The sequence below is a fragment of the Cibotium barometz genome, chromosome 42 (assembly GCF_041138505.1).
Source record: "Cibotium barometz isolate CiBa-2024 chromosome 42, ASM4113850v1, whole genome shotgun sequence".
Lineage (NCBI taxonomy): Eukaryota > Viridiplantae > Streptophyta > Polypodiopsida > Cyatheales > Cibotiaceae > Cibotium > Cibotium barometz.
The window spans coordinates 2,180,600-2,324,778 of NC_141087.1; the positions used below are offsets into that span (position 1 = coordinate 2,180,600).

The 144,179-nt window shown below is 43.3% G+C and overlaps 3 protein-coding genes and 2 pseudogenes across 5 annotated transcripts; 3 read left to right on the forward strand and 2 right to left on the reverse strand.

Annotated features, from left to right (window-relative positions):
- Nucleotides 1-6,777: 6,777 nt before the first annotated feature.
- LOC147614049 (translocon at the outer membrane of chloroplasts 64-like) lies at nucleotides 6,778-102,564 on the forward strand. 3 transcript variants are annotated; one of them, XR_015263053.1, is made up of 13 exons: nucleotides 6,778-7,954; nucleotides 8,531-8,683; nucleotides 8,770-8,894; nucleotides 46,875-47,000; nucleotides 47,237-47,416; nucleotides 47,521-47,671; nucleotides 47,763-47,931; nucleotides 54,134-54,268; nucleotides 54,382-54,585; nucleotides 54,706-54,833; nucleotides 54,940-54,998; nucleotides 55,096-55,165; nucleotides 102,028-102,564. XR_015263053.1 is itself a non-coding variant. In XM_086780595.1 (13 exons), the coding sequence occupies exons 1-13, from the start codon at nucleotides 7,758-7,760 to the stop codon at nucleotides 102,111-102,113; spliced, it is 1,737 nt and encodes a 578-aa protein (XP_086636721.1). In that variant the 5' UTR covers nucleotides 6,778-7,757; the 3' UTR covers nucleotides 102,114-102,564. The 3 variants fall into 3 exon arrangements, 2 of the variants coding, with proteins under 2 accessions (XP_086636721.1, XP_086636720.1); XM_086780595.1 differs by having other exon boundaries at nucleotides 47,802-47,931; nucleotides 54,947-54,998; XM_086780594.1 differs by having other exon boundaries at nucleotides 54,947-54,998; nucleotides 102,028-102,394.
- LOC147614050 (uncharacterized) lies at nucleotides 20,994-23,488 on the reverse strand. Its single transcript, XM_086780333.1, has 3 exons — nucleotides 22,074-23,488; nucleotides 21,663-21,978; nucleotides 20,994-21,532 (listed from the first exon to the last, which is right to left on the reverse strand). Exons 1-3 carry the CDS (start codon nucleotides 23,486-23,488, stop codon nucleotides 21,107-21,109), a joined length of 2,157 nt encoding a protein of 718 aa, XP_086636459.1. The 3' UTR covers nucleotides 20,994-21,106.
- On the reverse strand, nucleotides 30,162-30,719 carry LOC147614051 (uncharacterized; annotated as a pseudogene).
- Nucleotides 37,949-39,109, forward strand: LOC147614052 (uncharacterized). Its single transcript, XM_086780380.1, has 2 exons — nucleotides 37,949-38,626; nucleotides 38,732-39,109. Exons 1-2 carry the CDS (start codon nucleotides 38,255-38,257, stop codon nucleotides 38,762-38,764), a joined length of 405 nt encoding a protein of 134 aa, XP_086636506.1. The 5' UTR covers nucleotides 37,949-38,254; the 3' UTR covers nucleotides 38,765-39,109.
- Nucleotides 102,565-137,589: 35,025 nt separating the features above from the next.
- On the forward strand, nucleotides 137,590-139,276 carry LOC147614053 (increased DNA methylation 2-like; annotated as a pseudogene).
- Nucleotides 139,277-144,179: the final 4,903 nt, after the last annotated feature.

Here is a 144,179-nt window from a genome sequence, read left to right on the forward strand (position 1 = left end):
CACAATTACTTTGGAATCACTCACAAAAATAATTCTAACAAATGGAAATCATTTACTACAATACTTCACACATGAACCATGCATCACACATAATTAATTGGATTTACTCCCATGATAAAATATTCTGAAAAATCTCACTCCCGTGATAGTCCTCCCGTTTGAGAAGACAACCGTCCTCAGTTATATCTATTAGCACACATGAGTGATCAATCACAATAATTGTTCCCACATTGGATTCACTCATAATGTTTTCATACGCGTCACACGTATTCACAAAGTATGTCATTATGTATTTAAGTGGATTCACTCCCACATATCCTCACACACATCACACGTGCCTTAGAGTTGATCAGATTCACTCTCACAACCAAATTCAAGAAACCTTTATATGCCTCACATGTGTCTTAGAGTTGATCGGACTCACTCACAATCAAACTCCTACATTGGATTCACTCACAATGTTTTCATACGCGTCACACGTATTCACAAAGTATACCACACGTGTCACAGCTGGTTGGATTCACTCACAATCAACTAGGGTCAAGCTCATTAATTCAAAAGAGTTGATTGGATTCACTCACAATCAAACTCACACATTCTTACATGCGTCACACATGTCACACACTTACAACCAAATTAATCACACTTGGGTCACCCAATATATTCTTTTTACTTATTGGATCACCCAATAAATTAATTACTATAACATCATATGCAGCCTTAAAACAGGGATATAATTGCCCATTCACTGTATGTACTTCCTCAAAAGATTTGCAGCCTTAACACGCTATGAGCAGCATGCATAGATAGTATTGCTCACCTACACTTGGGCTAACATTATACATACGTCCAATCACAGTTCCCTTTTTTCTTTTATTCCATGACTGAAGAGAAGAATTCCACACCCATTTGCAAGGGAAATCAATATATAGAAAGCTATTTGCTTCTGAATCCAATTGATTAGCTTTGAACCATTCAGTGAGAGTAGTTCTTTGATTTCTATCACAACCAATTACATTGCAAAATCATCACGGTCATTAAATATAATATGATTTTGCAAGGGGAGATGAACATGCAATCTTTGTATATCTGGCTTTTCATCATGCGGATCATATTGGTATATGCGCCAACTTGCCTTTGATCTAGACACGTACCGTGCATCCAGATATTGACTAACCTCATCAATAACCCCATGTGTATCTTGCAACTCTATAGTAGCTCTATCATGTCCCTTATATACATACTTATACAAATATTTTACTGTTGTAATAGTTGAGCATACTTCTATGTTAATATGGGCTTTGTATCTCATAGAGAGAAAAGGGTTATATGGAACAATCCATTGACTATCCACCCTATGATTCTTTACTTGGATAAAACTACCATCTCACTGCATGTAAGTTGGATACCCATTGTCATCAACAATAGTAGTCTCAAAAAACTTGCAAGGATAACGATGTTTGCAACTCCCGTTAACCATGCAAGGAGAGTATATATTTAGTTCCCCACATGGTCCATGAACATTACACTAACTAATTATCTTATGCAACTCGAGAAACATCGCCTTATCTAGAAGTTTAGTACATACCAACTTATCATAGGTGAGTAATCTCAGTAGGGTTACATGTACCCTCCAATATTAATAATATATGTGCATGTGGCAAGCCTCTTTTTTGAAATTCAATAACAGAAACAAATCCCACTACCCTTCCAAACAATGCTTTTTTCACCAATAAGTGCAACATATCCTTATGCTTCTCATAGAAGACCCGTGCCGTCAAGTCAAGTTGATCTTAGGCAGCCTGACTTGGCAATAAAGCATTACATATTTCATTCCACTTTGGATTGCAAGTAAAGGTAATAAATGGGTCAGGTTTGCCATCTTCCTAACAATTGCCATTGAATCCTGATACAATTGATGCATATATTGAGGCAACCAATATATGTAGATGGTAGAACTATCAGGCATCCAGCAGTGCCTAAGACTCTGTTGACCCCATCACTAACATTAACCATATATGTAAGCCCTCGGTATACTTCAGCATGCAATGCTTTCTGGTTATTGCATATCCATACTAATCTTGATTCTTCCATGCTGTTATATACATCAATAATGTACTATTGCAAAAGTCAACCACCGCGTAGAAGGGAAGCATTTGTATCTTCCCTTATTTGTAATCTATATGCATGATATTACTGTTGAGTTAGAGTCTTTATCTCCTCATTTGAACCTTGTTTATTCCTACCATGGAGTGGAATTCCAACATGCTAACCATCCTCTCCTCAAGAAAACATAAGAACATATAATAGAGGCATATATGAACAATGCAAATTAGATATTCTTCTTATAGCAGCTGTGCGAGACATTATTTGAATATCTCTATGACCTACATGAAAATCATCCCCTTGACCTGGCATGATAACAGCTACCTCACTACCCGTAGGAACCAAGTATTGCCTCGAGGTTGATTGAGCATCACTGATGACTATTCTCAAATCTACATGTGGACTGGATTGTAACAGTTCTCTCATTGTACGAAATACACTAGCATACGGATTGTGTTCATACATTATTGTTTGTAACCTTTCAAGCACATTATGATTTAAAGAAGGCATCCCATTAAGTTTATCGTCCAATTCATGCTCTGTATCATACACATACAATAAGGCAAATTTAGGAGTTGCATCTCGTGTTTCATTGGGTACTATAGAGCCAACGTGATAATAGGTAGAACCATGGATTCAAAAATTAAATACACCTCCTCCCCTAGTAAACTGATTGTCCAAGTGAGTACCTAGTGAAACGAACACATTGTTATAAGAGCGTATATTCTTCCTGTATTCCTTACTTACATTATCATTACAGATTAGATGATGTAGGAGGAGGATTTTCCAAAGGCAATCAAGAGATATTCCCACTTGCACAACAATGTTTTCTCACATATTGTCGAAGCTTTCTTGATGCCTCACATAACATAACACCATGGTTGCTGGGTGCTTAACATTCTTATGAAATGAAAAAACACACCTTATAGAATGATATCCGGATTTAATACCTTTCACATCGCCAACAGAATAGGAAATAGGTTGAAAATATTCAACACGACTAATCTCATCTATAGGTGGCTCGTTTAAATCGAAAGAAATAGGGCCTCCTACCATATCAAACATTCGAATTTTCATTGCTAAAGTTCTTGAAGAACCGTAGCAGTAGGAGTTGCTTTATTATCCGAATCCAAGTGAATTCCAGCATAGAGTTCTCTATGCTCCTCATCTTCAACCCTTCCAATTGTTTCAATCTTCATTTACATTGAAGTACTTCATTAAATTAGCATGAATTTGTTTTTGAATCCTAGCCCTTGTTTGCGAACAATTATAGTGAGATGCGCGTGTTACATCCAAAATTTTAAGTCGACGGACTTAGTTCAAGCTTAGGTATGTAAAGCTCCTAGCCATCTTCAAACTGCTTTGAAAAAGAAAAAAGCAACTACTAATTTGATTTTTTACATTTATTGTCCCATTAAATTTATTAAACTTTAAGTGCCATTATCCTCACATATGATCTTTGCACGTATATCACACATAAGGATAGACTCCGCACATTAGCAAACATTATGTAATTATTAGAGAGATTTGGAGAGATAAATACAATCAGTTTGCACTAATAAGTGATAACTCCTCTCCGTCTCTCACCTTTATTTGCCAACAAAGGCATTACTCCACAGAGAGAGAGAGAGAGAGAGAGAGAGAGAGACCAAGAAAAAAACATAGAACTATAAAACATGTTGAGATATAAAGAAAGGAAGACCAAAGAATAAAATAGAAAGGGAGATATAAAGACTTTGAGAAAATAGGAAATTCATTAATATCGCTCGAAGAGTAAAAGCAAGATAGTTGAGTACAATTTTCTCCTAGACAAAAATATCACTCTCTCACAAAATCACTAAGTAGCTGTCCTACTTTCCAACATACAGCTCATCTTCTTCATAATAGCATTGAGTCGATTAACGGATATCTTTAGACTCAATATCTCCGAACCTAATATTTGTACTTGCTCTTTTAATGAATCAACTTGTTCTTTACATTCCCTAGTACATCCACCTAGATGCTCCCCAATTTCAACATGCAAATTTTCCATAAAGGAAATCATGTCTAATTGGTTGGTCTCCATGATGCAACCAGCACTGCTATCGAGAATGCAATGAAGATGACGTGTCAACTCAAGACGAACCTTCATCAGCTCTGGTGGGGTAGATAATGCCACATCAAAATTGGAAGTTCCACATGCCTCCACTACAGCTTTTGATCCATTATTACCAATAGAGATCTCCATTTGCTAAAATTCAAATTGAAAATCTTTACTCTTTGCAAAATCTCTTTATATCTTAGTAGTCATGTTTCATAACCCTGCATACTAGCACTATAAACATGTAGACACCTCTTGGTTTCCTCTCTAAAAGCCTAATATTAACAACCATTAGGAAGTTCTTTCAAGCACATTTCTCTACTGTTTAATAGTTAATATAGTCAAGGTACTAAAATAAATTTCGTTTGATTATTCTCTTAGGTCATATATTCTTTCTATAGAGCTTACTCTACAATAAAAAAAACAATATAACAAATGTAGAACTCTCTCTCTCTCTCTCTCTCTCTCACACACACACACACACACACACACACACACACACACACACACACACATGCACCCACACACTTACACACTTACATACTTACACACACGGCCCACGCACATTACATACTTACACACACTTACATACTTACACACACGGCCCACGCACATTAAAAAATACTTTCACCAAAAATTAAAAAAGTCTCTCACACACCCACCCACCCAGCCACCCCCCCCACACACACACCCACACCCACACTGACACACATTTATTTTATCAATTAGTAATGAATCTCTCTCTCTCTCTCTCTCTCTCTCTCTCTCTTTCACACACACACACGCACACACACACGACCCATGCACATTAAAAAATACTTTCACAAAAATAAAAAACTCTCTCAAACACACACACACACACGGCAACATGTATGTATATGTGTGTCTTTTTAACACACTAACCATGAACATGTAAACAATCACTCACTCTCTCTCTCTCTCTCTCTCTATGACACACACATGCCACACACATTAAAAATACTTAAGCCATTTTGAAAAACAAACACACACACACACACACACATATACACACAGGGCGCACATTAAAAATACTTACATAACATTAACATTAATTTTTTTTAAAAAATCTCTCTCAAACACACACACACACACACACACACACATTCTCTCTCTCTCTCTCTCTCTCTCTCACACACACACACACACACACACACACACAAACACATATTTATTTTATCAATTAGTGATGAATCTCTCTCTCTCTCTCACACACACACACACACACACACACACACACACACACACACACGACCCGCGCACATTAAAAAGCACTTTCACCAAAAATTAAAAAACTCTCTCTCAAACACACACACACACACACACACATATATACACACATGGCAACATGTATGTATGTACACACACACTCTCTTTCTCTCTCTCTCTCTCTCTCTCTCTCACACACACACACACACACGGCCCACACATTAAAAAATACTTTCACCAAAAATTAAAAAACTCTCTCTCAAACACACACACACACCCACCCACCCACACTCACACACACATTTATTTTATCAATTAGTAATGAATCTCTCTCTCTCTCTCTCTCTCTCTCAAAAAGGACCCTCGCACTACCTTTCTGCCACCCACAAGTGGGGCAGATTGGCTAGTGCGAGGGCCCTTATAAAGGCCATGATCCACCTAAGTTCAAGTTCCACCGTTGGTTGTATATGCCCTAGTGTTGCATTCTACCGACGTTAATACCTCTCTCTCCCATAGTGTGTGTGTGTGTAATAAAAAAGGACCCCCGCACTACCTTTCTGGCACCCACAAGTGGGGCAGATTGGCTAGTGCGAGGGCCTTTATAAAGGCCATGATCCACCCGAGTTCAAGTCCCACCGTTTGGTCATATATGCCCTTGTGTTGCATTCTATCGACGTTAATACCTCTCTCTCCCATAGTGTGTGTGTGTGTAATAAAAAAGGACTCTCACACTACCTTTCTGGCACCCACAAGTGGGGCAGATTGGCTAGTTATAAAGGCCATGATCCACCCGAGTTCAAGTCCCACCGTTGGTTGTATATGCCCTCGTGTTGCATTCTACCGACGTTAATACTTCTCTCTCTCTCTCTCTCTCTCTCTCACACACACACACACACACACACACACGCGACCCGCGCACATTAAAAAATACTTTCACAAAAAATAAAAAAAACTCTCTCTCAAACACACACATAGCAACATGTATGTATGTACACACGCACTCTCTCTCTCTCTCTCTCTCACACCCACACCCACACTCTCACACACACATGACCCACGCACATTGAAAGCTCCTCTAGAGAAGCTCTGTGGGATCGGCAAAGCTATGCCAGAGAGCTTCGCTGCTATCATAGACTCTACTACCTACGTTCTCTTCAGAGTCCATAGATTTCGCAACCTACGTTCTCTTCAGAGTCGACCTGAGACCCTACAGCTGAGGACTACGCTAGTATGTTCTTCATGATAAGGGCATGTGATGTTTCAAGGCTACCACAACCTTTGTCGTCGCCTACTCGCTACCAAAGCTATAATAGGTGTTGCATGTCCACATGCAGTCCATGCAAGAGAGAGAGAGAGAGAGAGAGAGAGAGAGAGAGAGAGAGAGAGAGAGAGAGAGAGAGAGAGAGAGAGAGCACGAAGCCGAGGGAGAGACCGGAGGAGAACACGAAGTCGAGGGAGAGAGTGGAGGAGACCACAAAGTTGACGGAGAGACCGGAGGAGAACACGAAGCCGAGCGAAGAGACTCGAGGAGACCCCAACACTTGCAAGAACACATTAAGCTGTCAAACGTGGGTTTGGGGGCCGTAGTAGCCACACCAAATATGGCCGCCAATGCCTACTCATTGCCTTGCCATCACCATAACCACAAAGAGCTGCATGCAATCCACATGCAGTCCATGCAAGAGAGAGAGAGAGAGAGAGAACCATGTAAGTGAGGGAGAAGACCGCAGGAGACAACGTAAGCGAGGGAGAGGGAGAACGAACCACGTAAGCCTAGCACCTGCACAAACACAGAAAAAGTTTAAAGCCTCCATGTGAGAGAGAGAGAGAGAGAGCAGCATAGGCGAACCTCCGACACCGAATGGAAGCGAGGAGAGTAGAAACCTCAAAGCTTCAAGCAAATGGTGAGTTTGAGCTGTGCATGACGCCAATTACACTTGACAGTAGGTGGCGGGGCTGACAGAGTGCGAGAGAGGTACAAATCCTTAACGTAGTTGGCCTGCGAACTCATCACGACCGAGGAGACATAATTGATGAAGGCCTGCGGCGGCCTGTATGTGCCAAGCCGTCTATGTCGAGAGTAAAAAAACCATTCCCCGCCGTTATAGATAGATATAGAATATAGATCCATTGATAGATGCAAATGCTACTCTATGAGGTCGACGACTTTGGAAAATACGTTTTCCTCAACGGTGTCCTGTGTGTGGTGACTTGCCTTGCCTCATGTTGAAGGGGGACTCAACACGCAAAGGAAGCAACGGTAAGAGTAGCGGCGACGGGGGACGTCGGCCGCAAGCTCAGAAGCGGCAGGTCTTCCTCGGCGCGGGCCTGGTGCGCGACCTTGATGTCGTCTTCCAACATCTGGGTGCTGCTGGGGCTGGGCATCGCCGGCCTTATCCTCCTCACGCGCTCCCGCAAGAAGCAAATCAGCAAGGACTTCGGCGCTTTTATCAAGTACCTGGAGCTCCTGCCCCCGCCTCAGCCTGCCCCTCCCATCGCTCCCCATCCCCTCTGCAACCTCGCCTTCGCTGTCAAAGACATGTAAGCGCTCTTCCATCTCCTCTTCCCAGTGTTTTTTACTCATCAACATAGCCATAGACTAGGGTTTCACTTTTGCTTTGGAATGCATGCTATTTACTTTCTCTGCATCCAGAGAAAAAGCACCCCGAGAATGAGGTCTTCGCCAAAGCTCCTCTTACTATTGATTAGGATTTTACCTTTGTGCTCGCAAAAGCTATGCTTTTCCATTTCCGAACAATGTTCTCAGACACATATGTTAGGATTTTGCCTACATGGTGAAAGATGCATGCATTTTAATCTACATTATGCTAGGCTAGGGATTCAAAAAACTATGCGTTCCCTCAGACAGTTAGGTCACCGTTCTGCCTATGTGCAAGGTTTTCAACCTATGTGTAGAAACACATATATTTTTACGGACATAAAGTTTAGGCCAAGGTTAGCAAAAGGCATGCTTTTCCATTTTCCAACCACACCCTCAGGCAGCTAGGTAAGGAATTTGCCCCTATGGGTGTATGTTGTAGGTACCCTTCTTTCCTTTCAACATGGGACCCTCTTGAGAAACCTCAATTGAAGGATCTACTTGCTTTCTTTTTGCAGTTTTGATGTGGAAGGCTTTGTTACTGGCTTTGGTAACCCTGACTGGGAAAGGACACATGAACCTGCTTCACGCACTGCACCAGCTGTCGCAGCTCTTGTTCAAGCAGGAGCCACCTGTGTCGGCAAGACCCATATGGATGAGATGGCTTACAGGTTACCAGATACCCCTTTCCAGACTTACATTCCAGTAGTTGTCTCGATGGTAGCATTTTATTTGATCCATTTTTCTCTGTCAACAGCATCAATGGGGAAAATAAGCATTATGGAACTCCAGTTAATCCAGCTGCAACCTCTAGAGTACCTGGAGGTTCTTCTAGCGGATCTGCTGTTGCCGTTGCAGCAGGGCTGGTGGACTTTGCGCTTGGTATGTTGAGAATTTCAGTATTCATTGATGGGAAGTAGCATCATGTTGGTTAATCTTCAAACGATTTGTGCATTTACTCACTAATGTTAGCCTTGGAGTGCCCTTAAAGGTCATTACTTGCTAATAAGAGCAACTTGTGCTCCAAATCATAGTAACAGGAAATAGATGATTCTTAGCCAAAATTGCAGAAACTCTGTTTCTTTGGGGGGGCTGTTTCCATTTCCCATTTCATAATCTCACTATCGGGTTTTTCCCACACTTTCCCCCTGCTAAATGTTTTTTTTCTGAAATTTTCTTGTTATGTATTTAAAACTACGTTGTATTCCAAGTTTCTCCTCTATTTCTATCAACTCTTTTTGTATTTATATCTATTATATAATGTTAAAGACGTGCCGTTTTTGTTTCCTAGTTTCATGCACTTTCTGTTGTAGAATCATCATCCATTTTCAGTGCTGTTTCCATTGCATGCTACTATACTCTAAATAGTTGATGTTTGGTGTTATTAGCTTAAGTGAGTTTAAGGTTATTTATGTTTAGAAGCGAAGGTCAATTGCCTATGTAAGCAAGTGAATAGCTTTTTGCTAGTCTCAAGGAAACTGATATGTGGGATTAGGAGTCTATACTGGCCTACTACGATCAGCCCAAGGTCTTTCTGTGGAATGGTGGTTTATAGGACGTGAGTTTCATGTGTTTCAAACACTTTTTTTTCATGCTTTAAAAAACGTGAGTTTTGTTGCTGGTTTTCTTGGGGATTTTGAAAACAGGGTCTTCTAGAAAGTGCATATACTGCCATGGTTGCCTTTCTAGGCACTTTGAGAAATTAACATGCTTAGTGCAATGAAAGCAATGGCTTGAAGCTTTATTGCAAGAATCTTTTTAAATCCTTGTTTGGCTATCATGAAAGACATTTAAGGATGGGGTAGTTAATTCCATACCTTGATGTATCTCATGGCTGATTCCTTCTATCTCCAATTGTGCAAAATTGACCAAGCATTAGCAAGGACCACATTAGGGGGAGTTGACAACTCACTACTCAACTTTAGATTAAAGTCCATGGATTACCCTTTGTTCTTGAGGCTAGCTATGCACCGAGCCATTTCCTTGTCCACAACCCTTACATTCCATACCAAAGGGTCCACCAATCTAGGTATTGAGCTAGATTGGCTTAGGCCTGCTCTAGGTCTTAGTGTCCCAAGGTTAGGAGACCTCAAATGAGCTAATAACTTGTATTTATAGACCCACCAATGGTGTCCCACACTCATGGGTGTTTCACATTGGGTTTAATTATTAAGTTACTTTAGACTATTGATAATTAATCCGTGCTTGAACATAGTCTCATCATAATGTTGGCATCTATTATGATCTAGGATTGTAACACGCTTCCACCACAAACAACCCCTCACACTAGGGAGCTTTGGGCAAGGAAATAGGAAATTGTTTTTGTAATGATGGGACACTCTCCCAAGTATTATCATTGTTCGATCGAGCTTTGCACTTGATAAGTAGCTTAGGAATGGACTAGTTCATCAGGGATCTTTCTCTATAATTCTTATTGGGACTATCTTCTTAAGACTTAAAGGGAACACTTTGTGAGTGTTGTTGTGGATGGGGTTTCTAATGGTATTATTGGAAATTCAGATTGTGAGGTGTATCAGTGTGCTATTGATTCCCTTTCATCTAATGTTAATCGTAGTTTAAATACGGCTAAGTTGGATGCTTGGGAGACACAGGCTTTAGAGGACATTAAGTCTTCCTTGCCGAATTGCCTTATGGTTTGCCGCTCAGTAGGTCGGTGAATCATAAGATTGATTTGCTTCCAAGGTCTAAGCCTGTGAGTATAACACCTTACATGGTGAGCCACCTGGAAGAGGATGAGATTGTTGTCAGAATCTCTCCGGATGAGACAGATACCTAGGAGTAAATCTCCATGGGGAGCTCTAGTGCTTTAGCATATGATTTGATAAATAGGCTGCAAGGTGTTGCCTATTTTACGAAGATTGTACCTTCGTACAGGTTATCAACGCGAGGAGGATGTCTTTAAGACAGGTTTCGTATGCGATATGGCCATTACGAGTTTCTCGTATTACCTTTTGGGCTCATGAATGCTCCTTCTACGTTTCAGTAGATGATGAACGATCTATTTTGAGGTTACTTGGGGAAATTCGTTGTGGTATTCTTAGATGATATTTAGTTTATAATTGTACCCTCGAGGAGCATGTTGAGCATCTCAGGGTAGTCTTGGGGATTCTAAGGTGGGAGTGACTATATGCTAAACTCTCTAAGTGTGAGTTCTTATGAAGGAGCTCACGTATCTGTCAGAATGCACAGCGGAAATGAAGACAACTGCTCTAGAGAGCAATACAAAGATGCAAGAGAGAGAGAAGCTAGTGTAACTCTGCTATATACACCAATAAATCCCGGAATATACAATGGAGAGTGTGGGGGGGCAAGGGGCCATTTTATATGGCCCTAGGCTGCTGGTTGGCCATCACAAAAACAACCAACAGTAGCCCAGATGCCCATGACCAACAATAAGCCCAGTCGGCCAGCAGAAGGGCAGTCGGCTTGCACATCTAAAGTTGGCCAGGGCTGTACTGCAGGTCAGGTATCAAACAACCAGTCGGCTAGCAAACAGAGACATCCGACAGCCCTCCCACACCCAGAAAAAGTGGGAAAAATACATCAAAACTGGGTGGGCACACCCACAATAGAGGCCTTGACATATGTTAGCACATTCATCCCTAGTTTTTGCCCATTTCTGGTCTCCTTTTGGTCCCTTTTGCATGGCCCTTGATTGTGGGCATGGCCCTTTTTTTCCATATTTTTCTGGGATTTTTACCAGCCGTTTGGTATTTTCCGAGTCGGCTAGCTTCTTTGCTCCAGTTGGCCAGCTTATTCAGCTCCAGTCGGCCAACACTCCCCACCTATAAATAGGTGGGGCTGGCCTTTCACTTTTCATTCAGTCTTGTACATATTTTGCTCCCTCACTTATGAGACTACTTGTGTCTCTTGCTTGGGACTGTTTTACTTTAGTATATTCAGCATAGTTGCTCCATCTCTCTCTCTCTCTCTCTCTCTCTCTCTCTTGCACTCTCTATTCAACACACACTGCTTCCGCTCTGTGCACTCTTTCATGGTATCATCGCTCCCGGTTCAGCGACTCCTCTGCTGCCCCAGATTCAGCCCTCTCCTCTGTGTTTTTTTCTCAGATTTGCAGCCTCTTTGTTGCTGCGTTTTTTGGACAGCATCTACTGATCAGCGTTTCATTCCACGTGGAGTTTGGATATAGGCAGCCTGTTTTTCAGGACAGCAGCCCTTCTTTTGCTGCGTTTTCCTCTCCGGTGGTCATTCCCTAGTGTAGAGGGGGATTGTGGTGGTTCGGGCTTTGGTGGCACCCTTGGTACCTGTGGAGGACGTCCACTTCTTCTTCTAAGATTGTGCATATTTCTGAGATTGAGCCCAAGCTTCTGTGATGGTTGCTCCAACTTCTCTTCATATGTTCTCTGAGTCTGCAAAGTTGGATAGTTCCAACTACACCTTGTGGAAGGTGAAGGTGAAATCAGCCTTGCGTGGCGTGGATCTTTGGGATTGGCTTGTTACACCGGCCAATGCCACCCCTCCCACCCTTGCTTCCGGTGGTGTGACTTAGGCACAGATTGATATTTGGCAGGAGTGCATGGTCATGGCACCATCCCCATCTTCCGCTCTTCCGAGGACAAGAGGTACTTCTCTGACGTTCTGTATATTCCAGATTTGGCTTTTAACCTTTTGTCAATGAGTGCTCTTACAGCTCAGGGTGCGGAGGTGATCTTTTCTCGTTATGAGATTACTATTCGTGATAAGGTGGTTGGTAGCATCTTGGCTCAAGGAGTCCAGGATAGTGGTTTGTACAAGTTGACCGCTCTGCTTTCTTCTTGTGCTTCTTCTGCTCTTTGGCATGCTCGGTTTGGCCATTTGAGCTATCAGCTTCTATAGCGAGCTTCGAAGGATGGGTTGGTTGAGGGTTTACCGACCATCAAGGCTCCATCTTTTGCTTGTTCCTCTTGTTTATTGGGGAAGCAACACCGAGCCACCTTTCTGAAGGAGGCGACGCATAGATCTTCGACATCACTTGCTCTCATTCATGCAGACTTATGTGGTCCTATGAGTACCGCATCTTTGAGTAAGGCGTTGTACATGCTCATGATGGTGGATGATTTTTTCAGATATACTTGGGTTTTCTTTTTGAAGACCAAGGATGAGGCTTTTCAGCACTTCTGTGATTGGAGAGTTGAGGTGGAAAAAGAGACCGGTCGTTCGGTCAAGGCTCTCAGGACCGACGAAGGGGGTGAGTTTACATCCCAAGAGTTTCAGCAATATTGCAAGACCCATGGCATTCGGAGACAGCTTACTACAGTATATACTCCATCACAGAATGGAGTTGCAGAGAGGAAGAACAGGACCATTATGGAGATGCCCCGTGCTATGCTTGAGCATTCTTCATTACCTAGACATTTCTGGGTTGAGGCGGCTTCCACTGCTGTCTACATTCAGAACAGGTCTCCTGCTGCTGCTCTTCCCGATAAAACTCCATATGAGGCTTTCCATGGTGAGAAGCCCTCCATTGTTCACTTCCGGATATTTGGTTATTCGGCGTATGTTCATGTGCCTAAGGAGCATCGCTCCAAGTTGGACTCGAAGTCTCAGCGCATGACTTTTCTCGGATACAGCACTGTGTCCAAGGCATATCGTCTTTATGATCCTCAGGCCGGCAAAGTTGTTGTGATCCGTGATGTGGTGTTCGACGAGACTCCTACATCTTGAGAGGGGGGTGGTGAGCTTCTTCTTCCTCCACCTCCGTCTTCGTCTCCGCCTTCTCCTCCTCCTCCTCCTCCTCCTCCTCCTCCTCCTCCTCCTCTCGTTGCTTCTGTTATGCCTCCAGCTGTGGATTCTCACTCAGATGATGATGACTCTGCTCCTCCTCTAGCGAGTCCGAGCAGATCTATGCCTGGATGGTATTATCAGACAGTTGTGATTGTGGGTTACGTGAGCTTTCTTCTGCTCCTTCGCCTGGTTCTCTCCAGCGTTCTTCCAGATGCTCTTATGTTCATTAATGGTCCTTTTGATCCCACTTTTGTGGACGAGGCTCTTTCACATGAGCCTTGGCGTCGTGCGATGCATGCAGAGCTGGATGCTATTGAACGGAATGGCACTTGGATTTTGGTGCCTAGGCCAATGTAGCGTAAGGTCATTGGTGTGCGTTGGATCTTCAAATCGAAGTTCCGAGCTGATGGCAGCTTGGACAAGCACAAGGTGAGGTTGGTTGCCAAGGGTTATGCTCAATGCCCTGGAGTCGACTTCGATGAGACCTTCGCTCCGACAGCCCGGATGACTTACCATTCGCACCGTTCTTGCTCTTGTAGGTCATCATAGATGGCCCATTTTCCAGATGGACGTCAAGTCGGCTTTCCTAAATGGAGAGCTTACACAGGAGGTATATGTTGATCAGCCGTCGGGATTTGTTGTTCCAAGCAAACCGGATCAGGTGTACCGGCTGAAGAAGGCTTTATATGGTCTGAAGTAGGTTCTGCGGACTTGGTACCAGCGGATCGATGAGTTCTTTCAGAAGCTCGGCTTGCGCCGTTCTCATGTAGATTCGAACCTCTATATCCTCCTTGAGAGGGGGTTGATTGTTATCATTGTAGTCTATGTTGATGACCTCATCTTTACAGGTTCTTATTCTGTGAGGATCCGTTCTGTCATGGATGCTTTGGAGACAGAGTTTGAGATCATGGATCTTGGCCTTCTGCATTATTTTCTCGGCTTTGAGATTTGGCAGACCTTGAAGGGTATTTTCTTCTCTCAGCAGAAGTACACACGGAAGATTCTTGACAGATTTCAGATGACTGGATGCAGACCAATATCTTCTCCTATGGATATTAGTGAGAAGCTTTCTCTACTTGATGCTTCTCCAGGGATTGATCAGGGACAACATCGGGTTCTCGTCGGTTGTTTGGTTTGGTTGACCTACTCCCGATTGGACATATGTTTCGCAGTCAGTTTATTGAGTTCTTTCTCATCCAAACCTCGTCAGTAGCATTGGCGGTGTGCTCTCAGAGTTCTTCGGTACTTGCGTGGCACTTTGGACTTTGGCATCTTGTATGGCCAAGGATGCACTCTTGTTGGATGGTCTGATTCAGATTGGGCTGGAGATCCAGATACTCGGCATTCGACCAGTGGTTGTGTTTTTACACTCGGGTTTGGAGCCATTTCATGGAGCAGTAAAAAGCAGCCTACTTTGGCGCTTTCCTCTACAGAGGCGGAGTATCGTGCGGTTTGTTATGCTACATGTGAGGCGATATGGTTGTGGAGATTATTGGAGGAGCTCGGCTGTCCTCCTATAGGATGTACTCTTCTTTGGTGTGACAATCAGAGTTGCATCGCCATCACCAAGAACCCTGTGTTTCATGCTCGTACGAAACACATTGAGATACGTATCACTATGTTCGTGAACGGGTTCTTGCTGGAGATTTGCATTTGGAGTATTGTCCTTCCGCGGAGAACGCTGCAGATTTGTTCACCAAGCTGGTTTCTCAGGCTTCATTGGCTCCTCCTCTTTGGCTTCTTGGAGTTTGTTCAACATTTGGTGGTGAGAGGGGGTGTTAGCACATTCATCTCGAGTTTCTACCCATTTTTGGTGTCCTTTTGGTCCCTTTTGCATGGCCCTTGATTGTGGGTTGGCCACCCCTTTTTTCCATATTTTTTTGGGATTTTTCCCAGCCCGTTTGGTATTTTCCCAGTCGGCTAGCTTCTCAGGTCCAGTCGGTCAGTACTTCCCACCTATAAATAGGTGGGGCTGGCCTCTCACTTTTCATTCAGTCTTGTACATATTTTACTCCCTCACTTATGAGACTACTTGTGTCTCTTGTTTGGGACTATTTTGCTTCAGTATATTCAGCATAGTTGCTCCATATCTCTCTCTCTTGCACTCTCTATTCAGCACACTCTAGTGCTCCTTTGCTTTTGCTCTGTGCACTCTTTCAACATAGTGTACAGATAGGAGATGATTGCTAACACCCCCTCTTAGCTCTTGGATGTGGAACCAACCTTAGTGAGTTGGAGTGCCACCGGAGCATAGCCTGAGGTAGAGACTTCGTGAAGAGGTCCACCGCATCGTCCTCCGTCGAACAATAAAGAAGCAAGGTGTCACAAGCCAAGATATTCTCACGAACAAAGTGATATTGTATCTCTATGTGCTTGGTCCGGGCATGGAAGACCGGGTTCCGAGCAATAGCGATACAGCTTTGGTTATCGCATTGGATGATCGCAAGCAGCAACACAAGCAGCCCGATACTTTGCCTCTGTCGACGACAAGGCAATAGTTGGCTGCCTCTTATTGCTCCATGAAACTGCTCTTGAGCCGAGGGAAAAACTGTAGCCTGATGTAGATCTCCTCGTGTCTGGATGTCATCCCCAATGTGAGTCACTCCAACCTTGGAGTTGAACTCGTTCCTTCGTTTCACCTCTAGTGGTGTAGAAGAGCCCAAGATCCTTTGTACTCTGCAGATACCGCAAGATCCGCAATCCTATGTCCCATTGAGACTTCAACGGCGTATGCATAAATGAGCTCAACAGCCCCACAGCCTACAGGAAAGCTCAAGTCCAATCTTGTGTTCAACAACCAAATCAATGAACCAACCGGGGGGCTGTTGGGGGGGGGGGGTTGTACGATACGATATCGTACAGAACCGTACCGTACGACCCGTATGGTACGAATAGGTTCGTACCTGTACAAGAAACAACCTTGTCCAAGAGTTTTGAGACATGGTGGATGGGGAAGGTTGGGAAGTTGTCTCCTAGGTATTGTGGATCTTATCGGATAGTGAAAAGAATTAGTGAGGTGACTTATAAATTAGAATTGCCTCCTAACGTAAAAGTTCATACAATTTTTCATGTGAGTAGACTCAAGGAGAAATTGGGTGTTGAGAGAATGTTATTACACCTCAGGAACCAATAAGAGGGGGCTTTCAGAGGGTTATTATTTGGGACCAAATCTAGTGTCAACTATCTGTCTTCTCTCTCTCTCTCTCTCTCTCTCTCTCTCTCTCTCTCTCTACTCTTCTCTCTCAAAGTAAAGTGGATTGCATAAACTCACGGGTTTATAGAAGGCTTTGTTGTGCGTTTCGACGGTCAACCTATTGCATGCTACATTATTAGTGATAATCCATGGTTACTGGCTATTTATAGCTGGTTGCTACTTATAGCTGAAATCATTATGGAGCAACAAAGGCAAAAAGAAGACGCCAAAAAGGTTGAAGAACGAAGGGCCGAGGACGCCAAACCCAGGGTTGAAGAAGACCAAAGACAGGTAGAGCAAGCAGCCTGAGAACACCAACAAAGGCTTGATGGTGACGCAATGCAATTCCAGAACCAACAGTTGATAGCAGCTATGTAGGCAAAGATGTTGTATTCTCTCTACCCTGGGGCAACAAGGGCCGAGTTCCTCCATTGCCCCAACGACCACCATCATAGGAGCTCAACCAGATTTTAGAAAGTATGATGGTAAGTGTGATCATGTTGCAGTGTTGTGTCACAAACCTCGTGAGAGCTGTGACATGTGGAAGGATTTGCAGATGTTGTCTTGGAAGTATCCAGGAGCATGATAGACTCACTCATGGAAGGGTGGTAACCCTGGTGAGTATGTGAACTCATGGAAGGGTGGTAACCTTGGTGAATTATTTGAACTTATGGAAGGGCAATTGCTCTTGGATCTTGCATGGGCGGTGCTCATGGTCGAGACTATTTTGGTGTACAAGATGGCAAGTTGGGAGATTTAATCCAAATCATTGTGCACAAGCGTATGCATGTGAAATGCACTTGCATGTGTGACTTGTTTTGTTGCATGGACATTGCTTGTGAATGCCCACGGGCATCGCGACGGGTGTGTGCACACCTGTTTGGGACTAAGGTGGTGATTTTATGTGTTTTGGAGGGTGGTAAGTGTTCACACTTAACTCTATTTAAATTTTATTGCTTTGTTTTCTAAAGTTTATGGTTAGAGGTTCAAACTCGTTAAAATTTGGGCGGACAAACTTATAAGTTATAAGAGAGTTCACATCAGGCTGGACTTTAATAATGTAGGCACCCGGGCAAATGGTTAAAATCCCACAAGTTGCTAAAAAAGGCCGGGGGAGATATTCTTGAAGCCCACGAGTTACTTTTTTGGGAACTTGGTGTGCTGGACAAGGCAGGGTTACTTGCAAGGCATGTAGTTACACTCGTGGGGAGGCAGGGCTTTGGGGAGAGCTGGTTGACTCCTTCTAGAGAGGGCACAAGGCTGTTGGACAGCATATACACAGGAGTCATAAGGCTAGCCGGTTGCTTCTACATGTGCTACAGGGCTGGTCGACTTTTCTCTTCTGCTTGCCTATGGCTGGTCGGTTTGGTCACAGATCCTCTCAGAGCTGGTAGACAGGTTTTGTTAATCTTTTTGATGCTGGTTGAGTGCTCAGGAGGTTGACACAGAACTGGTCGACACTTTCTCCTCCTCCTCTACAGGTTGGCCGAACTGTTTTTGGCACAATACAGGGTTGGATATCAAGAGTTTCACTGGCCGGAACAGATACAGGATTTGCCTGGCAGCTACGCTGCTCATAGGTTGCTAAACGAATTGGCCAGAGGGCTGTCTGGGACTGTTTTGGGCCTGTTACGGGACTGTCTGGACAGCAAGCAGGCTGTATTCAGTCATGAAGACAGAAAGGACATTGTTCTGGTAAACTCATGTATGATCTGGTGGAACCTTCAGGTGGCCAGGAAGTTTGAAACATAGCTGGTTGTGCGGACAGCTCTAAAATAGAGGGAACTAGCGCTCGGGTGGGCTTGACAGATGCTCTGAGCTAATCAAGAGAGCGGTTGGTGATTGCTTTGCCTTGGGTTGGTAACCGAGGGCCTGTTTTCTTTTCTCTATTACATTGATTTGGATAAATCTGGTGCTGGTGGAGTATGATCTCTCGGGCACCCGCATCTTGTACAAGAGAATACTCTGTTTGTAACTTGGTTGAACAGTGCTAATCAATACACTTAAATACACTAAGATTTAGTGGACAACATGCTCAATACAAGAAGTAATTTACTGAATTGACAAGAGACGCACAGTGAGCCGGAATGGCCAGCCCTTCCCTCAAATAAAGTATATTGACCTTGAGAGAATCAAGTACATAGTGTCATGGGCATTTTTGACCAGATTTCCATACCAATGCATATGAAAATAGTATTGCAGACAATGTAGTTGTCGGTGTAGACTTGCAACTCACACTACCCTCTCAAGTGCCCATGTTCCCTACCATCTGCTCTATAGTGTTCCACCTACACATGGTAGCAACAATTTGCAAGAGAGCACGTAAGACAAGAGAACACGACAAAGGGTATGTGAACATGGAGTCCGGTTCCTCTCTCCTGCTACTTGCTTCCATATTTAAGCATCAAAGCTTACCAATTGCAAGTAGAGTCGATGATAGCGGAAGTCTTCGTGATTGAAGCGTTTGGAGTGTTGAAATCTTCGATTTGTTGCGATCCTTCGTGACAAAAGTCTTCAAAAGGATGAAGGGAACCGTGGGAAAGCTTTCCCTATGGTTCAACTTGAGAAAAGAGGGCTGAAATCAAGGTTTTCAGCAAAAAGACCATAAATTACAGCAAAAATAAGAGTTGTTTTGCTGAATTTCAGTCATTAGGAGTGTGTGGGAGGAGTGAACACCATTTGGAAACACTCTTGAAAGCTTGGAAAACACACTAGCAAGCTTGGATATGGAGTTGGGAGGGAGAAAGTGCAAAAAATACAGCAAAAGAGGCCCATGAAGGGGACACCTACCTCTAGAAAGAGAGGGAAGAGAGAGAGTGAGTTGTCCACTCTAGGTGTCAGGAAGAGAGGACAAGTGCCTTGTGGTGCAAGCTAGAGCGGACACATGGCTGGTTGCTCCCATTGTACAAAGGGGATAAGGTTTGGGCGGTGGGCATTGGGTTTTGTCCACCTCTGGACATAAGTGTATGCGAACACAGGGCTGGTCATAACTTATAAGTGAGTTTTGGTCGCCTAAAACTTAATGGAGTGTGTACACACTCACTTATAAATTAGTGCTAATTCCTAAGGCTAGGTTTATGACCAATACTTACCACGTGTCACATGCCACATAACCATGTTAACAGATAGTTCCACATGCACGGTTCACGGACGAGCATCGCCTTACTCGGAACTACACATTTCTCAAGCAAGCATGAACAGCATGCAATTTCAATTGCAAGCAAGCACATAAACAATATCACATGAGTGGCATTAATCCTCGGCATATGCAACTGCCATGGACACCAGTCCAATGTACATACATAATGAGAAAGCAGGGGTGGACTAATTGGGGGGCTAAATGGTGACATCCCCCGGCTTCTAAACAATTGTCTGCAACTGAAAAGCATTCAAATACGTTTGAAGGAAATGCGGCAATCTCTGAAGAACTCTTTATCTACCCATCTAGCATCAATGGAAAGAAAGTTCTTAAACTTCACAAGGTAATGCGTGACAACTTTGTCTACAGCAAGCATAGTTGCCACACGTTTTTTGAAACGCGTTTTTGAAACGTGTTTGAAACGTTTCAAAAACGTTTCAAACAAATTTCCAAAAGTTTTTTAAAAGTTTTTTTCAAATTTTTTTTCAGGTGTTTTTTCCAGGTTTTTTTTAGGGGGGTGTCCATAAATTTATGTTTGGTACAGTTTAATGCTAAAATCTACATTCAACTTTCATATACATGAATCATGATACATCATGAATGATGAATCCATGATTCAAATTTCATACTGAATCCTGATTCTTAATACATCATACATGATTACAATTTACATCATACAATGATCATACATGTAACATGAATCATGATACATCATACATGATACATGGCAGTCTTCAGGAATCAGGAATTAGATCATAGATGGCAAAAACCCATATAATTATTAATAGCATAACCAGTTTGAAGTTACAAGTTACAACTTACAACATACTAAGCAACATACTAAGCACTAGTGAATAGTGTCAAATGATAAATCTGAAATCTGAAATACAGATGTCTGTACCGAAAGACCAAATACAAAAACTCTGAAAAAACAAATGGTCTCCAATGTCTGGAGTCTGGACTCTCAACTCTAGACTCAAGTGTCAAGAGTCAAGAGTCACTAGTAGTAACTAGTAACTACTCAGCATCCTCCTCCTCTGAGGAATGTGAGTCTGTGTCGTAAGAAGATGAAGCCTCAGCCTCAGCCTCAGCACTCGTAGATGCATGATCTGCTGATGTCGGTGCCCGTGATCGTGTCATAGTAGCTGGTGCCATCATCTCCTCGTATAGCATGGCATAGATGTCGCGCTCCTCAGCAGGGATCTCTGGTACGTCCTTCACTTTCTCTATGTCGATCTTGTCGACATTCACTTGGCGCGGCTCAATGGGATTGCCTTGCTGCTCAATTAAACGGAGGTTGCAATGACAATACACCAACCGTTCTAATTGAGCAGTGGACAATTTGTTCCTCTTCTTTGTATGGAAGAGGGCCCATGTGCTCCAGTTTCTCTCACATGGACCAGAGCTGCAATCCTGTGAGAGGACTCGTAATGCAAGGCGTTTCTGTCAAAAGATAACAGAAAACTTTATAAATAATAAGAAGAAACAACTTATATAAGTTGTAAGTACTAAGTTGTTACTTCAAAGTGCAAACTTATTACATGTAAGTTGTAACTTGTCAGTGGGCACTTACCAGAACTGGAGTACCGATGCCATATTTCTCCCACCAAGAGACTGGCTGAAGCTGAGTCTCTCTCAAAACTGCAGTGGCTCTCCCAAAGGCATGACTCCCATTCCGAAATACTAGGAGCTCATCCTCTAACTTCCTGAGGAGCTGAACATCACCTCCAGTCCAGGTCTGGATGTAAGACTGCCATCCCTCTTCTAGCTCCTCATTGTTGAACTGCTCCTCATTCCGCCATAGTGGGTGTAGTATATGGGCAACCGCATGGATTGGCCTATGAAACCAATCCCATCTACGGTTCCACACCTCCCTGATGTCCTGGATCCTGTTCAACGACACTTGGAAGCATGGAATTAATATCAATGTATAATGTGGCCACTGGCAACTAAAAGAACAACAATGACATACAATGATACATACCTCTCAGCTGATAGTATAGTGCATCGATCTAGGGCCTCTCCAATGCGGTCCATGAACTCATATAAGAGTCCAAGGGTGCTGCCCTCCATGTCCGTAATGCGAAGCACACTATATATAGGCTGAGTGGCCGTGACAAGTGCAAGGGCCTCAGCCCACCAAGTGTCTCGCATTACCGCGCGCACAAATGCTACTGCCTTGGGATGCTCTCTATCATCCCATGCCATCCACTCCTGAGAGACAACAGTGCGGAGTAAACCTGTACGGACCCGCACAAGCCTCTCAACCACAATGAGCATGTAAGCAAACCTGGTGTTTGAGGGCTTCAACAACTCCAAATCACTGTGTGCACGAAACATAGCTAAAACCTTTGGCCTCTTGGTGACAAACTTCACCATGCTCCGAGAAGTACTAAAGAGGTCGGCAATCCACCCAATTTTGGCCACATCCTCTATCAAGAGGTCCAAGCTGTGTGATGCACATGGAGTCCACACTATCTTTGGAAACTCATCCTCTAACATCCTGCCCATAGATACACAATTTGACCCATTATCTGTAACTACCTGCACTATGTTCTCTGGGCCAATCTCTAGCACTGCCTCACGCAAATGTCTCCATATGAATGCTCCAGTAACAACTGTACCTGGAACCGAGGCATCAATGGCACGCAAAAACATTGTGCCCTTACAACAGGACACCAAAATGTTATATACATTTCTCTTTCTCATGTCTGTCCAGCCATCACAAAGCAATGTGCATCCATATTTCTGCCAGGTTGCCTTCAAAGGCTCCATCTCAAGCTCCACTGCCTTCTTCTCCTTCCTTAAGTGGGTTTTGCGAAGGGACTCATAAGATGGACCCTCCCACTCATACCCAATGCGGCTGATAGCTTTAATGGCCTTCTTCCAACGAGGAGTACGCACGACGTGAAATGACAAAGCGCATTGTATAAACAACTTTGTCAATTCACGTGTGGCCTCCTTGACAGCTTGCTTTTGTATGCCTGCTTTAATGCCTGCCCTCTTTAGAGAAGGCACGGTGGGCAATGAAGATCTGTGGGCTACAGGAATGGAGCTAGACCCACCTGCTTGACTCTGCAAATCATCCTCTGTCCTAGCTCTTTTGGACACATCACCTACAGAATCTGTATCCTGTACATCATCATCAATAGGCTGAATTCCCTTTGCTGCTTCATGTTCTCTCTTCCATTGCTGAAGAGACGCTACAACCTCTCTTGGTACTTGACTGCAAGGGCCAATGCCTTCCCCTCTTACTCCTGTAAAATGGGCCTTTACCCTAATAATAGACCCACCTGACACTTTGGCACAAAAATTGCATTTCCACCTTTCTGTGCCTGAACCCCCATATCTGCTCACAGGAGTTACGTGGTTCCACATGGCATCCTTAGCCCGAGGCATGATGAATGAATGAAGAAATTTGGGCAACCTGGCAAGAAATGCCCAAATTTCAAATCTGAAATTTGGTCCAAAATCAGAAAAAATCAGCATTTAGGGTTATTAAAAACCTGAGAAGCAGGGTGCGTAGGGGCCGGAGGAGTAGGCTTGGTGCGTAGGCAAGGTGTGCATGCACCAATGTAGGCAACCTGGCAAAAAATGCCCAAATTTCAAATCTGAAATTTGGTCCAAAATCAGAAAAAATCAGGATTTAGGGTTAGTACAAACCTGTTACCTACGGTGCGTAGGGGCCGGGGGAGAAGGACTGGTGCGTAGGTAGGGGTGCAAGCAAACCTGGAAGACTTCAAAGGCTGGAAACGTCTCTTTCAAGCGTCACTTTCAAAACTGAAATGCCAGGAGATACTGCATCGTACGTTTTCTATCATAAAAAAAAACTGGCCCAGCAAAAAAACGCGTTTCAAACGTTTGAAACGTTTGCACGTTTCAAACGAGTAGCCTAAAGTTTGAAACGCGTTTTTTTGCAACTATGACAGCAAGCTTGTGTTCCTTGTGATACACAATTTGCTTTGGCTTTAAAATCTCTTCAAGCTCATCCAGTTGTGGTGAATTCTCAATGATTGGTTCATTGGGCTCCGTTCTACATATTTGCGAAGGAGACTCACATGAAAAGTATTGTGTATATGCCAATGACTAGGCAATGCTAACCTAAAAGCCACTTCATTGATCTTCTCGATCACTTGAAAAGGTCCATAGTATCTCGTTGCAAGCTTAGGGTATGCACTCTCTTTGCCAGGCCTCTTTGCAAGTCTTGCTTTCTTAAATTTCAGTAATACCCAATCATTCTCTTTCACATCAAATTGCCTTTTATGCTTGTCAACAGCCTTTCTATGCTTGTCTTGTGACCTAACAAGGGCTGTCTGCACCTGAGCTGTAAGATCCCCCTGTTCCCACCGAGCAACGGATTCGGGTACTAGCAGCGGAAGTAGCACTTCTCGCGCGGGACAGGGGTCCCACATTCGGGGCCTCACCCACGGATATCCGGATAAGAGACTAATCCGTCGGTTGTTCCAAAACCGAACCCGGAAAAACTTCCTTTACCGGAAAGCACGGGCGATTCCACCAGGATAATTTTTTTACTCTAACGTAGTCAAGATCATTTTTGATCGAGCTGATCCAATTACATCTATAAGATACTTGGTCAGATCAAGGAAGAAACTTGCACTTGGATCATTGGGATCAACGCTTTTTTTCCCATTCAAGAGGCACAGCCGTTGATTCCTATCCATAGAACAGTTACTGTTCGGGATTTATTTTATCTATCGTAAAAAACAAAAGTTTGAGCGGATTCATCAGTCCAGCCTAACCCCATCCAATCCCATGGGTTAGCCAACCGCCCAACCACTGTAGTGATGGGATCCAATTAATAATTTGGTTAGGTTTTGTCCCGGGTACCAAGGAAAAGAGTTCCAAGGTCCCCTAGCCGGATGTTCATGCAAAATAAAACTAGTCACACCACTCACACACCCAATATGAAATTGCCTTTTCACAGATTCAACCAGTTTAAAACAATCCTTTAATAAAACCATAGTATCACTGATCACCATCTTCCAATTTATCCAGTTGATTCTTAATTTTCCCATCATTCCTTCATCAGAGTATCTATGGCATCATTGGCAACTAGGACGCTCACCACCTGTCCACTCAGGGACCGTTTCCTAATCCCTAGCCCATAATACTCGGCAATATAATCACTTATCAAGATGGACTCTCGTTGAAGATCAGCAAGATCAACCAACAGATCCATATAAAGAGCCATGGACTCATCCATTGAAGACCAGCAAGGTCAATCAACCAGATCCATGCCCGATTTCAGAAAACAACTCCTACTCTTGTTCCAATATCTTCCTCGACGCACGTGTGGGTATCCTAGGCGACCCAGAGTCCGAGCACCGTATGGTCAGCACCCTCTAGGATCCTTCGCAGGTGACCTAGCGCTTCACTCATAGGCCGCTTCCTTGGCCCCTCATCCACCGTACCGGAAGCTCACCATTTTAATCGCACCGAGGCTGGTCAAGACCTCGGCCGACCTTGCTACGCGAGACGTCCTTCATTGACTCTCCGTCAGCAGTTGCAACTTTATCATCACGACCTTAATCACAAGACGGTCAAAATGCTCTCCCGAGCATTCTTGACATAAAACAATCATTTACAAACAACATTTACAAACAGTTTACAAATACAATTTCTATATTAACTCTCATTTTTCCACATTATCCCTCATCAACCCACCTTACTTATTCTACATTCCATATCCACATTCACATCCATACCTCCACATCTACATGCATACATTCATATCTACATGCATACATCCACAACTCCATGCATACATCCACATCCACATTCACATTCACATTCACATCCATACATTTACATCTACATGCATACATCCACCTCCACATTCACATTCACATCCACATCTATACATCTACACCTATACGTCTATACATCTACATCTACATGCATACATCCAACTCCACATCTACATCCACATCTACATGCATACATCCACCTCCACATCTACATCCACATCTACATCTACATGTATACATCCACCTTCACATCCACATCTACTTCTATACATCTACATCTACATCTACATGCATACATCCACATCTCCATTCACATCTACATCTATACATCTACATCTACATGCATCCATCCACCTCCACATCTACATCTACATCTACATCTATATATCTACATCCACATGCATACATCCACATCTCCATTCACATCTACATCTATACATCTACATCTACATGCATCCATCCACCTCCACATCCATTCCACCAACACATGGTAGCAACAATCTGCAAGAGAGCACGTAAGACGAGAACACTGCACAGGATATGTGAACATAGAGTCCGGTTCCTCCCTCTTGCTACTTACTTCCATATTTAAGCATCAAACCTTACCAATTGCAAGTAGAGTTGATGATAGCGGAAGTCTTTACGATGGAAGCGTTTGGAGTGTTGAAATCTTCGATTTGTTGCGATCCTTCGTGACAAAAGTCTTCAAGAGGATGAAAGGAACTGTGGGAAAGCTTCCCCTATGGTTCAACTTGAGAAAAGAAGGTTGAAATTAGGATTTTCAATAAAAAGACCAGAAATTACAGCAAAAATAAGAGCTGTTTTATTGAATTTCAGTCATCATTGGGAGTGTGTGGGAGAGTGAACAACACCTGGAAACACTCTTGGAAGCTTGGAAAACACACTAGAAAGCTTGGACAATGGAGTTGGGAAGGAGAAAGTGTAGAAAATACAGCCAAAGAGGCCTCATGAAGCGGGCACCTACTTCTAGAGAGAGGGACGAGAGTGAGTGCGTTGTCCACTCTAGGTGTCAGGTAGAGAGGACAAGTGCCTTGTGGTGCAAGCTAGAGCGGACACACGGCTGGTTGCTCCATTTGTACGAAGGGGATAAGGTTTGTACGGTGGGCATTTGGTTTTGTCCACCTCGGGACATCAGTGTGTGCGAACACAGGGTTGGTCATAACAAAACTTAATGAAGTGTGTGCACACTTGCTTATAAATTAGTGCTAATTCTTAAGGCTAGGTTTATGACCAATACTTACCACGTGTCACATGCCACATAACCATGTCAGCAGATAGTTCCACACGCATGGTTCATGGGCGGGCGTCCCCTTGCCTAGAACTACATAGTGGTCGGGCAAGTATGAAAACATGATGCAATTTCAATTGCTAGCAAGCACATAAAGATGCCATGCAATGTAGCATTGGTATGTACAATCCCCGTTCATGAGACTAAACCAAAATAGACGTGCTGCGCAAGCAAGTACATGAGGTACCAAACCCAATGGAACTCCAATCCTCCAAGCATTTTCGGGCATGTACTTACAGGCATAAGTCCCAACGGAAAGCTAAGTCCACAGTATCACATGAGTGGCATCAATCCTCGGCATATGCAACTGCCATGAACGCCAATCCAATGTACATACATAATGAGAAAGCATGGGGGGCCCAAATGGTGACACAGTTGGTAAGAAAGATCCCTCTCTGGGGGGAGGGGAGGGGGGGTGCAACTTCCGTCCCTAGTGTTGTGTCATGTGCAAAGTTATCTTTTGGTTTTTACATGATGTATATGTTCTTGATATTTATGACATATGTATTGGAATATGTCTATGATGTGCTGGATGTTGAATGTGTGCTGCGCTTTGGCTAATAGTTATGTATTCACGTGCCTATTTGTGACATATGCAATTTATTCATCAATTTGCGGCATATTCTCCTTTCGCTAAGCGTTCAGATTCTCAAGACCGAGTCCACCTGGCAGCATTTCACCTCTTTGGCGAAGCGGGTACGTGGCGGCAACATTGGTCCAGTCTACATGTAGACTTGATCACAGGGGCTCCTTAGTATGTATGGGACACCTCGTGTCTGTCCTCAAAAAACGGTTTTTACCTCCCCAATACATGACCAACCTTGAGGATGAGTTCTACTCTCCCAAAATGGGTTCTAGTACTGACATACTATAACAGAGTTATCATGTTAGCATAATAGTTTGGAGGATAAAGTGAAATAGTTCATTAGTGCTAAAGGATTACCTCATGGCGCAACTCCCACCTAGTCGCCTTGAGGATCATCGCATTGAGTTGGTCCCTGGGATAGGACCACCCAAGAAGTTCCCCCATCGCCTTGAGGATCATCGCATTGAGTTGGTCCCCGGGATAGGACCACCCAAGAAGTTCCCCTATTGCCTTTCTAAGGCATTGGAGGGCGAACTGGAGCAGCAGCTTTTCGAATTACTTTGAGTTGGATTTATCTGACCTCATGCTCGCCCTTTGCTGTACCTATCTTATTTGTGTAAAAAGGAAAGACAAGTCTGCACGATTAGGTGTGGACTAAAGGGTACTCAATAAGCTCACATCGAAAAACAGGTTTTTAATGCCAAGGATTGAGTATCCTTGAGTGACTCAATGGTGACGTTCCAAAAACAGCCTTTAGGATTGAACGTGGATACTACGAGTTTTTGGTGATGCCATTCGGACTAACCAATGCACCGGCAACATTTAACAAGATGTTGTCTTGGATTTTTGTGGAGCTCATTGGAAAGTGTGTGTTCATCTTTTGAGATGTTATACTTATCTTTTCTCCAACTGTAGAGCAGCATGAGCAGGATGGCGAAAAGGTCTTGCAACTATTGCGAGACAATAAGCTCTACATCAATGCAAAAAAGAGCGAATAAAGGAAAGACAAGTCCGCACGATTAGGTGTGGACTAAAGGGTACTCAATAAGCTCACATCGAAAAACAGGTTTTTAATGCCAAGGATTGAGTATCCTTGAGTGACTCAATGGTGCGAAGTTCTTTTTGAAGATATATCTCAAGAGTGGCCATCATCAGGTTCGGATCTTTACGTTTGACGTTCCAAAAACAGCCTTTAGGATTGAACGTGGATACTACGAGTTTTTGGTGATGCCATTCGGACTAACCAATGCACCGGCAACATTTAACAAGATGATGTCTTGGATTTTTGTGGAGCTCATTGGAAAGTGTGTGTTCATCTTTTGAGATGTTATACTTATCTGTTCTGCAACTGTAGAGCAGCATGAGCAAGATGGCGAAAAGGTCTTGCAACTATTGCGAGACAATAAGCTCTACATCAATGCAAAAAAGAGCGAATTTGGACTAGAAGAAATTCACTATCTGGGATATGTCATCAGCGCAGATAGGATTAGCCTTGATCCTGAAAAGGTAAGGGCAATGCTTGAATGGGATGTTCCCAAAAATGCTCAGGAGATGTGCTTGTTTGAAGGTCTCTGTCAAGCATACAGTTCACACACGGACAAATTTTCCGACCTTGCAGCACCTCTCATAAATTTGCTCAAGGGCATGAAAATGTGTCGGCAGAAAGGGTCCGTCACGGGCAAAGCACTTGAGGCATTCCATGCAATGAAGAAAGTTGTCTTTGAGTCTCCGGTTCTCAAGTTGCCTTCAAGGGATGATCCTTTTGAGGTGATTATTGACTCTAATAATTTAGCCATAGTAGCTGTCCTCTAGCATGAAGGGTGCCTAGTGGCCTATTATAGCTGGAAATTAAATGACGCAAAAAATAATTAATCTCTGTATGACAAAGAGTTATTGGGGGTGATGGTGGCTCTTAAGCATTGAAAACCTTTCCTATACGGGAGGGAGCTCACAATCAAGACAGATCATCAGGCACTTAAATGGTTGCAAACCATGCCTGGTGTCCAATGGAGTGACAGACAAGCCAGATCTTCTCGTAGTTTGGAGGTATGATTGAATACATTTTTGGCAAGAATTGTTGGGGTAAAGGCATTATGCCCACCCTTATAGTGTGTACTAGCCCATAAGTTTTATAGTACATAGTACACTTAGTACTTTTAATGTACTAAGTGCACTATGTGTGTACTAGAGCAAATATACTGTGAGTTGACTTATCCCGACACATCTCTCTCTCTCTCTCTCCCTTCTTCTTTGTGTATGTCTCCCACATGAAACCCTAACTCTCTCCCTTCAACTGGTATCTGCAGGTGAGGATTGGTGTGTTGCTTCTGCTGAAGCTTCAGGGCACGATTGGAGCTGTTGATCCCTGTCGGCGAGATTTGAAGCCTCTCCTCCTTTTGGCCCACATTCTCATCGCTTCCAGCTGACCAGGCCGTCAAGACTACAGGAGCTGCTACATGGGGTAAGCAAACCTGCTGACCTGTAAGCCGTGCCCACAACAGGCAACCTTCTCGCAGTGAGATGAGCACCGAGCACTGTAAGCGTTCCGACAGGCACATAGAAGGCCAGACGATGCTGTCCCGACGCAATAACCATGTCTCTGAAGACGCAAAGTGCGAAGAACTGAAACTCATCGAGGGTTAAGGTCTGCTTGCCTGCGCCGGCGAGGCCTTCTAGACGGACGGTTCGATTTACATCGAATTGAGAAGGAGGCGAGGGCAGCCATTTCTCCTTCAGCAGAGCGGCGGGGTCATCATCATCATCGTCTCGCTGGAGCTGCTGTTGTTTTGAGGGGATGCGATGGTAGATGCGGCAGCTTGCGGCGGCAGCTAGCTGGTAAACGAAAACACCCGAGGCCGCGTGCTGCGAAATGGCCAGGCACTCTTGGAAGCTGTGTCCACTGCTGCTTGGAACACCACGGACTCTCTTAGCTTTGCTTCCACCTTCTTCGATGCAGACCCGCCCATTACAACCGCCCGTGTGCAGCACTGATTGATCATCGCTTCAGAGGTATTTGCTTCGATTTTGGAATTTGCATGTCCATTATCATCAATTGAGCATGTACAGGTCCAAATGGCTCAGATTTTGAGCAAAATTGGCAACATTGGGTGACATTGGTCACATTTCGGGTCAATTTGCAGGAAATTGGGTGTCAACATTTGGGGCTTTTGATGTAATTGTGCCATTGGGCATTCATACATGCTGTATGATGTGAGCGATCTCACATTCGGGGCAAAATTGCAGGAAATTGGAGTGCAAATCAAAGGGCTTTTGTGCCAATTGGGTTGATTTGCATGTAGGCACTGGCATTTGATGCTTTGGACAATGTGTTGATGCCTGCCAAGCACTCAATGTGCCAGTAAATCAAGGGGCTTTTATGTATTGGGTGTATATGTGGCCAGGGGGAAGCATTGTGAAGACTGTGGATGCCTTCATGTGCATTAATGTACCATTCATGATCAGAAATTGATCTTGAATCAAGGGGCTTTTCAAGATTTTGTGCTTGTTGAGCTTGGCAAAGCAGCAGGAAAGACTTTTATGCCTTGAACCCTCAGAAATCCACTTGCAGTCAAGGGGCTTTTGCCCAATTTCTGTCCGGGACTGTTGTATGCAGTGGTGAGGACTGTCAAAGTCTGATTTTCACTCATTTGGACAGCCAGGAGAGCATTTATTGCTATTGTACTTGCTGGTACAGATTTGGTACAACTTTGTACAAGTTTTGGCATGGCTGTACATTGATTTGAGTGAGGAAAAGGCTCATTTTCAGCCGCTGTACTTGCCGGTACAGATTTGGTACATCATTGGTGAGCACTTAGTACTGTTGTATAGTATTTTGGAAGGGGAACAGAGCACATCTAAGGTGCTGTCATAAATCTGCAGCAACCAGATTTTGGTGATTTTATCACATTCAGTGGGAGGAGAGTTGCATTCGTGCTTCTGCAGTGGGAGATAAACTTTGGGAGAACAACTGTGAGCACTTTGTGTGCTTTGGTGCAGTGTTTGCACATCTTGCAGGGAGTCAGGCATTGACTGTGTCAAAGGTTGCATATTGCTATGGCAACCACAGGTGAGCTCTCTTCATTGCTTCACATCAAAAAACTTGAAGGCTCACATAATTATGATATTTGGCAAACCCAGTGCTATAATGTGTTGCTCCAGAAGAAGCAGCACAAGCCCATCAAAGAAAGGGGTGTAATGCCCGCTTCTCTTACTGCTGAAGAATGGGAAGATATGGATGAGCTGGCAAGATCCACCATCATGTTGTCTGTGTCAGACACTTTACTTTTCAGCATACGTGAAGAGAAGACAGCTTGGGGAATGTGGCAAAGATTGCAGGACTTGTATGCCCAGCAAAGTGCCTCAAGCAAAGTGTATTGGTTGAAGAAACTCATAGGTCTTCAAATGAAGGAAGGGGCGTCTATGACGGCCCATCTAAATGAGTTTAATGGTGTTGTCAGCCAGGTCATCAATCAAAAGTTGGCAATGGACGATGAGTTCAAAGCCACCTTTCTCTTATGCACTTTGCCAGAGAGTTGGGACACATTCAGGACAGCCACTAGCAATTCAAATGCTATGCTGTCATATGCAGATGTGGAGGGTGCTCTCCTTCAAGAGGAGATGAACAGGAAGAACAACTCTGTTGGAAAGTCCAATGCAATGAATGCACGTGGGAGATCCCAGCAAAGGGGTAAAAGCCAAGAACGGGGAAGGAGCAAGTCCCGCTCCAAAAAGGACTTGGAATGCCATTATTGTGGCAAGAAGGGACATTTAAAAAAGCAATGCTACAAATGGAAGAATGATCAAAAGGAAAAGGGCAAAGGCAAAAACAAAGACAAAGATGAAGCCAAAGATGCAAAGCCAAAGGGCAAAAGTGGAGTCAAGATTGAAGAAGTCAGTGCCTTTGCCTCCATATGTGAAACTCAGTGCTATGGACAGCCCACAGTCGGATAGTGACAGGGCTGATATGGCCAAGATTCCGTATGCTTCAGCTTGTGGCAGTCTCATGTATGCCATGGTTGCTACCAGGCCGGACATTGCATTTGTAGTGGGAGTGGTTACTAGATACATGGCCAACCCTGGCAAGAAGCATTGGGAAGCAGTGAAAGGTGTCATGAGATACCTCAAGGGCACACAGGATATGTGCATCTGCTTTGGCAAACAGGATGCATTAGTGCATGGTTACACAGATTCGGATTATGCCGGTCATCCAGATAACCGGAAGTCTACTACCGGCTATGTGTTTACATTCACAGGAGGTGCTGTGTCATGGATATCCTGGATGCAGAAGTGCACTGCCTTACCTACTACAGAGGCCGAGTATATTGCAGCCACAGAGGCTTGCAAGGAGGCATTATGGCTATCTCGGTTAGTGGTTGATTTGGGTTATACAGGGGATATTCCATTGTTGCATTGTGACAGTCAGAGTGCCATCCAGTTGGCAAAGAACCCTGTTTTTCATGCAAAGACGAAGCATGTGGATGTGAAGTATCACTTCATCAGAGAGGTGATAGAGAACAAGCTGATTCAGCTTGTCAAGATTCATACGGATGACAACCCGGCTGATCTGTTGACAAAGAGTTTGCCTCCAGAGCGGTTTGCTCATTGCATACACTTGATGGGCATTGGATGAGGCCAGTTTCAGCCTTGATATGGCCTTGTATATTATCATGTACATGCTGATTTTTCTTTTCTTTCATTTAAGGGCACTTTGCCTTCAAGTGGGAGGTTGTTGGGGTAAAGGCATTATGCCCACCCTTATAGTGTGTACTAGCCCATAAGTTTTATAGTACATAGTACACTTAGTACTTTTAATGTACTAAGTGCACTATGTGTACTAGAGCAAATATACTGTGAGTTGACTTATCCCCACACATCTCTCTCTCTCTCTCTCCCTTCTTCTCTGTGTATGTTTCCCACATGAAACCCTAACTCTCTCCCTTCAAGAATAACCCTATTGCCAGTACTCTAAGTCACAAAGGTACCATCGAAAATTTGCATGAGTTCCCTGTGCTCGAAATGCAGGGAAAAGATTTTTGACGGTATGAAGGCATAGTATGAGGATTCTTTGGAATTCGAGACTCAGTACATATTGGCTCTTCAGTCAAAACCTGGTCACTATACCATCCAAGATGGCTGGTTGTTTTACAAGAACCGACTGTGCATACTAAGGGAAAAGCGATAGGCACTTCTTCATGATGTCCATGACTCTCTCGTCAGAGCTCATTGAGGTATCAACAATACATTGGAGAAGTGTCACGTGCACATCTTAATCCGGTGACATGTAGACATGATTATTCCTTACAGCCGCCTTAAGGGCAAAGTTAGAGGTCGTATATGGGCAGTTTGGAGCCAATTTGGTGGTCCTATAGGTGCTCGGAGGTGCCTAGGACATGCTCCAATGGTTGGGACATATTATGGACACAATATGAACACATTTTATGACATTTTTGATGACTTTTTATGGCTTGAAAAGTGAAAACCGACCTGATTACGACTTGCTATCACTTTACTATATAAAGGCAAGTCATGGGTCATTAATAATCATTCAAAGACAAAGATTGTAGAGCCAAAGTCCAAGGGCATAGAGTCTAACAGATTGGATCGACCAAGTACAACTCCAAATCAACGTTTTCTAGCAGTAAGCATAAGTTCATTCATAGCATTCATAGTCTAGATCTACATTGGATCTATGACAATCATTCTAATTACTCATTCATTCAGTAATATATAGTAGGAGTAGGCTAGGTAAAGAGTCTCTCTCTTCTCCTTCTTGGACCCAAAGCATGCAACTCCTAGACTCTAGGAGAGTTGCTATTTTTGGCAGACTCTAATGGAAATTCCGTTTGTGTCAAAACCTCTAGATTTTCGCAAGGATCAAGACTTATTAAAGCACCTTTGTCAAATTCTTTACGAGTTGGGATATTTTTAGCATAGAAGGTTATGGAAAAATCACTCTTAAATTAAGACATGTGGCATTTAGAATGAGACAAGTGTTCCTACACTTGTCATTTCACCTTACACTTATCAATCTAGCTAACACTACTCAATTAAAGTAGACACTTGTCATTTGGAGCTTACTCTTTGCATTCTAGAGCATTGAAGCCTCAAATCTATAAATTGGAGCACTCCCTCTTCATTTGAAAAAGACACTTCTCATCTATTGTGAAGGTTCAGGCACTTTGTGCTCGTGGTTTGATTCAATAAATTCTTGCAAAGGGGGAGGGGCGTGTTCCCCTCTCAGTGAGGTCTTGTTTCTCTTTTCTCTGAATCCTACTTTCTTTCATTATTTGTGATTGTTGATTAAGTGGGTTTGTTACAAGTAATTTATCAATTTTGTCACTTTCACGTATCCTTGCGTTACACCTTCTCATGCAAGTCACCATTCTAGAAAGTAGTTTTGATGTTCAATTGATGAACATGCCATCCATGATGTGTTGCCAATGCAATGATGGACTGAATGGTGGTCATACGAGAAGTGGGTGCAGAATTCTCATCATAATCGATGTCCTTTTGTTGAGCATAACCTTTGGCAACAAGCCTTGCCTTCTAGCGATCAACGCTATTATCCGCTTTTCGCTTCAACTTGTAAACCCACTTCGTACAAATGGCCTTTTTGCCATAAGGCAAATCTGCCAAATACCATGTGTCATTTTTGAGTATGGAGTCATACTCATCCTACATAGCATGCATCATCCAATGATCATCTTCCTCTGCTTCCTCAAAGGAAACAAGCTTCTCTTCATTGCACAAGGTGCTCATGAGGGCATGATCAACTAAGTGCCCAAATGCATGGCGAGAACTAGCACATGTGCTCCGTGGCAAAGGAGCCTCAACATGGCTGTCGTGTAAGGTTTGCAACAGCCAACGAGGTCCGGCTTTAGCTTCATGCATGGCTGTCCTTTCTTGTGTCACTGCATCATCAACCTCTCCTGACCAATGGGCTCAACATCAGGTGTAACTGCTCCTCACTGGAGACAACCCACAATTGGAAGATAAATACACAAATTTAGATCACTTAACCTTGATAACTAACGAACGACAAAAGCAACTACAAATCTGAAAATGACAATGTTCAATTTGACACCACCATTGGGGCCGGAAGGGGCCGATCCCCCCCTCAATACAATATGTATTTCTTGGAGTATTTAATGAGTGCAAATTTCAAGGGCTTATAAGCCAGACTCCTCCATACATGGAGTGAATTCAAATGTGACAAATACTGTAGATGTTATCGGTGACGAATCCATTTGTAGATGAAGATTGTATCACAGGCAGTCTCCCACCTTCATTGGGCTAGGCACCCGGACTACACTGGTCTTCCGGGACTGTGCACCAACAGGCACGCCTGTACTAATATCTGGTAGGGTGATTCACCGCGGAGGGAGGAAAACCTGGTACTCCCAATAAAAGCTTTGCTCCCAAATTCCCCAAGCCCGCTGACCTTCACTGGCTCTCAAAACTTGAGAGCACGGTCAGGGCAAGCTCGAGGAAAGTATAATCTCACATACTCCTGGTGAGAGTGTGATAGCAGCTACTCTACACACAAGTCAAGGAAGTAAACAAAATAAAATACAATAATAACAATACTTTATTGTGTCATTATTCTGTCATTCTACTTGTAGCTCTTACCTGGTGGAAAAGGTAGGTTGTAAGGTTCATTCCGTACGTACGTACGGATCCGTACAGTACGGTACAGTCGTACCGTACGGTACCGTACGGATCCGTACGGGAACTTTTTTTAAAAAAAAAATAATAAATGGTGTGGCGTGGCGAAACGCGTGTGGCGACCATGCGCTTGTGGATAAGCGACCAAATTTTGGGCATTTGTGAATACTTGCACAATCGTGTGTACCTGCAAAACTCTGCAGAGTAACTTCTTCGCTCTTCTTCGCTCTCTCCCACGCCCAGGCTTCATCATGCCGTGCAAGACTAACCCGAACTGGGCAATCCACACCAATGTCCTGAGGGTTGTTAACACCCCTTCTCAGCAAGGGTCAGGTACTCGGCTATGGGCATGCAAGTATTGCGGGGAGCAGTACACTAGCACCATAACTCGCGTCATCAAGCACATGACAGGTATCGGGTGCACCAATCAATGTGGTCCATGTGATAAAATACCACAAGCTGTGAGGGACCAATTGATTGTGGAGAATTGTCCTGCAATGGGTGGTGCAAGCAGTGTTAGAGGCGGTGAAAGTACGCAAGATGCTCTCCATGATGCTTTTATTGGAGATGTTACAGGTTCAGGTACAGTAGATGAGGGTGAAAGTCTTTCGGCTTCAGCCCAATCCACCACCACAGGCAGGAAGAGGGCACGTATTGCTGATGATGAGGACCTCCTGCCACAAGATGCGAGAGGTACAGGGGAGGCATCAAAGCAATCCACTCTGCGTTCTTGTATCTCATCACAAGCTTGGGTAAAGGAGCGGCAAAGGGTGGCAGAAATGGAGATTTGTCGTACTCTTATTGAGTGTAATATATCCTTCAATGTGTTAAGGACAGACCAATGGAAAAGAATGGTGAAAGCAATTGCGCAGGTAGGGCCTACTGAGACATGGACAGGTCTTCAGTATACAAAGATGCGTACATCCATGTTGGATGAGGAGAAGGCCTTGATAGACAAGGCGCTCACACCTGTGAAAGCAGGTTGGCAGGAGTTTGGATGCACTATTATTTCAGATGGGTGGGCAGACATTCGCAAGAGGCACATAATCAATATCCTTGTGTCATCTTGCTTGGGCACCTATTTCTTGCGTGCCGTGGATGTAGGGAGAGCAGGCGACAGGATCACAGGGGAGTTCATTTATGGCCACATTCGACAGGCTATCCTTGAGGTTGGGGAGGACAATGTTGTGCAGGTGGTGACCGACAACGCCTCTAACTGCAAGGCAATGGGTCAAATGGTCGAGGCAGAGTTTCCACATATAGTGTGGACTCCATGTGCTACCCATTGTCTTGATTTACTTATGGAAGACATTGGGAAGCTTGTTTGGGTGTAGCCCATTGTTGCAGATGCTGTAAAGATCACCACCTTCTTCCGCAAGAAGCATCAGGCTCTTGCCATCTTTCGGAGCCATAGCCCTTTGGATATGGTGAGACCCTCCAAGACCAGGTTTGCCTACATATTCTTGGTCTTGGATAGGCTCTACAAGATAAGAGATTCACTATCATCAAGAGTTGTGGATCCAAGGTGGCGACAAATGCATCATTCAGAGGATGAGCGTACAAAATACTTGCAGAGGCGGATCCTGGATGATGATTTTTGGCAGCAAGTTCATAGCCTTTCAGTTGCACTTAAGCCCGTGTATGTCCTTCTCCGACTTACAGACATGGAGGGCTCAACTTTGGGGCTGGTCTTTCATTTGTTTATGCAAATGAAAGACCATGTTGCTCAGTGCTCCATGATGACTGCTCAACGGTAAGCAATAGTTCTAATTTCTTCCTCTTTCTTTGATTTTTATGACTTCTCGATTCTCGATTCTCTTAGCACTATAACCTAAGACATGTATGTTCAATCTCTCATTTTCAGCCGAGGTGAGATCTTGGACATTGTAGACAAACGGTGGACATTCATGAGCCGTCCCATCCATGCGATGGCTACCATGCTCCATCCTCTCTACAGGTCGCCAGAGCTATGGAATAATACTGCTTTGAGCATGAAGCAGTCAGAGTATGTGGGAAGGATGTTCTCAGAGGAGGAGCAACTTCAGATTGATAGAGAGTTCACCACTTACATGAGTGGTATTGGTGCTTCATTTGCGAGACCTGTGTCATTGAGGAAGGAAGCCATGAAATTCCCTTTGACATGGTGGCACTCTTATGGAAGGGTTGGTCTTCCAAACCTTTCACGAGTTGCTCTTCGTGTTCTATCTCAGGTAACTTGTAATTAATCTCTAAAGTATACTCTTCGGAAATGAAGATTGATGTTTTAGCATTAAAAGATTTACAAATTTGCTCGCATTGCACTCATTTTTGCACAGGATTGCTCAGCTGGAGCATGTGAGCGGAACTAGAGCTCATACTCCCTTATACACACTAAGATTCGGAATCGCCTTAGTACTTCTCAATTAGAGAAGTTGGTGTATTGCAGAGCTAACATGAGGCTCGTGCGAAGCTACCATGCTTTGGGGTCACCGAAGTAGGTATAAATTGAAATTTGGACTCAAGAAGAACTTAGAAGTAGAAATTTTTTTCTAGTTCAATGAATATCCATTGTCCAATATGCAATTTGTGGCATGTTTAAACAGGTTGATCCAACACTACTCAAAATGGTATATGAACCCAGCCCGGAGCTTGTGGATCGGCAGATTAGAGATGAGCAAGAGGAGATTTTGAGAGCTTTACATAGAGAGCTTGAGAGCGTGGATAGTTGTGTGACCCGCTCACGTGCACGATCTCTCAGCATTCCTCTACGCCCGGCAGCTCCAGATCCAGGCTCTGCGAGACGCGAGAGCATTCGCGGGGGAAAGCTTCCAGTTCGTCGCACTCAGCAGAGGCGTGGAAATGAGGCTGTCGAACTCATTCACACTCAGATTCCCGAGGCACATGACGAGGATGCACTGGAGCTGGTATAATGAGTACAATTCCGATACAACAAGTACAATTTGCAGCAAGTACAATCAGGCATATCAGGTACTTCACACGTGTGCAGGTACAACCAGCCAAGTACTATTCATGTACTATACTTGCAACATGTACATCAGGTACTTCACACGTGTGCAGGTACAACCAGCCAGGTAGTATTCAGATTTTGTACTTACAGAGCAGGTACAGCAGGTACATTAGATGTGTCACACGTGTGCAGGTACAACCAACCAGGTAGTATTCAGATTCTGTACTTGCAACAGGTACAATAGGTACATTAGATGCTTCACACGTGTGCAGGTACAAGTTTCATCAACAGTATAGCTCACGTGTGCAGGTGGAAGGGAGGTACATCAGCCGTACAGTACTCGGGCAACAGGTACCATTCAGGTGGGTAGCAGGTGAGTCAGATTGTAGGAGAGTACCAGGCGATGGAGAGAGAGGGACTCTGCAATCGATGGAGAGAAAAAGTATCCAGCCACCCACGTGGGGAATAAAATACCAAACTTCCATGCAATATCTTTTTGAAAGGTTATAAAGCCTTTATACCCATTTAATACTATGGGCACCATAAAAAGGAAACGTCTAGTCCCTTTTTAAAATGTGTGTGAACACATTAGCTTATAAACGAAAAAGTTAACCATAGTTTATGGATTTTACCTTTTAAAAAGGCCAAAATGAAAATAATTACCACCTGTTCACACGCCACACCACCAAGTCAGCAAACAACATTCCACGGTACACTAGGGGCGTCCCCGTCCACAGTGTACTGGCATGGCATAACAGGCAGACACACGCAAATAAGTCATGCAAAAACAAATTTATGCATGTAGGCATAAATGCATATGCACAAATAATGGACAAAATCTCCCTTTTATGAAACTTGTACAAGAGGTTCCTGTTAGGCACAAAACTGGCGCGACAAATATAAATAAATATTGGTCTTCATATGGAGTGACAGTCCCATAGGTAAGACACCATCTTGGCCATACACGGGTGGCACCAACAGGCTCCCGTCCATACAACACGAAGCAAATCACACACGGGTGGCACAAAACTGGTTCGCGTCCATGTGACGCAGCACTAGTCGCACACGGGTGGCACTGATCTGGCTCCCGTCCATGTGACACCATAAAACTGGCCCTTTCACATGGGACACTGGCCTGGTCCCATGTGAACATGGCACAAATCTGGCCGCTCTATGGAGTGACAGTCCCATAGAAGTGGCTCCAGAAATGGAGATGGACCGAATGGTGACATTCCCCTGGGTTTCTAAACAGTTGACATCAACTGAAAAGCCTCAAGATATGCCTGTAGAAGCTGAGGGTAGTCAGCAAAATAATTCTCATCTACCCACTTTGCATGAATTGGTAAATAATTTTTAAATTTCACAAGGTTTCTCCTGGAAAGCTTCCTATGTGGTAACTCTCTCTCCTTGTGAAATGCAATCTACTCTGGCGGAAGGATCTCCTCAAGCTCATCAATTGGTGGATCTTCTGTGACAGGCTCCTCTGGATCTGGCCCGACATACTCGCAAAAGACTCACATGAAAAGCATTGTGAAGTTTCCAATGGCTGGGTAAAGCAAGCTTGAAGGACACTTCATTGATCTTTTCAATCACTTGGAAGGGTCCATAATATCGAGTAGAAAGCTTTGGATCTGAATCCTCTTGTCGTGGCCTCTTCCGACGCCTAGTTTTCTCAAATTTCAGCAATACCTAATCACCTTCCTTGACTTGCATGTCTCTTCTATGCTTGTCAGCAGCCCTTTTATGCTTATCTTGTGACCTTGCAATGGCTGTCCACACTTGAGCAAAGGCTACATCCAAGTCACGCACATACTCATCAGCTGCAAAAATCTCATCCTTTGTACGAAGGATGGGTGGCAAGATCACTCTGCCATAAATAATCTCAAACGGGGCCTTTCCCGTGGAGGCATGAACTGTGTTGTTGTAGGCAAAGTCTACAAGTGGAAGATACTTCTCCCATGCAGTCTTTTGATCTGCCACATAACACTTCGATAAATCCAACACGGCTGAATTTGCAGCTTCACTTTGGCCATCCGTTTGGGGATGATAAGCTGATGAAAACTCAAGTTTAGTGCCCATGTTATCAAATAAACCCCTCTAGAAGAGGCTTGTAGTCCTGGGATCTCTATCTCCAACAATGGACTTAGGCATACCATGATGCTTGAAGATGTTAGCTAGAAAAAGCTTCACCATAGGATCAACTTTAATGGTTTTCTCGACGGGCAAGAAGTGAGCTTGCTTGCTAAACCTTTCCACAATGGTCCAAATAGCATCATTCCCATGCTGGGATCTAGGCAAGTCTATAATAAAGTCCATAGTAATACTTTCCCATGGTTGCGAGGGAATAGGCAATGGCTGAAGCAAACTTGGAGGCTTTTGCCTGTCAAATTTCACCTTTTGGCAAGTAAGACATGCACGTACATATGCCTCAATGTCTTTACGCATGCTTGGCCAAAAGAAATATCTCTCAATCATGCGTCTAGTAGACATGATACCTCGATGACCAGCATAAGGAGGAGCGTGACATTCTTCCATAACCTTTGGACGCATATCCTTCACTACACATAAGCAGTTATCCTTCATAAGATAATCCTCTTTAACCACATAAGAGGCGTGTGAGTGACCAGCCATCAAATCAGTCCATAAATGGCAAAAATCAGCGTCCAAATGATACAAATCTCGCATGGCAAATAAGTCCCCATGAGAGGCCACTGAAACTGCAGCCACATAAGGCCTCTTGGATAATGCATCTGCCACCACATTTTTCTTTCCCGGAGTATGTACAATCTGAAAATGAAACATGGAAAGAAAGTTTGCCATTCTCATATGCTGCTCCGAAAGCTTTGTTTGAGATAGAAAGTATCTCAAGCTTTGATGGGGATATTAGTGTTGCATCATCCGGTACTTTATGTCATGGTCTTGATGCATATGACAGAGTTGCATATGATGCATATGCAGTGTATGGTACATCCAGTGTGACAGATGCAAAGCTTTGGCATGCTCGATTGAGTCACTTGAACTTTGCAACTTCGCTACGCCTCCAAAGGCATGATATGGTCTCCACATCCCTGACACTTGATGCACTTGTCAAACATGTATGTGAGAGTCTGCTCGAAAATTGCAGCTCATAGATAGTGATGTATGTAGTTCGACGAGGACACCATCCGTTGGAGGTCATCTCTCTTCTTCGTTACGTTCATTGATGACCGTTCCAGATTCAACAAGGTCTATGCTATGAAGTAGAAGTCAGGGGTATTTATGTCCTTTAAGCACTTTCAGCTCATGCCTAAAAATGTATCTAGATGTAAGATTCACACACTAAGTACAGATAGAGGGGGGGGAGTATATGTCCAAAGAGTTTAATGCATATTTGTCAAAAAGAGGCATTCAGCATCAATGTACCATGACGTCAGCAAAATGGTATATCTGAGAGAAAAAATAGGTCTCTCATGGAGATGGCACGATGTATGGTTAAAGGCCAAAGCTTGCTTTACAAAGATGGAAGTTGTCATGTGTGCTGTCACCATTCCGTCCATCTCCATTTCTGGAGCCACTTCTATGGGACTGTCACTCCATAAAGCGGCCAGATTTGTGCCATGTTCACATGGGACCAGGCCAGTGTCCCATGTGAAAGGGCCAGTTTTATGGTGTCACATGGACGGGAGCCAGATCAGTGCCACCCGTGTGCGACTAGTGCTGCGTCACATGGACGGGAACCAGTTTTGTGCCACCCGTGTGTGATTTGCTTCGTGTTGTATGGACGGGAGCTTGTTGGTGCCACCCGTGTATGGCCAAGATGGTGTCTTACCTATGGGATTATCACTCCATAGGAAGACCAGGACATATTTATTTATATTTGTCGCGCCAGTTTTGTGCCTAACAAGAACCTCTTGTACAAGTTTCATGAAAGGGAGATTTTGTCCATTATTTGTGCATATGCATTTATGCCTACATGCATAAATTTGTTTTTGCATGACTTATTTGCGCGTGTCTTCCTGTTATGCCGTGCCAGTACCCTGTGGACGAGTGTACCGTGGAATGTTGTTTGTTGACTTGGTGGTGTGGCGTGTGAACACGTGGTAAGTATTTTCATTTTGGCTTTTTTAAAAGGTAAAATCCATAAACTATGGTTAACTTTAATGTTTATAAGCTAAGGTGTTCACACACATTTTAAAAAGGGACTGGACATTTCCTTTTTATGGTGCCCATAGTATTAAATTGGTATAAAGGCTTTATAACCTTTGAAAAAGATTTTGCATGAAAGTTTGGTATTTTATTTCCCATGTGGGTGGCTGGATATTTTTTCTCTCCATCGCTTGTGTAGAGTCCCTCTCTCTCCATCGCCTGGTACTCTCCTACAATCTGACTCAGCTGCTACCCACCTGAATGGTACATGTTGCCCGAGTATTGTACGGCTGCTGTACCTGCCCTCCACCTACACACGTGAGTTGTACTGTTGATGAAACTTGTACCTGCACACGTGTGAAGCATCTAATGTACCTGTTGCAAGTACAGAATCTCAATACTACCTGGTTGGTTGTACCTGCCCAACGTGCGGCAAGGGTTTTGTGATTACTAATCAAATGCGTATTAGCAAAGACCTTATTAGATTGTCTTGTAGGTCTCTCTCACAATTTAAAATGTATTTGGATCTTTTTATGTTTATTTTGATATGAAATGCCATATAGATTGATATTTTTTACAATGGTACGTATTTTTACGTACACAAAATTTTTATATGTACGAAACAACGTACAAATACGTACCGTACATTACGTACAGTACGTACACATCAACCTTGGTACAATGAGTATAATTCCGGTACAACAAGTACAATTTGCAGCAAGTACAATCAGGCACATCAGGTACTTCACAAGTGTGCAGGCACAACCAGCTAAGTACTATTCAGGTACTGTACTTGCAACATGTACATCAGGTACTTCACATGTGTGTAGGTACAACCAGCCAGGTAGTATTCAGATTCTGTACTTGCAGCAAGTACAGTAGGTACATTAGATGCTTCACACGTGTGCAGGTACAACCAACCAGGTAGTATTCAGATTCTGTACTTGCAACAGGTACAGCAGGTACATGAGATGCTTCACACGTGTGCAAGTACAAGTTTCATTAACAGTACAGCTCACGTGTGTAGGTGGAAGGCAGGTACAGCAGCCGTACAATACTCGGGCAATAGGTACCATTCAGGTGGGTAGCAGGTGAGTCAGATTGTAGGAGAGTACCAGGCGATGGAGAGAGAGGGACTTTGCAAGCGATGGAGAGAAAAAATATCCAGCCACCCACGTGGGGAATAAAATACCAAACTTTTCGACGTGATGTGATTTGGTTGCCAGCACGAGTATCAAAGTACCATACATCAGCATCTATAGCTACCATGCATACATCATGCAAAGAGGAATCATAGGTGCATTGTACTTGGAATGCCCATTCATCTTGAGCATAGCTAGTTGAATCCTTTTTGTCAGCACTTGGTGTTGATGCATCTGCCAACAGGCATGCCAGAGTCTTTCTTCTCCTTCTCTTTTGCAAGCCTCTTCCTATAGGGGCAGGAATTACATCTACCCTTCTTCTTGGGCTTCTCACTGTCACCCTTGTCTACATCCTTGTCGGAAGAGGTAGCTGTCCCACTGCTAGCCTTGTAGCCACTGGCATTGGATGCCTTTCCTTTACCTTTGCCTTGAGTGGCAAAAGCATGATCACCAACCCTCTTTCTTGACGTGTTTATCCGGGATTGCTCCTCTTGTGGAAGCAAAGAAACTACCTCATCAAAAGAAAAGGCATTTGCATTGCCTTTTATGAGCAACCTGAGTATAGTTGCAAAGCCTTGATAGGTGTCAAGCAATGCATTGAGGATGGTAGTGACAAGAGAACCGTTTGAAATAAGCTCATCAATGTTTGCAAGTTGTTCTTGAAGATCTTTCACCTTCGTGAGATACTCATCCATATGCAAAAGGTCTAGGTGGCAGGTGCTTTTTCAGGTAGGTCACACGAGCCTCACTGCACACCTGATGTAGTGTTGCTTGGGCATCCCATGCTAATTTAGGAGTGACACATGAATTGATGTGCGGTATGATACTCCTCTTCACTAAGAGAGCGATGAGGGCATGTGCTTGTGATCGTCTCTGATCTGTAGTAGGAGGTGCTGGTGCCTGTATCACAGAAGTGATTGCAACTTCTCTAGTAGATGCACCAAGAGCAAGTTGCTGTGCAGTAGCCATTGGACGAACATCATCACCTGTGACAATGCCCCAAGCCCTTTGGCTACGAGTAGATGCCTCGTCATATAGGCCCACAACGAGTAGTTAGTCCGGTCAAGCTTGTCCTTTGTAGAGAGCATCCCGAATACATCGTTATTAGCCATGACTCAAAGCACACTAACAATTTGTCCCAAGCAAGTGTCACTCCACAATGCACTGCAGACACTCAATGTCCACTGAAAGGCAACCTTGAGAGATGCCCAATGACCCCGTAATGAGAAAGACCTGCAAGTGTATCAAAATGACAGAGTGTAGGGATAGAAAAGTTAATTGAGTAAAGGCTTGACAACCAAAAATGACCCCATTGATGAGTGTCGGGATGTCGTATGTTGATGCCGATTGCACGAAAAGAGAGCATGAGGAATGCCGGCTTCAACTGAGGGCTTGATTCAACTTTGTTTCTGGAAAAGTTGAAAATTTGCAGAAGGGTTTTGATGGCCTGAACGAGCTCCGATTATGGAGTTCTTTGGCTTGGGAGGCTCGGGAAATGATGAGGAATACACGTGTAAAATACTTTCACTTCTGAAAATGGGCTCTGCAACGGCGGTGGGCGGAACTGGCGGCTCAGCCAGCTAATTGGTGCTGTGAGGGTGGAGGCGGCGGAGTTGGCCAAAATCGAGAAATTGACTGGGAGCTTCTCTAATTCAGGTCTGGGCGAGTATGCTTCTGTAGGCGGCCAACTGGAGCTGTTAGTGGAGGCGGTGGCGTTGGTCCTGATGGGCCCTTGGTGGGGCTTCCCAAAGAGGAAGAAAGTGCCAAAGTGAAGCGAGCTCCACGACTCCTTGCCCACGAACTGAACTTGAATTCCAATGACTGTAGCCTCTCCTCTGATACCAATGTTGGGTAGAGAGGGGAGCAACAGCAACACTCGCACACACAGAGAAACGAGTACACAGTCGTAAGAGCTTGAGAGTAGAGGAGGCACGTGACTCAATAATGTTAAGTGTACCAAAATGAAAGTACAATAACATGATAAGGTAACACACACTAAGTGGCTAAGGGTGTATTCCTGTGCACAGGGGGAAAACCCCTCCTAAAGAGAGTAAAAAGTGCCCCGCTATCCTACGGTGCTCACACACCATTGCTTGTGACACAACAATTAGTGCAGTGCCAAGGAAAACCTGTGCATTCTTGTATGTCATAGTGTATGCATCAGTTTTACATCACTGTAAATTTGTAAACATGCTGTGCTGTCGATGAATACTAATAGCTTACTTGGAATGTTGTCATCAACAGGTACAGATACTGGTGGGAGTGTGATAATACCAGCAGCTTATTGTGGCATCTTAGGGTTTCGTCCATCTTATGGAGCAGTATCATGTATTGGTGTTGTGCCCATGGCACAAAGTCTTGATACAGTAGGTATGTAACTATCATTCAACCTAAGGTTGTGGTTTCTACAGAGATTACTTCATTTTATTAGCATGCAGTAAGTGCCTTTCATTTGTCAATTTGATAAAACTAATTGCTTCTTCACTTGTCAACCAGATTAAAGAAGGCCTAGTTTTTTTTTGTTTTGAAATCGATGCTTAGATGCGGGGAGAAGGCATTCCTGCTGGTTCTCATCTCTTTGTACTTTGTTTACCTTTGTTTTGCAGGCTGGTTTGCCAGGGATCCAAATGTACTGCGGACTGTTGGCCATGTTCTATTACAGAAGCCTTATCTTGAATTGAAGCAACCAAGGCGTGTTCTGATTGCTGATGACTGTTTTAGCTTGTCAGATACCCAGAACAGACAGCTATCTGTGGTTATGAATTCCATTGAGAAAGCATATGGAAGTACGTCATAGAGTCCTCTGTATACTGATATTTTTGGATTCCTGTATGTGGTGACATATAATCCTTGGTCTATAAGTAGATACATAACCAGCTTTTTGATTCAGGGCAAGTAATTGTACGGATGAAACTAGGAGAATATCTCTCTTCCAAAATTTCCACTCTTAAAAATTTTCAGATAGAGGGGGAGAGTGGCAAAGTGGAGCCCAGTGTATCTGCTTTAAATTCTTTGAGGAAAGCATTGCAGCTTCTTCAACGGTGTGTTGAATAAATTTCCTCACATTTTTAATTTCATGTACGCTGCCTTGTCAAGTAAGCATGCCTGGTAGTTTGTGACTAAAAATTTCAGGTACGAGTTTAAGACAAACCATGAAGAGTGGGTCTGCAGTGTGAAGCCTGCCTTTGGGCCGGGAATCTCAGAACGAGTGAAGGCAGCACTAGAAACAAGTTCAGAGCTTGTGGAAGAGACCCTGAAAGTGAGGGAGGAAGCCCATGCAGCCTTGAATGAACTTCTAATGGTATGAGTTTTTTTTTTGGACACCTGCATGAAACTTTGTATCATTTTTGGGCTACATCCAATGAACACTTATGTAAAGCAGAAGTTTGCTGCTGCGTGATTGGATTGTTTAACAGTCTGGCAGAGATATTAGGGTATTGGGGTTTCTGTTTGGATACTTCTCAAACTTGAGTTTGATAGTGTGCTCAACACTTTTAGAGACCGGCTCTTGATCAGAATCTGCACTCTCAAAAGTTCCAGGCCTCTGCAAGGTTGCCATGTGTAATTTGACTGCACTTCTAACGATAAATCTTTAGAGGTATTCACCTCTTTTACTTGCTTCTCTTGGCAATGCAAAATGCACAATGAGGGATGGATGTCTTGACCAGCACGATTTTGGTGTTTTGTACATTTACTCTTAAGGTCCACGTCCTGCACAACCACTGGTGATCAGCTTTCTTACTGAGGAACACAAGGGACGTGGCATCTAGCTCACTGCCCAACCATAGAGTCCATCAGGCTCAACCCCGAGCTGGAGGTGTTGAGAGACATAACTCCACCATGTAGAGTAAGCCCTGGCATCCGAGACCATTAGAACACACTTCTAGGGTGTCGTCTCTCACCCACTAGTCTGCTAGGCCATGGGTCTAGGACGGAACAATGGATCACTTCTCAATTGAGCCAATGATTGACTTATATAGTGGGTGCTATATCTAGCGTATTGCTTCTTTGATAACCTAGTCCCAAGATTATTCTAACCCTAGGTTAGTGTAACTCCCCTGAGAAGCGCGGGAGTGGGTGTGCATCGCTTGACCATGAGCACAATTAAACATTTCGGGATTTAATCACAACCATTAAACAATCCACAAAGCTGAAAATAAAAGTTGCACATATAACACCGCATAGAGGCTGGAATGGGCCAACCCCACTCCTTGGATTATTTCATGATCCAAGGAAAAATATAACATGTACAAGCTTTGAGGGCCTTACTCACCCCATGGGAGATGCCAGATTATCCCAGCCCATGTGGCTCATCCATGAGCGTATAAACTAGTATAACAGCATGTATGTCGCATCCTTGAGTGCCAAAACCTGAAAAGAGCCCGTATATCGCATAAAACCAAAAATTTCAGCAAGCTTTAGGACTGTTTTGCTGAAAGAAAACAGCCATCCAGGGTGGGCAAGATCGTGTAGAGTAGTGAAAATCATCTTTCCCAAGCTGGATATGGCTATGGTGGGCTTAGAAATGGTAAAAAATCAGAGTTTTCAGTCTCCCAAAACTTGCTTGAAGCTCAAACTTGCCCAAGAGAGAACTCTCTCATATTCAAATAAGCAAGAAAATGCTACAATGCCATGTGTAGAGCTGGATTGACAAGTGTGAGGACACTTGTCTCACTTTTATCCTCTTATGTGCCACATGTCTCAAATCTAAAGGCCAAAAACTCTACAATCTTCAGATCTAAAAATATCCCAGATGATAGCTAATTTCACATTGGCGCATTGGCAATACTCGATCTCTATCGAATTCCGGAGGTAATGATGCAAACGGAAATTCAATCGGAGATTGCCAAAAATAGCAACTTTTCCTACAATTTAGGAGATGATCTCTTTGTGTTCCACCACATGAGAAATACATGTAAGCACCATGTAGAAACCTGTTTCATTGCTCGATCTCCCCCAAATCCTCAAGAGTTCGCTATACATACTTTCCACTTGACACTTTAGCTCCAAAATCCATTTCTGTGTCCAAGAAATCGTCTCGAGTGCCTGGACCATGCTATAAACACTTGGTTCTTTGTACTAGATAATCCCCCATTCCCAAAGCTTGTACATTCTTGATCTTTTGGGCATCTAAAGCTCTTCCACACACATGAATTTTGGAGATGCCCAAAATGGTGACACTTTGAGGGCCTTACTCTCCTCATGGGATATGCCGGATTATCCATATACAATCTTAAACCTGTTCTTCATCCAATATGGCTATCCAACACTCCTGTACATTTGTATCCCTTTAAATCGTAAATGCTTCACACGCATTACATCATGTAAGACCTTAGTCTTTTAACCCTTCACACTTTAAAATCTTTCTCAAAGGCCTAGCAAAGCTTAATGTAACATGCGGAAGCTTATAGACATGATTATATTTTGATAATGAATATTCAATACCTTGGTTCCTAACAATTGCACAATGTAGCAGAGATAAGAGTACAAGAGAGAGGGAGATAGAGAGAAAGAAAGAAAGAAAGTTGTATTAACTTCTTCAAATGGCCAAAATGATCGACAGCCTGCCCAACCTCCTAGAGGCTGGCCGACTGGGCCCTTACCTCCTTAAAGGCTGGCCGACTAGGCCTATGCTGTAGAAGGGCTGGCCAATAAAGCTTTGGGGCTCTTGTGGGCCAATGCTGTGGGCTGCGCTTGGTGGCCCATGTGTGGGGCAGCATGGGTAAACCCTTGCTCCTACACTCTATGCTCCCTAGGTGCCCTGGCATTTGGTTACAAGATTATCAATGCTTGGAACACCTGTCATCATTCCGGAGGGTGGCTCCCAGTATGGACTGGCATTGTTCCATGTGCGGGGCTTGCACATGTGACCAAGACCATGTACGGGACTTGTACACCTAACCTTGGATGCTTAGAGTGGAACCCTCATCCTGGATTGGGATTCACAAGGGACTATTTACCACTCTAGGTCTTGTACATGCAGGACATATATTTCCACGTGGCATCCGAGTGCGGGATGCACATGACATCCCCTTCTGCTTAATTTGACGGAAGTTGCAAAGCCTCCAACTAGTCCGTCAATAATGCCGGATAATCTTCTTCGAAGTTCTTGTCAAGCCACGTCGTTTCATGTGTCCCTCGATCTTGAAACTTTTTGAGAAACTGTCTTTCCTTTTGGTCGGAGCCGTGCTTGAAACGATGCAAGAGGATTTGTTTCGGAATCATAACTTTAGCTTCATCCACTATGTTTGGTTCCTATTCATCGTGGACATCGAAGAGAGGAGGTCCAATATAAGGCGTCAACCAACTGACATGGAACATATCATGCATGGTTGAACACTGAGGTAGCTTCAGCTTCATAGAAATCTTGTTGATCTTCTTTAGAATGGAAAAAGCTCCAAAGCTCCAAATTGATAACTTTGGGCATCGCTTGTCCACCTGTTTCAACCTTTTGCTTCATGATCTTGAGATATGCCCTATCTCCTTCTGAGAAGATCACATCTCGTCTATCCTTGTGGGCCTGTCGAGCATAGGCCTCCTATGCTTTAGCTAATTATAGACTCCAAAATCTCATGGTAAGACTCCGTCAACCTGTTAGCTTCAAGTACTGCGGACGATGTTCTAGTCAAAAAAGATTGGAATAGTCTTTCAAATGCTGCCTCGTATGGAGTCCTGCCAATAGCTTAAGAAAAAGAGTCATTCAACATTGCTTCAACTAAAGGCAAAAAACTGTTCCCGCTTACCTCGCTAGTCGTGAACATAACTCTTCAGCATGTCGAACGCCATTTGATTGTAAATCTCCATTTGGCCGTCTTTGTGTGGGTGAAATGCATTGGAAAAATTCAACTTAGATCCAAAGTAATCAAACAGTGCTCTCCAGAACTGATGGTAAACTTGGCATCTTGATCTAGAACAATGGTTCTAGGTATGCCACCTATGGGGTACCAATGTAGGATAAATAGCCTAGCAACATCTTCAGTAGTAACGTTAGCCCTACAAGGAATAAGGATAATAAATTTGCTAAAATGTTCAACAATCGTCAAACACTGCGTATTACGCTTACCCAAACTGGGAGGCAGGTTCGTGACAAAATCCATCGAGATATTTTGAAAAGGTCCTTCATGGGTGTAACAACCCTCACAGAGCTTTCTCTATTTGAGAAACCATGAGTGAACAAGTCTTGCCTCATTTTGGGCCGATAAATTTTTTGCTCTAACTTCTCCAAAGTTGAGTTTATGTCCCTATGACCGCCAATAACGACATCATGGGTATCGTGGAGAAGAGTTACTTGGAATTGTTTCAACACACAAAGGCAGCTTTTGTAGAAAAGCCAACCATTGCGTATCGAAAAATGGCATGGTCTTGTGGCCTTCGATGTCTTTTTCCACTCAGTACCAAATTCCAAGAAATCCGCATACTTGCGCTTCATTTCATCTAGTCATGTACTAGAAAGATCCATCCGTGTGAATTGGTTGTGGGACACGGTTCCTTTCGTGCTCAAGGCATCAGCCATTGGATTGGCCTTGCCCGAAAGTTACTCGATCATTCCACCAAACAGTTGGAAAATCTGGCTCTAGCGGCGTTGACAGTGACTCCAATTCATGCTTGGCATCGTCTGAAACCAACACAAAGCGTGGTAATCTGGGTGAACTGCAAAGTCGTGCCCATAAAGAAAATGCTTCGAATGCTTTAGGGCCTGTATCACTGCCAGGAGTTCACGGTCATAAACCGAGTAGTTCTTTTCTATAGGGATTAGCTTACGGGACATGTAAGCCACTAAATACCCATTCTATTGCAAGACCGCTCTGATAGTGATGTTACTCGCATTGGTGATCACTTAGAATGGGTCATCCCAGGAGGCTAATGCTAAGCAAGGAGCCTTGGATAATCTAACCTTAAGGTCTTTGAAAGCTTGCAATCCATGAGGGGTCCTGTGACTCAGTTTGCTTGTGAGTCTTGACACCTTTAAGCAGATCAGTGAGAGCTACCGAGACGTCAGAAAACTTGTCGATGTGGGTGGAATATGCTTGGCAAATGCCCACAAACGACCGAATGTCATATGTAACTACATCATCATGTAGTTAAGGACGTTTGTTAAACCGAAGGGCATGTCCACGAACTCGTAGTGGGCCTGCTCAGTTTGGAATGTGGTTTTGGGGATGTCCTCGTCCACAATTTGTACTTGATGGTATCCACTTTTTTTTTCACAAAAAAGATCGGGGCTACGAATGGAGACACACTAGAGCGTACGAAACTAGATTGCAGCATTTCGTAGAGTTGATGGTCCAACTTCATCTCCATGGCCTTGCTTAGGTGATATGGAAATTTGCTCAAGGGTTCGAAACCTGGGAGGATATTTGACCTAGAACCGAAACGTTAATGAGGTTTTATAGATCATTTCCAAGGATGGCATCCCCACATATGAGAATAAGATCCATGGGATCTTAGAAATTTCACCACCCATCAACTTCAAGGGGGTGCAAAGTTCGTGTCCAAGTACGTAACATATTACCCTAGTCGGTGACTCAATGTGTGGTGGGTGGGTACTATATATAGATGGGTTACACAACTATCCATGATATCAGATATTAGTCTATCTACGTTCATTGTATATGTGTCCTTGTTTCATATTGAATCCAACCTACACCTCAGTGTCTTCGTAAATCGCCATCAACGCTCCCATCAACCAGAGCACATGGATATGAAGCAGTGGCCATCAGTCGTATCATTGGTTTGCAACAGTAATTCAGTTTTATTCTCCTTCTATTTTCACTTGCAAGTCATATTTTCTTACAAAGAGGTTGAGAAATTAAAGCCTCATATGATCATCCTAAACATAAAATTCAATGATCCACTATGTGCTTGCCTGCACACACATAATAGAGTCAAACCACCAAGGATTTTTTTTTTTTGGGTTTATATCGATTTGTCCCTATTGAATCTTGTGAGACTATCGCAACTGGTGTGGCTTGATAGTAGCTTGCCACTGTTGGCACACAAGGTATCATCCAACTTATACCTGTGAAGTGTAGGCAAGGGAGAGGTACAACTGATCTCAGTGATACCACAGAAACAACCTGATACAGGCAATACATGCTTCAAAAGATTCCTTGAAAATGGTAAATGAAAGACATGGCTGGACTTACTGCTGCCTTTGTATATCTCTGCATTTTGACAGAATGGCATTTATGAAGAGCCGGTTGTATGAAGGCTAACTTGAAGAGATCGTGAGTCTCATGAGTGTGGTGACTGTGGAGTATTCTTTTAAACCTGATGCTAGAACTTGTATTGATTTGTGAGTAATAAAAGGAGTTCAGTTTGTGTTGATCACCTTTGACATGCATTTTCACATACTAATATCAGAATCAAGGAGTCCTTGGATAATCACTTTTAACATGTTATGAAAGGGAGCTGTTTTTGGTGATATGATTATGTTCTCTTTTTCTTGAATATGGGGTAACCGATTCTCAAATTTTGCTTCACCTTGTTTCATTAATTTGCAGAGCGATGGAATCCTAGTGATGCCGACTGCTCCTTGTGGACCTGCAAAGTTGCGATCAAAAGGGTCTGTGCTAGCAGATTTTCAGGACATGGGTTTTACTCTTCTGAGTGTAGCTGGCATGTCAGGCTGTTGCCAGGTACAAGTGGCATTTGCTGCAGTCAATTATATTCTCAAAGGTGGGAATGGCTTTGTGGCTTCAAAATGAATCTTGTGTGGGCCTGGTATGGGCATGCCTTTACTTTTACACAGGTGAGTATTCCCATTGGAAAGCCTAATGGATGTCCAGCAGCGGTATCCTTGATCGCCAAGCATGGGGCGGACCGCTTCTTACTCGATACTGTGAAGTCATATTTTGAATTCCTCCAAAAGGAAGTTGAAGCTTATGGATCTGGCCCTGGTCCAGCTCATAAGGCAGCTCCAAGGCCTGAGGCCGCTGATGCAGCTAAAGAGAAGGTATTTTAGTCAAACTGTTAGCTATACTATACATGATGATTGCTGGTGCCTCGTTGCCTGGCCTGTGTTGTGGTGACTATTTTTGTTCTAGGTGACTTTCTCAACATACTTGTTTAATAGGGTAATGCTGCCTTTAAGAAGAAAGATTTTAGAACAGCTGTAGATTGCTATTCTGAAGCTATACAGTGCGATGAGAAAAATGCAACCTATTATAACAATCGAGCTGCAGCATATTTAGCATTGTGCAGGTAAGCTTGTCATCTCTATATTTAGTTCATTACACTAGCTGCAAATTTAGATTCAAATTAGTTGCAAAGGAATAATAAGCTGACTGTTTTTTCTTTTCTTTTTGAGACTGCAGTTTTCACCAAGCAGAGGCTGACTGCAGCAAGGCTATTGAGCTTGATAAAAAGGTTACAATCTAAAAGATTAATTGGTTGCATACTATCCTCGAGTGTTTAGAGTTCTGAATAGTAACGGGGAAAATTTTGATTTTACCTGGAAAAACAGAACGTGAAAGCTTACTTGAGGAGGGGTACAGCTCGGGAATTTCTTGGTTACTACAAGGAGGCTAACGAAGGTACTATAACCACTTATCTTTGCCAGAACTATGAAGTTCATATTCTGCTGGCTATGATGTTTGTTGAGGCCTCCTATGCTGTAGTACTGCTCCGTAGCATTATGCAAGGACTGAGAGCGAGGGACATCTGCCAAGTTTGTGTCATGTAAATTCCCGGCATAGAGAGCACAATGTGCTGTAAATATTTGGGGTTCTGATTTGGTGAACTATTTAACTTTCCCCGGATGAAAGAATATCTCTCTCGTTTTGATATGAAACATAAGATGTGCTGAAGCCTCTATATGCCCCAAACACATTATTGTTAGTCTTTGATGGGGCTGTATCTTCCTCATATCTTGGCCCAGTACTTGTGAAATGCTAACAAAGTTTAGCTGTAAATCAGTAAATTGTTTACCAAAAAGTCTATAGATTTCTACAGTAGATCTATCCAGCTGCCATGATGATCCTTGGTATCATCAATGCTTAGATTTCTTGCCTGAGCACCATCAATGCTGTTTATTTCTTTGCAATAAGTACCACTTGGCATCATCAATAACCCTTTTTGGCATCATCTATGCTCATTGATGTACTTCTCTCAATAAGGGACTACCATGGAAATCATCGCCTCAGCCCCCCCTGGCCCCCCCCCTCCCTCCCTCCCTCTTTTCCACCTCACCAGAGCACTCTTCGCCGCCCTTAGGACGTGCCTGACCGGCAGCACGCTAGGTTAGTGTGCCGTTTGATCCACTGTTTCATATAGCCGGTAGAGATGACCGTTGTTGCCTTTCTAGTGCGCCGCGCCGCCCCCCCCTCCCTCCCCCCTGCGAGTGCTGGGGCAGCTTGTCAACTATAGCTTCTTCCGATGCCTTCCCGTTGAAGGAGCCGGTGTTTTCGAGGAGATGGTGGCTCCCATTCGTATATGTGTGGTTTTGTATCACTCCAAGCCTTCCACCCTAGAGAGTGGTGTGATGATCTTCTCCTCCCCCCCCCCCTGAGTGCAGCTCTGGGGACAGATTGGAGCACGGAGTCAATGTGTGCCGCTGTTCACGGGTAAGCCATAGAGCTCTCACACCATTTGCATGATATGCGTATCACCGATGTGCTCACTCACTTTTGGCCACTGGCATGAATTTAGTTGGGTGGCTCTGGCCACAGAGATCCGGAAGGGGAGTTGGTGTCCTCTAGCTTGGAGGTGCTCTTTTTGTGTTTCTTCATGTTTCAGTTGGAGTATCCCTTCCTCCGTCCTACAGATACTTGTAGTGTGACAGGTGGAGCTTAGAGCATGCATATTCCATGGCTTGGACAGAGTGGCTCCACATGGGGGCAGGATTCTTGCCCATTTGGCATGGCTTCGCCCCAGGACAGACACTGACTACTCTCTGTCAAAACCCACGCCCAAGACTCCGATAGTTTTGCCTCCCTCAGATCTTAGTTATGTGGATCGGCCCATGGAACATTCAGGGTTTGGGAGAACCGCAGTGGTAACAGAGCCGTGGGGTCCTTAGAGAGGATCTTAACAGAGCAGTAGTCGGTGGGCCCATGGACATTCTCTTCCTTCAGGAGCATTATCTCTCAGAGGGGCATACCCGCCGCTGCAGGAACCTCCTGCAGGGAGGCACTCCTTTTGGTCTCATCATGCGTTTGACCCCTCCGGGACACAGGGTGGAGTACACATTTTCATCAGCGAGCATCTATTGCTTGCAGTGGTCGACTCAGGCACCATTGTCACTGGGAGAGCTCTGTGGGTGACCATTAGGATTGGAGAGGAAAGAGTGGGCTTTCTGAACGTATATGCGCTAAATGCCGCAGTGGGCAGAGCCACTTTTTGGAGTACAATTCGCCTGCAGGAACCTCCTGCAGGGAGGCACTCCTTTTGGTCTCATCATGCATTTGACCCCTCCGGGACACAGGGTGGAGTACACATTTTCATCAGCGAGCATCTATTGCTTGCAGTGGTCGACTCAGGCACCATTGTCATTGGGAGAGCTCTGTGGGTGACCATTAGGATTGGAGAGGAAAGAGTGGGCTTTCTGAACGTATATGCGCTAAATGCCGCAGTGGGCAGAGCCACTTTTTGGAGTACAATTTGCCAGTCCCTCCCACATGCGGATTTCTGGAGTATGGGTGGGGACTTCAACATTTTAGAGTCGATGGAGGATAGACTCAGAGGTGGCATGGCTACAGTTTCTCGGCTTGGGAGGAGTTGATTTTGGCTTTGAGGGGACAAGACGCTTGTCATTTACCGGAGTTTGGTCGCAGCCTCGGGAGTCCATGCTTCTCGAGATCCGATAGGGAGTACATGCCCTGACCTATCCATATTAGACCAGTTCTACGTAGATGAGTGGGCTTGTGGACGTGGTGGCGTGATTGGTGTTTTGACAGGCACTACATTCTGTGATCATGCACCAGTTATTCCATCTCTAGAGGAACCTTGGAGGCAAGACAAACATTTGAACACCCGGATCCCTGATAGCCTCATATGCAATAGGATAGAGGAGATTTGCGAGAGGTTGGGTTTTCACTCAGGATCAGTTGCCGCAGGCGCCTTGGATGCAGGCCTTGGAGAGATAAGTAGTTTATCATAGGAGGCAGCACACAGCATATTGGCCAGCTTCCGAGAGCAAGAGAGGAGCATCTGTATGAGCCTCGCTTTCTTGCAGCGGCTTCAAAGGAGAGTTTACCAGATAGCCTGTGGATTGAGGCCCAGTTGGCTGCCGCCTGAACAGAGCTCAGTTCCATCGAGGAACAGAGGGTGGAGTACAGATATAATGCCAAAGCCTCCTTTTGGACCCAAGCAATATAGTGGGTCATTGGACATTTCTTTGTGACAAGAAGCTCACACAGGCGGAGGGATGGCATCTGCAGGTTGCGAGGCCAGGATGGATCCATTGTTGCAGATCCCTCCCATGTGCGAGCCATCGCCACAGATTTCTTGCGCTCTCTCCTCACGGGTTCCCCCCTATCTTTGCAAGTGCTGGATGCGCTTGAGTGGCTGTGGCGATGCACACAAGAGAGGTGGTTCCTCCCACTCTCCGGGCTTTCCTGTTGAGTGCCTACATTGCGGAAGAGCTCATGGAGGCTATGATGGCACTACCTAGGGGCAAATGCCCGGGAGAGAATAGGCGTCCGGCGGCTTCAAAGCTGCCTTCAGTGAGATTATGACCACGGGGGCCATGCCAGAGGGGCTATCAGAGAGACCGATCCATTTGATTCCCAAGGAGGGTGGTGACAGATTGGAGATTCAGCAGGGAAGACCCATAACCCTCCTAGGGACCGCATACAAAATTCTAGCCAAGGCCATCAGTCGGCGCCTGCAACCCTTCCTCCCCGACTTGATCCATGGCGCACAGCCAAGTTTCGTCTAGGATCGGAGCATTCATGACAAAATTCTAGCCAAGGCCATCAGTCGGCGCCTGCAACCCTTCCTCCCCGCGACCGCATACAAAATTCTAGCCAAGGCCATCAGTCGGCGCCTGCAACCCTTCCTCCCCGACTTGATCCATGGCGCACAGCCAGGTTTCGTCCAGGATCGGAGCATTCATGACAACATCTTCACTTTTTGGGAGGCGATTTCTTCGGCTCGGTTGCGGCAATAGGATCTTATTGCACTCCTCCGTCATTTTGAGAAAGCCTATGACAGAGTGGAGTGGGGCGTTTCTAGACTCTACTTGGATTCAGAGAGCCAAGTTCTCATTCAGGGAGCCAGAGGTGACAGATTTTCGCTTTCTTGCACGGTCCAGCAGGGCTGTCCACTGGCACCTTATTTATTCATGTCTGAAGTCGAGTAGTTTTCTCTCTGCTTAGGAGACAGGGCTCCAGGGACTGCGTCTCTCCATCCGTGCGATCAGGAAGAGCTACTTGATTTCGAGTTTGCTGATGACACAATAGCATACTTGTTTGGAGATGAGCGGAATCTTCAGAGATCACCAAGGCGATAGAGATCTTTTGCCGTGCATTTGGAGCGTAGATCAGCTCGCACAAGTCGTGTGGATTTTGGGTTGGCTCATCGTCTGCCTAGACTTGGCGTCCAGTTAAGGCTTTTCAGTGGATTGCGAGGGGCAGTTGAGTTCATTATCTTGGATGCCAGGTGGGCATCAATATCTCCATGGAGCAAAAGCTAGCCACGCTTCTTCTAAGCATTCGGAAGAAGCTATTATAGTGGAGTTTAGCCAAGCTTTCCTTAGCTGGACGGGTCGTGGTGGCGAATCATGTTCTTCTTGTCACCATGTCGTACATCACCTCCTGCTGGGCTTTCTCTCGGGCTTGCATTGATCTAGTTCAACAGTTGATTTGCATCTTTCTGTGGGCTGGCAATGATGGGAGGCTTGCCTGGCCCAAGGTGGCGTGGAGAGTGATCATTCACTCGGTGATGTAGGGGAGGCCTAGGCATCATCGAGTCCTCCATTCAGAGCCACGTCCTTCAAGACAAGTTGATAGTTCGTGTCCTCCTTCCGGGTGGCGAGTTGTGAAAGGACTTCCTCTCGGCAAGGATCTTAGCTCGCACCCTCATTTTGGGAGGCCCTTGCCCTCGGAGTACGAGATAGATCTTCACGGAGATGCGGACTCGTGGATTTAGCCTTGCATTTGAGGACATATTTGCAACCACTCTCTTGCGTGCTTGGGATCATCTCAGGCTGGTCCTTTTGCATTTTGCTCCTGTTGCATTTAAGGAGGGTCTCCGATAGCCTCTGATCTGGTATCCCTTGGTCCATTTTTTTCCGGTGGTCACATGGTGGAGGCTCGCCTCCACGTATTGTGGGGAGCTTTGAGCATGGGTATCGCCAGGTTACTTGGAGATTGACTTATGTTTAGACAACCGAAAAAAGGAGCCTCATTGGGATCCAGGGTAGGGACAGACTTAGCCTCGACATCGACTCTTTCATCCCTTTGGAGTGGCTGGCTCCTTATGTGCTAGAAATATAGCAACGCCACGCACAAGCGTGCAGAAATAATATATATAAATATTTGACATGTGGCTAAAAAAATAATACAGAATAATAATGTTCCGAGATGATATAGACAAGATCCTCCATATGCGACACGCGCATTGCACATCACCTATCTCACAAACATAAACACATTAGTTGTTTCAATTAATTGTCCTTCTCTACAATTAATCGCAAAATAAAACGTTGATAGGCACAAACAAAGCATACACTTACCACTTGTTTCACTACGATGAGAGTATCATTATACACATAATCTAGCATGGAGTGTATTGCCACTTGTTACACTTTCAATTAGCATGGCTTATCAATTGCATAAACCACTTGTTACGCTTCGATCGTGTGCAGTTGTCTAGCATAGTCCACTTGTTTCACTTTGTCAAGTATCTTTTCTAATTATAACAAAAGACATTGTATCAAGGACTTCTATGTGTAATAAATTCTAGTGTCCCATACCACTAGAAATTATCCCACATATGTAGAGATAAGTATGCACGTTCCTAAAAGGTGAATTTGGGCATGTTTCTGGATTCATCTAGGTATATATATATATATATATATATATATATATATATATATATATATATATATATATATATATATATATATATATATATGTATGTATGCATCGGAATCCTTCACACATGATTAATCTCATATCCCATACCACAAGACTAATACATAGTGAAAAATTTACAAAGTATAGTTCAAGATGGAAGGAGCAGTTCTTTGAAGAAGTTATACTTTTGATGCATAAAAACTCTCCTTGAAATTTACAAAAAAAAATCTTACATAAAATTTATTGTAAGAATAATTAAATGAAATAAATATGTTACCTCAAGAGTCGGAGTAGTTGTGGTGGTATTCTTCTTCGTCATCATCATCGATCATATTGAGTTTGAGTGAAATAAACTGTGACTTTCGTGGATAATTTGATGCTATATGTCCAATCTCGTTACACCTGTAACATTTCTTTGAATCATGTTTATTAGCTTTTTGTGAAACATCTACCTTGGTGTCAATACCTGTGTTATGGTCATTAAGAGATGTATCAAATGATTTTGGAGAGGTTTTAGGCTTCAAAAATGTTGATGCCGAGGTTTGGGGTGTAATTGGTTTCTTAGGAAAGCCATTTTTAAAAAACAATTCAAGGCTAAAGAAATAGCTGAGCTAAGGGAATGTGATCGAAACATACTCACCTTTGATCGAATTGTAGATTTTAGACTTGCCATGAACTTTCTTCTTTGATTCTTGGTACGAACCTTCTCGATTACTTGTATTTGTAACAAGGTTTGCCAAAACCTGTCCATATAAGCTGATATATTCTCTCCGTCAAGCTGTTTGAATGTAGACTATTGTTGTCGAGCCTTAGCTTTGTGTTGTGAAGGTAGGAAATCTTTCTTGATGAGTTTCTGAAATCTCTTCCATGATTTTGGTTTGCGTTTGCTGATTCTAATGACGTTCCACCAAAGAGTTGCACTATCTATCAAATGATTAGTAGCACATTTAACCTTGTCCTTCTCAAAATTTCTCTCCAGAAAAGTAATCATCAAGGTGGCCTAACCATGCGAGTGTGACGTGTGCATCCTTTTTGTCATCATAATCCTGAAAAGTAAAAGCTTTTTTGCTGATCTTGCTTCCTCTTTGGGACTCTTAAGCCTTGAGAGTAGCTCGCACAGTCCTTTGAATGTGATCCTCCTTAGGATCAGAAGATTCAGACTCTGAAGATGTATAACTTCACTTCTTGCGAGCAAATTTCCGCTCAAGATCTTCTCTTCGCCTCCTCTCGCTTAACAAGTGAGCTTGAAGTGCGTCAAGTTGGTCTTGAATAGAAGACGGTTGTGGATTGCTTCCCATAATGATAAATTGAAATTTGCAAATTAATGCATTAAAATTTCTCTTATGTGTTGTATGCCATCGTGGAAGGAAGTTGGCCCAGTTCGGGGGGTTGTTGCAAATCCGCACAAGTCGGTACTCAAATCGGCACTCCAATCAACACTTGAACTTCTCGATTTGAACTGGAGGTGCAAGTCCGGAAACTTGTAAACTTTTGAAAACTTGCCCAAATTATCGCCAAAGCTGAGGAAAATTTTTAGAAAATTTTCAGTTAATTTTTGGAAATTTTGGTAAATTTTAAGGGCTCTGGAAGCTCAAAAATAGCAATTTTTGGGTCAAAAATTGAAATTGCTGGACCAAAAACAGATCTAAATATTTTGGAAATTCAGCTGATGAGATTTTTGTAGAATTATTGGAGCAAAGAAACTATTTTTGGACTACTTTCTAGCCTTTTGGAAGCTTTAAAAGCTTAATAATTAAGCGTAAAAGCTTGATTAAGCTGTAGTAGCTACATCCATGGGGCTGAAAATACATCAGCCGGCTAGAAAATACATCATGAAAGTGGTCGCTCCATCAATTGGGGAGTAGAGAGGTAGAAAAAATATTTTTCTTGCTATATTTGCATCAAATCAACCCTTTCTTGCTATAATTAATCAAATTTACCTCTGTGAAGCAAAAATGATTTGGGAAAAATCAACAAATTGAGTTGAGAGATTTCCATAGCCGTCCATGATGGATTTTTAACACTTTCACTAGCTTAGCAATCTTGCTATGGCTCTCTATGCTCCTCCTCTTGTTGATTTGATCCGTACGGACGGATTGTGAAGAGGATTAGTGAGATTAAAGGTGGTTTTGTGGTTTTCACAAACCCACTAATTGTTTTCCACCTTGCTTTACCCTTTGTATAATAGATTGATGGAGATTTGTTGTCCAATGGATAAAAACAAGTCTTCTTTCAACTATACATAACCATAAATGTATTCTTCAAATTAAATTGAAAAATCACCTTTGTCTTTGTTTCTTTCACCTCTTTGTCCACAAGTCTTCGATCGGCTTCAAGAAAATTGAATTAATCCAAAGCTTTGATACCACTTTCATGGGACCTTTTTGTACTTCTTGAAGAAATAATTAAAAACTCACAAATACATTAAGATTAAAGCATAGACTAATATGAAAGAGCATAACATAGTATAAACAAGAGAGATAGAACAACATCACCATCAAGACAAGATTGGATGCAATCTCTCCTCTCATGCGTGTAGCTCCACTTCCATGACATGAGTATTTTGAGAATTCTTATTCCAATAAATAGCCCAAGTAGCTATTAATAGTTGTGCATACAAAATTGGGCTTGTTTTTTCACTTGTTAAAAAATAGCTCAAACACTAGAGCTTGTTTACACATTAAGTGTAAATAATCAAAACTCTTCTAACTTACATGCTAGAAATATAGCAACGTCACGTACAACCGTGTATAAATAATATGTACAAATATTTGGCACATGGCTAAAAAAATAATACGGAATAATAATGTTCTGAGATGATATAGACAAGATCCTCCATATGTGACACATGCACTACACATCACCTATCTCACAAACGTAAACACATTACTTATTTCAATTAATTGTCCTTCTCTACAATTAATCCCAAAATGAAACGTTGATAGGCATAAATACAACAGACACTTACCACTTGTTTCACTACAATGAGAGTATCATTATACACATCATCTAGCATGGAGTGTATTGCCACTTGTTACACTTTCAATTAGCATAGCACATCAAATGTATAAACCACTTATTACGCTTCGACCGTGTGCAATTGTCTAGCATGACACTAGTTACACCTCAACAACATACACCCGTCAAGCATGGTCTCAAGCTATACCAATAATACTAGGTAACCAGCATTTAATGTGGAGTCACCCACAATATCAATTCAGTGGGATTGCACACCAGCGTCTGAGCGTCCCCGTACAACTAAAGGATGGACATTATGTAACAATGAGCCAGTTTGTCATCGTGGACCATAGTGCATGGGTGCACGTGACATTCCCTCTGGCCTATCTTGGCGGCAGGTTCATAGCTTCGAGATAGTCCGTCAATAACTGTGGATACTCGAGGAAGAATTCTTTATCTAGCCAAACGGCTGCATGGGTCTCGCGATCTTTGAACTTTGTATAAAATTGGCGAAGATGTCGTCTAGAACCATGCTTCCAGCGATGTAGAAGGATCTGCTTGGGTTCTATCACCTGTGCTGCATCAACCATTTCTGGCTGTTGCTCTTTTGGAACATATGAATACAAGATGTAGTGGAAAGCATAAATTCATTATAGAAGTAGGTCCTTTTTATAGGAGAGACCTTATTATATATTCTAAGGGTATGCTAGATGTGATGCTACCAGGTATGCTAAATATGATTACACCACATTTTCTAAGTATGATGCCACCACATATGCCAAATATGATTACACCACATTTTCTAAGTATGATGCCACCACATATGCCAAATATGATTCCACCACATATGCCTTTTAAGAGGCTGTTCCTACACAAGAGACTTGTACATACTAGCGGTTGCTCACACACATTGGAATTGCTTTATTGAAGGCTTACATTCAGTGCTAGTTTACTCAACCACCTAGCACTTGTTTATTCCCACATTAATCACTATTAATATTTAACAACATGGTATAAGCATACAAAATTTATTGAATCTGTCAACTATTGTCATACGCTAAGTGTCCCGAGATCCAGTAGATGCGGGAAGGGCTCCAACAAAATCTATTGAAATTTCGTGAAACGGATCCTTAGGAACGGGCAATGGCTGAAGCAACCCTGCCTGTTTGGTATGGGGTACTTTCACTTTTTAACATATCAAACATGTGGAAACATAGTTGTACACATCCTTGTGCATCTTCGACCAATAAAATGATCTTCCCTAACTTCTCTAGGGTACTGTTGAGTCCGCGATGACCACCAACGAGTGAATCATGGGCATCATGGAGAAGTCTGGTCTTTTCACCCTGAGAATACATAGTCAATTCTTGTAAAAGAGCCAACCGTCCTGAATGATATAATGGCCCGGTTCGGAATAAAGGGACACACAGTAAGGAGTTCCAAATTTTGGACAATCTATACACACTGTCTTCATACTATCTAAATCTTTTCCTTGTATCTCCAACACAGTGGGCTCTTGTACTGGTTGAATACTACCTTTGCGACTCAGAGTGTCGGCTACGGGGTTGTTCTTACCCGATACATACTCAATCATTCCGCTAAACTGTTGCAACAACTGAATTGGGCACTTCGCATAGTTTGTAACGACTTCAAGGCCCGGTGGTCTGTCTTTACAGTAAATTTCCTTCCATAAATTAATGGTTTCCATTGTTTCAAGGCTGTGACAACCGCTAAAACTCTATCATAGACATAATAAATTTTTTCAACATCTTTTAACTTACGTGTAATACGCCACGGGTCTACCTTCTTGTTGCAAAACTGCCCATATGGTGAGATTATTGGCGTCGGTGATCACCCCGAAGGGAGCATCCCATGATGTGAGTTTAAGGATTGGGGCCTCGGAAGCTGCTTTTTGCAGAGCAAAGAATGCCTCTAAAGCCTTACTTGTGACTAAAACTTTCTGTCGTCTAGTCTTCACTTCCTTGAGCAAATCTGCTAATGGTGCTGCAAAGTTAGAAAACCGATCCATATGTGAGCTATATGCTTGGCACAAGCCCATGAAGGAACGTATCTCTTAGGCTGTCTTTGGAATGTCCCAATCGAGAATTGTCTTTATCTTTTCAGGGTCAAGGCGCCTGCCGTCGGAACCGATCACATAGCTTAGGTACTAGACTTCTTGAACTCCAAATATGCTCCTCTTTGCATTAATGTAAAGTTCGTTGTGTCGCAAAAGCTGCAAGACCTTTTGCACATTTTTCACGTGCTGTTCTGCAGTGGTAGAATAAATAAGAATGTCATCCAAAAAAATGTATAGAAAAATACCGATGAGTACGACGAAGACTCCTGACATCATCTTGTTGAATGTCGTTGGTGCATTGGTCAAACCAAAAGGCATGACCATAGACTCATAATAACCTCATTCTGTTCGAAAGGCCGTCTTTGCGATATTGGCCTCGAAAATTTTGACTTGATGATAGCCACTTTTGAGGTCGATCTTGGTGAAGTACTGAGCACCATTGAGTCTTTCAAGGATGTACTCTATCCTTGGCATGGGAACTTATTCTTGATTGTCAACTTGTTCAAGGGTTGGTAATCCACAGAGAGACGTGCGGTCTTATCTTTCTTTTGCACAAAAAGAATAGGTGTAGCAAATGGAGAGGATGAAGGCCTGATGAAACTAGACCTAAGCAATTGTGCTAGTTGCGTCTCCAACTCAGCTTCCAACGCCTTGGAAAGATGATACGAAAACTTACTGGGTGGCTCAGCTCCAAGTACCAACTCTATATGATGGTCTCTAATCGAGGTGGAGGGAGTGGTACAGCTGTGGCGGTAGCCACTGTAGAGGCTGGTTGTTTTCTTTTTTCCACTTGCCATTTTGTACAATCCCTCTTGGCATGTCCTGTGTGGTGGTAGAAAAAACAACGGTTCCCTTTGAAGTATCGTTCGTTCTCATCTGACTGTAAGAATCCTTCAGTAAGGCCCTCCTTGATCATTTTGTTAGGTCCATCTTGTTGCTCCTTCCCACTAAAAGAGCTATTTTGGCCCTTCTTCTTTTGATCTTGGTTGTTGGGAGCCCCCTTACCTAACTGTTGGTTGGTCTATGTCCGCTGCTGTTGAGGTTTGGGGTTTGACGAGAGCAATCTTGGGCTTGCTTCCATTGAGCATCATCTCATGATTTTGTGCGAGAGTCAAAGCCCTATCATAAGCTTGGGTTTCAAAATTTCGAACAGGTAACCGAATGTTTTTATCCGAATGAACTGCTTGAGCTTCTCCTCCTCGGATTTCCCCAACTATTGAGATGATGTGATCACTTTATTGGAGTAGGTGAGCACGGGGGAACCGTTTTGGGTGAGTTTGTAGAACTCATCTTCAAGATTTGTCATGTACTGCGGAGGTAGAAATCTCGTCTTCAAATCGGACACAAAGGTGTCCTAAGGCAGAATAAGGATCTGTGTGCAAATGGGACCGATGTTGCCACCAAGTGACTGCAGCACTTGTAAGGTGTGGAGCTGCCAGATGGACTTTGTCTAGGGTTTCTGTGGTTTTGGAAAGTGGATAGTGGGCAACAAACTGGTGAATAAACTCAGTCACAACCGAATGGTTGCACTTGCCATCGTACTTGGTGAAGTTCGGTGAGGCACGCATAATTGTTGTCGAGGCTATGGTTGGGGTTTTGGAGGATTGAGAAGAGTGGAAAGAAGTTACCAAAGTACGGAGTGTTTGTTGGAACTGGTCCCTCAATTGAGTCTTCTCGGGCCTGTCACTCATGGTTTGTGTTCGCTTTGAGATTTGCCCGCAATCGCTCCTCTTGGCCTTGCGTTTGGCTTTCTTGGCTAGTTGTTCGGCCAGTCTTACTTCATGGTCTCGCTTTTTCTTTTCAGGCATACATTGACACCATTGTTCCATTGAGGAACTTTGTTCTTTAGGTCTCTCTTGCTGGGCCAAGGTTGCCTGTAATTTTTCCAGTTTTTTTTTCCATTTGCATTCTTTCGAGTTGAATCTGCAGTTGCCTTGTCTGCTCCTTTAGCTTTTGGTTGTCTTCGTCTTCTTTTTGCAGAAGCGTTTCTTCGAATGGTTCTTCTTCTTTGGTGATGTCTTCGGAGCTTCAAGCCATTGTGGATGGGTGAGTGGTTTTTCCTAATCTCAGCTTTACCATCCACAGGATGCCCTCACCCTAGGTTGCCTGGTTGAATCACATCCCAAGCTCTGATCCAATGTCACTGAGCGAGGACCGTGTGAAACAAAGAAGCCTTTCTTTAAACCTGAGTATAGTGAGTCTTTAGCAATCCTTTAAAATAGTATACATGAATCTGAAAGAGATGTAGTAGAGACGACACCAGATGGGGTCCCGAATCACCCACACTACAGCGCTCTCCCTCTCCCCCTTTCTGCAAGCAAGAGTATTTGCTTTATTTCTTCTTTTGGAGAACTGTATACAAGCTGAACTGTGTCCACAAGACTGAGCAGACAAACTGATTGACTGACCTCCAAACGGAAGGATTGTTGGGTAGGAGGGAAGCTAGCCTGCACACACACACACACACACACACCCTCAAGCACAGAGAAACGTGAGAGTGCTGGAAAATATGTACTCAATAATAATATGAAATGAAAGTACAAGTGAGTACTAAAAGGCCTAGGGCAAAGTGCCCAACACACATAAGTGTGTTCACACGAGGAAAAAACCTGTGTCCAGTCATAGGGAAAAAGTGCCCGTGAGTAAGCTGGGTTCACACCTGAACTAGCCAGGAGTGGACATGACCGACAAACCCCCCTCAAGTGAATGGTGTGAACGGGTAGCAGCAGGGTGATAAAGCTGTGAATGCTGCCCTGCACTATGCTCCACAGTAAGAGTGAATGCAGTGCCAATGGAAAAAGCAAGCACTATATGACGGGGAAAAGGAGAATCCCCAATGTCATAGTGCTAATGCTAGAGCACAGTAGTACATAAATGCATCACTAGAAATGCATGGCAAAGATCATGTGGACATCAACTACATCAAATCAAGAGGCATCGCATGATACCCCCCTGAAGGCAAGTACCAAATGCCAAGCTGAACTGCATGTAATCCACATCAATGCTCTGTAACTGCACCAGTGATGAGCATAAGAAGAGGTAGCAGATATACACATGTGTAAAGGCAACAGGATCCAAAAGTCATGCTTGGGAGACATGCAATGTAAGCTGCAAAAGTGAAACTCATCAATGGAGGATCCGATGAGGAAAAGTCAGCAATGGTAGGGCTGATAAAAGTAAAAATTCAGCAATGGGAAAAGCTAAAAATGGGGAGAAAAAGTGGGGGCTCGAGGCGGACATCAGCCAATGCTATGAGAGGATAGGTAAACTCTCAGTAATGCCATGATCAGTGGCATGTATGCATAATCCCACAATGAATAATATACATGTGACATGTCAAAACCATGAGAGCAAGCCAACACTGGCCAAGTGTAAAAGGAACTCCCAGTAAACATCACATGTGAGAAAGTGACAATGTCAACACTGTAGAAACAATTCTGTTGCAAGGGAAAACAACATAAAAGGCATCTCCAATAGACATCACATCAGAGAAAGCGTCTAGCATAGACTAGCATAAGGGTCAACAAGCATAAGTGACCATGAGGCATCACCAACTGCATGTGGGCAAGTAAATCCCCCCCTGAAATGCATATGCTAGACAATGCATACCATGGAGTACAAACTATAGAGCATAGTCATCAAAAAGCAACGGCATCAGAAGACATCTCTGCAGGCGATGAAGATGTAAGGGTTAAGGCTGACACATGTGTAGCCAAATTGGCCTGATTTGCACCTATGGAAGAAGATGCCAGCTTCTTCTTTTTTTCACTCTCAATACGCTTCCTGCATTCCTCTATGGTGTGCCCTGTTTTCTTGCAATAGTTACAATGCTTTTTCTTTTCAGGCTTGTCCTCTGTCTTGGGAGGATTCGATGGGCTAGGTTTAGGCCCAGATCTATTCCCACGAAAGGGAACAACCATTGTTGACTTAGCAGACATCATGTTGTTCTTGTTGGAACGAGATTGCTCTGTTGGAACGAGATTGCTCTTCACTGAGCAAGAGAGTCACAAGGTTGTCAAAAGTGACCGCATTAGGTGCATTGCCAGCCAACAACTGCAAAGTGGTACCAAATGTCTGATAGGAGTTTGGCAAATTATGCAAAACTGTCTGAACAAGATAGCTATCGGTCAAGACTTCATCAATGTTAATGAGCTGCTCTCGTAGGTCTTTTACATGCGCAAGGTATTGATCGATAGGTTCACCTTCAAGCATGCGGTCAGTCTCAAGCTTGCCCCGAAGGTAAGCTACATGAGCCTCATTGCGACCTGAATACGCCGCCGCCAAGGTATCCCAAGCACCCTTTGCAGTAACGAATGTGCGGAATGATATGCCTGCGGCACGAGAGAGCAATCAATGCATGGGCTTGAGCATCCCTAGCATCCCAAGTACGCTCCTGCTGAGTAGGAGGAGGACGAGGAGGTGGATTTGCATGAGGGTGAGTGGGAATCACTTCACCTTCCGTTGGAGCAGGTGCAAGAGGACGCTCCTCAGTGCCATCCACATACAGCCATACATTTTTTGGCAACCAAAACATGACGCATTATATAAGCCCACATAGGCTAGTTGTCCCTGTTGTGCTTGTCCTCTTGAGATAGCATTCCAAAGAGGTCATTATTATTGTTGGCCATGATAGTAGAGCAAATCTATCACAAGTCACCAAGAGTAGGCAATGCCCAGCAAAACCGTAAGAATGCGGGAGATAAATAGCAGGATAACCAATGGACTGAAAGGGAACTCCTTCACCACGAGAAATACATATGCATGTCCCAAATCTGCAAGTGTAATGCACAATGATGCAAATCTGTCAAAGTGTCCACAATGGCATATGTATACTGCAGCAAACCACAAATGTATACATGTGCCATGAGAAACACAATCAGCTGACACCTATAAAAGTTGCAAGTGTCCAAATCCTGGCAGGTAAATTGCTCGAATGCTCCAAAAATGGGCTCAATGTAGAAAAGCCCTAATTTTTAGGCAACCAATTAGACCATATCTGAACCAGATCTGCACCTGTACATCTGCCAAATGCTGTAATGCCCAAAAATTGGGGGAAATGTCCCAATGCCAACCAAATGTGCCTGTAATACCCAGAAAATTGGGGGAAATGCCCCAATGCCAATCAAATGTGCATGTAATACCCAAAATTGCCTGCAAATAGTGCCAATTTTTATAAAATCCCCAAATTTCTAGTGCAATTATGCACCAAATCTATTGAAATCAATGCCAATGTGTGCCAATGTTGCAATTGTAGGCTCAATGGTGAAAAGCCCCAATTTTTAACAAGCAAAATGTGCAATTTCAGGCTTGCAAATTTCACAAACCTTGCATATCTGAGATTTGAAGTTGCTTTGGGCAGACCAGGTACTATATAGTTGGACCAGAGCAAGTATAGTCGTACGGTACAAGGCGCAGTACGGGCAATAGGTAGCAGAGGAGATCTGGACAGGACGGGCATGAGGCGGCGCAGATCTGAGGTGGGGCAGCGCAGATCTAGGCGACGGCGGCGGTACAGTACGGCGGCGATGGTGTCAATAGCAAGCAGGCGCAGGTGGCGGCGGCAGCGGCACAAATGGGCATCAGAGGTGGATCTGACGGGCGGCGATGGCGACCAGCAGAAGGTGATGGCGGTACAATACGACGGCGTACGGCGTACGGACAGATTGTTGTAGCAGGTACCAGCAGTGGAGGTCGCCAACAACAAGGGAGAGAAGAATGACTATTTTTTTATAAAATAAAATAAATAATAATAAGAGAGAAAGTGTGGCATGTAAAATGTGCAATAGGCTGAAGGGCAATAGGTGGGTAAACCCTAACCCTAATGTTGGGGGGCAGCAGGATGTAACCCTAACCCTAACCAAGCTCTGATACCAATGTTGGGTAGGAGCGAAGCTAGCCTGCACACACACACACACAACCTCAAGCACAGAGAAACGTGAGTGCTGGAAAAGATGTACTCAATAATAATATGAAATGAAAGTACAAGTGAGTACTAAAAGGCCTAGGGCAAAGTGCCCAACACACATAAGTGTGTTCACAGAGGGAAAAAACGTGTGTCCAGTCACAGGGAAAAAGTTGCCCGTGAGTAAGCTGGGTTCACACCTGAACTAGTCGGGAGTGGACATGACCAACAAGGACAAAGCGACCAAATGCTAGGCAGAACTGTGTATAAGCTCTAATGTCTTTCCTTTTTATATGGCTCGAAGATGCAAGTCGGCTGTCCCTACAGCCTGTCGGCCTACAGAATTTCCCACGACGGGCATTAAATGCCTAGTCGGCTGAAAAGGCTGGTCGGGCCGTCTCCTCAACTGGCCGACAACAGTCAGGCGCTTGGCCGATTGCTGTCCATGCCCACAAGGACCCGGCGAACTGCAGAATAGCCCCTCAAAAAGGCTGTCGAGTGGGCCTAGGTGCATGGCTAGGGGGTTGGCTACCCCTTGAACAGGTAGCCCATCTTTGGGGCTGGCCTTAGGACTGGACCCACTACATACATGCAACTAAATGCCTATAGTGCATGCTAAATGACCTCTGCATGCATCTAAATGATGAACACTTGCTGAATTCTCCACAATGGGGTAAGAGGAATGACCTGACATTGACCGCTATGGCTGGGAGACTGACCTACATAGCTCGTGCTTGACATGTCCTGGACTTTGCTCACAAAGGGGTCACGACATACAACAAAATATCCTAAAAGGTACTACTTCTGTACATGATTCTTGCACGGTTGATGAGCTAGTTTGTCACCGTGTACCACAGTGCATGGGTGCACGTGACATGACCCTTGAGGCTCGCTCTAAATCTATAAAACTCCATGATTGGACCTGTTGCCAATACTGACCAAAATGATTGCTTGTCTCAAATATCCCTCTTAGAGTGTCATAAAGGTCAACCCTAATATCGGTGAAGCTCAAAGAGTTCACCTCTCCAATTCTACTCAAGGCATCCACCAGTCGGTAGAAGCTACCCTTCCGATACTTTATCTCCAGTCCACTGTGCCTTTCTCCCCCTCAACTCAGGTCTATCACAAATGTACTTAATGGACTCCTGGTCGATCAACATAACAAACTTGTTCCATAAAGATATTGTCGCCATCTTTTTCAAAGGTCTACTAGGATCCAGCAAGGCCAATAGATGTGCTTTTGTCATCTTAAGCTTAAGAGCTCGAAAAGCCTTAGCAATCTTCTTGTTCCAAGAAATCGGGCTATTGGACTTAAGTCTTCTTCAGAGGAGCAGAAGGGCAGGAAGAAGAGGCAGTTCGTGGTGGCGATGGTGGAGTCATGGGAGGTCAAGGGGGACGTACGTGGAGGCCCAAGGCATGAGGGGAGAAAGAGAAAGAGAGAGAAGGAGAGAGGAGAGAGAGCAAGAGAGCAAGAGAGAAGGAGAGAGAGAGAGAGCAAGAAAGAGAAAGAGAAAGAGAGAGAGAGCAAGTAAGAGGACGAGAGAGAGCAAAAAAGTTCCTCCCCAAAAAGAGAGCAAGAAAATCCCTTCCCGAGAGAGAGAGAGAGAGAGCAGGAAGATCCCTCCCGAAGAAGAGAGTGGGAAAATTCCTCCCCGATAAAAAAGCCGAGAAGAAAAACTAACTTAGGAAAGGATTTGGAAGAAAAAACATTGAAGCCACAACATCATTAACAATTTGGAACATGGAGAAAAAGACCAAATTGGAGGCGCTCACACCAAAATTTGAAGCTTTTTTGAAATTGAGCGCTCGGCATCAAATTGAACCTGCTACTTTCACAAAAACTTCGAGTTTCTTTTGCACAAGTTCTCTATAGGATGAGGTGGGTACCTCTAGCATAGTGTTGCCAGAGCGGGTGTCTTCAATTCTTCCGTTTTCATGGACGCTCTAACCTTAGTTACACCTGCCTTATGGCTTAACCTCGTTATATATCAATTACCAATTTCCGATCTCAAACCATGTGAAAGAGTCAAAGAAAGGAGAATGAAAACCGTCGAAGTAAGCATAGTGTTGGAGTTTTCATCGGAGGAAACTTCTACGTTTTGCTCAATGCTTATGCACACCACTTGCAATATCCACTCGTGTTGCATGTAATAGACACATAGGCACTATTCTTTCACGAACCTACGTTGAGCCTCATCATCGACAGTCATCCAGATACATTTTTGGATGGGGAGCTGTGGCGGGCGCAACCCTGGCCCATGGTACGATCCATCGTGTGGATCTTTCTCAAATCAATAGGAACCTTCTGTGGCATTGTCTTTGACCACACTACCCATTCTATCTACCTTGCCTCTAGCCCACACAGTCGACAACGCGAAGTCCTTTGAACCTCTACAACTCCCTTGCAGTTGTAGGCACCAACCATCATATGCAAATCGGCTCCCATACCTCTAACAAGCTACTGATCTTGACTCCCCAAGAAAAGGGATGTCAAATAAATGTCGAAGAAAGCAACAAAAAGAGTGGAAGAAGCAATTGTGTTGGAGAAGTGTACTCACATGGGCACACCTTCCACTCATTGCCCATGCACGTTACCCGCATATTTCGCGATGGGTGTCTCAGGGCACACATCAACACATTAACTTGCAACTATCCTCGTCAAAGCCAACCCTCTAGGTAATCTTTGGATGGGGGGACCATGGCGGGCGCAAGCTTGGTCCATGGTACGACCCATCACTTGGAGAATCCTTGACCTTGCAGGTACCTCCAAGTGCTTCAACGCATATGACCTCTATTTCGGCTCCAATTCCACACCACCACCTCAACATGCTATCAGTTATGCCACATATGCTGTGAGTAGTGCCACATGCTAACCAAGGGCACTTTTCTCCCTTCGGGTTTTTCCCCTTGGATATCAAGGTGGTTCCAAATGTAGTGAACGATACGTTTAGTACGTTTGGAAAACGTGCTGAAAAGATTCCAAACGTACTGAACGTTGCCCTGGATATATATGTAGACAAAATTTATAGCTTGCGGAACTCGGTGCACGAGGCATGTAATATGCGGAAGCTTCGGAGAAGGATCGGTACTTCAAAACTCAGAAAACAGCACTCTTTTCGCGACGGAATTAACGCACCAACTGAAAGACAATGTGCAGAAAATAGAGAGAGAAGGGGGAGATGGAGAAGGACACAGTATTGGGTCCCAATTACCCTCTGTAGGGCCCCCACCACGGATGGTGTATTTGCTTTATTAGAATGATGTAAATCTGAAACAAATACAAAGTACTTGACCTTTTCTTGGCTGGAAAACCTGCCCTTGACCTTCAGTCCTTCACCCCTTAGCTTTAGCAAACCCTTGGCTGTCCTGGCCCTTGAATGCTTGATGCTCTTGGTGAATTGTGAGATGACTTCAATGAATTCTTGGCTGGGCTTTTATACCCCCTCTTGTCTCCAGTCGGCCAGCTTCAGGACAGCCTCACGACTAGTTATTTTCCAATAAAATGCTTGCACACTAATAATAAATGCTTTCACACTATGCCACCCTGCTGTCCAGCCTGCGCATGCTTCTGGGGCAGCATCTTGGCTGCTGGGCAATCAACGCATGGGTGTGGGACTGCTCCCTACACCTGGCCGACTAGCTGGGTAGGGTATTAGACCCAGTCGGCTGCCTATCCAGCAGCAGTACAGCTGGCCGACAGCCCCTCCAGCCCATGCCTTGGCTGGTGGGCAAAGCTTGGGCCCTCCTGGCCCCTTGGGGGTGGTTCTACACCTCCCCCATGCCCATACTAAGAGTGCAAGAGTACTGGGGTAGCCCTATGGGCTGGCCCCATCTTTACATGCAAACCTACATGCCTACAGAGGTCTGGCATCCAGTTGCAAACCAGATACTCAGCACATCTGACATCATTCCAGAGGGAGACTCATAGCGCGGATTGGCACTGCTTCATGTGCAGGACAGTGCACACCTGACCTTGGACTCATGTGCAGGACAATGCACACCTGACCTCGGACGACTGAGATGGATCCCTGGCTGACTCGTCCCGGACTGGGCTCACATGGGACCAGTTCACCATCCCAGGTCCTGCACCTTCTGTACAGACATGTCTACGTGGCATCCAAGTGCGGGATGCACGTGACATCCCCTTCTGCTTAACTTGACGGAAGCTGCATAGCCTCCAAATAATCCGTCAATAATGCCGGATAGTCGTCGAAAGATTCTTTGTCGAGCCATACCGCTTCATGAGTTCCTCGGTCCTGAAACTTCGTGAGAAACTGTCGTAGTCTTCGGCATGAGCCATGCTTGAAACGGTGCAGAAGGATCTGTTCTGGAACCATTACTTCTGCTTCATCAATGATGTCTGGTTCCGCTTCGTCTTTGACCTCTGAAGGGGGTGGACCTGCATATGGCTTTAACCAACTGACATGGAATACATCGTGCATAGTCCAACTCGGAGGTAGCTTTAGCTCCATAGACACCTCATTAATCTTTTTCTGGATGGGAAATGGTCCGAAGCTCCTGAAAGACAACTTTGGGCATCGCTTGCCCACCTGCTTCAATCTTTGCTTCATAATCCGAAGATACACCCAATCCCCTTCCGAAAACTTCATGTCCCTTCGGTCTTTATTGGCCTGTCGAGTGTAGGCCTCCTGCGCTTTAGTCAATCTATCTTTAACGGACTCTAGGATCTCCTGGTAAGACTCCGTTACTCTGTTCGCCTCAGGTACTGAAGACGAAGTCCTGGTTAACAACGACTGGAAAGGCCTTCCAAACGTTGCCTCATATGGAGTCCTGCCAATAGCTGAAGAAAAAGAGTCATTCAAAACAGCTTGAACTAAAGGCAAAAACGATTCCCACTTACCTTGCTGATCGTGGACATAACACTTCAGCACATCAAAGGCCAACTGGTTGTATATCTCTGTCTGGCCATCTGTCTGTGGGTGGAATGCAGTGGAAAAATTCAACTTAGTACCAAAATTATCAAACAATGCCCTCCAAAAATGACTGGTAAATTGGCATCTCGGTCTGACACTATGGTCCTAGGAATCCCACCAATCGGGTACCAATGCCGAATGAATAGCTGGGCAACATCCTCGGCGGTCACATTGGCCCTGCTAGGAATAAGCATAACAAATTTGCTGAACCTGTCAACAATAGTTAAACACTGTGTATTACGCTTACTCGGACTGGGAGGTAGATTTGTGACAAAGTCCATTGAAATGTCCTGGAAAGGACCCTCAGGGATTGGCAAAGGCTGTAACAACCCTATCTTCTTTCCACGAGGAGCTTTCACCTTTTGACAAATGTCACAGTGTTGTACATATGTAAACACATCACGCCTCATCTTTGGCCAATAGTATTGCCGTTCTAATTTCTCCAGAGTCGAATTCATGCCCCTATGACCACCTGTAATGGCGTCATGGGCATCATGGAGAAGAGCTGCCCGGAATGATTTCATGACACATAGTCGGCCTTTGTAGAAAAGCCAACCATCGCGTATCAGAAAATGGCATGGTCCTGTGGCATCCAATGCCTGTTCCCACTGTGTACCGAATTCCTCGGAATCCGTGTACATGTGCTTCATGTCTTCTAGTCCTGTACCAACAAGGTCAAGTCTAGTGGTCTGAATCGCAGATACTTGTCCCTTCCTGCTCAAAGCATCGGCCACTGGATTGGCCTTTCTTGGAAGGTACTCAATCATACCACCGAACTGCTGGAATATCTGACTCCAGCGGTGTTGTCGATCACTCCACTGTGCACTTGGCATCGTCTGAATCCAGCGCAATGCCTGATGGTCAGTGCGAACCTCGAAGTCACGGCCATACAGGAAATGTTTCCAATGTTTCAAGGCCTGTATAACTGCTAGGAGTTCACGATCATAGACTGAGTAGTTCTTTTCGGCGGGCAGTAACTTACGAGACATGTAAGCTACTGGATGACCATTCTGTTGCAATACACCTCCAATTGCGATGTTACTCGCATCGGTGATCACCTGAAACGGTTCGTCCCACGAGGCAAGGGCTAAACAAGGCACTTCAGACAAAGCCACCTTGAGGTTCTGGAATGCCTCCAACGCTCGTGGAGTCGTTCGAATCTTTTGCCTCCTTGTTTTCACTCCCTTTAGCAGATCGGTGAGGTCTGCCGAGAGATCAGAAAACTTGTCAATGTGGGTGGAATATGCCTGGCATATACCCACAAATGATCTAATGTCATAAGCGGTCTGAGGTACTTCCCAGTTAAGAATCTCGGCCACTTTAGCCGGATCAAGTCGAATGCCTTCGGCACTGATTATATATCCCAAGTAATGTACCTGGAACAGATAAAATTCTGACTTCTTTTCATTGACATAGAGCTCGTTGCTTTCCAGCAACTTAAGGACTTTCTCCACATCAATGTCATGCTGCTCAACTGTAGCTGAAAATATGAGTATGTCGTCCAGAAATATGAACACACACACTCCAATCAACTCCCGGAAAATTCGCATCATCATGCGGTTAAATGTAGCTGGGACGTTCGTCAATCCAAATGGCATAACCACAAATTCATAGTGGGCCCGTTCTGTACGGAAAGCTGTCTTGGGGATGTCCCCTTCTACAATCCGTACCTGGTGGTACCCACTCTTTAAATCCAGTTTGGAGAACACCTTAGCTCCATTCAGCCTCTCGAGAATATAGTCAATTCGAGGCATCGTGAATCTGCTCTTGATAGTCAGCTTGTTGAGTGCACGATAATCGACACACAACCGAGAAGACCCATCTTTCTTCTTGACAAATAAGATCGGTGCTGCAAATGGCGACACGTTGGGGCGGATGAAGCCAGCTTGCAACAATTCTTGGAGTTGGCGATCCAACTCCGATTCCATTGCCTTAGACAGGCGATACGGAAACTTGCTCGGGGGTTCCGAGCCTGGGAGGAGGTCAATCTTGTGATCCTCCGGTCTGGACGGGGGGAGCTGGGGAGGGAGACTGTCCCGAAGAAAAATCTTCTGGAACTTTTCATGGAGAGCCGAGTACTTCTCGGAAGCACTGGCCACCGTCTGGGCTGTCTGGATGTAAATCATCGCACACTGTGCGCCTTTCCTGACTGCTCGCTTAGCCTGCAAGTGGCTTATGAGCGGAAAGTTTGGAATACCTGGCTCACACTTAATGGTCACCGGGGTGTTTGACACATTCCGATCGATTTGGAACGTGTGCTTGTCCCACTTGACATCAGGAAGAAACTTGTGAAACCACTGGATACCCAAAATTATGTCTGCTCCTACAAGAGGGGCAACCATAAAGTCACGCACAAACTCTATGCCCTGAATCACTAACTTAGCACCTAGAGCTTCATACTTGACGCTCGTTGTCATACCTGTGCTAAAACCCTCAACCTGTTTGTCCACCGGAGTCAGCTCGAAACGGGCACGCCTAGCGGCCTGTTCCGTGACCACATCCTCTGTGCTGCCGCTGTCAAACAAGACAACGACTCTCTGGCCACCTATATAGCCAAAGGACTTGAGCAATTCGTTGCGCTCATACTCCTGGTCATGGGCGCCCTTCTGCTTATCTTCGAGCTCCCGGCTAATAATTGCTCCAACTGAAGCACCGGGGGTTGAAGAACTAGGGGTAGCCGCTGGGGTCTGTGTGGGAGCTGTGCTCACCACGGAAGCTGTGGAGGCGGCGGCGGCCTTTGGAGGCTTCTTCGGACAATCCCGAGAAGTATGTCCTTTTGTGTGACAAAAGTAACATCTACCCTCCTTCCTGTACTGAGAAAGCTCCTCAGCACTCAACTTGCCACCTGTCTTACCTGCCTCCGGTTTTTGGTCTGGAGTAAGCTTAGACGCATTGTTCGAGTTCTTGGAGCCAGAGGCTCCCGGGCTCTGTCCTGGGGAAGACCCCGTCTGGTTCTGGCTTTTGCCCCCCGAGGCGTTAGCCTTGGGAGAAGCCGGCTGGGAAGACTTGGGCTTGCCACCATTGTGTTTCATTTCTGCACTCTGCGCAAGCGAGAGTGCGTCCTCAAAGGTGGCTGGCCTAAACATACGCACCTCCCATTGGATTTGCGTGTCCAGGCCATACAAAAACTGCCCTTTCTTGTCCGAATCAGATAAGCCTAATTGCAGACACAAGGTCGAAATTTTATTGGCAAACTGAAGGACTGGTTGCGCGTTCTGACGCGCTCCCCTGAACTCGTCTTCGAGTCGCTCAAGGTAGTGGGGCGGTAAAAACCGCTGCTTAAGGTCGCGGACGAACTCGTCCCACCCATAAGCTGCCATACCTGCTCTGGTGTGGGCATGAGCCCACTGAGTCCACCAAGGAATGGCCTCACCTTCCAAGTACCAACTAGCTAAGATCACTTCGTCAATATCTGTTTTCCTAACTGCGGCAAAGTAAGCTTCAAATTGATGCAACCATGAATACAGAGTAGTGGGATCGAGTTTACCATTATACTTACTGAAATTCATTTTCTCGGGAAAATGATTCGAGGGCGCCGCCGGTGTCAATCTGGCGTCCAAAGCTTTGAGGTAACGCTCGTGTTCCACTCGTCGCATGGCATCGTCTTCTCGTTGTCGAATCTCCAATGCACGCATCTGCATCTCAAGCAAGGAGCTTGGCTGCGGCTGTGACCCCTCGAGAGGGTCCCTGTGACGAGGATCTGGTATCTGGGGTACGGAAGGAGAGGGAGGAGGAGATGGAAAACGCGACGCTGGGGAGCGAGTACGCTCCTCCAGAGCCAAAATCCGCGCCTTCTGCTCATCCAACTTGGTTGTCTGGTCTGCGAAGGATTGCTCGCATCATCTGCTGGAACATGTCTTGTACACTCAAGCCGGGTGCCCTAGCTGGGCTGCCTGGTGCACTCTGGTCCCATGGTTCTGGTTCTCTCTCATCGCCGAAGTTCGCCATAGCGGGAAAATGCAGTTCCTTTCCGGAACGCAATCTGACCATCCACTATCTGTGTGGGAGACTTCCGGAGGCTTCCGGAGGCTAAAAACCAACCGTCCTTCGAGGGACAGGAGTCACTCCGAAAGGGGTAGTCCACCGGCGTCTAAAAACCAACCACACGAGCGAAAAAAATTTTCTGGTTTTCTTTGCTGAATCTTCGTCCTTGAAGTAGGCTCTGATACCACTGTAATATGCGGAAGCTTCGGAGAAGGATCGGTACTTCAAAACTCAGAAAACAGCACTCTTTTCGCGACGGAATTAACGCACCAACTGAAAGACGATGTGCAGAAAATAGAGAGAGAAGGGGGAGATGGAGAAGGACACAGTATTGGGTCCCAATTACCCTCTGTAGGGCCCCCACCACGGATGGTGTATTTGCTTTATTAGAATGATGTAAATCTGAAACAAATACAAAGTACTTGACCTTTTCTTGGCTGGAAAGCCTGCCCTTGACCTTCAGTCCTTCACCCCGTAGCTTTAGCAAACCCTTGGCTGTCCTGGCCCTTGAATGCTTGATGCTCTTGGTGAATTGTGAGATGACTTCAATGAATTCTTGGCTGGGCTTTTATACCCCCTCTTGTCTCCAGTCGGCCAGCTTCAGGACAGCCTCACGACTAGTTATTTTCCAATAAAATGCTTGCACACTAATAATAAATGCTTTCACACTATGCCACCCTGCTGTCCAGCCTGCGCATGCTTCTGGGGCAGCATCCTGGCTGCTGGGCAATCAACGCATGGGTGTGGGACTGCTCCCTACACCTGGCCGACTAGCTGGGTAGGGTATTAGACCCAGTCGGCTGCCTATCCAGCAGCAGTACAGCTGGCCGACAGCCCCTCCAGCCCATGCCTTGGCTGGTGGGCAAAGCTTGGGCCCTCCTGGCCCCTTGGGGGTGGTTCTACACCTCCCCCATGCCCATACTAAGAGTGCAAGAGTACTGGGGTAGCCCTATGGGCTGGCCCCATCTTTACATGCAAACCTACATGCCTACAGAGGTCTGGCATCCAGTTGCAAACCAGATACTCAGCACATCTGACATCATTCCAGAGGGAGACTCATAGCGCGGATTGGCACTGCTTCATGTGCAGGACAGTGCACACCTGACCTTGGACTCATGTGCAGGACAATGCACACCTGACCTTGGACGACTGAGATGGATCCCTGGCTGACTCGTCCCGGACTGGGCTCACATGGGACCAGTTCACCATCCCAGGTCCTGCACCTTTTGTACAGACATGTCTACGTGGCATCCAAGTGCGGGATGCACGTGACAAGGCATCTATGGAATATGCACAAAAAGCAATCAAGAAAATGGAGAAATGTTAAGACAAGTCACGACTCGAGAGTTATAGTATATATTTCAAAATTCAAGCACAATACAAATAAAATTTCAGCTTGTGTGTAGGGGTCCGGGGAGGTGGAGCAGAGAGAGCCTTGTGGGGGGGAGAAATGAAATGAAATGTTATATTAACGTCTTCAAAAGGCCATAATGACCTATGAGACCAAAAGTTACATCATGGTGGATCTCATACAATGTCTGGATAAAAAAACCCAGAAAATGAAAAATAAAGATGATACTACTGGCACCTAGAAAATGAAACTGGAAATGGAAGGTAAACAGAAACCCTTATAGGGTGTGACTATAGTGAGGGGGGGGGCGGGGGGGGGGACGCTATGGAGGTGAGTGGAATATAGTGAGGGGATACAATATCATGTGGGACGGAAGGGTACACTATGGAGGTGCCTCCATCTCATAATATGTGCCGCATCGGGCGCTGGCGGATCTCCTCAATATCCTCTGTGGTCAGCACCCTGACTGGGTGTCTCGCATGCCTCGCAAGAATAATCCGAATCCGCCGCTGCAACCTCTGTCTGTGCTGGGATGCCCTCCTCCGTAGTCGTGGGCGTTTGGACCACCCAAGCTCAATCGCAGGATCAATCAGTGTACCTCTGGTGTGGGCGGTATCCATGTCGTGCTGGTGCTGTGGTCCATCTGGCGCAGTGATGGCTGGACTAAAGAAGTCTGTAATGTGCCTCTGAGTCTGGTTCTCTGTGCGCCTAAGCAGGCTATCTCTATGTCTCCGTAGCTCAAGCAAGAACAATCCCAAACACCTCTGGTCCTGGTACCCCATGACTCTGGAAAGTGGTCCAAAACCCTCTCTGAATAAACAGTGGAAACGACCACGTATCTCATAGTATGCAGTACAATGGCATATATAATGCAGCTCTGTCTCTGGCTCCCCATGGCATACTCGGCATATCCTGGCCTCAGCTGGTATACCTCTATATCGGCCAATCTCAATCTCAAGCTGGTGTGAGGATGTGCGAATTTGACCAATAGCACATCGTACTGCATGAGACAAGTGTACATCCATGTAACTGGGTCTGATCACAAAACCATCTGCTGTGAGCTGAAGAAAATGCTCTCTGTAGAAATCCATCTTCGTGCCCAGCTCCTCAGTTGGCTGTATCCATGTCCTCCTAATGTCCAGTTGAACTAAATCCTGACGGATGAGTCTGGTAATCTCTGTCCGTGTGAGAGTGAGAGAGGGTGCCTCCAGAGAATACTGGAAGGGAGGCAATCTGTCCATGCTAAAACCATGTGCCTGGAACCAAGATGTCATCTGTCCATACCAACAAGCCGTGTCTCCCTGTAAAACTAATTGTCGGGAGGACTCCAAGGCGAGGCGTGCATATCTGTCTCGGGGGAGATCCCACAAGCCATGTATGTAGGAGACTGATCTCGTAAGAGCCTCAATCACCAGAGGGGCAGCTGCCAGCTCTGCTCGAATAATCTCATGAGGTACCACGGCCTTGGCTCTAATAATCCTAGCAATCATAGATATCAAAGGCCTCTCCATACCTCTCCACCTGCCTGCGCTGTGATGGCCCACTGAAGGTCCCCATATCTGCACTCCATAAAGCATAGCTGATGTCACTAGAGTGTCAAAAAGCCAAAGTTTTGTTCGAGGTTCCTGAAACTGAACCTGCGAACACATCCTCTCCAAACCACCCAGGGCTGCATGTGCTCTAGTCAATCTAGTCTCTGCTGCTCTCCTCATCGAAAACACTGGCCCACTAAATACTACCCCAAGATATGTATATGCATCTGTATACTCCACAATCTCTTGCCCATATGTAAATGTGGAAGCTGATCGCCTAACCCACTGTGGCGTGGTGTTAAACACCATAACCTTGGTTTTGCCAAGGTTGACAGACAATCCACTATCATGTGCAAACTCATGTAAAGCATCCAGATGACGCTGCATACCCTCAGGGGAGTCAGAGATCAACACAATATCATCAGCATATAACAATAGTGGGATCCATGTACCTGCTAGCTGGGCTCCTCTGTCCCCCTATCTCTCAATGTAGTCAGAAGCCTCATCCACATACATACCAAACAATGAAGGAGATAACGGGCAACCTTGCTTCACTCCTATAGTGGAGTGAACCAAAGTAGAGACCCCCTCTAGGGTGCGTACCTGTCCTGCAACTGATCTATATAAAGCCATAATCCCCCATATGAGCTCTGTGGGTACCCCCATCTCCTGTAATCGCCTCATCAATCTGGCTCCGGGCACTGTATCAAATGCTTTGCGGAAGTCCACAAAACTACAATAAATCCATCGCCCATGCGACCTGCCCTCCTCAATAATGGCCCGCAGAGTCAAGATGTGGTCAAGAGTAGAGAAACCTCTCTTGAACCCTGCCTGTCCCTCTGCTCGAATGCCCTCTCTCTCTACCCATCTACTCAACTGCTGCTCAAGAATGAATGCATACAATCGTGCTAGTGTGTGACCAATCATAATAGTGCGATAATTCCCTGGCTCCATAGGGTCCCCTGACTTGAAGATAGGCACGATGGTGGACCTACTCCAAGTCTCGGGTAAGCCTTCGCACATAGCACGATTGAACATCACTGCTAGAAGCTCTGCCAGCATGTCGCTCGCATGAATAAAGTGCTTAGCGACCAATCCATCATGATCATATGCTCTCCCAGTCTTCATTCTATCAATGGCCTTCCTTACCATCTCTGCGGTAAAGAAAGTACATGTCTGTGGGCATGGTGCTGGCGGGTCAGGAAAAGGTGTCTGTCCAGGAACTGTATATAGAGATGCTGCATAACTACCCCAGACCTCTGTAGAAGTGATGGCCAAAGGAGGGGAGGACTCATGAAACAGACGCCAAGCCTCCCTCGAATCCTAGCTCAAGAACAGCTGGTATAATTCCTGCTCTAGTTGAGCAAGGAAGGCCCGCTTCTTCCTTCGCACAAGGCGTCGGAAGGCAATACGTGACTGTCGGTGAGTAGTGACTCCCAAAGCAACCTCCCGTTGCAGTCGGGCTCTGGTCTCTCTGCACTCCTCATCATGCCAGCTGTTCTGGGGCATACATCCAGAACGCTGTCTCTGTCCAGGCTGAGTATGTGGATATGCCTCTCTCGCTGCATCCTGTAAAGTCTCTGTCAGTATATGGGTCAACTCCTCCAAAGGTCTCCCTGGCTCCTCTGTGTACAGACGTCTATAAATCCCATCTGTGTAGACAGCATCAGTCTCTGAGGTAAAAGTATATCGAGTGTGATCTGCCACTCGTGTCCTCTGAGTTGTGGTAAAGTGAAAAGAGATAGTCAATGTCAACAATGCATGATCCACTACTACCCCAATGGGCCGAGATCCAACTGTGAAGTCCTCAATGCATGAAACAAAGCTCGGCATAGCCATAACATAATCCACTGTGCTAGCACCATGTCTATGTGGAAAGCAAGTAAATCCAGCTGTCTGCTGACAGAAACCTCTGCAAGCCATTAAGTATGGCCAACCCATGTGCAGTCCCCATATCTACCAAATATCTCCCATACTCTGTGCACTCCACATCCTGTGAGCGTCTGTCTAATCCCATATCCAGAGTGTCCAGCTCTCTCAGCATCTCCTCCGAGGTATCATAAAAGGCTGTCTGGCGGTTGCACGTCCGGGCATTAAAGTCCCCTAACAGGATGATGTCTCCATCCCTAGAGAACTCCCATATGTCATCATCTAGCACAGAGAAAGGAGACTGCCCTCTAGGTGCTGCATATGTCGATGTACTAGGAGCAAAATAGCATATGGCAATATACAAGAATCTGCCTGTGTCGGCCCTCAGTCTCACCCACATATATTTGGCCTGATCATCTCTCCGAACGATGTGTAGAAGCGGTTGCAGCTCCTCCCTGAAAAGAACTGCCACCCCCCCGATCCTCTACTACTGTGTACCGATCTCGTCCCTACTCTGCAAGCTGTATCCCATCTGTATCCTATCACCTGTGGCATCATCTGACCAGGGGCCTGGTGAGTCTCCGAGTAGAAGACTATATCTCTATCTCTAAAGCTGTCCTCGAAGGCACCTACATCAAGTCTGAGGGATCCATTGCAGTTCCAGGCTGCCAGCTTTAATTTGGTCCCATAGGTCTCGCACCGTCATGTAGAGCGTCGCTCCACGATGACCACCCTCCCTTCTCTATAAAATGCTATCTTTCCCTTTTCTCTTGCCGCCCTAATCTCTGGCATGACTTCCTTCATATGTGCAAGCTGTGAAAGAGTAAGATCATCACCAAGAAAAATGCCTGTATTCTTTAAAGTGGGTCGTCTCTTCAAGAACTCCTTCGTCGCCTCAATAGAGGGGAAGCGAAATATGAGAGCTCTTTCCTTTGATGTTTCCCCGTTGCCTCCGCTTTTTTTGCCCACTCTCCAGGCTTTTGCGTGTGCCGGATTGTCAATCCCCATCAACACCATAAGCTCTTTCACCTCCTCTTCAACTTTATCCCCGTCTTTAAGGCCGGTAATCCTCACATGCAAAGCACGTGTACGTCTTCGTTGTTCCTCTTCCAAAGTCATGTTAATGATTGTAGGTTGTTATCTCCTTACCTTTACCCTTCTTGGCGACCTCTATCCACTTCTCCGCTTCATCCATCTTCTTTTGAGTTTTGGTGATGACTTCCACCCATGAGGAAGTCTTTGCTTCGTGTTGCTTCTCTTCTTCCTTAATTGCCCGTACTTGTTCCTTGATAACCTTGAGCTCTTCTATCATGGATGGCTGAATTTCACCTTCTTCAAGTCCACCATTTGCCTTGGCCTCTGCAAGCTCCCTCTGAAGAGCTGAAATTACGCCTTTGAGCGTGTTGACTTCCCTGTGAAGGTCTTTGACTTCTGCTATGAGGTCCTCCTCCTCCTCTTTCCACCGCTTACCCTCATTGAATACCATTTGGAGAAAGTTGGCTTTCTCCTTCCACCATCCCTCCATCTCTGCCTTCCATTTCTTCATCTCCTTTTCCACATTTGTTATCCTCTTGTTTGTGACCATAAAGGTCGCCTTCGTCGGGTTGCGCAAGGGGGAAGCCATGGAAGAAGCGAGAGAGAGAGAGAGAGTTATGTTGCTGCCTTGGACACACAGCCTAGCGGATAAATAGGCTGGCCAGCATATTGCCAGCAGAACTGTGCGGCGAACAGCGAACAGGGCAGCAGGCGGGAGGGGGTGACAGCAAGTTCGAACAGAGAGGGGGCGGCGAGCAGGGCAAACAGCAGGCGGCGGCTGCGAGCAGGGCGAACAGCAGGCGGGAGGGAAGGCGGCGGAAGCGAGCAGCAGGGCGGCGGAAGCGAGCAGGGTGAACAGCAGGCGGCGGAAGCGAACAGGGCGGCGGCGGCGAGCAGGGGGAACAGCAGGCGGGAGGGAAGGCGGCGGACACGAACAGGGCGGCAGGGCGGCAGGGCGGCGGCGGCGGCGGCGAGGAGAGAGAGAGAGAGAGAGAGAGAGAGAGAGAGAGAGAGAGAGAGAGAGAGAGAGAGAGAGAGAGAGAGAGAGAGAGAGAGCTGTATTAACGTCTACTAGAGGCTGAACTCGACCTAACTCGACCTATGAGACAAATCAATGTACAACTGTCAATGTCCTTTGGGTGTCCAGAAAAACAAAAGGACAAAATGAACATGAAATAAACTTTGGAAGTACTGAGCTAGTGGGGGGGGGTGATGGATGGAGCACTACTGCCAGAGGCTCAGTATGCAACCTATATGCGTAGGGTATACAAGAATGCAATGCAGATCTGTCTAGCTCCAACTAGTACCATAATGGGGGTGTAATATGAGAGACTTGCACGAGGGGGGAGAGAGAGAGAGAGAGAGAGAGAGAGAGAGAGAGAGAGAGAGAGAGAGAGAGAGAGAGATGAAATGAAATGTTATATTAACGTCTTCAAAAGGCCATAATGACCTATGAGACCAAAAAGTTACATCATGGTGGATCTGATATAATGTCTGGATAAAAAACCAGAAAATGAAAAATAAAGATGATACTATTGGCACCTAGAAAATGAAACTGGAACTAGAAGGTAAATAGAGACCCTTATAGGGTGTGAATATAGTGAGGGGGGGGGGTACGCTATGGAGGTGAGTGGAGTACAATGAGAAATGAAATGAAATGATATATTAACGTCCTCAAAAGGCCAAAATGACCTATGAGACCAAAAAGGTTACAACAATTGATGGATCTGATACAATGTTTGTGTAAGAAAAGCTAAAAGAACTAAACAACTAACTGAAACTGAAACAACAACTATGAGGAAAAGTAAGATACTAGGAGCTCCTAATGGATAGATAGCATCCGGGAAGGAAAACTCCAGCAACAAAGGTAAGCATCATATACATCACTATCCAAAGATGTCTCTCATCGGTCGATGGCGGATATCCTCAATGTCCTCCATGGTGAGACTCTGACTTGACGTCTCCCATGCCGTGCTAGTATGGTCCTGATCCTCTGTTGTAGTCTCCGCCGGTGTCGAGATGGGCCTCTCATCTTGGGGCGCCTGGACCGCCCCAGCTCTATAGCCCGATCAATCAGTGTACCTCTGGTGCGGCTATACTCTGGGGCTAGCTGCAATGCCTGCTGGCCTGACTGCTCAATCTCTGGCCGAAAGAAGTCTGTAATCTGCCTCTGTAGGTGTCTCTCCCTCTCTGATCCCCTCCCTCTCAAGAGACCCTCTCTATGTCTACGTAGCTCCAGCAAGTATAATAGAGACTGACTCTGAGTGACTTGGGGCCTTGGGCAATGAGCGCAGGCTGTAGCATGACTAGAGAAGACTAGCACGTTGGCACGACCAGCCCACGAGCGCCCGTCCGCCGAAGAGAGAGAGAGCTGCACGCACGAAAGAAACAGGAAAAAAAAACTTGATGTTGACGTGCGTGGGTTTTTTTAACCTACATTAATCAAAATCCCAAGGACCCACGTTCACTAACGTTTCTAAGTGTTAGTGAACGTTTCAATCGTTCTAAACGTTTGGATTAGATCCAAACGGCGTTTGGATGCAACCTTGTTGGATATTAGGTGTGAAAGGACACCGCACTTATTGTATTATGATATTGTGGAGTCAACTCCCTTGCCCCACATATCCTTGTATCCTATCTTCTTTGAGAATTTATCACGATCTCTCTCTCTTGACAGCTTGCTACTGTGTACATGTGTGTGTGTGTGTTCTTTGTTTGAACCCCCAACAGTGGTATCAGAGCTTGAGTGCAGGCCCCCAACAGTGGTATCAGAGCTTGAATGCAGCCCCCTGCTTGTGGAGTTCCCGGTGCCAGCCTTCCTGCGTCATTCCGTCCGTCGGCACTACACAATCCGTTCGGGCAGCTGCAGTTTCGTCGCAGTCAACTTTCCGTCTGTCGACCCGGCTTTCGCTTGGCCTCCACCTCCGCTTGCCTAGCCCTTCTGCCGCTTGTTTCAGCCTCCAAAGGGGGCGGAGCTAGGGGGAGGGCTCCACCACCGCCTCGCCTAGCCTATCGGTGGAGCTTGTAGCTCGTGAGGCGGCCCAGGGGGGAGCTTGGGCCCCTTTTGGGCTTACGTGGCAAAGGCCACATTTGGGCGAAAGTTTGAGCCTTCTTCCCGTCGACGTAAGCTTGGGCCCCCTTTTGGGCTTACGTGGCAAAGGCCACATTTGGGCGAAAGTTTGAGCCTTCTTCCCGTCAACGTCGCCGTCGCCTACTGCACTGGTTGGCCAGCTTCACTGCCCTGCTCATCGCATGCACGCCCGGCTGCTCTGGTCAACGAGCCGCCTGCCTGCTACTCCCACCACGTCAACCCATCCGGCTGCTCTAGTCAGTGAGCCCCTGGTCTTCTGCCCGCCTTGAACAGCAGCAGCTGCTCTTGCCACGTCAACCCACCAGCTCCAGTGTGGAGAGGGGTCAAGAGCCTACTACAAAAATCAGGAGCCTACTGCAAAAAATCAGGAGACTACAACTTTCAGGGCACCAACACCTGCAAAATCAGGGTTCAGTTTATTAAGGTATCTGATTTTATTATTTTTTGGGTTCCCTTCAAGGGGCTTTTGTGCATACCTTGCTTTGTTGCAAAATCAAGTGCAGGGTAGCATTAGGGTGCAGGACAAAGAAAAATTGGGGATTTGTCAGATTTTGGGGATTTTGAGGAAATTTGTGCTTAATTGCAGAATTGCAGTTGCTGACATAGAGAATTTTGGGGCTTTTCTAAAATTAGTGCTCACTCGCATAATTAAAGCTCATTGGTACACGGATTTTTGGGTCTTTTGTCAATTATGTGCAATTGACACATAATTAGCCCATTGGTGCTCAGAAATTAGGGGATTTTCAGCATTGCAGCTTGAAATTTGTAGCAAAACATTTGCACAGGACATTGTGGTTGCCTGGCATTGCAGTCGAGTGCGTTTGGGATTTTGCTTGCAGGTGCTTTTTTTTTACAGCATATTTGGTTGCGTGTGTCTCTCTCTTGCAAGAGATTTCAGCACATGGCTAGAAATACAATCGATATATTCGGGGTTTTGTCCCAAGAGGACACTCCCTCTGGAGTTTCATGGTCCGAAACCTTCTTGTGGCCAAAGGATTATGGGCTTATGTATCATGTGAAGATGTACGCCCTGTTGACATAGCACCTAATACGCCTTGCCGTGGTGCTCAACAAGCAGCAGTACCCACTCCTCCCTCACAGGAGCAGAAGACATGGGATACTCGAGATGTCCAAGTGATGGCTTTGATTGCTTTGTCAATAAAGCGAATATTCTGTCTTGGAGGACCTCATGACGAGCTTGGGATGTACTTGAAACCATGTATCAGGCAAAGAATGAAGCTTAGGTTGCATTTCTCAAGAAAGAGCTTGAGATTTGGACATGAAGGTGATAGTATGGCTGATCATCTTACGAAGATCCAGGATCTTCAAGAGAAGCTGCTCAACATTGATGAGGTCATTTCCGAAAAGGAGTTGGTTTCCAGAACACTATCATCTTTGCTAGAAACCTACTTGCATTTCACACATCGCTCACTCTATCTATGCGGGGTAACCCTGAATCAATCTTGTTTGAAGAGTTGGTTGGTTTGTTGCTACAGGAGGAGCAGAATCAGAAGAAAAAATCTTCCAGCATGCGTGGTGATGGGGCTTTTGCTGCCCAAGACAAGGGCAAGGGAAAAGCCAAACACAGTTTTCAGCCAAAGGCTGATTTGGGACAGCCTTCACAAAATGTTAAAAATGATGCAGGGAAGCCCAAAAAGAAGGGCAAATGTGACTACTGCAAGAAGCCATGTCATTACTTGAAAGAGTGCAGAAAGAGGCTTGCAAAGGAGAAGGAAAAGGAAAGCGGCATGGCTGTAGATTCTTTTTCATCACCTGTAGGGAAAGATGATGCATCAGTAAATGTTGTACAGGATAAGTGGACTTTCATTACTTGCAGTTATGATGCATCTTTGGAGCATATGTCTCTCAGTGTCAATGAAACACATGACACATGGTATTTTGACAGTGGTGCTTCTAAACACATCACCTCATTGAGGGATTTGTTTAAGAAGCTTATGGTTGCCGGCCGCAGAAGGCAAGCGGGCAACGTGTGCAAACAATTCTTCTTATCCAGTTCAGGGTGTTGGTGAGGTGATCCTTACAACAGCAGGTGGTGCAAACTTATGTCTTCCAGATGTATTGTATGTGCCAGGGATTAAGAACTTGCTGTCCATCTCCTCTTTTGCTAAAAGAGGATATGCAGTCAACTTTGAGGACGACAGATGCACTGTGAAAGACCGTGAAGGTGGCTATGCATTGGTCACTTCCGGCACATTGTACCATGGGTTATATCAGCTTGACAGGTTTGACAGGAGAGAGCATGATGCTTATTTGGGTACTCCTTATCAAAATGGTGTTGTTGAGAGAAAGAACAGGTCTTTGATGGAAATGGCTAGATGCATGGTTAAAGGCAAAGGATTGCCTCACAAATTCTGGATGGAGGCAATAATGTGTGCTACACATTTGTTGAATAGATGCCCTACCAAAGCATTGAAAACCATCACACCATATGAGGCCTGGCACGAAAGGAAACCTAAAGTTGATCACTTTACAGTTTTTGGATGTATAGCATATGCACACATGTATCTCAACAGTTAGCAGCAGTTGAGAGGTAAGCTTGATGACAAAGCAACCAAGTGCATATTTGTGGGTTATGCAGGGGCAGTAAACACAAAGGATTTTGGATAGCAGAGATGTTGTATTTGCTGAAAATTCAGACCAGCCATTGGCTGAATTTTTTGGATAGCTACCTTCGGTCCCACATAACATGTTTGAAGGACTTCTTCCGTTGGAAATTGATGGCTCAACAGATCAGCCATCAACTTTGCCCAATGGACAGCATCTGGGTGCTCAACATCAGTCCATGAATGAGCTCGTTAAACCTCAAAATGTGGAGAAAGCAATGGAGCAAGAGCGGACAACAATGGAGGAGGCTAGTGTTGTGCCTCGTTGGCTGCTCCGTACTTTACAAGAGAGCAAACTTGCAGCTCCACTTGGTAGCAGGACATGGGCTGGTTCATGTAATGCAAGAAAACACACAGATGTTACTTGCATGAGTACACTTTGTGAAGCAGATGAGCTAAATTCATTTGAAGAGGCTCATGAGGATGAGCATTGGATGCAAGCCATGCAAAATGAGATGGATTCTATCCATAAAAACAGGACTTGGGATTTGGTAGACTTGCCTGCTGTGCTGGCAAGAAGCCCATTGGCACAAAGTGGGTTTACAAGTTAAAAGGAAAGTCTGATGGTACCATTGACAGGTACAAGGCCAGGCTAGTGGCCAAAGGATATGCCCAGCAAAAAGGCATTGATTATGATGAGACTTTTGCACCCACTTCTCTATGGCCACAGTTAGAGGTGTTGTTGCATTGGCTGCTCTAAGGTCATCGCGAAACGTTTCACTATCGAAACGAAACGATGCTGAAACGATTTATTTTGGAACAAAACGTTTCAACGCCAGATAGGCGGTTTTTTAAAAAACACTTACAAACTATGGAGCTTCAAGCTTGAATGTGTGTGTGTGTGTGTTGGGGGGGGGGGGGGGGGGGGGGGGGGGGGGAGAGTCTATAGTGCTTGAGGAACCAGAACATGGAGATGTGTCTCTCCAAGTTGGATCTCCCAATTGTCTCCAAAAAAGAACCTACATGGGTAATGCAATACCAAACGTCTCCCAGTGTAGCATTTATGACTAAGGGACCATCCTTGCACATATACGAGCAGTGCATATAGGGTGATAGGTTTGGGGACTCCTCTCTAGATCAAAATGGCCATGTCCAAATCTTCTCACTCGTACATAACTTGAGGATCTGACTGTCTAGCCTACCTATACCAGGGATCTCCAAGTAATGTAGCAAGATTCTCTCATCCTACCAATCAAGTGTACACTACCAATCTACCTTGCTAGATTTTTTAGGTCTCTCGAAAACCCCATATGGAACACTGAGTGGACACGAAAGTTACGAAGTATTGCAGGCATTTGGGATCTTCTCAAAGTAGGATTTCTATATTTTTTTAGCATTTGGAATTTTTTTCTCAAGGTGGGGAGAGGGGGGGGGGACTGGTACCGTACGATATCATACCGTACGGTACGAATGGGTTCGCATCGGTACGAGAAACAACTATGAGGAGGATCATGCACCTTGATTATGCTCATTCTTTATGTGGATGACATGTGGCTAACTGGGAATGATATGGATAAAATTTTAGCATTCAAAGCTGAATTGCAATGGTCATTTGAGATGACAGATTTGGGATTGTTGCATTATTATTTGGGCATACAATTTGTGCAGACAAATGTTGGGATTTATATACACCAGTCAAAGTACATTCAAAAGCTATTCCACAAATTCGGGTTTCAAGATTGTAAGCCCATCTCTACTCCGATGGCGCCAGGGCTGAAATTGAGCATGTATGATGTTGGAGAGCCTTTTGATATGAGTGTTTATAGCCAAGTAGTGGGCTGCCTCATATATTTATGCCACACGCGCCCAGATATTTAGTTTGGGGTTTGCTAGTGTAGCAAATTTATGCATAGCCCAAGTACAAAGCATTGGCAAGCAGTGAAGCGGATCTTCCGCTATCTTCAGGGCTCCTTGGATCTTGCATTGGTATATCCCGCGCCGGGGGGGGGGGGGGGGGGGGGTGCAACTTGGAGTTACATGCTTACAGTGATTCCAACTGGGTTGGTGACTATGATACACAGCAATCCACCAGTGGGAATTGTTTCTTTTTGGGGCATTCATGCATATCATGGCTGAGCAAAAAGCAGCCCACTGTTGCCACATCTACTTGTGAGGCTGAGTATAGGGCAGCCTTTACAGCCACAATAGATTGTGTATGGCTGAGTAGATTGATGATTGATCTTCGTGAGTGTCAACAGACACCCACTACCATACTCACTGACAGTTATAGAGTGCTATAGCCGTGGCATGAAACCCAGTGTTTCATGCACGTACTAAGCACATAGAGATTCATTATCACTATGTCAGGGAGAGAATTCATGAAGGGGAGATCTCATTATCTTACTGCTCTACATAGGACAATGTTGTAGATTTGTTCACGAAGGCATTGTGTCGAGAGAAGTTTGAAGCTTTCCGCAAAGCTTTAGGCTTACTCTCCTTGAGAGAGTGATCTACTTAGACCTTGTACAGGTTCACATTGCCACTACAGGGAGGGTTTATTGGAATACATGCTATGAGTTATGCCACATATGCTATGAGTAGTGCCACATGTGAACATGGGCTAACCAAGGGCACTTTTCTCCCTTTGGGTTTTTCCCCTTGGATATTAGGTGTGAAAGGACACCACACTTATTGTATTATGATATTGTGGAGTTAACTCCCTTGCTCCACGTATCCTTGTATCCTATCTTCTAAGTATTAATCACCAATTCTGTCACTCTCTTGAGAACTTGCTCTGCTGAGTACACCTTTGTGTGCGTGTTTTTTGTTTCTCTGAAATTTGAACCCCCAACATGGTTTCGGATCGGTCCTGAACTATACCACTTAACCTCAGTTGCCAACTCCATGGCGTATCCGGGACCATCCACACCATCCACATCCTGGGAGCAGCTTTACCACCGACTTGGGTGATGTGAGGACGTGGCCACACCATTAGGAAGGGAGGCATGTTAACCACTCCATTGGTTAACATGGTTTCGCTTGCCCGACCTACTATAAGGCGCTTCACCATCTTACTCACAGAACGACACTTAGCTTTTGTAAGACGAGGTTGGAAGATATAAAGTGGCCTTACCTTGCTCTTAAGGTCACGTGCACACTCTTGCCATGGCTAATCTTCAGCATGAACATCATAATCCCTTGTTAGGACAGCAGTTAGGACATCATTTAGGTCATCAACATCATCAATGTCATCATCATCGCTTAACTTTTGTAAGACGATGTTGGAAGATATAAAGTGGCCTTACCCTGCACTTAAAGTCACGTGCACACCTGTGCCATGGCTAATCTTCAGCATGAACATCATAATCCCTGATTAGGACAGGAGTTAGGACGGTCATCAACATCATCAATGTCATTGTCATCAGCATCAATATCAGAAGCATCATCATCATGGAGGGTTTGGGAGCTTAGTTGGCAGCCATCTGGAGCATCCAGCCAGTAGTCGGCAGCCCATAGGGGACTCAGGCAGCCAATCGGCTAGTGTCGGTGTGAAGGCCATTGAAGGAAAGCACGGCATATTTGGTCATTCAGTACATTCAGCATTCTAAGAATAAGAAGTCAGCATCTAGCATTTAGAAGGGGCCAGAGGTCACCCCTATGGGGTTAGATCAAGGTCCTAGCATATGTACAGACTTTCATGTCACCTTTTTGTACCATACAATAAAGAAAACCTTGACACCAACTATCTCTCTCTTCTTCTCTCTCCTTTGTCTTAATCATGTTTAAATCAGCATGTTGTTCTTAATAAAGCTTCGGGTTGTGGATTAGTACTGCAAGGCAACACTTAATGTCAAATAGGGAAAGCCTACGGACTTAGTGTACATAGTTGCTTAAGACTAGTAATAGTGGGTAGACCATTTTTAAGTTTGGCCAGGCTAGTGTGAAAATTGGTCGTTTATATATATGTCATTTTTTACAATAAGCAATACACAATCATTTCCTTGCAATAGTTTACTTGTGAGCTCTCCTTCGTCCCTCTTCTTGCTTGCATGTATGCTTTTGAATCTTGCTTGCTTGATGGATGCACGCTAGATGGGTTTGATTGTAGGTTTTATTCTTGCATTAGCTTCCTCTGCTTCCCCCGTCTTTTGTGAGGGAGAACCATTGCGAAGATAGATCTCTTTTTGCTTGCGAGTATGCTTTTGAATCTTGCTTGCTTGATGGATGCGCGCTTGATGGGTTTGATTGTAGGTTTTATTCTTGCATTAGCTCTGTCTGCTTCCGTTGCCTTTTGTGAGAGAGAACCATTGCGAAGATTGATCTCTTTTTGCCTCCATCTAGGCATTGAGAGAACTCCCTTCATCCCTTTGGCAAGGAGCATTCTAGTGTGACAATGCAGTGAGGACACGACGGACGAGGTAGTGCACATGTGGATGAGGTAGCGCACGTGGTACAACACCATGACTCGTCCCTGGACAAGGGCTCACAAAATGTTTGGTTTCTGACCACAGGTCTGCACTTGTCCTTTTTAATCATGCCCATGCGGCATCCCTCTTTCTTATTTTGTTGATGGAGTTGGCATCTTGGCGAGGCTTTTTTGTTTTTTTCCCTCTCCAGCCATTGGAGAAACGGTCAATAATGCTGGATTTTTCTTGTAGAAGTTTGTGTCAATTCTTGGAGAGTCCGTTGGTCTAAGATATGGAACCGTTGTCGTATTTTGAATATGGTAATAGTTCCCAATATGATCAAGTGCCGGCAAACGATCTTTGTTTATATTAGACTGAGGTCCGATCAGGTGGACAACAAAATGGTTTGGGATCATCGGATGACAACCCCATGTTGCTTTGGTCTTGTGGTCTTCCTTTTCTTCCATTTCATTGTTTGTCTCTTGTGTGATACAGCTTGCACATGGTCTTGAGAAAACTTGTTCACATGGTTAGTCCTAACCACATCAGAATCATCGTGAACATCCATTGCTAGTGTTAGCCAAAAATGTGTCCCACATGATCATGGGTTGGAAGTTGCGAAACCACTTTACACCCAAAATCATGTATGCACCAACCAAGGGTGTGACTGCGAAACTGTATGTCAACCCCCACCTCGGGAAATATCAAACTGGCATCTTGTGCCTCTAATGTGACTTTTAAAGGTATACCTCTACGGTGATTGTCTTCTCTATGGGAGTCAAAGCCAAATGAGCTTATTGAGAGACATGCTCAGACATAACATCCTTTGTGCTAAACAAGACTACTACTGGGTGGCCAACAAGAGAATCACATCACTTTAGTAACTCTTCACTCCTTTGCTACACTTCCCTCCTGTGGAGCATGTAGCTCTCTATTGGGAATTCCCTTCTGCATAGGTTTTAGCACCCTACCAAGAATGGAATAGATATCTGGATCTAGTGTTGTAGGGTCTACTTGGTCACGGTGCCTAGAAGTACGGACTGGTAATATCTGAATCTGGTGCTGCAGAGTCTACTTGGTCATGGTGCCTATAAGTACGACCTAGTTATAACTGGGGTTAAAGCAGCAGGCTTCTTGGGACAGGTGTGCGTTACGTGCCCCACATTGTGCCACCAAAAACACAGTCCATCACGTTGATGCTGTACTTGTTCAGCTTGAGACAAAGGACACATGGTCATACTCTCTTGAGCTTTCTGGCCAGGAGTAAGCGTGGGTGGTATAACTGCAAGTGTGGAGCAAGAGGCTCCGGGACCCTGTGTCGTTGGGGTGGACCTTGGGGTCGGTACTTTATTGCCAGAATTCACCAATTTATGCGTGGAAGCTTGGGAAGGTGTAGTTTTGGGCTTACCACAATCATATGTCATTTGGCATTCAGTGTAACTTGGTTGAACACAATGCTAATCAATACACTTAAATACACTAAGATTTGATAGACACTTGCACAAATACAAGAAGTAATTTGTTGAATTGACAAGAGACACACAATGAGCCGGAACGGCTGACCCCTCCCTCAAATAAAGTATATTGATCTTGGGAGAATCAAGTACATAGTGTCATGGGCATTTTTGACCAGATTTCCATACCAATGCATATGAATACAGTATTGCAAACATGTGGTTGTCGATGTAGACTTGCAATCCACGCTACCCTCTCAAGTGCCCATGTTCCCTACCATCTGCTCTCTATTGTTCCACCAACACATGGTAGCAACAATCTGCAAGAAGGACAAGAGAATACTACACAGGGTATGTGATCTTGTAATCCGGTTCCTCCCTCCTGCTACTTGCTTCTATATTTAAGCATTAAAGCTTACCAATTGCAAGTAGAGTCGATGACAGCGGAAGTCTTTGCGATGGAAGTCCTTGGAGTGATGAGATCTTAGCATTTGGAAACACTCTTGGAAGGTTGAGAAACACCTTAGCAAGCTTGGAAATGGAGTTGGGAAGGAGAAAGTGCAGAAAATGTAGCCCAACGGCCCTCATAAAGGAGGCGCCAATCTCTAGAGAGAGGAGGAGGTGTGAGGTGGTGAGTTGTCCAGTGTAGGTGGTAGGCAGGTGCTTTGTGGAGCAAGCTAGAGTGGACACATGGCTGGTTACTCCCTTTGTACAAAGGGAATAAGGTCTGGGCGGTGGACATAGGGTTATGTCCACCTCGGGACATCAGTGTGTGTGAACACCGAGCTGGTCATAATTTATAAGTGAGTTTTGGTCGCCCAAAACTTAATGAAGTGTGTACACACTCACTTATAAATTAGTGCTAATTCCTAAGGTTAGGTTTATGACCAATACTTACCACCTGTCACATGCCACATAACCATGTTAGCAAACAATTTCACACGCACGGTTCGCGGGCGGGCGTCCCCTTACCCGGAACTACACATTGGTCAAGCAAGCATGAAAACAACATGCAATTTCAATTGCAAGCAAGCACATAAAGATGCTATGCAATGCAGCATTGGTATGGACAATCCCTGTTCATGAGACTATACCAAAATAGATGCGCTCCAGGCAAGTACACGAAGTACTAGACCCAATGGAACACCAATCCACCAGGCATTTCTGGGCATGTACACAGAGGCACAAGTCCCAACGGAAAGCCAAGTTCACAGTATCACATGAGTGGCATCAATCCCCGACAAATACAACTGCCATGGACACCAGTCCAATGTACATACATGATAAGAAAGCACGGGTGGACTAATTGGGTGGCCAAATGGTGACATTCAGAGCAAGGTGGAAGCCTGAAGGTGCGCTCATAAATCTCCGACTGAAAATACCTGACGTCTCACTGAACCAAAATTCACCAGGTTGTGCGTGGAAGCTTGGGAAGGTGTAGTTTTGGGCTTACCATGATCATACGTCATTTGGCATTCAGATCAAGGTGGAAGGTGTGCTCAAAGATCTCCGACTGAAAATACCTGACGTCCCACTGAAGTGAAGCTGAGAGTCCAACCCAAGAGTAATGCTCCTAGCCCTTGGGCAATTAGCAATTGTAAGGTCAATTTCATGACCTTGTTCACATACTTGATGACTTGTTACTTATTCTGATGCAGCCTGCAAAACACATCCTTGAGTTCTAAAAGATACTGCAGTGGCAGGAATTGTCGTTTCAAATCAGAAATGAAATAGTTCCAGTGGAATCGGTATTGACTGGTAGCATACGGTGGCCCGGGACCAACCTTGCCCCCAAATACATGCGTCACTTGACAAATGAGAATTAGCTAACACTATTTTCTCCATATCAAACTTCCAGATGGCTACAAGGTATGCCTTAAACTGATGAATCGAAGAATGCAAATGAGTGAGCAAGCTTAACATTATACTTACTGAACGTGACCTTCTCGAGGAAGTGGTTGACAGAACTCAGAGCAATGGGGATGGGTTGAGAAAGTTGGCTGATAAATGCATCATGCTTCTCACGTCAGTATGCTTCCACTTGGAGTTTTTTAACTTCTCTTGGTGTCTCTTGTCTTTGTCCACCTGTTGGAGATGCTCGATCTTGTAGTTCAACTGAAGGTTGGTTTGCTTTGCCTCTTGTTGCCGCTTGGACTCTTTCGCATGAAACTGCCTCCATCGTTATTTCGTGCTATTGTCGAACTCGTTCCAAGACAACTAGATGTTCTAGAAAGGATTTGGAGAGGTTGAGGGTTAGGATGAACGGGCACCGGTGCAGGAGAAGAGTTTTGCAAGGCTAGAATGTTCTCTGTCACCATAGCTGCTATACAGGCCATGAAATCATCAATACTCATTGCAGCACTAATGGGTGCAGGTTCCTTTGAAGAGGAAGGCACTGTATCCAAACTGGGGTGCTCTCCATATGCTCTTGCTGATCCATGGTGGGAGGTTCAACGATCTTGCTGGAGCACAAGCAAGCCATCCACAAGGAAAACGGAATGGGATTCTACACCAGTTCTCGCCTTGAGCAAATACAAACCATTCAGTCGCTAGTGATGACGTTGGATGCTTACAAGTTACAAGTTCAAGCTCGGAGCAAAATAAACCATGCACCAAACACATCACAAGATCAAGCTCTGATACCAATGTAACATGCGGAAGCTTAGAGGAACTCTGAAGAGAGAAAAGCCAGTGCATTATCTTGCAAGAACAGGGGAGAATAGAGAAAAAAATTCGGGCTCTTCTCTTTACCCATCACAAGATCAAGCTCTGATACCAATGTAACATGTGGAAGCTTAGAGGAACTCTGACTTCTGAATTCAAGAGAGAAAAGCCAGTGCATTATCTTGCAAGAACAGGGGAGAATAGAGAGGAGAAAATAATGGAGTGTTGCGCAGTACACCAGATGGGGTCCCAAATACCCATTGAAGGGCCCTCTCCCAAACGAGTATTTGCTTTCATTGCTGCTTGTAAGAATAAGTACAATGAACAGGGCTGAATCTGCCCATAGGACTGAAGTGAACGGTTCCCTCAATTGGGGCTTGCGTTAATTTCTATATGGGCTGGTTTGGGCTGCCAGAGATGTCCCAATGTTGAGGGTTGAAGATGGCGACCTCCTCCTGAGTGTTAATCGCCATGTGGGTGCGTTTAGGGTTACCAGAGATCAAGCACAGAAGGAAAGTTAAAGATAGGGAAGAACGAGGGTTTGTGGCTGGTCGTGTGCTTGCTGATCAGGTGTAGGGCCAGGCCGACTAGGGTAAAATACCCTTTTTTCTCTGGATGCTGGTGGCTGGCTTGGGCTTTTTTGCTCGATTTGCCTTGGACACTGGCCTTTGGCCAATACAGCCCCTCTACACTATGCCCACTTTTTCTCCATAGATCTCATGTAAGATCCAGGCTTTCCTTGGCTTCCCGGTTGCTGCTAGTTCCTGGGGCACAAGATTCACATGCAACATTTGACCTGTTCATGACGACAAATTGGACTGGGGTAACAGGGCTGCCCGGGACACCGGATAATAGTCTAGGAAGTGTCCGGTTATCCTGTACATCATATCTTACTGCCATGCCTGATGGGCACGGCCAGTCAGTGGGGGACATGCACGACACAATTTAGTCACCCGTGGTGGTACAGCAGCAACTTGTTCTTTGACCCTTGCTCACAAAATGCTTGGTGTCCAACCTGAGGTCTGCTCTTGTCCTGCACAATCATGTCCACTTGGCAAGTGCGGGATGCATGTGACATTGAGGTTGCATCAACTTCACATTAGATATCATGGCTGGATCCTCATGTACTGGATTGACTGCAGTTTTCCAGGGTGGTGCGTCCACGTGTCATACTCATATAGGTTCATCATGATAAGGTTGAGACCTGGACCATCAACCTGTGTACCAGTTGTGCATCCCTAATCATCAGTCACTCTCGGTCTGTCTCTTTATTGGATAGGCTCCCAACAATACAATGGTCTGTGCCTGTGACACTGAGATTGCCTGCTATGTCGGTCTTATCGATTCCTCGATTAATCAAGATTCAATGGGCTAAGATGCAAGATATACATCCATGAGCAAATGATTTTCCTTTCTTAATACCATTTCAATATAGTTAGCAGTGTCCTTTAATGTACTTATATCTGACCAAGATTTTGATTGGTACACATGTTTTTTAAATTTTACGTGTTATATCAGTCTTTCAAGTATGTTGAGGTTTGAGTACGTTGACTGCAGATTTTGGACAAGCTCTTGTTCTAGAACCTACCAACAAGACAGCTGTGGAAGGTGTCAAAAGATTAAAGAAGCTTCTATACGAATAGCATACCGGGTGTACAACTCTCAGCTGGTACAGGTGGAAGGTTCAATTCATCTCTTACCAAAAGCATAGAATGTATCAACAGTCAACATGAGTCGATTGGTGTGTGGAAGACACTTAACTTTTTGAGCTTTAGTCAAGCTGGCTATTTTTAGTATTTTGTGCTGAGCTTTGTACAGTTGTGAGGCCAGAGGCCATCTGCTTTTTGGCCTTGATTAAGGCAAGAGAACAGATATTTTGGCTTAAGAGTCTTGTTTGCTAAGTGAAGGCAATTCTTTTACCTGATAAGGATGTGTACGATTGAAAGAAGTTTTGAGGCTTTCTGATTTGCTATATTGCATGTAATTATAAAGCTGGAGCTCGTCTTTTCCTGTCATTAATTTACTGACTCTGTAACGCAAATGCTGGATGCTTTTGAGAACATCAGACTATGGTGGTGATTTAGAATATAAGAGGTGTCTGTAAATATGTGTGAGTGCGCACAGGGTGTGTTATGTTCCACTTATTAAACCAAGGGAATCATAACATTTTCACCCTTTGCTGGCTTCTTCTACGTAAGTGGGTAAAATCTTTTTTTTTTTCTTTCTTCATTGAAAACTTGGTCCTCATACCTGCTGTCGTGAAAAAATGCATGTAACGAAAAAATGCGTGTAACTTGGTCTGGACCACGGTAAGCTTCTAGTTTGTATTGAGCTTACGTAAATGCTCCTTTGGGTACAGTTTTAGGTTAGCTATGTTATAAGATTAAAGATTAGCAAGGGATATCTTATGTGCTTAATAGCCTTGTTTTGCCTAATGTATGGTTCTAGTATCCCAACAACTTGCTGACATGAGGCAAAGTTGGATGGAGTACACGCAGCTATGTTCAAGTTAAGAATCATCCAGTTAGTATCAGAGTTGCTGTCTTTAGAGAATATGTAAGGGGACACTGTAACTCAGAAGTGTAGGTTGTATCATAATCCTTAAGTCATTGTTGATGTTCCACTTATCGAAAAATAGAGTATGAAGGCCTTCAAATTGTAAGCTAAAGGTTTTTATGAGGTTATCTTGGAGCAAAAGATGGGAGGAGTGACGAGGGATTTCAAATTTTGCTTGAGGCTTATGTTAAAGGAAGAATTATCAAATGTATCCTAAACCTTTGAGAAGAGATCTTGTCTGAGCGCTCACCTATGTAAAGGATGGTTGCAATTGAATCCCCAGTGTATGTTTACAGAAAATGAAAGGGACATGGCACTTAAATGTAACCTCCTATGTTCACAGTAATTAAAGGGAAATAGCATTTAAATGTAACCTCGTGTGGACTGGTTGATGAGAAATCAATTATACATGAATTGGTTGACCTAATAGTAGGATACAAACAGGATATATCTGACCATAGTAGGGAGGCTCTAGGATGTGGAGAGTATTACTCTAGAAGCAAAAAGAGCCAAGGCGAAGAGAAGGAAGGGAAAAAAGTAACAGTAGAGGTAAATGGAAGGAGAAAGAAGCAAAGGAACTCAAAGAAGGTTAGGAGGATAAATTAAAGGAAGCACAAGTGAGGAGGATCAGGATGAAAAACTCGTTCCTTTCCTAATTCTTGCATGCCTCCATGTTTATGTTGGTCATTGGCTATGGAGTCTTATCAAGTTGCTTGCTTGTGTGTGTGTGTGCGTAGGCTTAAGGTAAGCTTGCATTGACAGGGATTGCATCATGTGATATAGGTGGTTAGACGGGATCTTCTACACCAGAGTGATGAGGGCAGATTCATCCAGCACACGCAACCTTCAGGTTGATGCAAGAGCTCGACCTAGAGGAGTGACACTAGATAGAGCCATTGAGCTATGTAGGGCGCATTGTCCTCGACCTCGTGGTCCCACCCACGCTCTTGTCACTACAAGAGGATTAAAGCCATTATCTCCCACCACCACAGGACTCTCCCGCCGGCCCAACTTTACTACATTGGGTGCCATGTTGCAGCATCCTATGCGGGATATTTTAGGGTGATATGAGAGATGGACACCTTTTGTTTTGGGATCAAGTCTGATATTTCAACTCGTTTACTTTCTACAACTTTCTTTCTTTCCTCTCTCTCTCTCTCTCTCTCTCTCTCTCTCTCTCTCACACACACACACACACACACACACACAGTGAGAGGAACAGAGTCCTTTGGCAGGATTTATGGCAGCGTGACTTGGATTACACCCAGTCAGCCTCAACCGTCGAAGATGCTATACTATAGAGATCAATTTATGCGTATCTCAGCAGATGGATTCATTCAGCGACCTGGATATATGGATGTGTACATGCCTCATAGTGCCGGAGTGGCGATTGGCCAGCTCAGAGTGTCATCACACCAACTTGAGATTAAGGCAGGTAGGGCAGCACGGATCCCCAAAGCAGAAAGGATATGCATACTATGCTAGGAGGAGGTTGAGAGTAAGGAGCATTATGTATGCAGATGCAGAGCATATAGTGTCATTAGAGAGAGATACACCACCATCTTTAGTGGACATCCCTCACTCCGCTAGATCATGGAGTCCGCAAGATCAGCGCAGATTTGGCCAGTTCTTGCTAGAGACACAACGCCACAGAGAGACACTGCTTTACAGACATACCACAAGGAGAGGTGGACGACAGCTCCAACTCCAGCTCACTGATTTCTTCCAGAGATCTATCCCAGTGCCTACCATGACACAGGAGGGGGTTACACTTTAGTGCGTTGCGGACCTCCGAGCTAGATGGAGACCGAGAGCACTAGGCTACCAGACTCCCAAACTACATCAGAGGGAGATCATAGAGATACGGGCTCGACATCATCACCATATCGAGGAGCTGCTAGCTCACGTACACTCACACCTGGAGATCATGCTCCGAGGTATTTTTGCCTCGCCATCGCTTATGTATCACATTTTACACCCCCATTATGGTACTGGTTGGAGCTAGACAGATCTGCATTGCATTCTTGTATACCCTACGCATATAGGTTGCATACTGATCCATCACACCCCCCCCACTAGCTCAGCACTTTCATGGTTTATTTCATGTTCATTTTATCCTTTTTTTTTGGACATCCAAAGGACATTGACAGTTGTACATTGATTTGTCTCATAGGTCGAGTTCGGCCTCTAGTAGTGAGAGAACAAAAATACAAGAACTCTCTTATTGGAAAAATCTACTAAAAAATCATCTCTTAGATCCTATGCACATATTTAAAAGTACGAAAAGCATCATTCGGGATTACTTGTGGTTGGTGACAAAGACACCAAGGGCACACATGATTATTTGAAAGAAGCTAAAAAGATGGAAGTCTTATGGCCACAATTGGTCAATGAAAAGGTAATTCTACCACCATTACCTTAGATATTATCAAAGAGGGACGAAACAAGAGTAAAGAAGGTGATTGCATCTTTTCATAACCAATAGGTCACATGCATTGTCTTAAAGGTGCCTTCGTCTCGTAAGAACTAATAAGCGAAGTGGCTTAAAGTCTCACAAGTTCTTATACGTATGTATAGCAAATTTTGAGCAGTAAGCTAATTGAGTCTACGTTAGTAACGATGGTTTGTGGATTGTATTACTGTGAAGTTTTTGCTTCCTATTGTAGACTGCATAATAGAAGACATTTAAAGGTCAATTTTTGTGATTTGGTGGATAAGTTGAATGAACTTCTTTAAAGGATATTAACTTGAAATTTATTGAGTAGGTAAGAATCAACTCATTAGAAGTTTTGGCTTAATTGAGAAGCACCTTTCAAGAAGTATTCTCACTATCCAAATGCACCTTCTGGAACACGTAGTAGATGGTTGCAATAGCAAGTACAAGGTATCATCGTTGGATGTTCTTTCTTAAGCGATTTATGAAGATGTTGAAGGGATTTATGAATCAACGAACAAGGCATGAATGGAGCATAGGTTGGTTATTGCAAGAATCACTGGTACATATTTTATAGTTCCTTATCCAAATAGATCCACATATGCCTCGATTTTAGCACAACAAAGATGATGAGTGAATAGTTGAGGAGGTGCATGGAAATGGAATCACTTAGAAGATGAATGAATCCTTAGGTGATGATGTCATGGAATCACTCATGACCATCGTATGATGGTGAGGTGCATGGAAATGGAATCACTCAAAAGATGAATGAATCCTTAGGTGATGATGTCATGGAATCACTCATGACATCATCGTATAATGTCATCATACGATGATGTCATACATGACATCATCGTATGATATCATCCATGACATCGTTGCATGATGATTCATCCATGATGTAAGCATCATGTCACCCATGATATCACATGATATCATCCATGATATCATCGTATGATTACACCCATGAAATCACCTAGATGCTCCCTTTCACCTATAAAAGGATCCCCTTTGTTTGGAATCCAATGCTTGTGAGCATGTGTTCCCTATACTCTCAGTACTCCCTCCATCTAGAGTCTGTCTAGATCACCATCTAAGCTCTACACTAGAGCGCACGGGTGGACAACACCATCATATTGTACCTATCTCTTGTTTGATATAATCCGAATTTTAAAATTATCTCTATTCTCTCTATTGCATTATCTAGTGTATTTTCTCTTGATGTGCCTTTTTTAGCTATGCCATATTCTTACATGGTATTAGAATTGTAGGTGCTCTTAGCAATAATAGTACACAAAGTCTAGTCTATCTTTGCATAGAAGTAGCTTGGAGTGATGTCTACTTCAAGTTCTGTTACTGTTGTTGGCTATACTGCTATTCTAGTGGTGGCTGCGCATCCGTCCACTTGTTCATTGAAGGAAAGTTAGATGGGACAAATTACATTCTTTGGAAGTTCAAAATCAATGCCATGCTTGATTCTTATGAGCTGCTGGAGAGAACCGGTAGAAACCATTGACCCTAGCGACGATAACACAAGAATGATTCCATGAGATGCTTCTCTTCTTTGGGCATGGAAGCGACGCAATGTAGATGCACTTTGTGCCATTGTTACCAGTGTAAGTGATTCTATTCTTACTCTGATTCAATACACAACTAAGGGATCAGTTTGTGGCTTGGACCATACTGAGAAATTAGTATGAGACCCGGAGTCAGACTAGGATTCAAAGCCTAGAGAATCAGCTTGTTTGCTAAATGTTGAAGGAGAGGCTGCAGAAGCATTTATCTCTCAGATCAAAACCTGCGAGACGAGATGGCTGCTATGGATATCAGAAAGACCAGCGAAGAGTTGACTCAGAGATGCATCCAAATTCTACTGCATAAGTATGATGTCTTGGTTATGACATTAAACACCTAAGTTAGAGCATCACCTCTTTCTTTTGAAGAATTTTGTGCTATGCTATTTGAGAAGGAGATGTGGCTGAAGATCCATGATGGTGGTGACACTGCATTTACGGCCAATGCAAAAGGCAAAGGTAGAGCTACTTCTAAGACAAGAAGAAGAAGTTTTCTGGTATGTGCTACTACTATGACAAGAAGGGTCATGCCATCAAAGACTGTAGAAAGAAGCAGGCAAATGAGAAGAATGGCACCATGAAGACTTCATGAAAAAGAAAGGAGTCAGCTAACAATGCCTAAGCTTCATAGAAGAGAAAGGAGTCAGCCAACAATGAAGACTTCATAGAAAGGGAAAGGAGTCAGCCAACAATGCCCAAGCTGAGCTTGAAGTCTCGATCGTCATAGAAGACTTCATAGAAGGGAAAGGAGTCAGCCAACGATTCCCAAGCTGAGCTGGAACTGTCGATCGTCATAGAAGAGGTATGCTCATTTTCTCAGGCTTTAGTTATTGGCTGTTCATGGATTTTGGATATTGGAGCATCCTGACATATGACCAACAAAAAGTAGTGGTATAGTTCCTAGCAACCTTTACAGGAACCATCAATGTTATTGTGTTGGTAATAATACTAAATGTCTAGCCGAAGGGTTTGGAACCATCTCATTTGTGGAAGCTACTATAGGTGAAGAAAAGAAGCTGTCCAATGTGCTCTATGTGTCTCAAATAAAGAGAAACTTGCTCTCAATTGTTGTAATAACAGATCATGGCTTTGAAGTACACTACTTCAAGAAAACATAAGTAGAGATTCTAGATGCTGAAGGGAAGACATTTGGCAAAGCTGTGAGGAATTGCATGATGTAATCCATGACATCACCTACATGCTCCCTTTCACCTATAAAAGGAGCCCCTTCGTTTTATAGCTTTATATTGTGTGGAATCTAATGCTTGTGAGCATATATTACTTATACTCTCAGTACGCCCTCCATTCAGAGTCTATCTATATTACCATCTAAGCTCTACACTAGAGCGCGCGGATGGACAACACCATCACATTGTACCTATCTCTTGTTTGGTATAATCAAAATTTTAAAATTCTCTCCATTCTCTCTTATGTATTGTCTAGTGTAATTTCTCTTACTGTATCCTTTTCCGTTGTGCCATATTCTTACAAATCTATTATTGAGAATTAGAGGGAAGTGGAGAGCATAAATAGAGGTGTATTTGAGTGGGGCCTTTAAAACAGGTTGAAGATTGGAAGATTTACAGAACATAGAAGTGGATGATATTCACCGACCCGCTTTTATTTATGCATGTTTTACAAGTTGGGAAGATACAAAATAAGCGCAATAAAGAGATAAATATGGGGCCATAATTACTACCTAGTGTGAGTGGGGCCCTCTTGGGGAAACATGCATAGAAAACCATGAGAAAGATTGCCATATCTCGTAATTAACAACTTTTGATGGTGATTTAACTTTGCGAGTGTGTGGGGTGGGGTACCCCCCACATACTTGCAAAGTTCTACCATCCATCGGATGTCATTCAGGGAGAGACAGGATTGTGAGAACCCTGGTTTTGGTTGATTAGGCCCTCTTGGGAAAACTTGTAGAGAAAACATCCTAGGGAGTGCCATATTTTACCTATGATGGAAGAAGAAGAAAAAAGCAAAAAACATTATAATGGTTGGAAATGTTGATGTAGAGAGAGGCCTTCAAATCACTCCAGCAACTTCGGGCTCTGATACCATGAAAGAGTGCATGGAGAAAATTGGCTTATTAGCACTCCTCCCCAGAGCCTAATTTTCATTGTTAAGCTCAATCCTACACGGAAAGAGTGAGATACAAAGGAACTTGAATGGTTGTGAGTATTGCTAACATATTTCCTAAATATTTGACTAAAATTCCCCCAACTCGTGAGGTTAACCATGAGATAGAATTAATCCCCGAAGCCCAACTATCTATGAAAAGAGATTAAAAGCTAGTTGTTCTAGAAGCAATTGAGCTCAAGTAATAGTTGAGGCAACTTTTGAAGAAGCAATGATTTGTTTAACACCTTGTGAATCCCCTTGGGGTACCATAGTTCTTTTCTAGAAGAAGAAGGATGGGACTCTTAGATTATGTATTGATTATTAAGGGTTGAATTATCTTAATATTAAGAATAAATATCCTATACCTAGGATAGATGAGTTGTTAGACCGTTTACATGGAGCTATATATTTACAAAGATTAACTTGTTATAAATATCCTATATACCTAGGATAGATGAGTTGCTAGACCGTTTACATGGAGCTATATATTTACAAAGATTAACTTGAAGTTAAAATCTTAATAAATCAAGATTAAGGAGAAGAATATTCCCAAGATGGCTTATGGACATTATGAGTTCATGGTAATGCCATTCGTATTAACTAATGCCCCAACTACCTTTAATCAAGTAGTTTAAGAAAACCTCATAGAACACTTAGGTGATTTCGTTTTAGTGTTCTTTGGTGATATTCTTGTTTACTCCAAGAATGTCACTAATTATGGGAAGCATGTGTGAAGTCCTAGAAACCCTTAGAAAGCGGCTAGGGTCGGCGGGTTGTTTTTGATGATGCACAATATAGTTGTGGCTTTCAAGTTGATGAACAAACAGGATGGATTTAATATATGGGAACCAAGGCATGTGAACCGGCTTTAGATAAGGAGATAAGGTTTTGATTGAATATTATACTTACGCTTTACGTACGTGTGGTGACAATAAGAGCAGGCACTGCAAGGTTTATATGGAAGCTCTATGGTGACGATGGCTGGGTACTGAGGCGGCGGCGGCGGCTGCTGCTGCTTCTGACACACACGACTGCTGCAGCAACACGGCTCGTTCGCTGAGATGCTACAGCACAACTCGTTGAGACGAGCCCGAGTGGGTGGGGTGAGTCGCAGAGTTGCCCAGTAGAGTCGCCCACTGAGCCGATTATTGAGCAGCCTGCTGGTTGAGAGCCGCTGAGACGCCTGCTGGCTGAGAGCTACTGGCGCACTCTTGCAGCACGGCTTGGATGATGAGCCGCTTTACTGAGCCACCTGCTGCAGAGTCGCTTTTCATTCCTCCGTGTCAATACCCTCCATCTCGGTAAAATGGTGCTGTACAGAGAAATCAAGCAAGCACACAAGGGCCTGCCTCCTTGTTTTACTACGCACACAGGGGTGTGCTAGCGTAGCACCAAGGTGGAGCTTTCTCCCGATTACTTCCAAATCAGAGCATGATAAGGGGGTTATGAAGGCATTGGCAAAATACCGCTAGATTTGATGATCCGATGGAGAGCTCTTCTCCTCACTCGCTTGTCCTCTTGACAGGTGTTGGCCCTCCCTTCTTCAAGCTTGAGAACCGGCCTCCTTCTCCACACGCTTGCGCTTTCTCCACTTTAAGAACACCTTAAACACACCAACAAATCTTCCCTTTACAGCTCTGATACCAAGTTAAGATTTGCATAGTAGCAAGAGTGAAGCACATTGAGAACTATGGGGTGTGTGTGTGTGTTTATGAGAGAGAGAGAGAGAGAGAGAGAGACGTAATGTATGAGTGTGAGCTTATACAAGCCACAAGGTGAAGATGAGAGAATGAGAGAGAGCCACAAGAGTGAGATGAGACTACAGATATAACCAAAGATCAGGTTCCTTGATTTTTAGCTTATGAAAGCTCCCTCCAGCTCATATGAAATGAACTGGAGAGCACCACCCATATATAGGGTTTATACATACATGGTATCCACATTCTCCTTATTCCTTATCTTATTACAATATGAGAGTTATTTTAACAATATTGTTCTAAGATGGAGGTAGGTTGCCATGAAGCATCTTTCGTTGGGTAAACCCCTCCACTTGATGAGTTATTCCACCAAAGAGAATGGTTGTGTAATACTTTTTCTCTAATGCCCAACACCTTTTCCAATACATACTCTATCATACGTTCCTTGTTCATTGGAGGTGGCTCATCTTGTACTTCTACTACTGGTCCCATATGTGCTTTCAATCGAGAGATGGAACACATCATGTATGCATGTAGTTTCTGGTGGCATTAGCTTACAGGCTACTTGCCCAACTCTTCTCTCAATATTGTATAGACCACATTATCTATGTGCCAACTCGGTGATTGTGTTTCCCTTAGGAGATGCATATCTTGATTTTGGTATGCATAAAAGCACCCAAATCTCCTATGGGCATCGACATATTGCTTCATACTACCTTAAGCATTCTTCAAATTATTCTTGCATTGTTGTAGGAGAGTTTGCATCCTCTCAACCTCTTCTTTTGCATTTTGATTTACAATCTCCTCTTTGTTGATCACCATTGGTCCATCGCCTTATATCCATGAGTAGCCTCAAAAGGTGACATGCTAATGCTTACATAATTTGTGCTATTGTAAGCGAATTTTGCCAAAGGTAACTATTTATCCCATGAATGTTAAGTATCATGGCAAAAGTGTCCCTAGTATGTCTCCACCTACTTATTGTCTCTCTGTTTTCCCATCCGTTTTTGGATGATAGGTGGTACTACGAGTCAATTTGGTACCCATGAGATCAAATAGCGTTCTCTAAAATGAACCATCTCTATCACTTACAATTTGTTAAGGCATTCCATGCAACTTGAATACAAACTCCACAAACTGTCTTGCAACAATAGATGTCGTATGAGTGACCTTGGTAGGAATGAAGTGTGCCATTTTTGTCAAAACCAATCCACCACAAACAAGTTGTCCCAAACCTTCTTAGTGTGGGGAAGTCCCGTGATATATGTGTCCACTTCCCCTTGAGAATAGGCAAGGGTTGAAGCAACCCTGACTTATGTGTTGGATCTTTATTTAATTAGCATGGCAAACATATTATGACATATGCATGCACATCTCTCCACATCCCTTTCTAAAATAAACTCTTTCTTATCTTGTCAAAGGTTTTGTGGAGCCCCTAGTACTTCTAGTTTTGGAGCAGGTTCCTCTCCAACCTTTGGATCCTCTACTTTTTCTTCATCCCTCTCTCTCAGACCGATTCTTGGCTATGCTGGCTATGGCATCCGGGGTAAGTCTTCCTAGGAAAGTAACCACTAATAGACTCTTTGTCATGGAGCTGAGGGTTTTAAGAGTGCTTGTGTTCTACTTTATTTAGATGTTGAGCACTACTGTTCTATGTTTTTAGGGTTTCAATGTTGTGCCTTACTCTGTCATGCTATCGATCTTCTTAACTCACCTCTTCTTCTACAATTGTCCTTCTTGAGCTGATCTCTGTGCTACTCATTTCCTCCTTCCCATATCTTCATAAAAGGAAGGGATCATGTTGCTTAGAAATCCTCTATCCTTTCATCAACAGCTTGTTGATGTTGCAGAGTTATAGTATGTTGATGTTGTAGAATTGTAGGTGTTAATGCATATGCCTACAATTGTCCTTCTCTGGCTCATCTCTATGCTACTTAGCTCCTCCTTCCCATATCATCATGAAAGGATGGGATCGGGTTGCTTCGAATTCCTCTATTCTTTTCATCAATAGTTTGTTGATGTTGTAGAGTTACAGTATGTTGATGTTGCAAAACTGTAGGTGTTAATTAATGCATATGCCTTCTCAGCAAGAAATAATTGTCATACATGCATATGCCTTTGCAAGTTTGATCTACGGATTCCTTACACTTGAACATGCATGCTTTTGCAAGTTTGATCTATGGATGCCTCTTACACTTGAACATGCATGCTGGACGTGCACTATGTTTTCACGTATGGAGATGTTTGCATTACACCCCGATGTTGCTTCAAGATGACTCCTTTTGAAGACTTACGTATGTTTACTCCTTTCCTCATTGCTTTAACATTTATGCATGTGTCCTTCAACTTTTGCGAAACCCCTTCTCTTTTCTCTTTGGGAAGTTGTAAAGTAAACTCGTTTGCATCATGCAGTTTGTTTGGTATTAAACTTTAAGCTTCTCAATTATGTTTTCTTTTAAAACAATGTTGACACATTACATGCAAGTTAGGAAACCCCAAGCACTGACTGTGCAAATGGCACTTGCACCAAAAGGGTTAGGTTCAACTCCTAATAGAGTGTTGCCAATTGCACAAAACCTTGAATCTTATTAACAGCACCAAAATCTTGATCTCTGCACACTTGTCTTTATAAACTTTATAAATCCACATCAAGATTTTTGTAAACTCAATACTACAAGGATCTATTTCTTAGCACACTTAATTTAATGTTAGCACTTTATGATCTACTTTGAATTTCTTTAATTTTGCCAAGATCTATCAAGATTAGTCAAGTAATCATAGGTTAATACTAATAAACTATTAATGATTTTTTTAAATCACGAACTATCCCAATATCAAATTGTTGCCATAATCTTGTAGTTCTTCTAGCAAGATGTACCAATCTTGCTTCTCTACACATCAGTTTCGACAATATCATGGTTTTCTTAAATTTGTATAATTTCTCTTAGAGAAACACAACTTCTTGAGAAATGATTAAGATTATGAAAATTTTAATCAATAACCACTCACTGTTCAAGTTTTCATCAAGATTTGTTGATTTCTGTATATAATCTTGCAAACTTCACAAATCTTCATCAAGAACCTTGTAAAGTACACTTTGCAAAGCACATTTTGCATATTAGCACTCTATAAAGCACATTTTGTATAAACTTCACTCTACAAAGCACATTCTACATAATCTATAAACAGATTTATGAACTGCACCACTCTGCACAGCATAAATCTATAAAAATTATAATCCGCACCCTTTCTTGCCTAGACTGTACACCAAGATTTACACAGCAACCCAATAGTTCCCATCAAACTGCTAAGATTTTCCAGAAACTAGGTAAACATAGAAGAAAACTAGGATTTATGGATAAATTTAATCATAGAAGCCAGTAATCAAGAAACTGTGTACTAAACTCAAAGAATAGGATTTTCAAAAATGGTGATTTACATAGATTCAAAAGTGATTAGCATTAATCTCAATGCTAAGCTACATAAATCAAGATAACAGTAATCTTAAAAAGCTGTGTAAAACAAACCACAAGCTTAATCACCACCAAAATCAAAACCAAACTATTAAGTCCAAAGCAAAGTTACCAAGATCAAAGCAAAGCTCTGATACCAATGAAAGGAAGGGATGGAGAGAAGACTCGTTTACATGGAGTCTAGAGACATGTAGACATCATTTATATGGAGTCATAGACATGGGAGAAGGTCTCCATGGAAGCTTACAAAGTAAGGCATGATTAGTATTGATCAAGAAGTAATTATGAGTTATTTATAATTAAGGCTTATAATTATCTTATTTACCTATACGCCATGTTCACACACTTAAGCCTTGACCTCCACATTGGACCATGCCCACGACGTCTTTATTGTCCATTGCTCTTTACAAATCCTTTATCCCCATGATTCCATTTGGCTAATTCATTATTTACCCTTAGCACTTTCTTACATTTATCGGTACTTAGTCTATTGGAAGATTAAGGTCAAAAAGATTAAAATATGATGAAATTTTCATCCTTTACATATTCCACAAATGAAATGGGAATGTATAAGTATGGATTTCATTTATTAGATTTCCTTCACTTAATGTGGGATATGATTCCATCTTAGTCATGGTAGATTGCTTAATAAAGGTTGCTCATTTGATTCTAGTAAATAAGACATACTACTCTTGATGTTGCTAAAGTCTTTTTAAAGACTCCACGGATTACCCAGAAGGATTGTTAGTGAGACCGAGATGTAAAGTTCTCATCCCACTTTTACATTACATTCTTCAAAGCTATGCGTACCTCTCTAGATCATAGTATCTGCCTACTATTTAGCTAGACAGAGAGGGTAAACCAGGTAGTCCGAGATATTCTTCTAGCATTTTGTGGATGAGAACTCAAAACATGGATGAATTATCTACATGTGGTAGAATTTTTCTATAATGCATTGCATTATCGAAGCATAGGGGAATGAATCCAATTAAGGAACTTTACAAAAAAGATATGTAACATCATTAAGTTGGTCTAACCCACTGATTGTTACGATATCGAGCTCAACTAGTATTGTAGACATTGATGACCCACTTGGGTGATAGCTTTTGCAGTTATGCCATTGGCATGGTTGGTGAGGTTATGGTTGATATGCTGCCACCCAGTAGATGACAAGTTGTGTGACAGCTAATTTGGAGTACTAGAGTTATGGCATAGTTATAGTGCTAGCTCATATAGTCGAGTTTACACTATGGACCGACCATTGTATGTTATTGTAAGAGAGTACTTGTGTAAGGATAAGATCCAATGCAAGATGCTTAACACATTCAAGGCATTGTTGTACCTAAAGGTCCACTACTCGTTGATGGTAGAGTAGTACAATAGGGATATAATCTTTGAGCACATGCTTAAATATTATCTTTTAACACATGCTCAATTGTGGAGTAGTATGTTAGGCAACCATCTATCTAAAGAAACAACATCTGTAGCCTTTAGAGCATCCTTATAAATCATATTTAGACACTCAGATTTAACATTAGGTTTGCTTGCATAATAAGAAAGGAGAGCTCTCTTAGTCAAAGAGTTAATTTCCTTTCCACGTGTTTATACCACAATGTTCCATCATCAAAGATGTGTACTCATCCAAAGCAACCATGATATAATAAGCGAGGTGTAACAAAATATTGTGGTGTGTCCAAAATTTCAACATCGAGACTCATACGTGTAATGAGTCACAAAGTTTGTTGGCATGTATTTCCCTCTTCTGCTCCTACTTGTTAATGAATAATAGGAGTGCCACTTGCTAGAGTAGGTTGAGGAGGTAAACTATTGGGAGGCATCTCAATAGGTCTGCTCCTCCTCCCATTAGCTAATTTACCTTGAGGTGGGTGGTGGTTCCAGTAAAGTAAGTGGCCTTTAAGGAGTAGGAAATCCAAAGCTCTTATCACACCAGTAGTGCCCAGTTAAAGTTATAGCGATGGCTAGTGGCATGGTTACCCATGCAAGCACTAGCCACACCATAAATTAGGCCTTGGTTTAAGGTGTAGACTCTCTATTCATCGTATGATTAGATTTATAGTATGCACACCAAACCATGTCGATCCTTGGGTAGAGGTGGGGATTTCCCACCTCTTTTGGAGCAATTTTAAATTCATCTTTTAATTATCTCATCAGTGTATATCAATGAGATCAATCCCTCTAGATTTTTGTCCCTTTGATCTATTTCTTTTGGATTTAGTTTGATCGATGTCTCAGAGCCATGAATTAATCTGTATGGTCCCATGAAATTATCATTATAACCTATGAACATCCACCATCTTTGAACATCTCCTACCTTCAATCATAAACTGCATCATGTAGTTTTTCACTTTGTGAACCTTCAAGGAAAATTGAGATCAAATGTGTTTGGCTTGGTCTCTAATACCTCTGCTTCTGTTCTATGATTGTCTCTTTTTTTAAGCTTAATCTAGTTTATTGAACTCCATTTAGCTCGAGTTTTGGCATAAGTAATAAAAAGGATTGTTTTCAGATCTTCCTAAGTTACTTTCCCCCTCGTACCACAAGTACAAAAAAGAAACATTCCTATTCAACCTTCAATTTATCTCGTACCGCTACGAAGGGTGTTACAATGATTCCATTAGAATGGTTGGGACCATTACGAGAGCAGAACCTATAGTTGCACCTTATAGTTCTTAATAAGATAGAAAAAAGTGCACAGTGGTTTGTCCCAGGCGATGTTAAAGTAATATCATACCATGCTCTTGGTGCCTACTAAGGCTTTACATAGCTTGTACACATAATTTGGGTGACAAATCCTCATAACTAGGTGGCTATTCCCAATGTACTTCTTGTAACTCACCATGCAAGAACATATTCTTTACATCCATCTAATATAAAACCCAATATTTTGATCCAGCCACTATAATAACAGCTCTCACAGTTGCCATCTTGGCAATGGGGTTGAATGTCTCCTCATAATCAAAGTCGTAGGTTTGAGCATAACCTTTGGTAACTAATTTCGCCTTGTACTTTCTAATGCTTCCATCTGAGTTGTGCTTCACTTTTTATAGACCCACTTACATCTAATAGCCTTTTTACTCTGAGGTAAAGGCACCGATTCCTATGTCTTATTTACATCTAATATAACCCTCAAGTAAAGGCACCAATTCCTATGTCTTATTTACATCTATTTAACCATTTCTTCATCCATGGCTTTCTCCCAAATGTACACGCCCAACAACATCCTCAAAACATGTAGGTCCAACTTCTTACATGAGTTTTGCTATGTATGCATAATGGTGAGCTACATAACCATTATACACCAATCTCTAAATAGAGTTTTTGATTCTACCCAGCCTACGTGGTCCTAGATCTATCCTTAGTGTCATTTGCTACTACCTTGGCCTTCCTTGAAACAGGTATCCTGATAGCTGAAATCCCAAACTCCTCATCAGGGCTCTGCTATGAGCCACTAATGCCCTGCTAAAATATCAGGCATACCAAGAGACTCATCAACCTTATCTTTACCTATATGTGATGCACTTGTTGTGTTGCTGAACCCACAAGATTGATTTTCTAATGTTGTGGGCTATCAATAGATCCACTACTAGAGGACTCTCTCAGTTCACTCAATGATTATTATTTCTGACCTATATTCTGAATAACCATCTGCTCCTATGCATCAGTCCCAATAATCGAGTATTTTATAGCAGCATACCAACTGCTCATCTCATCATCAAAGATAACATCCCTACTCACCCTCATCTCACATATGACATGATATAACATCTGCGCCCCTTTAGCTTAAGGGAGTAACCACAATGAACACACATTTTCAACCTTTGGATCCAACTTATTGCAACATAGCTCATAAGGAATGTGTACATATGCAATGTATCCAAACACTTTTAAGTGTGATAAATCTAGTTTTCTACTAGTATACTTCTCCTATAGAGTCATGCCATGCCGTGCCACTATGGGGGTCCTATTTATAATGTAAATTGTAGTCACAAATTTGATTTAGCCTAATATAATGGTGAGGCATTATCTTCTCAGCCATTAATACATGAGAAACCTTTGCAATGTACCTATTCTTCCTCTTAGCAACACCATTTTACTACGAAGTGTACCGGCATGTGAATTGTCCCTGAATTTCATACTTTCTCAAGTACTCACATTATTGAACTCATAAGAGAAGTATTCTCCCCCCCCATCTAACCTTAGGCACTTAACCATCAAACCTATTTTTTTAGCCAACATTCTAAAATTCTAAAAGTGAGTAAGCACTTCATTTCTCTCTTTCATGAAATAGACCCGCACCTTCCTTGTGTGGTCATCAATAAAAGATACATAGTAATGACGTTTACCATCTTTGTAGACTTTCCTATACATCTGAGTGCACCACATGAAGTTCTCTCTCACTTACAGTTCTATTATGTGGAAATATACTTGCTTTCGAAATTGACATGCTTCACATACTTTATTTATCCATCCACGTTAAACTTTGGTAAACTTGTAACAATTTTTGAATTCTTCATAGACTTTAATCTTTGCTCATTCACATGACCAATATGCTTATGCGAGATATCTATATCGGCCACAACACCTACACCTTGTGTAAACATAGCAACTTTCACCTTAGGTATGCTTACATCCAAAGTAAACATTCTATCTACTCTTTTGCCCTTTGCAAACTAGATAACATTTGTTGTTGAAGGCCTCAACATAGCAGCCCTCATCATGGTTAGGGCATACCTGTGCAAACCCTACTCAATCATCTGCCTTAGCAGCAGAAACCAAATTTTTTGTTATATTAGGCACATAAAGTATGTCAACAAAGAACCTCATCTTGTCATCCTACATAGCCAATGGCACATTCCCAATGTGAGTAATAGGATGAGTTGTGTTATCCCCGATCTCTATATAACCTAGTTTTTCTAAATTTTTAACATCTTTAAACCACTCACCATGATAGGTCATGTGGTTAAAGGCTCCTAAGCCCATATACCATACATCATCACCAGTTGTGGTGGATAGATCTGCAATCACTAAATTCAACATGTACTGCATAACAAACAAATGCTCATATCTGTCTTCAGCATGCTTGCTTGACGATACATAGTTGTTTTGCATGTAACTTGCTATGTTACACTACTTCTTGTGACATTCTATTACAAAGTGACCTGGTTTGCCACAATATAAGTAATCCTTTGAACCTGATTCCAATTGCTATCTTTGCCAATTACCTCGGCCTACCTCGGCCTCTCTGGCTCCCCCTACGTTGAGACTGGCCTCTTTCACCTATGTATGTTGGTTGCTGCTCTGTGAATCATTGGACTACTGGATGTCCATAATTCCGATTTCCAAAATAGCCACCACCTTGGCCTTGACCATGACCTTGACCTCTACCTCTACCTCGACTTGAATTTGAGTAGAAGTCCTATTCTAAAGTGTTCTTCTTTGGGAGGAAGACTTCTCTTCTATGAACATAGACACCAAATCCTAAAAATTCTCTCTTACACAGTAAATAGAGGTCTTGAATGGCTTATACTCTTTACCAAACCCATCAAACAAATTCTTCGTCTTCCATTGAGTTATTAATAAATCCAAGAGATTTAACAATACCCTCGATATTTAACGTATACTCATTAATGGACATGTTCTTCTTCTTCATTATATATAGAGCTCTTGTTTTAGCTATAACTTCCTTGTCTTTATGTTTTTCTGGAACATCTTCAGCCCACGGTTTGTCTTGCTAATGGATTCCCTGACATTGTTCATTTCTCTTAGCATATTGCTCTCTTTAATAATAGCAGGTAGCAAGCTCTTGGAAAGAGTAATCGCTCGCACTCTAAAAGGATATTAGACTTGCTTCTTGATTCTACTTGGAGCTCGGATTTGAGCCCAAGTTCATTAGGCTTAATTGACTCTATTTGTGCTATTAGCTATGGGAGCATGAGAAACTTTGTTCAACCAACCAAACCGAGAGCTACCTAAGACTCTTCAACTTTGCAAGTGTATATAAACCTTGCCCAAATGAGTCTAAACGTGGAGGGGCCTTTTAGTCAACACAACTTTGGTTAAAAAGCAATATCTACTAAAAATAACAGCCTTAAAGGGCTTCTTCTCCTAGGATGTCCATGGCCTCTATAGCTTCTTGAGGTAGGAAAAACTTGTTTGATTGTGAAAGACTCAAAAAATTAAGTCCCACTAGGGGGAAACCTTCACAAAGTGCTAGAAATATAGGTATTCTCAATGCTATTTGAAGCTATGGATGGGACACAAGCCTCCTTTGTGCAAATCCTTGTTTGAATCTCACACTCTATCTATGAGTTATTGCCAAGAATAGAAATTCCCTTTTTCAAACAGATTTAGATTCTAAACTTAGAAAAGTTTCTATTTTCTATTCAAATAGAAACCAAACATAGAAAAGTTTTTGCTTTTTTTCTCCCTAGAAAGTTTTCTGATTTTTATTCAAATAAAAACAAAAGAAAAGGCTTCTAACTTAGATTTTTTTTTTTGCTTTTTATTCAAATAGAAACCAAAAAAGGCTTTTAACTAGTCTAAAACTTGTCCAAATGGCACCAAAAGTGACAATTGGGATTTTGGAGTGTCAAGCATATTGTAGATGTTTCAACCCTAATTTTTAGTGAGTAATTGATAATATTAATAAGGGCTACTAAAATAGGCAGTAATCCAAGATTGGGACCATATTTGGTATGTGGGTACCTTAAGATTATGTGAGCACATGTCAAATCAAATCTGTTTACCACTCGGGAGAGAGCTAGAGCATGGGTTTCTATGTATGGGCTGATCTCACTACCATGCAAAAGCTCCAGATTTTGAGTAGACATGGATGAGGTATGGATAGTGGGTCCTTTTGTGTTAAATTGTACCTATCTTGGGCCAACCAATTGGGATAGAAATGGCCAAGCATGGAAATGCTTAACTTTAACCCTAAAACCACTAGAGTTAGACTTATTTTCATTCGAGAACAAGCATATATGGGGGGCTCTTCAGATTTGTCCAAAAAACAGGGTTAACAATGTCAAACATGTACAAGATTGATAAGTAGGTAGTCAATACACTCTTCACACTATTGGCACCTTGAAAATACTTTTTTACTCTCTACTTGCTAGGCATGAATACTAAAAGAGGAGAAGCACACTAAAAATAGCCAACTTTTAACCTTGCCCATTTGAGACCAAACTTGGTAGGTAGCAAGGTCCTATGGCTAAAGTGCTCAACCATATTACAAGCACACCAATCCCCACGTAAGAAGAAGTATTTATAGAGCCAACAAAGTTAAGCCAGGAAGATGTCTTAGAACATCTAGAGGAAGTGGATGTACTCAGCATGCCAATACCAAGGAAATCTTGGTAGGTATAGAAGATAAAAAGAAGAGAAGCACTAGGGTGAAGAAAACTCTAGTCAGGCCATACCCTTGAGAAGCTAAGGCAAGATAGGTGGATTCAAAAGAAGAGTTCCACAAGACATGCCCCCATGCCCAGCACATTTCTCTTTATTGGTTGATCTGGACACAAGGATTGAATGTGTCTCATTCATTGAGCCTTGGGCCCCATCCCTTATGGAAGTCATGTAGAGTAATTATGTAAAACCAAAACCTTTTCTTTTCTATGCAAAAATAATAGAAATGAAAGAGAAGGCCCGGGAGGAGCCAATGTAGCCTATGATTCAAGAAAAGATTGAGGTACCCTCCCTATCACCACAACGAGAGCTACTAATAGAGGGAAAGGTAGAGAATTCCATAGAAAAATAAGATGACAAGAAGAGATTGAAGTACCCTCCCTGTCACCACAACAAGAGCTACCCCAGTATAGGGAAAGGTAGTGAATGTAGCCTATGATTCAAGAAGAGATTGAGGTACCCTCTCTGTCACCACAACAAGAGCTACCAGTAGAGGGAAAGGTAGTGAATGCCAAAAAAAGAAGAAGATGACAAGAAGGCCGAGAAGTAGGAGAAGGGGGTGCCACAAGAAGAGAGCATATAGAGAAAGCAAAAAAGCGACTCCTCTATCTGAAAAGGTAACAAATTTGGCTGCAATAATTATAGTTGACGAGGATGAGCCCTCCAAAAAAGCATGATAGGATTGAAGATTGTTGATATCCGATCAAGACACGACACTTATGTGGTTCCAGACCACCTAGTCGGCTCCAAAAGAGTAGCGACTAATGCAAATGTGCCCAATGCAATAAGTCAACGCTAGGTCATTGAGATACTTGTCTGCCTAAGCTCGGGGAGTTAATCACAATTACAAGCAAGTTAGTTCCAGAGTCTGTCCTGGGTATAGACAAGAGTCCACATCTAGGCATGACTTCACTTAACACAAGAGTAAATGCAGAATAGACAAGGATATGCAGAACAAAATAGAATTAAGAATAATACCATTCAATGTGTCATTCTTGAGTAATAATTATACATTGGCAAAGGTTGATTTGTATGGTCATTTGTAAAAGGTGAAGTTAAAGGTCAAAAAGGTAGCACATGGAAAGTGCAAGGGAGCACATGGAAAGTGCAAGGGAGCACATGTAGTGTGAGCATTTACGTCCCATGGTTGGTAGTATTGTGCACACATCTTGTGAGTTGGGAGCTCTATGAGAGCTATAAAAGGAATTACTTGGATCAACTCTAATGCAATGATATTATCTTGATTTGTGCTAAATCATCATCATTAGTGTACCTTAATCTTATCTTATTTATTTTAATTGCTATGCATAATCATGATTATTCTAACCTTTGCCCCTCCATGAGCTCAACCATGCTTGAATTTCAACATAATACACATACATGACACACACACACATGTGTACATATGCTATGATATTTGGGAGGCCCAGTCTATACTAATTATGCCAACGTAGGTCGAGTCTAGTTAAGCTCATCTCATGTTGTAACTGTGCTTTATATGTTTGCAATATGGGCCACGCCAGTCGTCACGCCTAAGTTGGTTTGCTGTCTGTCTATGCAAAAGCAAGTGTGATTTTGAATGGCGCACTGGCCATACTAGGTGGTGGTGGTGCAAGATCCATTTTTTGTTGCTTCACTTCACTTATAGAGAGAGCAAGTTCTTTGTCAGCCCCGGGTACATAGTACATACGGGTTCGTGTGTCCATTTGAAAGTTGAATTAGAAGTTTGGCCTAGGCTACTAAGCTAGGCAAGGTTTACTAGGCTATAAATAGTCGGCGGAGATTTCCACAAGTCATCATTTTCCACAAGAAATTCTCAAAGGACAATGTAGAAATCCCTTTGTTTACAATCAAGACATTATCTATATACCTTGGAGGACATCCCATCATATGGAATGCAGAGACAAAGTTATGCTTTTGGAGAAGCAGTTAGTGCTGCAAACCTTCGGGCAGGACCCCGGGGTATATTCACTCAAGAAGAGTAAATATTTCTTAACATATACTACATATGGCTTGACACGTGGGATCAAGGATCCCAAGATGCTAAGTGATTATGGGAAAAGGGAGCTTCTAAGATTCAAAAAAACCCAGGCCAGTTCCTCCAGTTTTACAATCACAGGATGTTGCAGAGCTATCTTCAAAAAGGGCAAGGCTTCATACACCTGAGGATGAGGAGTAGTAAGCTCTTATCTCTTGTAATAACCACTTCCACAAAAGTTTAAATATTAATCATTGATCTGTGGTGGGCATCCAAAACTTTCCATGTCTTTTTTTTGTGTGTCACCATTCTGCATGCTTAATACTTGCATTAGATCTCCTCCATATATCTTGCTTTCTTTCTCTGTTCATAAATTTCACTACTTGATTAATTTTTGATGCTTTGAATTGTTCCTTTTTTTTGGCTCTATGAAGAAGCTTCCTATATGTCCACTGATGTAATTCTTCTAAGCTGTTAGCTTTTTCTGCTCCTCCACCATGTCATGTATGGTTCAAATACCCAGAGCATGCTTGATGATGTGTTTTCTCCATTCCTTGGGTTGATCATATTGATAAACTACCATACTTCTTTGCAAACCAAGGAGTATGGTTGTAGATAATGTGCTATAAAATAATAAGATAATACATTGATTAGTATATTGTTTGACATACAGTTTAAAAATTTGTTCAATGTATAATCAATTGGATACCATATAGTGGGTGATGTGTTGATTTGTCCATGCATCAATCATTGATCTCTTGAACTCATCTAGTGCTGTTTAAAAGATGTCATAGTCCTTCCACTCTTTCTTGTCACTCACAGAACTTAAACATAGTGTCTAGATATTTCCACACGTTGGCTTTTCGTGTTCTTGCTTTGCCATCATTTGCATGGTCTACTACTGCATTGTGAACACCCTTCCATCGGTTGTATTTCAGAGTCTGCAATGATCGTCTTCTTCTACACAACAAGGATTATTATGTGGTGTTAATGGAGATAGAAACCTTCTTGCTTTAACACTCCCAATAGAAGATTTCTTAGGTACATCTTCCCATCCTTCTTGCTCTAACACCCCCAATAGAAGGTTTCTTAGGTACATCCTTCCCATCCTGAGACCTTTTTTCATCTTGTTCAATCTTTATATATCCACCCTAGAACTTTCTCTAGTGCCTTGATGAATTTGACCTTTGTTGTATTGTGCTATAGAGTCCATACGAAACATATATATAAAAACAAGAGTTTTTCAATGATTCTATAAAGATCATACATTGTACAAATGTGGACTCTCAAAAATGGAATATCGACGAGAACTGGCTTGTAATCTGGGTCTTTCAAGTTCCTATTCGTCGGTGCCTTCTTCCAATACCTCTTATCAAACACCTTTACAATGCACATGTAATATATGCAGGGACTTTTTAAATTGGTCGTCTTTGACACATTATACATAAATTTTAGAGTTTTAAGGTCACTTACCATATGCCACTCCACCTTATACTGTCCCATGTCTTGCACATCCAAATTTTGCCATTTCTCTGCTCGTGCTGATGCTGTCAGGTATAGATGTCTTATGAAAAACCTAATGCAAAATATTAAAATTCTATGAGTCTACCTGCAACACAAAAAAAAACATAAGAATGCAACTCTAATTGCTTGTTATAGCTTTACACAAATTGATCTCTAATCAAATTTACCTCAAAGGATCCCAAAGAGAATATATATTTTTAGATTGAACACTAAACCATGTAGGATCATCCTTTTTAATAGATATATCAAGTGCCCTGTTCATCAATGTGATGGTTACCCTTTCTAACTTTCTTTCCTTCAGCACAAATTTTAGGACACCATCACATTCTTTAGGAGTAACTTCAAAAAATCGGTAGCATACGATTGCAAGGCCTTTCGAATCATAAAAAATATTATTGTATCTATTGTATACCACATCTCCTTTTGGTGCATTATATCTATCTTCAATGTGAAATGGGGTTCCCAATGCTTATGGTACCTCTTTATTTACTTGTCTATGCATTTTTTTTACTGAAGAAGGATTTGGAAATCTTTTCCTACAAAGTCTTGTAAATGGTTGAGTACCCTCTGTGTGATATACTCGTCTCATCAAGTATTGCCTGGATGTCCTGGATGTCCTGTAGATTGAGTTGATTCTTTTTAATAAAGCTTTGGATCTTCTTTTATGCGACCTTCTTATATTTCTTTTCCTTCATCATTTCTTCTACATATTAGAGATCTAAAAGAAGACTAAAATGTGTGCTAGAAGGTTCTGTTGTTGATTCTTTATCATGGTGCAACAATGATTTGATGTCAAATTAAAATGAAAAAATTAATATACATGAATATATAAAATAATGATTGAAGTTTAATATTTCAATAACAACAATCAACTGATTAAGAGAAAGGAACTTACGTGATTGCATGTATTCTCTTCTTGATGCCACCACCCCCCCTAGCTTCATTTCCTCAATATTCCCAAGTTTTTTTTGTCATCTATATAGACCTAATGAGGTATACTTACGTCTTAATTCATCCCTTTGTTTTTCAAGCCCTAGAATGGTTTCCTTATTGTTTAATAGCTTCTATACACACACTACTCCATGGTTTGCTTCAAATGGAAGTTCTTCTTCTCAAACAGATCTCTTTCTAATTTAAGAACATTGCTTGTTACTTCCAAATGATGTGTATATCCTAGGAGCCCATTATAGCCATCTCCAACAGTTAAGCAAAGATGTTATACTCTAGAGAGACCTTAGACGGGTCACAGCCCACAAGACATTTTGGATAGTATGCATTTACTTATTTGGTAAGATGCTTGATAGTTCATTGTCGTCTAACAAAGTATATGAGCAAGAAATTTCAAACAAGAAGAATTGTCATCAAAAATATAGGAAAGAGAGAGTAAAAATTCACCTTTCTAAAAATGATTGTGTATGGAAAGGAAGAATGTACAAAATGTGTATGGTGTGAGAAATATAAAGTGAAGGGACCTTGGGGAAAGGGAAAAGGATGTACATCCATTCAACTTGTTGCTATTCAAAAGCACATGCGCTCAAAAGAACACAAATTCGCTCACATGAAGTTGTATTAAAAATGCCACTAAAATGCCTTATCATGTTGAAGGACAGAAGTAAAAATAGAGTCATAACTTGCATGAAATTAATGTACTTCATTGCTATGGAAAACTTAGCAATTATGAAGTATGAAAATTTATGCAATTTAGCCTATGCACTAGAGGTTGATGCGATACTATGCAAAAAGGATTATTCTTCATACACTAATATGATGGTAGGGGAAGAGTTTGTGTTTGGTATCTCCAAATATTTGGAAGATTTACAACTTTAGCAACTCTTAGCAAGTCCTTTTTTTGGTGTCATGGTGGATGAGACCACCCTGATATAGAGCACTAGAAAAGCATCTTATTGTTTATGTGTCATTCTTATCTAGTACGGAAGAGGCATGTGCAACATGGAATTTGCAAAGTTAGTCATGGTTGATGATGGGTGTGCACAAACAAAATACAATGCACTCATCAATGTGTTAAATGCAAAAGGACTTGATTTATAACGTTTAGTGGGTATATCCACAGACGGTGATAGTTATATACTTGGTTATCACATGATGGATTGGTTGCAAGTTGACACATGTCATTCCTCATCTCATAAGTGTGCATTGTGTAGCATGTAGGGAATCTCTGGTAGTGCTTGATGCATCAAAATCTGTTCCTGCCTTATTATACATTGATAAGATTGCTAACAGAATTTACTCATTGATTGATGCATCTAGTTTGAGGTACAAAAATTTTCAACACCTTCTTCGTGAAATGAATAATCAAATTTTGAAGGTTTTACAAATACATGATGTGAGATGGTTAGCTAGAGGAAGTATCATGGTCAGATTGGTAAAATTGATGCCAGCTATGTTGGGATTGTGGAAGGAGGGAGCTCTTGCTTAATATGACAAATTGTGAATATACGAGGTTTTTTTGCATCTACATGCTTGCTGATGTATTACATAACTTGGATATATTAAATAAAAATTAGCGAGAAGATGTTTTGGATATAACATCTTTCACCACATGTATTGAAGTAACTTTGCCATCACTTAAGAGGAAATTTTTGCAAGAGGAATTTTCTAAAGACATATTATACTTGAAATGCTTCATAGAAGAAACTCACAATGGCACATTGTGACATACGAATGATGAAGGCAAGGAATAAATACATAGACTTTTGTATGTTAATATTCCTAGAAAAGATAAGAAAGGCATTGCATTAGATAGTGAGGGAGGAGACACTGATGCATGTGTGATTTTGGATAAAGATTTTATGCAAAAGGTTGTGAATTGCATTAATGATAGGTTTCCAAACATCTCTATTAGAGAAATTTGGAGGTCATGTGGTGGATGCTCAAGGAAGCAAAAATGAGTTGAACACATTTTTGGATACTATGTACTTGGGATGTGAAGGCATGGCTTTGAAAGATGCATTGCTGGTATTTTCTTGTACTTCACATTGGCATGGAACATTTCCAAACTTGATGAAGTTATGGTAAGTTGTTCTAGTTCTTCCCATTTCATCTGTTCCTTGTGAAAGGGGCTTCTCCAAACAAAATATTATCAAGGATGATCGTTGCCAATGCTTGAAAATTGGTACTTTAGAAGCGCTAATGAGGGTCTCGTTACTTGGACTCGAATTGGTAAGTATTGATTGGGAGAAAGTCTATTCAAATTGGGAGAAAGTCTATTCAAATTGGGAGCTTATAAAAGCAAGACGGATATCTGATTTGTAAACTTATTTGACAAGATAAAGACTTTGTTAGACAATTATGTGTTGTTTTTCATTACCCTTTAATTTAAAACTTGTAATTCTTCTTCATATTATTTTTAAATTCGTCTTAAAGTATCCAAGGGCCAACAAAAAATGAAGCCTTAAATTGATAGCAAAGTTGCATATTGATGCCCAAGCTAAAGAGGTAAAGTTACATAAAAAATTTATTAAAACCTTGGCTTGGGGTTCAAATTTAAGGCTTGAGGCTATTTGTTCCCTATACTGATACCATGTGAGAACTTAAACATCCTAACTAGCACTTAATCACATACAAGAACTCCTAATCACTTAAACATAGAGTACACAAGGAGATTATAACTTGTGTATTAGATGGACCCCCAAGGGGTTTATTTATAAAATGTGTAAGGTGGAAACCCTTTGAGTGTTGCTTAACCTTTCGATGATGGTGATTGTTTATTAATCTTATGATTCTTGGTTGTTTTATTCATTATTTAGTTTATTACTTATTGTTTATTTAATAGTTCGTTTCACACTCACAAGCCACACTCATCATATTGATCTTTCAAAGTAATGAACAATGCCAAACTAAAGAGCCAAGTGACACAGAGGGTACATACCAAAGCATACCTAAAGAGACTATAGACATTTAGGAATTTATGTCACCATCTCTCTCCTGAGAGCTAGCTGCGTGTCCAGATGTTTCTAAATGACACATCCAAGACCTAGATCTCCACAAAGAAGACCAAAACACATGCGCGACCATACCCAAAGCCATGTCGCACCTCCTGGACAGAGGGCCATGAGGACTAAACGGCTTTGAACCCCCGACAAGCTCTAACAATCAAATGGCAACCCCCAAAAGACATTAGTAAATCTCTCTCTCTCTCTCTCTCTCTCTCTCTCTCTCTCTCTCTCTCTCTCTCTCTCTCTCTCTCTCTCTCTCTCTCTCTCTCTCTCTCTCTCTCTCTCTCTCTCTCTGTGCGTGCGTGTGTGCGTGTGTGTGTGTGTGTGTGTATGAGAGAGAGAGAGAGAGAGAGGAAGAGAGATGTTGGAATTAGGGCTAGGGTTACAACAATGCACACACACAAAGATAGATAAGCTTGAGAGCACACAAACTCACTAGATTAGGATGAAAAAATGTGTGCCAGATATAAAAGGTAAGTTAACACTCCAAAATGAGTAGATAAGAGGGTGTACATACACACGTGGGAAAAAACCTCCTAGTGAGGGAAAGAGTGCCCCAACGGTCCTAAGTGTGTTCACACACATCACTACCATATAATGGTATAAATCCCCCCTGGAGTGATGATGCAAACATATACAGGGTATGGCCAATCAATCATGAAAAGGCAGTAAGCCCAAAGATTTACGAAAGGCTTCAAATTTTTCACGAGGAAGAGCCTCCGTGAACAAATCTGCCATGTTGTCATGTGTAGGCACATAGACCAAGCTGATCTCTGCTGCAAAGAGTCTTTCCCTAACATAGGGGTAATGCACCTCAATGTACTTAGTATGAGCATGAAACACTGGGTTCCTTGCAACTGCTAATACTCTCTGGCTGCTGTCAGTGAAAATCGTAGTGCTAGACACCAACACCCAAATCAGCCATAAGACGTTTGAGCCACACACACTCAACGTTAGCTGTAAAAGTTACCCTGTACTCAGCTTCACGGCAGCTAGAAGTGGCCGCTGTAGGCTGCTTCTTATTTAGCTATGATATACATGAATCACCAAGGCGAAAGTAAAACCCACTAGTGGACACTCGTGTGTCATAACATCCATCCCAATCTGAATCACTAAAAGCATGTAGCTGTGACTCACCCCCTTTTGGATAAAACAATCCAAAATACTAAGTGCCCTATAAATAGAGAAAAACCCGCTTAACAGCCTGCCAATGCTTCGTACCTGGGCTATGCATAAATCTGCTCAACTGTGAGACCGCATAGTGTATATTTGGCCTCGTGTTGCATACATAGAGAAGGGATCCAACAGCCTGCTGATACAAACTAGAATCAAAAGAGTCTCCCGCATCTTGAAGACTAAGTTGAGTACTTGTCTCCATAGATGTGGCCATAGGATAGTCTTCAAGGTTAAACCTCTTCAATAGCTTCTGTATATATTTAGACTGCATCATAACAATTTGGCATTTCACACTCTAAATGACTTATGCATGCTCTATGTGTGGTGGGGGGGGAGTCCATTTTACATTTTCTCACGAGGTGGCATGGTTTTAAGATTGTGCTAAAATTAGTTAGCATTGTAACTAGAGTCTCCAAAATTTAGCCAATCCACTATCCTGGAGAAGAGCATATAGCACTTATACTCTAAATTTCGAAAAGGTAAGATAAAAGAGAAAACACATGCTTTTATTTTCATTAAAAATATGTTGGCCCCAAAAGATAGATCAGAGCACTATATATTCTGATATTGCTTCTACGAAATGAAGTAAATGGGGGTTCATGGTTGACTTGTGGCCTTTCTACGAAGAGTGTGGAAAGGTCCCATCCCTAAAGGTCGTAGTAGCGATTGGCGAGAAAAGGCCTTATGTGGCTGAAGTAACGTTCAATAGCCCGATGACTAGTGAATGTGGGATGTGTAACTATGTTCTCGATTTTGAAACGAATGTCAATGGTCTCACTAACTCGGACAGGTTTACCGAGAATTATTCCCACTAACCATCGTAAGGTGATTAGGTCTGGTTCAGAGCGGTCCTATGAGATGATTGGAGTGTATCCCATCACATTTTAGATCTATCAAATAATCGATTGTAAGAGAGTAATGGATAGTACCTCTACTATAGGAGACTTTGACTCCAATGAGAGTAGGTCACAGAAAGTCTTGAGTCTTGCAGACATTGAAGTGAGAAGTACAATGTGACTCACATAAACATTACTACATAAGACTTTAATGAATTATCCGACCCTTTGGATGGAGGTTATTTCTAGCCAAGGTTGAAAAGCATCATAAAAATAGAATTGTATTTCTATGAAGGACATGTGATATTGGAAGTCAATGATGAAGCCAAAAGACCTTTGCAGCGTGATACGATGGTGTTTTATTGGTGTATGTCAAAAAGCAGATATCCTTGTCATGTGATAGTTACATCGGGAACAAGTGAAACAAGGAAAAGAAATGAATAACATAAGCATGAAATAGATATAAGGATACTTAAACCCATACCACCAAAGAGTACCAAAAACTTAGAAGAATAACATGAGTTTAAAATAGATATAAGTGACACCAGTAATTCTCAGAACAAAACAAAGCTTGAAAATGTCAATGCTCATTCATGAAGTAAGGAACCTTTTGTTTCACACCACCCTTGATGTTGCATATCATACTCCACCCTTGATGTTGCACATCACACTCCACCTTCTTCTTCTTCGAATGGTTTTGTTTAGAAAAACTCAAGACCCCGTGAGGGGTGCGGTGCGCTTCCCATCCCCTACGATCCATAGATGCTAGAGACTTAGCATACTACCACTAGAGACATGGCAAACTATGTATCTTAATATCATCCCTATCCATCCCTATACCATCTACCACCCATACGCACTCACTAGTGGTTTGGCATTCCATCTACCATCCTTTCAATATATGGAATCTCAGCCATTTGTTCGAATCTCATCCATTGGATCCTTTAAAATATTTTGAATCTTGGATCTCTCTCTTGGATCCTTTAAAACATTTTGAATCTTCTCTTTTTACACTCCGATAGAGCAACTCAACATCATATGTATTGTTCCAACTTAGGGATTGAGTAGCTCAACCAAAAGGTTGATAATTGCCAAAAGTTCATGTGTATTTGTTGTTGATGCAGTATGTTCCACATTGCTAGGCAGTCAATTAGTCTGGATAAAACTATGAGCTAGCTCTCTTGCTCATTGTCAGGACACCGGTAGGACTAGGCGGGAGTCGGGTAGTTCAGGGGAGTCCAGACATATGTGGACGGCCAGGGCTATTTTAGCCGGCTAGGGTTCCTATATCCAGCCGATCGGGTGGAGAGTTGCCCTATTCTCTTCTAGCAAGTTCATGGAGGTCCCATGGGGAGCTCACACTGGTATCAGAGCATGGTTCTTTCTCATCTTTCCCTTTCTCTGCGAAATTTCATAGAAGGCGCATAGAGCCAGCCATAGGTGTGGAAGGCCATCTTCTCTCTCTTTTTTGCATTTTCATAAGCGAGGAGGAGAGCAAGCTTTTTGTTTTTCTCTATTGTTCGCAACCATAGCTTTTTGTCTTTCTCCGTTGTTTGCAACCACAACAGCACAGCAGCATACACAAGACGACACATAACCTAGGCTCCACACAATAGCGGAACGTCGCCATCAACATCAACCGCTTGTTTTGCTTTTGCCAACAGCAACACAACTGACCATAATAGTTGTCTTCACCGTATACTAGCTAGCCTGATACTATCTTCAGTCGACAATGTCTTCAAGCATATACGAGCCAGCTAACAGTGTCTTCAGCCATCCTTGTCTCCAACCAAAACGATAGCGTCATTTTTTGCAAAAGATATGTAGTCGGCAGCAAGTCATCCTTCCGCCGGCCATCGGCAGCCAAGTTTTTTTTTTTTTGGCAAAAAAAGATATATATTTAAGAAAAAAAAGAGGGAGTTGTTCGTGCAGAGAAACAACATCTTTATCTCTCTCTCAGCAGCCATGGGCAGCAATCAAGGACAAACATCATCTCTCTCTCTCGTTTCTGGCGCAGCAATCAAGGACAAACATCATATATCTCTATCTCTCTCTCTCAAACCCGAAAGGAGAGAAGAATCTCTCTCTCTCTCTTTCTCTATAGTATCTGCGGTGGAAGGAGAGAGAGAGACACGCAGCAAGAGTTGAATGAGGAAGCTTTTAGTCGAAGAGGATTTCTCTCTTGCTTTCGAGGAGGTTTTTTTTCTATTTCTCTATAGTTCGCACACAACAAGGGATGACAGCGGTGTCTATAGCAGGGTCGCCACAGTACTACCGATGCGAGCAAGACGAGCTGGTTTTAGTCAGGTATTCGTCTTCATTTTACATTTGAATTTGATTTGTTACCATGACCTCAGAAGATTCCGACCACCCTGACGACGATCAGCAGCATGGTGGTCATCCATCTTTGGATACCAATATGGCTGATCTAGATGTGGGTGATCACGGATTTGTGGATTTGCATGTACATACTTTGTTAGAATCACGCACACAGTATATTGAGCAAAGTTTACTTGTTCTTTCTCAAAGTTTACAGACCATGCAAGAGATTCTTAAGTAGTTGGCCACTAGTTCAGGGTTTCGGAGTGTCCCGATTGATACTTCAAGGGCATCTACTTGTGGGGGGTCAACTCAAGACGCTGAAATACCCGGGAATCAGGAAGTGGTAGCTATGTTCAAGAGCATGAAGCCTCCTATGTTCCGCCATGGGGAAGAGAAAGAGCGTAATAAAGATGCAGTGAACTCTTTTTTACAAAAGTGGACGGACTTACACCTTTTGGAGCGTTCTCCTAATGTTGTTTGTGCGCTCGAGGCAAGTCTCATGCTTGAGGGCAGGGCCTACAAGTGGTGGATGAGTCTCGGCGAGAGCGATCGACCTGCGACATGGGCTACTGTTGAGGCACTTTTTCGGAAAGAATTCTTACCTGAGAATGAGAAGGATCGTAATTGGGATGCTTGGGACAATTGTAAGATGGAAGGTCTTACATTAACCCAATATATTTCCAAGTATCATGAGATAAGTCTCAAGCTCGAAGGTTTAGAAGATTTTCAGAAAGTGCGAGGTTTTTTGTGTAGTTTAGATAATGAATATAAAACTAAGGTTAAAATTCAATATCCTAAAACTTTGGAAGAGGCCATAAAAAGTACGTAGATCTTTGATAATCATATTGAGAAGAAATGCATAGGCCAAGGGGTGCCTTGTCACTATAAGATTATGAGCGAGCTAAAAAGAAAAAATTATGTTTTATTTGCATGGCTACTGATCATGATAAATAGAATTATCCAAAGAACCGTGGCAAAGATGTCGATAAGGGCGGTAATAAGGCAGTGCACACGGTGCAAGTCTTGCCACTTGAAGTTCTCAGAAGTTTTTTGAAGTTCAAGTATGCCATACCTATGCCACGCACGAGTGTTGTGTAACCTCTACGATGTGGGTACCCTCTTTCGAGCCTTATCATTTGGTTTGGATGCATGGACACATCAATGAATGAAGAGTTTGTGTCATGTGATTGACGATGGGGCTACACATAACCTTTTGAATTATCATTTGGTTAAAAAAATAAAATTACCACAAAGCCCTAGTGATCATAAATACATGGTATCTCTTGCTAATGGGCATGATAAGCATGTATGGGACACAGTGGTTAAGTGCGTAACTCACTATTCATGGAAATGAAATGCACTTACATTTTCAGGTTATGAAGATTACGAGAGATGATGTTATTTTGGATCGTTTGCAAGGTGAACGTGATGTACCCCATCTCCACTCATTTGTTCTACTGAAGTGGATCGCTTGTACATGCTCATGAAATAGAAAATCTCTTTTTGTGTCACACCTTCAGTTTTATCTCATAATAATGCTAGTGGTGGTGATTTTAATGCTAGTTTTAATATTGAATCTCTCAATTCTATCATATATGAACAACATGTTAGTGCTATACATAATAATGAACAAACTAAAATTTTCCTAAGCTCACTCAACAAGTTTCTAATTCTTTGCAAAGTCTTTTGCATGAATTTTATAAAGTGTTTCCAAGTGACTTACTGTCTAGTTTGCCCCTTGAGCGCAATATCCAGCATGCCATTGAAGTGCTCAAGGATGCAACGCCAGTCTGCAAGCCTCCATTTAGGCTTAGCGCTAGTGAAGCTAGTGAGGTAGAGCGTCAGCTTGCTGACTACCTCGCCAGGGGGGCTTTATTAGGCCTAGCAATTTAACATGGGCATCACCAATTTTATTACATGGGTCTATGCGTTTATGCATGGACTATCGTGGTTTGAATGCAATCACGATAAAGAATAAGTATCCGTTTACTAGCACGAGTTGATGAGCTTTTTGATCAACTACAAGGTGCGCGATACTTTAGCAAGATTGACTTATGGTCAGACTATCATCAAGTTTGCATCCGTATGGAGGATGTGCCTAAGACAACTTTTCGTACAAGATTCGGTATTATGAGTTTTTAGTTATTGCGCTTGGTCTAGCTAATGCTTTAGCTATGTTTATGATGCTTACAGATATCATCTTATACGGATGATAGGGCAACTCTCCACCCAACCGTCGTACATAAGAACCCTAGCCGACTAAAATAGCCTTGGCCGTCCACACATGTTCGGACCCCCCCGAACCACCCGACTCCTGCCTAGTCCTATCGGTGTCTTGGCACTACTCCCCCCTTTTGGAAGCATTTTCATCCTTGAAAACAAATGTAGGAAATCGGGTATTGAGAGTACGTCCTTGTGAAGTCCAGGCCAATAAAGTATTTGGAGCCTAGTGTCAAAATCCAAGGGTACACACACTCTTCCTTTGTGTAACAAGTACCCATTATCGATGGAAAAATGCTTCTAATGATTAAGCTCATCCCTAGAAAGAGGAGAGCTAGGTGTGGGACTATCATCTGCACTCGGGAGGGATCCTTGCGTGTAACAACTGTCCACACCTTTGCATATGATTGATCATGTTCGCACTTGCCTTTGAGTGAATCTAAAAATTCACTTTTCAACTCTATGAAACTCAATAAGTTGACTTGAGGCATGCGACTTAAAAGGCATCAGCACGACATTGTATCGGCCCTTGTGATACCTCAGTTGAAAGTCCAGTTCTTGGAGGATTTTTGCACATCGAGCTTTACGACCTTTCAAATCAGTTTGAGTTGTCAACCATTTGATGCTCTCATGATCAAAGACAATCTCAAACTTAGCATCGTAGAGATAATGTCTCAGAGCATAAATGATGCACAGCACTAACTACATGGTCACTAGCATCCATTTCAACACACAAACGGTCGATTAGGATCTAATATTGCTAACACAGGTGCGATAGCTACTATGGCAACCTTAACGCGATCAAAACTTTGTTGTTGGTTAGCACCCCAAACAAAGTTTAATCTCGGATTAATTTACAATAAAACCCTGCCAATCCAAGAACTATCTATAATTTCTTCAAATTGATTGGATGAGGCCACTTCAAGATTGCCTCTACTTTCACAAGATCCATCTGAATTCCGTCTGTCGAAATTATGTGACCCAAATAATGGATCTCTAAGGCAAAAAACTCACACTTGCTCTCTTTAGCATAAATTGCATTTTGCCTTAGCAATTCGAACACTAATCCTAAGTGTTGCAAATGCTCTTCCTCTGTGTGCGACTAAAGATCAAAATATCATCAAGAAATACTACAACAAATCAACCAAGATACGGGTATTGGAAAACCACTAGCAACCTTAGACAACATCATACGAACTATCTCAAAAAGGTTGGGCATAGAGCCATCTCCTAAGAAACCAAGCACCTAGTCAACTCGAAGAAAACATCAATCACTCAAATTTAGTGCAACATTGTTGGAATGATAGGGACTAAAACTTAAGATTGGCGAAGCTTAAGATACCACAGGGTATACACATTTATATCCTTGGTGTGGCACATGTGTTATATGCTACCAAAATCACACAAGTATTAAGTGTCCTTAATTAAAGAAATGGAGGCTAGCTCTATATTATGCACACATTATGGCATTATCCTTTTATGGATCTTCACACAAGCAAACCTCAATATGCATCAGCACACATGGATGCAAACATTAGAAGAATATAATCTACATGTGTGGGAAGGGAAAAACAAAGCAACATATGGATTGAGTCGTAAGGCTTCTCTTATGGCTATTGCTTTGGTCTCAAATTCACTTCTCGATAGTGTGGAAGCTGGGAATCATCATCATCAGGACCTTATTAGACCATGACGGATTAGGGAATGGTCAAGGGTAAACTTTTCTTATTATGATAGTTATTTGAAAATCAACTACCTTATCCTCATCCCGCGCACGCAAGACAAATGATGATGATCGGGGGGTTATCATTTTGGATGTGATGCTGGCTGTTGACAAAAAACGATCTGCTCGTTTTTGTCCTGAGTACGCACTTCGGCCCGGACATCGAAAACGAGGTTCTCCGCGCGCTGCAGCGGGCGTCCCCGCTTACACCGCCCACGACCTCTCCGGATCCGTCTTCAAGCTCTCCGAGATACTTCGCCCACCCCTCTGCTAGGGTCAAGCTCCAGTCGCTCTGCAAGTTCTTGCAAGGTCACCTCGCCCCCCCTGTCAAAGAAACCCTTGACGATGACCGTCAGTTCCCCAGCCTTTTTCCCCGTCAGCTCCACCGGCATACCAGATATAAAGGCACTTACAAAGTTGTAGAAAGCATCATCTTTGTTAACAACCCGGACATCAGCTACATCAAGCCAGAGGATCTGGAGAGGTTTCAGCAGTCTCGTTGACCTTGCTCTCAACGCTGTGGAGGCTCGCAACTTCCAGCATGGGCAGCGGTCGGACAGAGACGAGGACCGGCTTCCATGCCATGACAGAAGCTAATCACAACCATCATGGCCATGTGCAGGACAACAGGTCTTTGGGTTTTCTCATGGGTGAGGACCCGAGAAACAAGAGAAGGAAGACAGACTTGCTACCACTGCCATTGCAGGCCTTTTCTCCTCCTGAAGAGGAAAAAGCTCATTGGGCAACATCCAATAACAAAGTTGGGGCAGCCATGTTGCTTCTGCCGTGCCCCCCAACTTTGGAGCAATGGAATAGTATCATCAATGCAGCTAAGCCCACCACTGTTTACACAGGAGCGGCAGCGATGCGGCAGGCTGGTCTCTTGTTTGGAGCAGTAGATATTGGAGTGTCAGAAGACGCCTATCTTTTCAGGGCTGCACTTCCTGGTGTGAAAAGAGATGAAGGTGAGTTTCTAGACTTTGATACCTCAGGTTGAGCTAGAATGCAGAACTTTGTTTTTCATGGCATTGGCAGGTGGATTTAGCTGTCATGCAGAAAGTGATGGCAAGGTTGTAATTAAAGGTATTACTACAACAGGGGAACAGGGGATAGAGAAGGATTCACGTGTGTTTCACATGCACACTCAGTTTCTCTGCCCTCCTGGCCCTTTTACTGTCTCTTTTCAACTGCCTGGGCCTGTGGAGCCATGTGAATTTCCAAGCACCTTTGGGTCAGATGGTATTTTCGAGGCAGTGGTAATGAAGCAGCAAACAAAGTTAGTTTCTGCCTGCTTGACCTTTGAGTCCTAGGATTCTTCCTCATACTCATATCAATGGAACAGTACCATGATAGGGGATGCTAGCTTACACACTCCTCTTGTTGCTTCTAAATGCTCGTTTGAAGGGCAATTTGTTCAACAAAGGTGGATGTATGGTGAAGCAATCCAGCGCTTTTACTTATACCCACGGTCATTAATGCAACCATTGAATTCTCACAAGCTTGAGAACACATGCCACGCAGTGTACTGCTTTATCTGACATTCAACACCTGTATTTTTCATGTGATGAGTAATTGATATGTTGTGAGTTCTCCGTCGTCTCAGCCCTGTTATTTTTACATAGCCAGCAAAGGCATTTCAGCCTCATCAGTTTGTTTCAACTCTCCCTTGCATGAGGGCTCTGCTCAAGGACCTGCATGTGCAGGAGATCAGTAGCCTGCACTCTCAAAGTTTTCTTACATTGTTTTTGCAATTCGGCCATATTGTATACTTTATTGTTTTTTAGTTTGTAAAGCATTTTATAAGTGGTTGTTTGCCTTCTACTAAAAAGCCTTGCTCACACTTCTCCTTATTTGTTCTGTACTAAAGGAGATGTCTAACCACAGGGTTATTGTGGAATTACCTGTGGGATTATTGAGGGAGCTAAAAGCTCATGTGATTATGGTTGAATTGCTTCATGTGCACTTTTTTGAAAGTTAACGCTTACATGCTTTTGATTTTTTCATGTCAGACAGCAGAGAATGCTGAACAGGAACGGCTTTCAAGGTGTTGTGTGTATTCCACGGTATGGAAAAGTTTTACAAGGTTTAGAGCAAAGCTCTGTATATACAAGTGCAGAAGGTGGCCAATTTAACAAGCAAGAAACAACTAGTTTCCACATGTGCAGACACATAAATTTTCATATAATGCTGCCCACACCATGGACTTGCCCAAGCTTGTGTTCACATGATCTTGCTCCAAAGCTACTCAAGCAGCTTTGCCTGCTTTGCACATGAGTATGAAACCACTCTCAAAGTTTGCAAACACACACATGCTCAGGTGATCTCAGAATGTCTCTTGAAGAACCGACACTATCTATATATATATATATATATATTTTCCGACACTTCTCAAGAACTCTCCAACAATTCAAGGAACTCTTCATGCATCTCTGTCTATGAGCTGCTCCAAACATTCCAATGATGCTCCACGGGTGTCATACTCTGATAGTGCTAACTCCAAGTTTGAGTTGACCAACCACCTAGATTGTGATGGACAACTCTCATCCTCTAAATACTGAAGCCGGGTGGAATTCCACTAGCAAACCTTTAATGATTAGTTTGGGGAGCCGCCCTATGATCGATCTAGTGGCTTCACCACATCTTCCCAGCTTTGAGTGCACTTTCAACTTGCCAGTGAAGAAAACTTGACGAGAAACCAAGGAGGCTCATTTTCCTCACTTCTATCTTTCACCTTTGCTTTAAAGAGAGGTAAAAGACACTCTATTTCGATTAGAAAAGGGGTCTCATCAATAATTGCCATGTTAGTAGTAGTCCTAATCATTTGACTTGTTTTTTCCCCATGGCTTTCTGCTTTTGATAGTCCTCGGCCGCCATCTTTCTTGTCGTAATATCAACACTACTTCTCTTTTTGTCTTCATTCTTTCTTGTTTTTTAAAATATCTCCCCGACCATTTCATTCTCGCCTCCTCTTTACGAGCGTAATTCACTAACTTCCCCTTGCTTCTCACACCCCATTATTAGAGGCGCTGGGTGAGTTATTGATTCGACGCAAAACATGATGGTCATATGAGTACGCAGGCTTAATTGTGGGGCCAATTGCACGCAAAACATGATGGTCATGTGCGCAGACTTTTAGTTGTGAGCACCAGACCATAGAAGCACCACCATATATATATATATATATATATATATATATATATATATTTGTCTCTTGGCGACTCACACGCAAAACTATCCACGCCGTCAATGAACAACATATATATATATATGTGCAATAAATATTTTAAATACTCCACGCAAGCAAGCCTATCCACCACGAAAGACATGTCCCTCACGACGGATCAGCGTAAATAGTTTACGTTGGCACTCTTTAGTTTTTTCTAAGTCTCGTAAATTTCTTTTCCGCTAACTCAAGTAAAAAGGGGAGGGACAATGCTTCTAATTGTGTGTGTATATATATTTATATATATAAATGAAAAAAAAAAGTACAGAAGGCAAAGAAAAGCTTAGGCTGACATCCCATGGTGAGATAGTTACCTCTCACACACGCACCATTTTTGCCCGTCTCCCAACGACACTCTAAACCCAAATGAAGAGAGGAGAATCTCCTTGACAAAAGAAACCAACCAGTCTTTGTGGTACCCTTCACTAGAAGCCCACCTCAATATAGCCATCTAGTATGGGGACTCTATACCCAACTTTTACACGATACTGTATGGTTGGTTTGCTTCGGTGTACCTGTGTTTCTTGTGCGAGGATTATGTACTTAGAGTTTGGTAGGTAACATATGTCTTTGTGCAGATATTATGTCCTCAGTCTTTGGTAGGTGCACATATATCTCATGTGTAGTTCTCAACTGTTGAGATGTGGGCTAACAACCCAAGTATAAATAAAGACTCTATGAAGTGAATTAAAATATAAAATGCACCATGAAATCTTACATGTAATTAAGATCATAATCACATACAAGGCTAGCATATTAATAAGATAATAATCATATACAAATCCATAGTGCAGTGCCAAAGGTATGTGTGAATTCGGCGAACAAAATGTGGTCCAAGACAGGCAATGGCAAGTCGACATAGAGAGCATGTAGCCACAATAATAGTGCATGAGTGGATCTCATGTGATTGGAATCGGCAATAGAGTCAAAGGCAATGTTGACGACATATCATAGGAAGGGTAGAAATAGTATCCCACGGCTAACAAACACCCAGTGTGCAAATTGAGCCCACAATGCTCTAAGCATGTGAAAAGGGGTATCTATGCACAAGGAACTCACATCACGTGCAAATAAGGGCTAAACAATGAACCAATGTGCGTGAACCAACCTCAACATGTCACAAAAATGCACTCATGCGTGAAAGAATCCCAAGTGTGTGAACACCATCTACAACCTCAACGTGTGTGAACACAACACAATGCTCAAAACATGTGAACAAGGCTCTCAATACACCCAAGGCATCATGGGGTCAACCACTATAATACACTAAAGAAACAACACCCTAGATGTGAACATCCCTCACAATTCACCCGAAATGTGTAAACGCAACCACGAAACTTGCTTAATTGTGCAAGTTTAGATGCAGAAGCATCTTAATGGGGGTGACCTTCAGGAGTGGTGGTGTATGATATAAGCAATGAATGTGTCTGAAGAAAAATGTGTAGCCTCTCTTTATATCTCTCATTGTCCTTGCCGAGTTGCAGTAAGATTTGGCAAGGAAATCTGAAGTCCCTGATTGAAGTTTGATGTTTAGAGGACCTGATCTAATTTGTTCATGTGAGGGCAGGAATGATTGTTGGTTGGATTCAGGCATGGCACATAAAAAAAGAAGGCTGTCTTGTTCAGGCCCCAGGGGCTTCTTATTGTGGCACAGTTATTCAAGAATTGGAGAGGAGAAGAAGTGAAGGAGCGAAAAGGAGGAGTGGACGAGGAGAAGAGGTGGAGCAACAAGTTACGGCCGAGAAGAAGCGTCGGATGCGTGAAGTGGGAAATGGGCAGCAAACAAGGACGAAAACGATGGCAAAAATCACATTTGCAAAAAAAAAAAAAACCTTCCGCCCGTTTTTTTGACCTCACTTTACATTTGGGCGAAACACCGTTTCAATGGGCAGGTTTCATTTTGTTTCGAAACGTTTCGTGCCAGAAATGTTTCATGCCGTTTCGAGAGGGCAAAATGGGTTTTTATGTTACTATTCCCGGATCTCCTTACTGCATATATGGACACTTTTCAGTTGAGGACAACTAATTAGAAGCCGAGGGGGATGTCACAATCCTCCAGAGATCTGTGCCATGCGGAAGGATTTCTTGGAGCATGATGGATTCACTCATGTAAGAGTTGTTGACTTTAATGAGTGATTAGAGTTGGTTGATGGATGTAGGTTTAAAATTTTTTGGCATAATGGTACATCCAGGTGCAGTCTTGCCAGTTGGATGCACCACTATAACAGCATTGAAGTGTACTTACAACAACTATATTCAAATTTCACAAAACATGAATTTTTATTACTTAGAAGAAGTTACACAGCCTTTTTTATTTTTGTTTACTATATGCTCAAACACATGGAGCCCACAAAAAAGTCCTCAACAAAGGCGTTACTTTTGTACATAGTGCCTTGCGAGCAAGGTTGAACCTATTCATCGGTGGAGTCAGGGTTTGGCATTGGCCCCTGCAAAAAATATTCATAACGTAAAAATTCAAAAATGGCAAGTGATGCAAAACTATTTGATGGGTGCAAAGTGTAGAGGCTTACCATATTGACCACATCCCACTGTTGCTCAAGTTGCTCGAGGAGGAAATATGTGCCGTGCTTTTTTAAGGTGTACCTTTCCTTCATATCATTTGCTGCATGATCGACCACGCTTTGCTGGAAGCATGAAGCATGATTACTTAACAGAAATGAAATGCACATTATGTTAACAAAAGTGAGTGAGTGCACTATTAATACTTACAAAGTACATGTGGAAAGGGTCCCAGCCCCCAGTGTTCCCAACATGGGAGCTCCCTATGCTCTACATCTGCTTGGTTGCGGCCTCCTCTTGCTCTACTTATACCTGCAGGGATTTGCGTTGTGCTTCCTGCACTCCTCATCCCAAATCTCTTACATACAATACCAGGGCTCTCCCTATCTTTACCCTACATGTAACGTCACTACGCCAGTGCTTCAATACATTCACTATGTGATCTTTAATCCATCTAGGATTGACCCCTTCACTGCTTGGTGCTGGCCTAAACTCACTCTTGATTTGATTGATGATGCGGTCCTTCCTTGCTTAATCGAGTTTATGCCATGTACTCATAAAGTTGTGGATGAACACTATAGGGCATAACTCATGAATTGAGTCTTCATCTCATTGCCAACATCGTTGAGGACCACATTTCCCTCCACTACTTGGTATTTGGGGAACAAGCTAGATTGGGAGTAGAGGGGTTTGTATTGAAGCGGCGGGATGAGTGTGAGCATGGTGTCCCCTCACAACTGGCAATGGATGGGTGCTCGCACAAAGAGTTTGAAACGTCTGTGGAAACACCACCACCACAACAACCCGACAAAACGAGCCGTGGTGGGGTTTATGTGACTTGCCGTCGTGGAGTGTACGTTGGGCGTGGCTTGTGTGGTGGTGGGTTGTGATGGTTGTGCAGAAGTTTCAACCCTTCCTCCCCAGAGTAGGCATGAGCCATATCCC

Coding starts and splice junctions, on each gene's coding strand:
- LOC147614049 (XM_086780594.1), top strand. CDS start 7,758: ATGTCGTCTTCCAACATCTGGGTGCTGCTGGGGCTGGGCATCGCCGGC. Junction 47,001..47,236: donor ACAAAGTCTTGATACAGTAG/GTATGTAACTAT, acceptor TTTGTTTTGCAG/GCTGGTTTGCCAGGGATCCA. Junction 47,672..47,762: donor GCATTGCAGCTTCTTCAACG/GTGTGTTGAATA, acceptor TAAAAATTTCAG/GTACGAGTTTAAGACAAACC.
- LOC147614050 (XM_086780333.1), bottom strand. CDS start 23,488: ATGCCTCGGGCTAAGGATGCCATGTGGAACCACGTAACTCCTGTGAGC. Junction 21,979..22,073: donor ACTATACTATCAGCTGAGAG/GTATGTATCATT, acceptor GTCGTTGAACAG/GATCCAGGACATCAGGGAGG. Junction 21,533..21,662: donor GCATCGGTACTCCAGTTCTG/GTAAGTGCCCAC, acceptor ATCTTTTGACAG/AAACGCCTTGCATTACGAGT.
- LOC147614052 (XM_086780380.1), top strand. CDS start 38,255: ATGTATGTTCAATCTCTCATTTTCAGCCGAGGTGAGATCTTGGACATT. Junction 38,627..38,731: donor CTCTTCGTGTTCTATCTCAG/GTAACTTGTAAT, acceptor ATTTTTGCACAG/GATTGCTCAGCTGGAGCATG.